We start from the raw sequence: 116,489 nt of genomic DNA on the forward strand, positions 1-116,489 counted from the left end.
TGCTCCAGCCGCTGCGGCCTTGCGCCGCCGCCTAAGCCAGACGTGTGGAATCTGTTTCCGTGGCAACCGCTCTCTGATTTGGGGGCAAACAGAACACAAAACATTCATTTGTGGATGTAACCGGAACCCAGCGTGGACGTTACCGGAACCCATTACCTACCGGAAGCCAAGTCAGAGAAGTCATTCATTCCAGCAAGTTCTTTCCAGCAACTGGCAGCAGTGACACATGACTCTTGTGCTTCAAACTTTCAGAGTAAGAAGTAAACTGACAAAATCCTCTTTCACCAAGCAACTTTACATTCATTGCCTTTCAAAACAGTCCCACAGACATGCTGTAAAGCTGATGGAACATTATTCTACATGCTACCTGAAACTTCTAGAGTAATCCTGAGGCTTTCACAGTGTGGACTCTATAATTATATACTACTTGCTCATGTTGCCTGGAACAAATCTGCTTTTGTCGCATAGTGTCAGTGTAAACAGAGAAGCCCCACCTACTGCACATGTTCGTGGCAACGAGTGTTCAGCTGCTACGCAACATTACTGGCGTTGCATTATTAATGCTGCTCAAAGTTGAAGGCAGATCACAAGGAGGATAAATATAATAATTAATACAAATTAATCCATATATATGTATTACATATATTTAAACAAGATAAATAGATACATAGGAAGAGATATGCAATACCAAGAGAATAATAAATGATAAATAGGTATAACTAAATCTGAATTGGGGGGCATGGTGGTGCCGAGGGTTTGGCCGGGTCATGCCTTCTGGTGGGTTGGGGGTTCGAGTCCTGCTTGGGGTGCCTTGCGAGAGACTGGCTTCCTCTCCTGGGTGTATCCCCTCTCCCTCCAGCCTTGCACCCTGTGCTGCTGGGTTAGGCTCCAGCTTGCCATGACCCCACTTGGGGCAAGTGGCATCAGCCAGTGTGTGTGCGTGTGTGTGTGCGTGTGTGTGTGCGTGTGTGTGTGTGTGTGTCTGTGTGTGTAAAGAAATGGGAAACATCAGTTTTCGTTTTTGTGACTGTTTATTATTGGCTAATCTATGTACAGATCACAAATCAGTAATAAAATACATATGTGAGAAACAGCAGCTGCATTTATGATCACCAAGCTAGTAATTAAGGAAAGTTTTCAAAAAGTTTCCTCTTGACTTGGCAACTTTTGTGTCTCTTTCCACCAGAGCAATGCCACCACTGCCCCCTAGTGGAACTTTGGGAACTGCAACAGAGTCAATCAAGGTACTTACGAGCCCAACACCGCAGAGCAAAATGAAAAATAAATGTGTGACCACATGAAGGGCAGTACAGTATGAATTATTGATCTGAGTCGGGACCGGCACTAGGTGTGTGCTGAGGTGCCCTGTTTTTGCACCTTTCATCGAGCTTTGCAAACTGAAAAGGTTCATTAAAGTATGTGGGTGGGATGTAAGTATGTACTTGAGTAAATCCGTGAAAGCTGCGCCGCAGAATAACATCCACTCCTTCGCATTCCTGGAATTACAAAAATATCCCTTGCCCAGCATGGACAGTTTAATTTTGGTCTATAAATGTGACTGCACTTAGAGGTTAAACAAAGCTTAATAGCAAAATTATTGTTATCTTCCGTAGATTCCCTCTGCTGAAAACAGGACAAAACATGAAATTAATCGGTATTTCTCCAGATATCTGACTCCCACAGACTCCTCCATGCTCTGTATTTCATGTTATGTATATGATCTGCAGAAGACAGACATGCTTTTACGTTTTTCACAAATGTGCACATGCCATATCCAGTACTGTGTTATACACTGAGCCAAAATTCATTTTTCTGGCCCAGAGCGAGCCATGGAGCACAAATGTATAACCTTCAGTGTTTTCATAACAACCTTAAAATTTTAAACAGCAGTGTTTTCAGAACCTTTTTCCCCCGCTTGGGATTTTTCTATTTGCCGCATAATAATCTTTCAGCACTGAATACAGTGCAGTAGACAGAACATCTGCAAACGTGTGATGAATATCCTCGTCTCGTTTTAAAACTCGCGTTGCGGTCATTGCCCCTGTTACAAGCCATCGGTGATAAGAGCTCGGCCATGTCACGTGGTGGCTAGTCTTAGAAATTATTGACTGTACCACCCATGTGCTGTTTCCTTGTTTACCTTAAGTAACTGATGGGTGTCCTTTATGCGTGAAAGGAGAGTAAATTAAGGCAGCATACATAGTGCTGCAGTGGGGAGTGCTGGTGCTTCACGGTTCCAGAACAGCGGGTTTTCACATGGGTCCAAATCCAGTAGAATCTCACGTTCTACGGATGTTCACGTGGGTTTCCTCCAGGGGCCCCGGTGTCCTCCCACAGGCCAAAGACATGTTTTTGGTGAATAGGTCACGCAGGTGAAGTGCCATTGCGGTGATGCTCACTGAATGAGTGTGAACGAGTGTGTGCTGTGTGGAGTGTGTGTTACTGCTCTGCAATGTACTGATGTCCCTTCCAAGGCATAACCCACCTTACACTCTGTGATTCCAAGATAGACCTTGGACAAAACTGGGCCAGTGGTCCCTGACAATGGATGGACGGATGGATGTCAAGCAAGAAATCAGCACAAAGGTTCTCAGTTGTGGTTGTGGATGTGATGGAATGACCTCCCTCTCTCACTCAGAGCTGCTGAATCCCTCTGAACATTCAAGAAGAGCCTCAAAACAAGTCTCAAAATTTCTTTCAGACCGACTTCTCTCCTGAGCTCCTATCTGCTTCCATCACTACATTAAGTTAATGCAAAAATAGCTGACTTACTATCAATTCCATATACAGCTACTATGTAATGTATACTGGCAAAAACATTAGAATTTGACTGACTGAACTTCATGTCTTTCTGTACCTCTCTGTCGGTGAAACAAGTTGAATGTGACGTGGGATAAAATTATCTGTCAAAAGATTAAATGTAAATGCGAATGTAAATAACAGCGTGCATAACTGTGTGTCCCCAAAGTGAAGTACTTTTGTGTTTTTTGTGGTACAGCTAAATTCAAATGTTTCTGTGTGGGTCTTCAGGCTGTAAAATGTGTTACTTACAGTTAGTAGCCTGTGTCTTAGTGCAATAAGCAGCATTGCTCTTACTTTAAGATACATTTATTCATTTAGCTGATGCTTTTCTCCAAAGCATAACTGCAGGGTTGCAAATTCTCAATTTATTCATTAACCACACACCCTGGAGCCATTGTCATTATGGCATAGAATGATCTGCACACTTTCTTTTTTGGTTTATTCACTGCCAGACAAAACTTTTCAGCACTCTTTATGATGACTCACAGTACAATAGCGCTGTTTGGGAACAAAAATGATACATACTGAGGAAATTTAGAGCAATGGGGTTTGTAAATTTAGCAACAGTTTCCAGCTGTTTATGTTTGGTGTATCTATGCTGTGTACCACACACACACATTATCTGAACTGCTTGTCCCATACAGGGTCGCGGAGCCTACCCGGCAACACAGGGCGTAAGGCCGGAGGGGGAGGGGACACACCCAGGACGGGACGCCAGTCCGTCGCAAGGCACCCCAGACCGGGACTCGAACCCCAGACCCACTGGAGAGCAGGACCCGGTCCAACCCACTGCGCCCCTCTGCTGTGTACCAGATAGAGCTAAATTTCACTGATCTTCTGAAGCACAGACGTTAAATGCTCCTGAGATTTGTTCAACGGAGGCAGAAGCTGAACGAAGCTCAGAATTTACCGCTCGATATACATCCTCGTACAAGCTGAAGAGAAAGATCAGGGATATAAGCAGAGAGAATGAGGTCCCTCCTCTGACAGGGCAAAGAGGTCAGCTATCAGGAAGGCCTTTGGAGAAAAACTGCTGCTGCTCCAACTTCACGAAGAATCAGATGGGATGGTTCAGGCATCTCGCTAAAATACCCCTGGGTGTCTCCCGCGGGAGGGTTAGCAGACATGCGGGGGGGTGGACCGGGGTGGACCGGGGTGGACCAGGGTGGACCAGGGTGGACTGCTCTGGGAATGTTTGGAGGCTCCCAGGAGGAGCCTGCTGGACACTGTTGCTGTGCACAGGAAAGGGTGCATGTAATATAGTATTTGTGAGATTTTTTTTAATCTATTATATACCCCAAAGGAGAACACCTTTTTCAGCGATACCACAACACATTTCTGCTTTAAGAAACATGCATTCAAATTTGACGTCTTTATGATTAAGTAAACGATCACAAGCAGTAGAAGTTGAGGTTGAATAAAATCCCTACTCTCATAATTTCAATACAATTACTAGGAGACGAGGGCCATTCCACGACAGACCTAAAATACAGACATTTAACATGCGACAACACGACGGACGTGCATCTGACGGCAGCGCTGACGCGCGTTCTCGACGATGAGCATGTGACACTTCCATCCGGGACACCGCCGGGGACTCACTCTCCATCATGGCGGCGTCAGGTGAGGATTATGTGGGGAAGCGGGCAGGGCCGGTGTTGATATTATAAAAAGAATATGCAGTTTGTAGTGGGACATGTTTCGGGTGGAACGGATGAAATTGTGTTAGCGACTCTGCGTTGACATGATAGCGATTTCCGTGGTATCCGTATCGGAGAGAGCATAGAACCTGCGGTTATGCGCGCTAGACGTAGCAGCGAAGGGGGCAGGCGCAGAGTTGGTTCCGCGGCGCTCCGCCGGATACCGCGCACTCTCTGCGACACGTCATACGGGCGGCGCGCAACGTCGAAATACTGCCAAAACACGGTGTTTTGTAGAAGAGGGTGGCAGTTGACGTGTGCGGTCGCTGTGTGCTGTACATGGAGGCTCGTCACGCCGCTGCGACAGAGCGCAGAGATACTGCCACATTGTATCCGCCGATTATTAACCACACGGCCAAGATGCGCATGCGCCCTAACGGAGGGAGGGGCAGCCCCGTTGTTGGGGCTCGCGCAAAGCTGCCCACGTGCACTCCTGTGGTGTGGAAGGGCGCGAGAGGTTGATAGGGGCCGTCCTGTCTGTCCGCGAGCCCCGTCAGCGCTTAATTGACAGGCAACAACAAGCCCGCGCAAAGTGTCGCGAGGCGGACGGCGGTCAGGAGCTCGCGGCGCCGAGGGGGGGGGAGAGACTTGGAACTCATTTCAGTCAAGAGACAATTTATTTTGTTTGTTTTTTAAAGTTCCAGACATATAATTATTAGCAAAGACATGTTGTTTACGAAATGTTTAACTTGTAATCTTTTACCTGGGATGATTAATTTTGCCGAGGAGGTTCTTCACCTGACGCCAGATAGTTGAAATGTTTTTGTCCTATTCATCTATTGCAAAGCTAATAAAATAATGAATCATAAATAAAGACAGTAATGTTTGGGACATTAAACTACTTTGCCAACCTTCCATGTATCACATTGTATGTGTTAGCCCACTAACTTACTCAGCTAAATATTGACTAAATGTTTAGTGTCACTGCACTGGTGCGTTTTATTGCCGCTTATACATGTTAAACACAAGCCTTCATTACCAGTAACCACTTGTCCAGTGCAAGGTCATGGTGTTCTGGAGCCTATATACTGTCTCAGCAACAGGCTGTGAGTTATACTACACCCAATGGCACCCAGTAGAAGCCCATACAGACAAGAGGAGAATGTGCAAACTCCATTGGGATTCGAACCTATGTCCAATCATACAGCCCAGGACCTGGGAGGTACCCGCAGTCATACATGCAAATGTGCCTTAGTTGCATTTCATCACTGCTGATTTAAAAACATTGTGTTCTTCTCACTAGTTGTAAAGTGCAAAAATTGTAAATTTAGTGAACATTACTTCATCTAACAGGCACTTTTCTCCAAAGCAACTGCCAGTGAACACTATGTGGTGTTATCAGCCCACACCTAATCATCTCAATATGACTTAGAGTGATGGATACACCACTTATGATGAGTTACCTATCCATACACTGTCACATTCTTGGTGACTTAGAGTCACCAAGCTCCCTGAAGTGCGTGTCTTGGTGGGAGGAAACCAACACCCTTGCACACTACCCAGGGACTATGAGACAGCAGCCCTGCTCAGTGTGCCACTGTGCCACTGTGCCATGTCTTGCTGCTGCTGTTTAGATACCGGTTGTATGGAGATGTCTGCAATGGCAGTTTCCAGCTGTTCAGGTTTAGTGTATCTATCTTGTTAAGTATTAGAATTCATTTTAACTGATCTCCTTTTTATGAAATTCAATCTGCCATTGTGATTTGTGATCCTCAATGCGCGTGGCTGTTTTTGGAGGTGACGCCCCTTGTGTAAACACACGACACGCTGCACTCTGAGAATGCCCTGACATCAGGGATTTTATTTCCCACAATGGAGTGAGGGGCGTCTTTGTCCAGACCTCTTGGCGCAAGGTCAAAACAGACCCTTTGTGGAATATGCGTGGTCCCAACATGTTGAGGTTTATCATTTGTTGTTATTGTGAAAAGTTGTTTTTATCCTTCTTCCATCTTCTCAGAATGGTACCACTTTTCATATGTCAGTTTTCACATGCCACTTTTCCTGCCGGTGTGTTACATGTTGTAGCTCTACTGCAAAGAAACTGCTCTTGCGGATTCAGGCTGTTACAGATTAAAGCTTTTTTTTTTTCTTGGGCAGAGCTGTGAGAGAGACAATAGTACAGTTATCGTAATTAAAATCATACTTAAAAGAGCTAGTATATATTGAACAAATTATAAAATTTAAAAGTGCCAGTTTCACATTGTTGTTCAATCTGAGAACACAGAGAAATCAGTTCAGTTGTGTTTTTATTTTCTGTGGAAAATATTTTTATTTCCTTCATCTGAAATCAGTGGCATCGTTGTATGTCTGCAGGTTCCTGGGAATTTTTATGTTTAGTGCAGAGTTGTAATGGTGTGCTTAACTTGCAAATTCATGTAATATTTATTCATTCTGTTTTTATTTTTTCAGCTAAGAAGAAGAGTAAGAAGGGGAAGACTCTCACCCTAACAGACTTTCTTGCAGAGGATAGTGGTGGCAGCATCCCCCCTAGCTATGTACCCACCAAGCCCACAAGCTGGGCAGATGAGACAGATGACCTGGAAGGAGAGGGTGAGCTGCAGGAAAATGTTTCTGTTCACCTATATTGATGCCAAATTCATCAGTAGGACATTCTAGTTTTGTTGTGTTGTGTGTTGTGTGATTCTGTCTTGGAAAGTTCTCCATTTTATGGAGTTTCAAGCCATCACATTAAAAGCACACTCTCCAGAGAGCACTCCTGACATGGTGAAGTGTTCCTAGGCTGGGTCCATATGGTATGAGAAGCATGCGTTTTATATGGCTCTTCTTCTTCCCCAGTTTCGACTTCCTGGCACACAGAGGATGATTTTTACCGGGCCCCACCCATTGACCGCTCCATCCTGCCCACTGCCCCTCGAGCTGCACGTGAGCCCAACATTGACCGGTCACAGCTTCCCCGCAACCCCCCATACACGGCGTTTCTTGGGAACCTGCCCTACGATGTTACAGAAGACTCAATCAAGGACTTCTTCCGTGGACTCAGTGTGAGTGTCATACTGCTGGCTGTGTTTGATTAGAGAAAGGTAACTTCAGTTTTGATTATCCTGGTAATGTCTCTTCTCACCCAACAGGCTGTGTGTGTGTGCTTTTATTTTCTGATACCTTGCCAGGCCACTGCAGGTCACATGCCTCTGTTGAGATTTTCAGCAGCCCTATTGCAGAATTTAAACATCTGTGGGATACAGTTTATTGGGGGCTAGTAAGTGTCCCCTAAGAGGTTTGCAGTTGTTTTCTTACAGAGGTGGGTTTAGGTACACTTGCAGAGAATTGTGTCCTTGGTGTGGTATGTAGTAAAAGATTACTTTTAACATTAAAAATGGCTTACATGTCCACCTGATGGGTCGCTGCGTTGAATTTATTGTCCCAGTTTCCAGCATTGGACATCAGAGCATTTTATTAAGGCTTTGTCATTCAGCACTGCTGAGTCCAGACAAGTAAAACTCCAAGGGCTTTTCATCCATCTGTATAACTGAACTGAATTTAAATTAGGGTTACTGAACTGCATGTTGTAAGAATTAAATTTCCCCCCATTTTTGAGCAAAGATGGGTGGCAAAGGGGACTTTAACACTGAAAACTACCAAATGCTGTTTGAGCTTGGGCAAGGAAGTAATAATTGTGGCTCATGAAGTAGTATTCGCATCTAGCCATCACTGGCTTTGCACCTTTGCACAGTGCTTTTGTCAGTGTACCAAAGTAATATCCCTCATTTTAGAAAATATTGTCAACATTGAGCTCATCTTCAGTTATGTAAAAACCTACAAGCACAAGCGTTCTTTGACAACGTGATTCAAAGCATCATGGAAAAAAAAAAATTTAAAAAGGCAACCAAGAATCAAAATCAACATCAGTCCCTTCCCAGTTTCTCACCTAACTAGTGGAAAGAATGAGACCTACTTTGTAATTAGTACAGTCAGGCTTTCAGTGACTCAGCCGGAAAAGATAGTGGTGCTGATTGCAGAAGAGGTCCATGCTGTGTGCTTTCAGTTATTAACAGTCTCTCCTGCACTGCTGGTTTACATGTATGATCTACAAACTTACAAGTTGGATGTTCAAATACTTCAGATCTTTCACTTACTGTACAAATTTCTTCCAGTATTAATACGAACCATGCCCATAATTTGTTCTGTGTTAAGTCATTCTCTTTGCTTACATTTCCATTCATCTTATGAGGCTTAGTGTTTCTGTATTGCCTTGCTAGAGTATATAAGAAAAGTGAAGGGCTGTAAAGTTTAACTGTGTAATGTATAATTTTTTATTTATAGAGTATGTTTGCTAAATGATTTTGGTGTAGATTTAGCAGCCCATGTTTGTCTTTCATTTAGACTGTACATGATAAACTGGCATATGATGCTTTCTTTCACCCTGCAGATCAGTGCTGTGCGGCTGCCCAGGGAGCCCAGCAACCCGGAGCGGCTGAAGGGTTTTGGCTATGCTGAGTTTGACGATGTGGAATCGCTTCTGCGCGCCCTCAGCCTCAATGAAGAGGTGAGCGACGTCGGGGGGTGCTGTATACCACAGCAGAGAAGCTAATAACTGTTTTGCAGAATTACTTAGAGCACCACTTACCACACTTCAGTCCCAGGAACCTGTTGTCAAAGCTAATTTTTTTAATTATGTCATTCTGTCCAGGGCCTTGGTTATGGTTGTTTGGGTTGTAACTGATCAAAAGGTCTCTTCTACTAAATGTTTGTCTCTGTTAATAGAAATTAAGATATTTTTCTTTGAACTGCCGTATTTTATCAGAACCCACCAGTTATTCAGAAAAAAATTAGTCCTTCTTTCACTTACTTGTTCTGGTCTGAACTCATTTTAACTAATGAAATTCTGTTTCTAGTTAAGTAAGTTTAACATTTTACATTTTGACAGCCAAAAATAAGCTCAGTAGTTTAGGTCGATTAAATTTTTATCATTTTAAACATGGCTGCTTGTAACAGAGGAGTCAAATGCTACCGATTATTTCATAGCTCACTTAAGCTTGATTAAGAAATTTATGATACAATTTGTGCATACAAGGTCCTTATGACCAGACTTGCTGTGGAAGGCATCACATGGTGCTCTACACACATCTGAGCTCTGATCTGGAGCAGACTGAGCCACACCCGACACGGGCAGAGCTGGTGTTTTAACAGAAGCCCATTGGAACAATCTGGCGGTTGACTGATAAGCCCGGAGACTCTTATGAAATGCTGCTCTTCAGAACTGCAGTCACCAGGTGGCACAACTGCACCACTTCACCCTGTTGGACTTGAGGAAGTTTATGGTCTCGGTTCTGTCTTTTATGTAGAACTTGGGGAACCGTAGGATCCGCGTGGACATTGCAGATCAGTCCAACGAAAAAGGTACAGCCAGACTCTCCCCGCTTTTTCTTAAACTTCTGTGGTTTATTTTGACAAGTGTGAGAACCTTTCCACTGTCAGTCTCGGCAAAATCTTGTGTTCAGTTTTCTCAGTATTTCTTGGTCTCAAGTTAAAAGTGGGAAAAAAAAACTGTGGTTTGGTCCCCTTTTGAAAATGATTCCGGGGTAATATTTAGTCTGCTGAAGTTCCCAGAAGTGAGACAGTGTCCATATGTGCATACTGCTATGGGTTTATGTTCCACTAACGGTACTTAATAGTTCATTGATTTTATTGTACTATTTTGCAGCAGGATTTCATCAGTCACTAATTTACATTGGATTATTTACCTAAGATCCAGCTAAAATGTGTAGTTGTATCTGCATATTTTGTACTGTGTACCACCAGTTTCTGACTAGCCTTATTTTTAGAGAACGTTTTCAGTAGGTAAAATAGACTACCTCCTGGTGGTTGTTTTGGGCTGTCATTAGGAGCTTCTGTTGTTCCATTGTATGTGGTTTTTACATGGATTCATTTGAGCGTCTTAATTTCTATCACTTGTGCCGTTCTTACATGTCCTTCTGCTTGCTCCCTCAGAAAGAGATGATCGTTCCATGTCTGGGCGAGACAGGAATAGAGGTGACAGTGGCCCTGACAAGACAGACTCTGACTGGCGGGCTCGCCCATCTATGGACGTAGATGACGGGCCTCGGAGGGACGACTTTGGAGAACGTGAGTGACGGCATTGCTAGCTGCACAGAGTCACACAACATGTGCACATGGCATTACAAAACGCTTATGGTCCTCTGTCCTTCCAGGGCCTCGTGAGCGCTACGAGTCAGACCGGTACCGCGATGGACCTCGGAGGGACGACCGCTATGATGGGGGCAGAGACCGATACCGCGATCGGTACGATGACCGGGACCGCAGAGACTTTGACAGAGGTCAGTCAGCATTCAGTCTACAGTTGTACAAAACATATGTCCAGCCACACGACGTACCTTCTGCTATTGCTTATATGTGTTCCAACAATTTTTCATGTGTGGTATGTTAGAAGTTTTCCGTAGTTAGCCCTTCATTCGTAACGTTACCGTGCCATGTGTCCAGGCTTTGATTCCCGCAGTGGGGGTCGTCGTCCCTTTGGCAGCGGGTTCCGACGAGATTATGATGACCGACGCGATGATTACCGGGGCAGTGGGGATCGCTATGGTGATCGCTATGGTGACCGTGATGACCGGTACGAAAGGCGGGATGACCGCCGAGAGGAAAGAGGTGAGGAATTATATGAGTGGCTACCAGTAGGAGCTTTTAGCTAAATAGAATAATTTTACCCATTAGTATAATTTACTGGAACCAGCTCAACCTCTACCTCAGTACCTCATTCACAACAGCAGGTCCACACTATTGATTTGTACATATAATTGATTGTTCACAAGTCCAGTTGCTAGTGTCTAGCTAAGTGTGAGGCTAATCCAGCTGTCCCTGCTGCCTCTCCTTTCCTCAGGCCCTCCACAGCGGCCCAAGTTGAACCTAAAGCCCCGCAGTGTGCCCAAGGAGGAAGACCAGGGTGGAGCTCCCTCCACCCAGACAGGCCGTGCTGCCTCCATCTTTGGTGGGGCCAAGCCTGTGGATACAGCATCCAAGGAGCGCGAGGTGGAAGAGAGGCTCCAGAAGGAGCAGGAGAAGCTGCAGAGACAGTTGGAGGAGGATAAGGGTAGGGCATCAGAGCGCAAGCCTCGTGAAAGGTGAGGAAGAGTGGCAGCAAAGGCCCTGTTGGACCAGTTTTATCTTCAGCCATCATTCAGATTGCAGTACATTTACAGTACATTTGCAGAGGGTGCACTGTGTGTGCTGTGCTCCTTCAGGCACCCCAGCTGGCGCACCGAGGACCAGCCTGCAGAGCGGTCCCGCACCGGCAGTGAGTCTTCACAACCTGGCAGCACTACCGGCAGAGGTGAGGGAGGTGTATTACTGTGGAACCTTGTTTAGCTTCATTTATAATTTATTAAACTGTAACAAATATTTATTAATCATAATAAATATTGTATGTGACTTTAATTGCTTTGAATTTTCATAGTTGAGAATTCAGCTTCACATAGATTACACAGAAATAAAAAGGAATGTTTGATTTCATTGAAAGTGGAGCATCAGATAGTGTAATGGTCAGAGCCATTGCCTTGCAGTCAGAAGATCCAGGTTGATTTCCCACTCCTGCTGTTATACCCTTGAATGAGGTGTTTGTCTTGAATTCATGCAGCAAAAATGACTTTTTTTATAATTTGGAAAATTATTTCCATGGTTTATTCTACTCTAGTATTCACTTTGGAGAAAAGTGATTGACAAATGAATAAATCGATAATAAAAAAAAACACTATAAAAAGACTAAAGATATAACAATCCAAACACATTTTTAAAATGTCTATATAAATGAAGATTAAAACATTTGTTGTAATTAAGATTAAATGGTTCTCTTTTTAAAATGTGAAACGTTGTCTTTGCTTGTATTTTGGGGAAATGTTTTCCAAGATTTGAGTGCATAAAAACAAAGGATGGCAACAGTTTTTATACCTTATCACAAACTGGATTCAGTGAGGAGATTCTTAACACTGTTTTTCTGTAATGTAGCTTTCAGTTGTTTTCTCTTAATCATGTTTTCACCTCTGACATTTTATTTGTTGTACTTAGTGGTTCACGAGTAATAACAACACGGTCCATCACATTTTATGTGAGATTCTTTACGCAGCGTACATAGTACCCAGAAGAAGGCAGCTTTCTGAAATGACCGTGCTGTATCAATTATTCATTTCACTAAGCTGTTGAGTTCTTCCGTCTTTTTTCACTAGTTTACTGTACATCTTTGAGATTCCCTCACCTAAGCTTAGTTGTTTTTTGACGTTGTGTTGTGCTCGCCTTCTGATAATACTCTATCGTGTTGATAATTATGCCCTCTAGGCTCCCGGCGCAGGGAGAGTGAGCGTTCTGTAGAGAATGAGGTGTTTAGTGGCCGAGATGATGACCCTCCATCCCCGGGAACCCGGCCTCCGCCCTCCAAGCAGGATGCACTGCCACTGAAGGTGGTACCTGCACCGCCACCCAAGGAGAATGCCTGGGCCAAGCGCAGCGCTGTCAGCAGTGGTTCTACTGAGCTTGAGAGCCGCTCTCCCACCTCTCCTAGCAGCCAGGGCCCCCCCAAACTCACCAGGTCTGTTGCACGCGTGCATGCGCGCACACACACACACACAGAATTGCTCCACAGACTTCTCTGTTTTATCATGTATCTTTGTTCTTTTTCAGTTCGAGTTCAGTGGATGAAAAACTGTCTCAACGAGGTAAAGGTAAGGACACCCTACCTCACAGCTTTACAGCCACCAGGTGGATTCTAATTGGTTACTTTAACAGGGAGTTGGAAACAAAGTTTTGGCTACCACCAATGGCTGCAGCTGTTACCCTGTCTTCCGTTTGGGAGGGCTCATGGGCTCTGGGCCACCCCACATCATCAGTAGCTCCAGCAGGAAATGAATTCCTTTATCACAAGTAGGTTGAAGTCAGTTTGTTTTGGTGTTTTTCGAATAGCTTGGGAACTTGAGAGACATTATTACATAAAGGGTGGGGAGGTGTGTTGATTTCTGTGCAGAAAACCTGCTGAGGAACAAAGATCCTCGCACCACCTGGATATGGTACATTGTGAGGTATCACATCTTTGCTTCTCTCAACACATTGATTCCACAACCTGCTACACTCCCTGATAGATTGTGTGTAACATCCATAGGATCTGCCCTAATTTCAAACTCTTCTGGTCCAGGCCATGGTGATATCCCACCTGGGATATTGCATTCTCTCTAACTACCTTCTGTCCAATCTTCTAGTCTTCTTCATTAAACTTTTCCAGCTCTTAGAGAATGCTTGTACAGAAGTTGTCCTTGACCTACCAAAGCTTTCCAGTGTATCCCCCCCTCTTCATCTCTGTCCTTTGGCTTCCTGTCGCTGCCTGCACTGAGTTCAGGACTCTGGTTATGGCCTACAAGACCATCAGTGGATCTGCTCCCTGAGACCTAAAACACCTGACTGTTTGCTGTGTCCCAAGCAGACTGCTACACTCCTCCACTTCTGACTGCTTGGTGGTCCCACACGAGAGGTCCAGAATCAAAAGCAGAAAGATTCTTGGTTCTGACTGAAGTGTAATGGAATCTTCTCCCTCTCTCACTCAAAACTGCTAAATCCCTCTTAGTGTTCAGGAATGGTCTCTAGACACATGTCTTTCAGACACCGCACCTCCTATCTACTCCATAAATTTTCATTGCTATCATTTTGTCATGCGTACTTTGCGTTCTGAGCACTGAGACTCACGTAATGTTATTGTCTTCTGTTTTAAACATGTTGTATTCTTCCAATTCTGTATGCAGCTACCTGAGTAATGTATACTGCTTTAAGTGCTTACATAGACAAACTGACTACTTTGAGAATCAAGTTTGCATCTATGGCTCTCTGTCTGCTGGTGAAATGCACTTCCTCTTTTCCCTGAGTTGTGCATCACGTTATAGAAAAGCATCTTGCAAAGGAATAAATAAATATAGTGTATCAGTGTCTGAGACCTCAAAGGGCCTAAAGAAGTCAGAGAATTGTCTTCATTTCTCGATATACATCATCACTACTTGATGGAGGCGTTACCCTTAAACACCATATTAACAGCTATGGGAATCCAGAATAAATAAGACAATTAATGATTTTTTCAAATGAATCACAACCAAAAGGCTATTGGGTCTTTTCATTTGTTACACAGACAGTGGTGGTGGAGGAAGCTTCCACCCAGGCACTCCTGAGTAACCTCCTGACCCATTTTCACTTGATGTTCCTTCACTGCTCATTGCTCCGTTTCTTTTTAGTGCCATTTGCAAGGCACCAGGCACTTTCCTTCTTCAGCCTCTGTCATGAGGCATTTAATGTCCAATTATAAATGTCCCTTCAAAATGCCAAATGCCTCAGTAAGTTGCAGGGGCATTCACAGAGACTTTCCTTTCACCCTTGCTCACTTTTGGCTCTGATATTTTAAAACAGTGGAACTCTGGGTATTTAAAGACTGCTACCATAGAATTCCTGAATAACATTTGGCCCTCGGCTGTTGCTCAGGGTGATACTGAGTGGTGCAAAGTGTCACCCAGTCACTTTCCTTACTTCAACATGGGGCTCCCTTTCCTTTCAGATGAGAACAAAGCAGATGGTGCACGTCGGGACCGGGGCCCAGCGCGGGGGCGAGGTGGACCGGCAGGGCCCGGAGCAGGCCGGGGCCGAGGAGACACACCCAGCAAAGATCGGCGGAAGGAGCCCGACAGGTCAGCAGTTGGCACCCAGTAGCACAGTGGGCCCATGCACTGCAGGGTGCCTCAGCTCCACTAGTTTGTAGCAATCCCCCCCCCCCCCCCCAGTTGCCAAAGAACAATTGAAATCTAATATTTAAACCTTACTTGGCTTTTCCCATGCAGGTGTGAAATGCCTGCCATTGTTGGGCTGGTTATGGGATGGGTCATGTTAATTGAAAGGCACTGAAACTGGATCAAACATGGCATGTTAAGTGTGCCATCATCCATTCCTTGTGAATCAAGGGCGGGGGGCTGATGGGATAACTGCACTGCTGCGGGTGGAACTGCACCCTGATTCATCTCGACATTGCCTTGCTTATAGAAAGGACAGCCGACGAGAGCGGGATTCCAAACCAGCACCAGAGCCAAAGAAGTACGAGGAATCTCCCAGTCCTGTGAGTTCTTAGGCCTGCTCCTTCTTGGTTCAGTCCGCATGGCCGGGCCTGTGGTCATCCTCTTACTGGAGCGCGTACTCGGGGCAGTCTCTGAGCGTACTAGGTTATGCTGCTCTGGTTTCTTAGTGACTGCTGAGCTGATATGCTATAAAAGTGCTGGAAAGGCTCAAAGGAGATTTAACTGAAGGTTATCAGAGCGAGTAATAAAACCATGATGATGTATCGCACACTGATAATAATTCTGTTGAAGCATAGTTGAACACTTGCTAGAATCACACTTCTTTTAGATTAGATCAAATTATTAGATCAATTAGATGAAACAATAAGTAAATTTTCTTTGAAAAGAGTGAACTTTCAGTGCCGAACTTAGTTTTCATAATGATTTGCCAGGACAGCACACTCAGGGCAGTAGACCGGATCACAGAAGACATGCTGGTCCCCAGAACCCTTAGCGTCCGGAACCTTTTTCCTACAGCTCTGTTGTTAACCGCGGTGAAAGTGTGAAAACCCTGGTCAGTTCCAGTGACTTTTCTGCTCCTTCCTGTCCTCTACAGAAATTCAGCTCTGCTAGTAAGTATGCAGCATTGCTCATGGATGGTGAACAAGAAGATGACATAGAGGACAGCGTTGAATAAAACAGCAGGAAGAAAAAAGGATGAAGTAAAAAGAAGAGAAACAAATCCAGTCTCCAGCAGGAACCGCACCAGACCCATCCCCCGTGTTCCCCAGACACCCCCAGACAGAAGCCCAGCCCACAACTCATCAGGACTGGACGTAAAAATAGAACAATAAAGGACTTCTTTTAAAATGGAAAAAAAAAGGAATGGAAAATTGAATAATAATTATAATAAATAAAAAGTGGGGAAAAATTGAAATGATTGCTTCCATTCCATTTCCACACATAGTCTAAAGGCAAGGTAAGCTGCTCTACGCTCAACCGCTGTTCTGTCCTAGAAAGAGAACCTCACTTGCCAGCACACGGTCGGGGTTCGAGAAGGTCTTGTTCCAGCAAACATCAGGACATCATTACCAAATGTGAGCATAGAATTTCTTCTGTGTTTCTTTGTAGTAATGGGTTTTTATGTACAATAGCGTGTTCCTGTGTGCATCAGTGCTTCCGAATTTCTTATGCAAACACGTTTCCTCTAGCTGTTTGATTTGCGCTCTTCCTCTCTGGCTGCAATGCATTCGTATGTCTTCCTACTTTCAGCGCCTTTTCCATACAGAATATCTGACCTGTAGGCTGTGTGTATGTGTGTGTGCGTGCGTGCGCGTGCTGGGAGGGGTGTGGTCGGGTGTGCTGGCTTTAGGTAATGGAAGGCACGTCCCTTATGAACTTGGCTTTGATGCGAGGAGTTGCAGACCAGCACCTCCTTATAGTGACATCCCTGCTGATAGCCTCCAGTCGGATGATTGATGGCAAGTTGGTGGTTTTATGGTAAACAGGGGGCCTGATGGAAGGGTCTTTACCAAATAGATGGAGCCTCCTTTGCTCTACAACCTTCTCTGTCGTATTTATGCTAGGAACTGTCAAGTTCCTGCCCGTTGAAAACCAGTGTCGTCCTGTTCCTGGGTGTTCTTGCTGGTAAACTACTTATCTGGGCTGTAATTCAAAATGAGCTAGATTGTCTCTTCCTTCTGTGCAGTTTAAAGCTGCTTATTCCTATAGGAGCATTTGTTTAATGCATGTTTCATCTGCATTTACCATCTGAGCCTCAGAGGACTGGGAGAAATTGTTTCCCTGTCACAGCCAAGCAAAATTTACTAGCTCTGCTGCCGTTAAGTTTGCTTGTGTGTGTAACACGTGATGGAAGAGCATCTTTTCCAGCATGTGAACGTTAACCGTATGAAGTATGGAAGGACTTTAAGATGTCTACTTTGGGAAAACAATGCTCTTCTAATGAAGGCAGTATGTAGAAGGTTTCTAAAGTGGGATCTCGCTCCACTGTGTGTAAGGAATGTATTAGTAAACCGCTGGGGTCACTGGTAAACCACACCCAGCACAAAATCCTGTAGGCAGCCTGACAGCACTGAGGGTACATCTACATGTCACCATTGTTTGAGGTATTGAATTGATTGAAAACAACTTCTTTAGGTCCTTGGGGAGAATTCAGTTTTATGCTTTCTCTTATGTTCACTTTTTCTTTGTTAAGGGCAAACTATGACGGGCTCATCTGCTGGCTCTCGGCATAGAGAGAGAAGTGGGTTGTCCAGCAGCATGCAGACATTGAGGAGTAACAGCAGTATGTTACTCTCTATGTAGTGTTTACACAAACTGAATCGTCTGACTTTTGTTGTGTGTTGAAAAAACACTGATTTTTCCACTAATACTGTATCTCTGTGTTTGTAACCTGGACAGGAGCCTGAGTGTGTTTTTAAGGAATTTGAAGAGTGAGCTGGAGACATCCTGTCTCTTTCCCAAGTAGTATCCCTTCCCCCTTGCCTCAGCTGTGAGGGCACTGAGCGTTTGACCTCCAGCGTGGCCGCTAGGCAGAGAGACCTTCATCATCTCCATGGGGGCTTTTATCTAGGGGCAGATGATGGGAAACAGGCTGTGCTGTGTGATTCCGAAGAGAGCAGGAGCTCTGCATTCCAGAAGAGACTGGGACAGCTGCACATGCAACAGGTCACTGCTGAATTCACTTTTTCCCAGTATCCAGCACTCTCCGTCATGTAGCCTATTCCCAGACCCAGAGGTAGCACTCTGGTTCCAAAGACGTGTGCCGTTAATGAGAAAATTAAGTCTCCAGCATCCTGACTAAAAGATGGTAATAAATAAAAGAGTAACAGGGCTGTCGGATGGAAACCAAGGCTGCATCCGTGGATCTTGTGAGGCTGCAACTCTGCACAGCTGTACATTTCTTACACATCAACAAGTGCCACTGAACCTTCTGGAAAAGTCATTATGCAGTGTATTTTCCTGCTCTTCCTAGTTCTGGAAAGACATGGGGCTGACTTTACCAGAATTAATACAAATTTGGAAGATTTTTTTTTATTATTTGTGTGTGACATTTATTCAATATTCCTCACTTTCAATAGCAAAAGGACCTCCCTTTTTTTTATACAAAGGATTCTGGACTTAGCCTTATACAGGCCCCCAATGAGCTTTGTATTTAGGAGAAGGAATCTTGCTGTATTGTCTAAAGTTTTATATACTCCTAAAAACAGTGAAATAGAACTACTTATAGAAGTGCCCAGAAAATGTCAAGAAGTTAGGATTTCATTGAATGCAGTAAGGCCTTCACAAGTAATGTCCAGAATTTAATTACCTTTATTTTGGCCTTATTAATAATCGTTGCTGTCAAATATTCCATCAGAACAATATTCCTATAGTTAGCCAGTCAAACTGAAATGGTAAAGACATGTCCATCTGTGAAATTATCTTCTTTTGCCAAGCTCCTAACAAAGTCTGTCTCTGATAAGTAGACAGGATTCAAACAGTATCATCATTCAGCAGAATAACAAGAGGATCTTTATGGATATTTGTTTCTAAGATGTCAAGCTTTTTTTAGCCACAGAAGACCAGCATGAGTCTGACAGAACACTGAACTAACCACTAACCACTCAAGAGAGACAAAAAATGACACAAAGGATCTTGCTTAGTCTTCAGTCGGTTTATTAACCATGTCGTTATTAATTAGCTTTTAATGTACCATTTGATGTGACAGGTTCTTAGAGGCAGCTACTGTGTTTTTGTCAATGAGTAGCCTGGCTGGATAAATGGTAATGAGATGTTTCCATGCTGAGAGTGGCCTTCAGAGACTTTTGCCCCTGCTCTTCCCATTCTTGCAGTCTGACTATATATAGCCCGACAGTACACTTCCAGCTTTTGTATCCCAGGATTGGAGAATAATAAACATTTGTTCTTGGTCCCCAACTAACAACAGTCCTTCCCTGAAGGAGGGAGCTTTGGACAGCCACCCTCCTGTTTGGCATTGATTAGTACTTGTTCCTTCCTGTGTAACTACATTAGTGCTTCTGGCACTTTTAAATTTAGACAGCTGCCTGTTGGTCCCACACCTTAACTTCGCATACGCCCAAGGAGGATCGACTTCCTTATATACACGTATAAATATACATCGAGCTGAGGGAGTTTTGTGTCATTCTGAAAATTTGCAAGTGTTTTTTAATCAATGCACACAGTTTGATTCACTTTATTTGTTCCTGTGATCTCTGCTAAGAACTAGAAAGTTCTCATCTGTGTTTGTTCATTCATTCATTCATTCATTCATTTTATTTATTTATTTTTAGTAAATTCTTAATTATAGGGTTTGAAATTGTGCCCACACCCTGGCTTCAACTCAAAATTGTGTTTGTCCTTTGCCACTGGGTAAAAACAGGGTAGTTTTAAATAGAGGCCAAACTATGTGGTGTTCTCCTGGAAATTCCAGCAATAGTGTGTGGTTCCGCAGTGCAACAGCCACTGGTATGTGACCCACATGCACGTACATACAAGCCTGTTGATTCCTTAGCCATAAATTCATAGTCATGTTTTAAAGCCTTTTTTTTTGCAGTTCCAACAGGGGGCGATGTTCGCAATGTTTCGGGTAATGTAACACATCTTGCGGTGATATTATTGTCGTCGTCGTCGTTGTTATTATTATTCAGGTATTTGTCCAAGGCAGCTTATGAAGTTAGGTTTGTAAGTCCATCCATCCACATTGCTTGTCCTGCAGAGCCTGTGTGTATCCAGGAGTTTGCTTTGGTGAACATTTCTTCACAGGAATCAGTGGTGACATCACTCCATATGTCATCTGTTTAAATCTGCTCACGGTTTTTCTTTTTGTAGCTGCAGCTTATATTCTGTTTATCTAGACATGTCCTCTCTCTCTCTTTCTGTCTCCCTGCCCTTTTTTGGGCTTACAGGACCCCTTTGTTTTACTCATTTTTATCCAGTCCTCAGGCATCGTTTCCTTGTATCCCTCTCTGCATTTATTGCTTTTTGTTTCCTCTCCCTCTTTCTCACATTTGTGTGTGTGTGTGTGTGTGTGTGTGTGTGTGTGTGTGTGTGTGTGTGTGTGTGTGTGTTAACGTCAGCTTTTGTTAGCGACTACCGCTGTTTCACCACAGGCATGACAAACGCTACCCCTAGCTTTTTAACCTGAATAGCCCTGCTTTCCTAACATGGTCTGCAGCCACAACACCAGTTCCCAGAAAACTTAAGTTGTAGGGGGTGTTTGGCTGAACCACAAGACCCCCCCCAGCCAACTCGACCACCTGGCATCTCCTGATGATGACCTTTGACCAAGGCCATTGCTGTAGCCCCTTGGGTGGTTCAGTCAACAGGCTGGAACATTTTTAAATGAGTGTGGACACTTCTGTGTGTGTATGTGGCACATCACTGCTCCTTTTCCACGATTTCATAGTTCCACTCCATGACTCCATGATTCCACAACTCAATCATTGTACATGATTCCATAATTCCACCATCCCTCCAATTCTGCATTCTGGTGGCAATTTCAAAGTCACTGTCCCTGTAGGACCGACCGAGGGTGCTCTGGTCAGGGACAGATCGTTTTCTTCATGCAGAAGAAAGGATCAGAGCGCTGAGGTGCAGAATTCCCATAGAAGGTAGACCAAGCATCTTCGCCAAGCTCCACAACTGCAACAAAAAAGAAGCACTAAACGGGTTCATTTTCTCCAGTGCTTGGAGAAGGGCTAAAGGGGGTTATGGTTGTATAATACCTGACGGTAGATGTAAACAAGAAGGACCAGGCACCAGGAATGAGAGGGGACGAGCGAGCGAGACTTCTGATGAATACCTGAGAGTGCAGTCGAGAGCCACAGTGTTATAAAAGCAATGTGTTGCTAGTGGCTCTCATCCCAGAGGGGGCTGGGGATCGGGGGGCAGTGAGAGGGGGTGCTGGAGGCTCATCAAAAATTTGCCTTAAAAGGGTCCTGCGATGCAGGAATGACGCGAAACGCTGTGGCCAATAAACAAAAACCAAGCGAAACTTGGCTGCGGAGTGGGAACAGCGTCGGACGGTGACGTGCCCCCGTGAGCCCGTGGTATTTACCCCTGAGCGCAGAGTAGCCCATTTCCATCTCGCTAACGCACGGCTCTCGTTCCCAGGCTGCCCCCCACCCCCACCCCCGGCAGCCCAACTTTTTGTTTGAAGACGCGGTTTTTACGGAAAAGAGGGATTTGAGGGGGATTGTCCTGCGGAATTATTTTGTTAGTAGTGTCCAAGAGCAAAAGTGGGAGTAACTCATAATTAAAGATTTTAAAATTGTTTCTTCTTCTTTTATATATAGCTGTTGGTCGGTGTCAATTTTTTTGCTTGTTTTCTCTACAGCAGTGGTGGAGCTGAAAGTCAGGACTGAGTCAGAAGGGCATAGACTGGGAGGGAGCACCCCTGACATCCATCGTCCGCCTAAACTTGGGAATTTTGGGAACAAGCCATTCATTGCAGGGGTGAGAGGAAGAGTGGGTATTTAGGGGGTGGGGGGTTTCTCCTTTTTAAATTAATTGTGTAAGAAGACGACACAGCTGTGGCCTGTAGTCTCTCTGCAAGAACTGTGCCCAGCAAGAGACTTTGTGTGTGTGTGTGTCAAAATATCTACTGGCTCTGCGCTGCGGGTGAGTCTGAACAGGAGCCAGGAAAAGGGGAAGGGCCTCGCATCAGCCGACAAAAACAGCTGGCGGAGCACAGAGCCTGGGAGCGAAGGGCCAGAGAGCGGAGTGGAGGAGAGAGCCCGCGACAGGCACACGCCAGTCTGCCACACACACACGCACGCTCCCGGACTCTATGGGTTGCGCCCTGTGTACGGAGTGCTGCGGGGACGAAGCGGTTGCCGTGAAGCCAGAAGGGCCACCTCAGTGGCCGTGTCCGGAACAGGTGGACAGCAGGATGAGGCTGACCAAGGTAGGGCACCTTGTTCTGGGGCTTGAGAGGGAAAGGCTGGTCAGTGTGGAAGGTCCTCCTTGGGCTCCTTGCTCTCGGAGTCCAGCGTGGACCACAGCACTCAGTGCGGAGTGTTGTGTCCTCAGTGGCATCATGGATGACAGCTCAGTTGTTGACATGGGAGGGTGGATAAACCAAAGCTTCACCTCCAGCTCTAGTGCTCCGGTTTCTCCGTTCAACCACAAGAAAATCGCAATAGGAGAAGAGAGCAGCGTCGGAACACGGCCGCCGATGGCCGTGAACTTAGCGCGTCGTACATGCGAGCAGGGCTTCGGCACCCAGTGCCCGAGCACTGAACCGAGTGGCGATGCACAATGCGCTGTAGAAAAAGGACACTTCTCCACCTCGTTGTGAAGAAGGTGAAGCTCAATCGAAGGATTCGCTGATGTCTACGGTCAGGTGGTGCCCGTCATGCTGCTCCCGGGGGCACGTGGCTGCAGTTGTCCTGCTCTGTTTATCTTACCCTCCTCGATGCTTTACGATCAGTGTTGTGTTTTATAGTACAGACAGCTGCCTTTTGTTTGCAAGCTGTGTCACATTAAAGAAACCGCAGCGACTGACCAGCCCAGGGTGTGAGATGTCCAAACAGATAAGCTTACTGGACTGGGCTGACTCACACTGTAATTTCTGCGTGGGACTGGGTTTAAATGTCTTGTTTTCCTTTTTTTTTTTTCCCCCCCATCTCCTTGGTTGATGGAACAGGAAGGCAGTCTGCCAGCCCTTTTCGTTTCTTTTAAGAGCGCGTGTGTATCAGCACACTCTGTCCCACCTGCAGACCGTGACGGGAGCACTGGAGGTTACGGGGAGGGGGGGGTGCCAGCAGCGAGGAGCTCCTGAGGTTTATCGGATGGTTAGATTTGTCTCGGCTCTACTGGGCAGCACGCGGCACCGTCGGTGTGACGCCGGCGTGGGATCCCTGCCCTGTCGCACCTGAGCAGGCATGTGGTAAAAGGCACAGCGGGGGGTCGTTGTAGAAGTCATTTGTGCGCACATCCCCTCTTTAGGAAATAGTAACTGTGGGACGCACGCACATTCGCGGACACATTGACATCCGCGCGCTTCCTGGAAATTCCAAGTTACCGGTTCAGGATGGGCTTTGTCTCCCGAGACCGTCTTCCACCAAAGTGCCGCAACAGACACGCACATAGCGAGCGAGGTGTGTGCTGCACAGGGGATGGTATAGAAAGAGCTGGGGTGCCTGCCCTGGCCAGACCGAATCCTTCACACACACCTGGCCAGAGTTGAGTGGAGTTTGGACCCGTCTTACCGGTTCTCTCGTGTGGACCGAACCAGTCAGCATCTCGGCGTGAGAAACTGGCTGCAGGAAACGCGTATGTATATAAGTGCTGATGTTTTGAAATGCAGCTCCTGCAAGAGTCAGGCCAGTAAACTGTCATTTAATCGGTCATTTATATATGACTATATAATTATATAGTTGGCCAGGAAACAGAGATGGAGGCTGCAGAGGGATGTGATTCAGCGTTTTTACAGAACAATCATGTCATATTAGTGCAGGATTCATGAAAGGATTCCCTCAGGGGAGGAAATGCCCCGAGTCCCCACCCTACCTTCCTGCTCAGCCACCTCTTATACCTCCTCCTCTCTCTCTCTCTCTCTCTCTACAGCTGCACCTCATCAACCTTTGGCTCTTCTCAAACATCATTCCTCCAGTCATGCAGCTCCTCCCTACGCAGCATCCACATTTTTCCATTTCCTCTCTGCCACCTCGTACCTTTTTCTTCATCCCACTGCTTGTTTGGGAGCTTCTGTCCAGGTTTCTCCTACCAGCGTCTCCTGTGATCTTGGGCCCATCTTATGGTCCATCTCCAGGAACAGATGGGGTTGCTGCCAATGCAGCGACACTGTATTAATTTTTAGCACCGTCTTGTATTTGTTTCTGGAACTTTCTTTGACGTTTCTACTGCCGAGTGCTGCGCGCTAGGACCAGGAGATGCCCCGCCCCCTTGTGTTTTTCCTCTCGGCTGTTGGCTCTGCAAGCAGAGGGGATGCTTCTGCCCTCGTGGGTTTCTCACAGTCTTTTACATCCTTGGGAGTTTTTGTGTGTGTGTGTGTGTGTGTGTGTGGGCAAGCGCAATTTGGAGCCCCGCCCCCTCATTCCCAAACCCCCTGCCGCCCTAACAGGCTGTCAGCTCTCCCTGCACCCCTCTATTTTCTTAACCTTTCCCAAGCCCCAATTCCCCCCCCCACCATCCCCTCTGTGATCCAACTTTTTAAAAAAATAAAAAAGCTCAGCAGACAAATAAACGTCCCAGATCCTTCAGATTTAATATGAGCCGGAAATTCCAATGCGTTTAGGTTTTTACGGCTGGACTGAATTATGCGATTGTGTTGTTTTGGGATTTTCTTCCTTTTCATTCCCCCTCCCCCAGAGTAGCCGGATCATGTGTATATGTAGCATATGTGTCCATTTTATGTGCGTGCATGTATGCGCGTGTTAGGGCTGATGTCCATGTGGTGGCATTTGCCCAGTGCTGAGAACTCATCTGGTTTGAATTCCACACAGTACTGTGAGTGCAGGGAACAAGTGTGCACTGAACTCCAGTCCCCAGGTCCTTCTGGGACTCCATCGCTACTCAGCCACACGCCGCATTCCGGCAGTTCTGTACGGCAGAGCTCAACAAATCCTCATGCTTCAGACTTCCTATGGACCACTAAGTAATTCCCAGTCTTTTGTATTGACAGTTTTTCCTTCTTTAACAACAGTTTTTTGCCATGAGCTGATTAATGCAAAATGCCTAACATGAAATCTGACTCTCTGCGCATGCTGAAGATAATTTTTTCCTGCCAAAATATCAGTTGTACTTGCATAAAATTTTGCTGGAGGTCAGCTTTCTTTCATTATTCTTCATGCTGCTACAATTAGGAGGAATTGCTGTGCATTTGCATTACTCAAACATGTTTTACGCTCGTTATTTAGATTTTTTTTTTTTTTTTTTTTAAAAATCTATCCGAAAAGCCATAGCATTGTAAATGTTACTAGAAAGTCAGGGATCCTTGCAAAGCATACAAAAGGTTTCCAGATCTGTTGCTGTAAAATATATGAACAGATTACCTTTTGTCTTTGTTGGAGACAACCTCATGGTTGTGTTTATTGATATTGTGACACCTGCGTAGACAAATCTGTTTAGTAACTAAACCAGCACAAAGATCACATTGATTTAAAATTAAAATTCAGGGAATATTTAGCATGTCACTTTCCTCAAACTTAAACAGATCACTTTAGGGCCGTATTTCTAATCTGGGGGACACGCTGAACAAAATTAAATGATTATGCATTGTTAAATTATTGTTTACAATATTTTTGTCCTATGGTTGAATTAAAAGGGAAAATAAGCTTAATGATTATAATGTGAAATTATATATCTTTGAGCCTGTTAATGTTGTTCTTCATAGCATTGTAAACCTCGCCATGGTAAATGTTCAAGATCTCTCCAGCTCATGTATGGTGTAAATGTTCATGCACTGTAACTCATGAGCATCCCCAGATAAGCCTTTTATACAGCCGCTACTCCGGCAGCGTATGTGATTGTTTGTGTATGTTATTATTTAAAAAAAATGAATAAATAAGAAATTCGATAGGTCATCAGGATTCATCTATCCTGCGTTTTATGCACCTGCTCGAACGATGAACATCGGTGCATCAAGTGGAAAGTAACAAACTAGTTTACTTAAGTCACATGCCTGCAGGTATGTCTCTTTCTCTTAATGTAATGCACAAATTGTATTTTTGCTGAGATGTACATCGCTGTGGACAAAATCGTCTGCTAAATGAATAAACGTGAATGAATAGAATTATTAAGTTACATCATACTCAGCCAAATGAGGGATCATGCAGCAATTTATTCATATTTATTAGCAGACTATTGTAATACTACTTTATTATTTGTTCTCACTGGAAATAGCAGCAGCAGGTAGTATTTGTGCTTAGAGCTGTTGCTATGCAATTTGAAGGTTGTTGGTTCAAGTCCTAATCATGCTTTGTACCATTGATCAAGGCCTTTACCATAAATTAATGCAGGAAGGAAAATCTGCTGTATAAATGGGTAAGTAGGTAATTGCAATGTAGATATTCTAACACTGAAAGTGGATTGGTGCAACGGCGTCGGCTGAGGAGGAGGAGGAGAAGACGAGGATGATGATGATGATGATGCAGACAGAGATACAGATACACTATTGTCTCTTACTGGAGCGGCTCATGAAATAAGACTGCAGTTCGCTTTCTGAGCTACAGGTGTCGCTGTTACACTTCGCCGGCGGTGGCTGCAGTTGAGCGGTCGGCGCGCACAGGGGCTCCGTGTGACTGACGTGTGTAATGTGGTGTGAAATATTGGAGTCAAATGACAAACACAAGGGGGTTGATTTGGAAGAAGCTCGTGATCTCCAGAATTTTCATGCAAATTCCAAAAAGTAACAAGTTAAAGGGGTTCTGGGGAAAGCACGCGGTATTTTCACAAGTATACAACTGGACATTAAGACGCAGAAAATTAAAGCTGTGATCAATCAAATGCCTCGTTTTTATAAACACGTTTGATTTTAAACATCCGAAATTCGAATTTCTTCTGTTATATAATTATATAGTCATATTAAATAGTTGATTAACATTGTAATGTAAAGTGACTTGCAAAGTTGCACTTCATGCTGTTATGAAGATGCTTCTTGTTGATTTGTTTAAAGATGCAGAAACTGAGCCTTTGGCCTCCTAATAATTATACCTGAACTCACAAACCTTATATCTTAATTTAGTTTTTTAAGAAAAATAAAAGGTGAAATATCCTTTTAATTAAATACGCTTTTCGTTGTATTTTTCATTTGAAATATGTTCATGCAACATATTTTCTAAGTTCTCCTTATACAGAACAAGGGTGACTATTCCATATTTATATTAACGTTGACTGGATTATTTAGCCTCCCAAATTTTTCTGTTTTTTTTTGGTACGCAATTAAGAGTAATTATGTGTCTTCTAAATATACTTTCAAGATATCTGATTGTAGTTTACTGCGTTGTCCTAAACACCTGGCGCACAGTTATATAATTGTATAAATTTTCCTAATATTTTTCTATAAAATGTAAAAAAAAAAAACAAAAAAAAATGCTTACATCAACCTCCCACGGGCGACGGGGCGTGTCGCGCGCGCGCTACACCTCCACGTGAACGCGCATTTATCTGCTGCCCGCGGACCGTCCGAATTTTCCTGTTTCGGAGAAAACGCTATTCTTACGTTGGGCGGGAACGGGCTGCCTCGGGACGGGGAGCAAATCCAGCCAATAGAAAGTGAAAGTCGCGCGTACGACCCCGCCCCCCACATGGAATTCGGTCTTGGTCACGCCCCTTTCCCCGTAAATCTAACCAATAATCTGGTGAATTTCCAGTAAAACCATTGCCCCTGTCGCGCGCCCATCACGTAGCCCCGCCCGCAGAGCAGAGGAAATCTGGGCAAAACAAGTCAACTCGGGTTCGAACGTCACCGAGAGCGATGTTGGGGAGCTTTCGGAATGTGAAACACGAGTTCTAAAGGGAAAAAGTGGAACTGAGGTGCGAATACACGTAGAAGACATGAGTAAGGTAGGAACATTGCCATAAATAATTAATACTTAACTGCCTTCTTCATTCCAGCGATCTTTTAAAATACTATAGACTGAGTGACACGGACTGTGTGTTGTAGAAGGAGAGAGTTGGTCCTGAACCCGGGGTTCAGTGACACCGCGCCGTACTGTAACTGTCTCTTAACCACAGGAACTCCCTAAAACGCGCTTTTCAGCTGCTATGGGTCGCCTCCCACAGCCTGCAGTGTCTCCCTTCAGTTCATACACGTCGGGCAAATCTACTGTCCATCCGTCGTCATCGTACTCGCTGGAGCTGCGTCACCGCTCTTTTTAATTTACATGGATTCTATTCTTTATTTTTTTCTGTCAGCTTTATTTAGTTTATTCCATTTCGGTGGGTTTTCCCTGCATTGTTGTGACCAGTTCATGAATGTGTCCATAAAAACGAAATTACATGATGATGATGATGATGATGATGACAGTCTCAATGTCCTTGTCAGCAGCGTGAGTGTAGCTTCCCCCCCGGAAATTACAATTACAATTTTAATTAAGGTTGTTTATGTTGTTGTCTCTATTTCATTCACAGGTATTGTGTGCCGTAACTTCTCAGGTGTTGGCGGGGGGGAGGCAAAAAGTATTACCAATAATTTTGTTCTCGGAATACATGCCCCCCCCCCCCCGGTATTCCCATACATAGTTTGGGATCTGTGTAGTGTCACCGCCTGCACAAACTGCACATATTATTGTGTATTATTAGGAGGAGAACCAGCAAGTGTTAATTGTCATGATGATGTAACAGCTCTGTTGCTGAAGTTATTTGAAATATTTACTTTAACCTTGTGCTGTTTCGGCTCTCTGTTTTTTTGTTGTTCCGTTTTACAAAACTGAGCAGCCTATTTTATTTACAAATCGATTATCACCTAGCGGTTAAACCTTAACCGACCTCATTAGACTTTACCACTGGCACTGGTTCTGCACTTTTGGAAGAATCGTCTATTGACAATGAAATTATATTCCACTCGTCTGAACTTCTGAATATAGTACTTTATACCCTTCGCTCTAACTTACACAGTTTCCCACATTCATTTCATTTCCACATCCGATCGGAAAGGGAAAGAGGTGCGATAAATGAAACACGTAGTTGAATGAAATCGGTTACAATTAATTCGGCTATGTTCGGATGTCTAGAAGGCCTGTGTGGCCGTCAGATGAAAGAAAAAATCGAATCTGTCAAATTTATCGTGAACACACGCAAGGATAACTTTAATTTAAGAAACAGTTAAGCCGATGAGAGCAACTAGAAAATAGAGGACGCAAAGCGATTTGAGTCGGAGACTTTTTTTTTTAATTTATTAATAATACTTACAAAATTTATCTCTTGTTTACAACAGAGAACCATGATGTTACTGCATTGTCGGTGTTGAAATCATAGCTAATGAGCGCAGCCCCAGTGTGGCAACATCTGCTCGCGGGCTGCGGAGCGGGTCATGTGACCCGCACGCGCGCCCGCGCTCTCCCGCACTTTTGATTGGTGATTCTCACCGTTCTGAAGCGCGTCGCCGCCTCAGCTTCGCGCCTTTGCCGTGCTGCGCTGACCTTTTCGTGCTTTACGAACCTCCCTACTTCATATTTAATTTAGCTGAAGCATTTGTCCAAGGTAACTGACACTGTCCGTTTTGGGCAACTCAGTGATTTGTTCATCCATACAGGAAGGTATTTTTAACCGTGTCAGGTACTGCACGTGACGCTGACGTACAGCAGAAGCGGGATCCAAACCAACAGCAATCATAACAATAGCTTGTTCTTGTTCCAGGTCTTACATAAGTAGAGATGATAGATGGTTTGTCCTGTCAGACAACAAACAGTGGTTTTCCTACCTTTGAGAATTGCAACCCTTTGCTCTTCTAAAGCTTAAACATCCAGTTTTAAGAAGTGACTGAAAATTAAATGGCACTTTTTTTTTTTGGTGTATTTTGTGTTGCCAGTTTTACTGCCCTCTGTGTATTATAACATGACAGTTTTATGTATCTGGGCTTTGGGCCATGGCTGGAGCATCAGTGGATTTGCTTAATTGATTTCAAGCTTCATGAAGCCAACAGCTATTGCAGTGGAGAGGTGAGTCTTTAATGTCCAGAAGGGACAATTATGATGGGATTCCCTCTTTTATTACTTGATATTTGATTTAACATAGATGATCGCATTAGTAATTGCACCATACTACTCTTGTGTGCTTAGCTTTCTCCTTCTCCCTGGCCATCCCAGAGAAGTTAATCCCCACCACCTGCCTCCCCTAAACTAGGAGCAAACTCTTTCAGTGACATGATACACACCTTTTTTTTTTTTTTTTTTGTTTTCTTTCCAACTCTTTTCAGCAGGCAAGTATCCATTCCCTCTGTGAGTGAATAGTAAGCTCTGAAAATCAATGCTCAACGACTTTGGCATTCAGACACCTGTGTCCTCATGGCACCATCTCACCTGAATTCACCCCACCCCTTGTTCAGTTCCACCAATCATAGACAACACTGATCCTTCTCCAGTCCAAAATTTTATGGCATTTTGCTTGCCCTACATGTACATTTATTCATTTAGCTGGTGGTTTCTTGCAAAGGAGCTTACAATGATTTACCCATTTATACAGCTGGGTAATTTTTACTAAAGAAGATTAGCATGAATGCCTTGTTGAGGGATACCACAGCAGGAGGGGAGTAGTCAAACTTAAGTCCTAAGATGGCAGTTTCAGTCACATCATGCTGCTTCAGCATCTTGTTTAACTGTTATACCTTTACAATGTAACTACACTGAAAGGTGCAGGTTTCCAGCCCCTTAAGTAGTTGGGTATCATGGTGATTTCTGTGATCCTTGTGGTGAAGGGCAGAATGATAAGCGGAAGCTTGTGAAAGGCAAAGGCAGGGTGATGAGAGCTGAAAAACACTGAGAAGTATTGCTAGTGGGGGAGGGAGAGAGAAATGTGGGTAATATTAAGACAAAGAGAAGGAGAAGGAAGGGAGAGGCATGGGATTCTGTCATGTGCCTCCGGGGGCCAAGTCCAGGAAGTTGCTGTCTAGGGAGGGACAGGTTTTTCAGTGACATGAGGGGGGGAGTGTTGGCCCATGAGCTAAGGACAATGTCTTTGGCGATAAGGATTTTCAAAGGTCTAGAATGGTAACGCCGATTCCCATAGTCTCCAAGAAAGCGCTGTTGATATTTTGCCATGAAATAGCATGACCGATACACAGTCACTTTCATTAACTTTCTGTCCTGATCAGGATTATGACAGTCTGGAGAGAACTTCTTTCTGGTTCAGAACTTAAGACACCATGAGCCAAAGTTATCACTGAGAACAAGACCACATTGCAGTGCTGGTCTCATGCCTTTCAGCCGCTGGGAGACGTGTAAAATCCAAATTCGATCCTCATAAATGCAAAGAAATAGCCTTGTAAGCTGAAGGAGGAGTATTAAATGAAACTCCTCTTAAAGCCAAATTCTCATGTTGGGCAAATGGTTATATCTTGGGTTATAACAGGAGAATGAAGGGTTTTGAGTATTTTTCCCTACCTACGAAGAAATAGGGACAGGGACGTTGCAGACTGATCTGGTCCAGTGTTGTACTCTCCGTGTTGTTCAAGCTCACAGGGATAGTTATGTCCAGCTCCTACCTGCTGCTGTCAGTATGTTCATATGTTGGCTTCTCTAGAGTTGCTGACCACTTGTTACCCAGATGGGAAGGATGCTGCACTCAATGGGTTGTGAACCCTGGTCCTTACTGTATCTTCTAGTTATGCTGAAATTGTGTTTGCCAAGGAATAACTATTATAATGTTGAAAAGGTAGGACATGTTCATTTGCTAATTTTTAAGAAATCTTGTTCAGCCAGTTCCTTCATAGTGGGCCAAAGTGTGTGTCTGAGAAAGAAAGTGTGTTTTGAGGCCACAGATGTGTTTATCATCCAGGTGTTGCTGGTGTGCTTGTGGCCAGTTTGTGCACACAGTAGAGCAGGGCATCAGGCTATGAGAACAATGGCCTGGAAACCTGTGTGTGTGTGTGTGTGTGTGAGTAATGGCCATCACTCTGGTTGTCCACATACTGTACAAGCATTATGTCTGCTCAGGATATATTCAAAAATGTCAGTGCTCTGAATATACCCTTGTTATGTCAATGCATTTTATATATATATACTAAGGATAATTAAATCCTTGCTGACGAAGTCTATTAAAATGTTTATTTCAAGACTTCTTCACTAGAAAAACAGCATTACAAAGGTTATGCTGGAAACCATGTTATATTTGATAACCTGATAACATTGTTTATTTCCTTTCCATTTCGGTGTGATAACAGGCCCTTTTGCTAAAAAAATAGCACTCAGAGCATTAATCACCAGAACATTAATCTCTGAAGTTTCAGAATGGACTTGTTTGCCCATACATCCTCCTTGGTGAGATGGGCCAAACTGGCAGGCTCATGTGTACTTGTCTATTGATAGTACATTGTCATTGATGTCCAAGAAAAATATACCCTTAAAAAGGAGTATTCAGAGTAAATGAGGGGCTGTTTGACCAGCAGTAAAGCAGCATCCTGAGGCTCAGGAGCAGTGAGTGTCACTCTGGCGTTTGCAGGGGTTAACAGGAAGTGAGTGTGACGGACTGCTTCAAGCCTGACCTCACTGCTGGGACAGGGCGTCTCTGTTCTGTGCCGGCTGTTCCACCCATTTGAGACACACTGGGTTACTGCGGAGGGGGTGATGAAGGGACTGCTGGGAGTTCTCGCTCGTACTCAGAGACACGTACTGCATTGTCGAGAGGAAGGTGGTCATCCGCTGATATGGAGAAAGAGACGGACGCACGTGGATGGAGAAGGACAGAGAGACAGATGCACATTCAGATTGTGAGAAACACAAGAGTGAGGTGTGCAAAGCCATAAAAAAGACATGCATACACACCAGCATAGGCACATACCCGTGGTGACTGTGTAATAGTGGTAGCAAATGGTGTAGTGGTTAGAACTGCTGCCCAGGTTGCAAACCCACCTTCACATGTAGTACCTTTGATCAAGGTACCTACCTTTACCTGATGCAGTACAAAGCTGTGTAAATTGGTAAATCATTATAAACAGCATAACGGTGTAAGTTGCTTCGGAGAAGTGTGTCCAATAAATAAGTGTAAATAAATGTAATACACAGATTCCCAGTTGACCAGCTGTAGTTAAATGTCACATGTGATAGAAAACAGTCACACCTCATGAAGACCACCCATGGTTGCAGGTGAAACTGTTACACTCGGCAGATGCTGTATCAACACCCAATGTCGCCTTCATCAGCCAAGTAGCGCTGGGCAATGGAGAGCCGTCCTGGTTGTCTTCCTCTTGCGTCCCAGAGACACACTGCCTCAGCACTGAGGAGGACAGATGGAGACTGTCCAGCAGGCCTGTGCCTCTCCAGCAAACCATTAGTGAACGTTCCCTCGGCCTCCTGGAAACACACGTGGTTTAGTACAGACCCGTGTTTTATACCAGCACAGTGTGTGTATTTTCTGCTGCCTTCCTGACCGGTCTTAACTGGGAGGTGAGAGTGCTGGGGGTGAACGGGAGTGGTGCTGAGGGATGTGTGTTCTGGTGTGTCTAGGGGGCGAGCGAGGGTGGAGGGGGTCGTCGACCGGTTGGCTCCTCCCTTCAATACCTCTCTTGTTCTGCACCTCAGAAGAGGAAAGAAGGGGCTGTGGCTTTTCTCAAATGCCCCTTTGAGCTTGTAATCGTCCATCAGGCAGTAGAAGTAGGAGAACAGGAGTCTCCTGTGTCCAGGGGTAGGAGCCTCATGCCGCTGAGGGCTGTCCTTATGTGAGGTGAGAGCGGATAGGGTGCGAGGCATCGTGGCGCAGGAGGTGGCAATACGTAGATGCTCAGCCTCATTGGCTTTTGGCCCATGTGTGAAGGGGCGGAGTTTCAAAAGCTCCCGGTTTTGGATTCGCACACTCGTACCTGACTTCCCGTGACTCTACGCTTGAGGCACACACACAAGGTAAGCAGTCTTTTGTTAATGTCCCTGTTTTATACATTTGGAGCTCATGGCAGCAAAATTAGTGACACATCATGGCCATTGTCCTCCATGGCAACAGAGGAAAAAGGAAAGGCATTGTAATCTGTGTTGACGCTTGGTAGCCGCGTAGGTGTAGATGTCATCGGAGTGGTGAAAGTGTAATGGAAAGAACGCCAAATGGAAGGAATAAAATAATTGAGTTGGATACAAAAGGCTAGCCGGTTGGGGGCTGTTTGTGCCAACGAAGCAGGTATGTTTTCCAAAACTGTCAGGGGTGGTACAGGGGCCACAGTGGACATCATACATGGACTTTGTCTCCATGTGGAGCACCTGACAACCCAGTAAGGCTCAATCGGTCCCTCTTAGCTCAGAATGTAGGCTTTCATGGCAGGAACAAGGCCACCAGAAGGGATGCCTTTATCTGCTGCATGTCTCCGTTGTCGTGGGGCTGCTTGTCACGTCATGTTTATCAGCTGTTCCTGTTCACCAGCAAGCCTGCCCTCCCCCTACACACCACCTCATTTCCACCTCTCCAGATTGTGCTTTTTCTTGACGCCAGATGCTTGTTTAATATAGTTTGCATGTTGACAGAGTGTACCTCAAAGGGGTCACAGTTCACGCTCTCTGTCATGCCATTCCGCGTACAGGTTGTCATTTTAAAAAGGAAAGGCTTGGGGGGGGGGGGGGCAAATAGAGAGCTGCCCTTCCTTTGAAGACCCCTAAGAGAAGGGGCTGCCCTACATAGTTCACTGGCGATGAGGTGAGCGTGCCCTTGCAGGATGCGTGCCGGTCGCACATTGAGCTCCACCAGCTGCTGGAGCTGAGTGTCAAGGCTGATCCCAGTGCGCCGAGCAAATTTGCACAGGCAGATGCATTGAGCCGTGATGACCGCACCAATACTCTGCTGCTACAGGGCCCAAGCTGCACTGTGCAGGTGTGTATGCCTTGGGATTTGGTGTTTGCCGGTTTCACTCCATCATGGCACATCCACCCGAATGTAGAAGCAGCTGCGGCTTTACGCACTAAGGTTTTAGCGATTTTATTGTTAAAAAAGGTGTACATTTATTTATTTTGACTTTTTTGTGATGCTCTGAACATTCCCAAAGCTGGTGTGTTGTATCATGTGTTTAGGGTTCCCTGTTCAGTTGTTGAAAGTGGAACTGAATTACTGTACAGCGGGCCTTCGAATTACGTACTTTGATTTAATAATCATCCAGCTTCTTGAAGGGCCAAAATATGCATTAAATTTCCATTTTATTTGTATAAAAGCCCTTGTGTTGACATGGTATAGCTTATGGAAAAAATGGTTTCTGAGCAAAAGATGTCTTACCAAAATGATTTAAAATACCAAGGTAAAAGGTATATTTATGCATAACAATGATATCAGCAGCATATTTTATAATATTTGTGACAAAAGTTAGTTATATTTTCATTCTGCAATTCGTCAATAACTATTTGTCCTAATGCAGGGTCTGGAGGCCCAGGGTATACACTGGAAACACAGGGCATGAAGCAAGGTACTTAGCCTGAAGTGCCCCAGTAGAAGTTACATTGTTATGCGAATGGGTAAATTATTGTGAGAAAGGTTGTTTTTTCACTCGTGTAATATGCTTACTACGTTGTAGTTTGACACCTGACCTTACTGGCTGCCATGGTTTTCTGGTGCTTTCGTCACTTGACAACAAACTACGAGCAATTAATGATAAAGTAATTGGTAATAACTGGTAATAAAACACTGCTAATAAAGTGTTTTGAGTCTTGACAGAAGTAGAAAAGGTGTACGCTAGTGGATTTTGTTAGAGAAGAGACAGTGTCCATGTGCTTTGCAAAGTGTAGCACATAGTGGGCATAACATAAAATTCCAGTTGTGGAAATACAATGGCCACGTAACAGGACAAAGGGTGTTGGAGTGCTGAATAACAAGCCTCTTCCCTGAAAAAGAGGTATACTGTATATTTTCATAATCTGTTGTAGTGGTTTTTCATTATTCAGGTGGCATATATGGTTTCAGAATAAAACTGTGGTGAAATGCCTGCAGTATCACCCGCATACATGGGGTGTTGGAGTGTAGCTGGAGTGTAAGTGCATCCCTGGAGGAGGGGGGTGCAGATCAGGGTGCTGGGGGTGGGGTTGGGGGGAGTGTGCCAGTCAAGCCAAGAGTTCTTCCGCAGGGGCACTGTGCTGTCAGCTGTGCAAACATCTCCTAGGCCTGGCAGAGCAGGCGAGACGGTGGACACAAAGGTGCGCTGTGTGCTGCAGCAGAGTGGGAGCATACGCAGAAATCCAAACATACATGCAGCCATGGCTCCCCACACACACACACACACACACACACACACACACACACACACACACAATTAATGAAGCACAGTAAAATCGAGTTTGGCATTTTTAGGTCGTGCTGTTCTTTTCTTTTTCCGTAGTCTTCCTTTGTTTATAAGCATTTATGAAGTCTCAAGCCCATTACGGGATATTTTAGTTTTTTTAAGGATTTAATAGGTGGTTTTATTGAACGGTGTTTATGTTTAAAACAAGGAATATGTTCAATTGAACTTTCTGTTTAGCTTGGAGTCCCTGTTGCTATGTTGTGGACGTTCTCCTGACTGACGCATGGAATTAGCTGGTCATGGGGGACAGCTTTCATTCCCTGACTGCATCATGGGTCTGTGGGTGTGTGTGTGTGTGGGTGTGGGTGTGTGAGTGAACTGCTGCTCATGACTCATCTAAGATGTGTTAGATGGAGGCAAGCTGGTCAGTCAGACTGAATTCCAAGTTTTCCTCTCTTGCCTTGTGTGTGTGTGTTAGTATAAGTGAGACATTTCTGTAACCCTTTGCAGATCAGTCAAAATGTTTACTGGCAGCTTTACCACGTCCCACCTGCTTGCCATACATGTCTCCCTATTCCCTCCCCACATCTGTGCTGGCAATGCAGTGTTCACATGCAGAACGTTTTTTCTTTCTTGAGAAAATGTGTAATTTTGTGTGCACATTGAACTGGCGCTCCATTGACGTTCTCGCTGGTTGATCTCAGGTACACGCAAACGGCACAAAAAGGACAAATTATTAGTGACATTTGAGAAAGAACGGTATTTTATTTTCTGCAACACTCATAGTGGCATTGTCCACTGTGATCATCGCCTATGATTGTCCGCTGTGCCAGTTTCCCCCACGCTAGACAGAGAAAGAAAAGGGTGCCTCTGTCCCAGGGCAGTGTTTTCTCAGCTCAGTTTCATACACGAAAGAGCCTGTGTAAAAGACACGTTACGGTCTTGCTCTGGTTGAATCCACCCTTAATGTTTCTCCATTCTTGTGTGTCACCAGGCAGTAAAGGGTGAACCTCATTCCTTCAAGGAGAAGACCTTCAAGAAAAAGCGCCAGTGTGGAGTGTGTAGGCAGAGCATTGACAGTCTGGGCTCCTTCTGCAGAGGTACGTCTGAATTCATCTCAACACACAACACTTAGGGGCAGGAGGTGGTGTAGTGGTCAGAGCGACTTGCCTTGAACTTGAAGGTTGCAGCTTTGAATCCCATTGTCTGCTGTCGTACCCTGGGTCAAGGTTATCAGCAAGGTTTGCCCTGAGACGGAGGTAAATGAAATAGCCTGTGAAGTTACCCTCAGGTGCTCCAGTTAAAGCTACACGGCTGCAAAAAATTTGCTCAGTTGTTGTAATCATTGTTTATGTTATAATTTGATTTGGAGAAAAGTGTTGGCAAAGTTAATAAATGTGACACCAATCCCTGCACCCTGGGCTAAATTTGAGTTTGTTTTTTTAAATCTCCTAAAACCTTACGTTTGATTTATGTAGCTGACGTTTTTCTCCAAAGAGACTTACAGTGATTTACCCATTTATATAACTAGGTAATTTTTACTGTATCAACTCAGGATAAGTCTCTTGATCATGGGTACTAGAGCAGAAGGTGGGATCTAAACCTGTGTCATTCAAGTGCAGTGCAGTAGCTCTATACGCTATGCAGCCTGCTACCCCCCAAATCCCAGAGTTCAGGACGTGATTCCATACCTCATTTTTCATCTACTAATCGCTTCCATAAACTTCCCCTCCACTTCACTGACTGGTAATGACACCTCTATCTGAATAGTTCAGGTAAACGGGGGTATTTTGTTACTTGACCAGGTATTGAGCTGCTAAGGCAGCGGTTTTCAACCGCTGTGCCTCTGACAGAGCCCAAGGGCGCAGCAAGATTGTCATTGATTTCCCCTTGGCCTTACCACTTTACTTATCTCTTACATTTTCTAGACAAGTATTAATTACTTCAGCAGAGATGTTACAATCTTCTTGAATCAATGTATTTTCTTTAGTACTGGTACACATACTTGATTAGCAATTAAGCTAACGAAATTAAAACAATAGCCATCGTATGCTTTAAATCACTTTCTGTGTTTATAGGTTCCCGCCATCCAATTTGTGGTCACTTCTTGTCAGTTGATGTGTGAGAGGCGTAACTGATGGCTTTAGTATTCATCAATAATTTAGTATTGCCTAAGACTGAGTTTTTGAGAACTTTGAATATTGAAAAAACAGAAGTCACTCTCAACTTATTGTAGGAATCCAGTTTAGGGCTTGAGCGCTCAGAATCCCTGTGAACGAAAAGCAAAGATGAGAGAGTGCACATGAGCGTCCCGAAATAGTTCTGTTTCTTGTAATGTGACGGATGCATTTCGGTGCGGTATCTTCATCATTGTACCCGTTTATTGTGTGCACAGTGACATATATACAATTCTGAGATCATGTAACAGGAATTGTATAAATGACATCATGCTTAATAGAGCAACAACACTTCAGCTTCAAGTATTGTAACATCTGTCACATTATAAGTAACGTAGCTACTACTATGCAACGTAGGGGGGCGGACAGTTGGATACATGATAAAAATGTGAGGTGGCATCACTAAGAAAGGCTGAAGCCCACTGTGTTGAGTTGTCCAGGAGACACCAGCTTTTTGCTGTTCCTGGCCATGCAGCGTTTCCTTTTTCAGTCCAGTGGATGTAGATGTGTCATGGCTTGGTTTTGTAAAAGCCTCTTTGACTTATGCAACCCATCTCCATCTCTCTCTGCCCGCAGTGTGCAAAACGGCGACCCACAAGAAATGCGAGTTAAAGGTAAGCGTTCCGAAGCCAAGTGCCCTTCGCACCTTTCACCGCCGCTGTAGACTTTCTTAAGCAACCACTTGGCACTCCTGTGTGGGAGGAGAATGGCATCATGGGGCTGCAGGCCAGGCACGAGGAGCAGCCTGATAGGCCACGTGGAGGAGGCTGTGGCATTTTCCCCACACTGGCTAGGTGGCTGGATTGCTGGCCTGCTCTCACATTTCTGCCTAGAATCATGCGAGCTCTGCTAGTCACAGCTGTTTTCTGTAACAGAGCACATTTCTAACATTGTTCTCAGCAAGATTAAGAAATGCATTCGTAGACAATGGTCTTTGTGACAGTATGCTGAAGATGCTGGCGTAGGAGCTATCCTCTCAGGATGAAGGGAACCTTTCACACACTTTGGGTCACATAGAAGGCTTCATTTGTGGTTACTGGCTCCATCTAGATGGAGTTATACACTCAGCTGTATGTCTCTTTAGATAAATAAATGTAGAGGTCCAGGTTTTCCTGTGATTTCCTGTGTCAGATTATTGCAGGCACTGATTCATTAGCCCCTCAATCAGCTTAATTGTTGACTCTTTAGCGTGAAGTGGATGTCATAGCCTCTAACTTGGGATATCTGTCCATCACTGTTTATATATAAGAATGCTGCAAATCAGCACCATTGTGGGTCCCGAGCCATGGCCCACATGGCTTGACGCAGTCAACATCAGCTGGTTTGAAAACGCAACATTTCACAGAAAGAAGCGCTGTGAGCATTGAGAGGAGTGCAGGTGGATCTCTGCTCTCTAGACAGTCATTTGTCTCATCTTTCACATACTTGGCCGCTGCGACTCTGGCCTTTCACAGAGCCTACTGATGTGACTTTGCTTTGCGTGACAAGACCACAAGTAGCGGTCCGCTGCCAACAGGCTGTGCTGTGTTATATTGCGTTGTGTTGTGTGTCGTGCGCTCTGCCCTGGCCTCAGTTTGGCAAGGCTCTGCAGGAAAAACAGAGCTCCTTCCCATTTGTCTTGGCGTGGCTGCAGCACAGCCACTTGAGGAAAGATTTCCCCGATAAGTCTGAGCCACTAAGTGAGTGCTTACTGCAAAACTTTGCGGAGCCACTCTGCAAGTCTTCAGTGATGTTGCGAGTAGCTGACTGCAGTACTGCAGCGTGGATGCTGGGAGTGCAGGACAGAGCTGTGGATGGCACCGCAGCATGTGCAAGAGATCCATCTTTGATATTATTAAGAAATGAGATGAAATTTTTTCTGGCAGTACAGGTTTGATAGCCCATCCCTGTCTGTCGAACAGGCAGGACTGACCTGTGAACAGGTTCCATGGGGAGATTCGGCCAAGCGCACTGAGCTTGTCCTGACCCTGCTATGCCAGGAAGAAAAACAACCCAGCCATAGCCCCCCGCCCCATAATCCCCACCTCCATTGCCTTCACGGACGCACCACTTCTAAAACTCTCTTACGGCAACCGACAATACAGGAGTCTCCCAGCAGACATGGTGTTTTGCTCTCCCTGATGTACCATTTGTGACATCTACAACACACACATACACACACAAGCAGCTCTGCTGCTGTCATGACAACCTGAACTTCAAGAATCACACGGCCTGTTGTCTGGAAAACGTGGCGCCTGCTAAAAGCGAAAGGGTGGAGGGCTGGGATTTTTCTCCTCAGTGTTTACTGCAAACATCCCGCCAGTTGTAACATTGCTCCGCAGTTAGGGGGTAAGCAGCTGTTTGTTATGCGGCTCGTCCACCATTGGCCTTTCCCCAGTTGTCCCCATGGGAGCCGTGTTTACGCCTGGGTGGGTTATGAGAGATCTATGAGCTCAGTCCTTCTGCGTCTGTGACTGTGCAAGAGTCCGGGCGGGGGGGGGTGATACGTTTTCGCTTCACACAAGTCCAGGTCCAAGCAGCGTCTGGCTGTACGTTCACCACTCCCGGCAGGGGTCCGCAGCGCTGCGTGCCGAGCAGAAGTCCGCAGCCATGTACCGTGTGCACGCGTGCATCCAGTGCATGTGTTTTCCGTGCTCAAAGAGGATGGCTGTTGAACAGCATCTCCGTGTGTCATATTGTCCAGGAGCTATGCAGTGAGGCTGAAGTCATTTACGCTGACAGGTGACCCGTAGCTTTCTGCACAGAGCCACAGAGAAGGAGAGAGAACAGCTGCTGCTTCCCCCCCCGAAATGGTCGTCCATGTGTTCACATACAGTGTCTGCCAGTACCGTGGTATTCAACACTTTTACTTTTGATGAACAGGAGCTCATCAGGGATAGGGAAAGCGGTACTGTACGTTTCAGGGAAGTACAACACTTAATGGGTCAGTCTCTTGAACATTAAACCAGTGAAGATGAGAAAACTGCCTGCTCAGGTAGTTAGAATTCCTTTGCATTTTTGCTCACAGTCCAGATGATTTTGATTAATCTAATAGTTCTACTTCAGTTTTCTTAAGATTTTCAACAAAACCGTGTTACAGTAATGAGGACCCATGGTGTTACAGGGGTTACAAAGTAAACAATGACTTTTTTAAGGTATTTAAAAAATTACTATATTGTCTTCATTAATTTTCACTTATTGATAATGAAGAATCATCAAGATTCATCTTTATTTAAACCTTGTCTGTAACTATGACAAGAACTTGAACAAATATAACTGTAATAAGAAACCTGTTCAACACCATAATTTTGCAAAGATTGTTTTTTTATTGTTTATAGTGGACTGACATTTTAACAGTATTTGTGCATTATTTCAACTTTTTAAAATCAATTTGGTTTTGGCTTGCAAACTTATTTTAAAAACTATACTCATGTGATTATAGATCATTTGAATCCAGATGCATTATGGTAGTACTGTAGTATATTTCTGAAAAAAAAAGAGAGTATATAATTTCAAATTAATGGCAATCTATAAAATATGAATGTTCCAAATGTAAAAACATGTATCCTCTGTTATATGCACCTAATTTGTTCCTGAAAATGGTCCTTATAATAAGGGCCTGTAAACCAAGGGCATCCTTTCACATTATTTTAAATGGGGGAAAAATTATAGATTACGATATCTATAATTACATGTAAAAGTTGTACTGATAAGATGGTAAAAATGGGAAAAAACAGAAATTAATTCATTAAATTAGGGCAGACATTATATTTTACTAAACTACTGCACAGCTGTCCCGTCCTGGGTGTGTCCCCTCCTCCTCTAGCCTTACGCCGAGTTGCCAGGTTAGGCTCTGGTTCCCCGCGACCCCGCTTAGGACAAGCGGTTTCAGTCAGTGTGTGTGTGTCTGTGTGTGTTCTGTACTGTAAGAACATGTAAACATACGAAAGACTCTACCAGTATATTTACATGTACATTTATTCATTTAGCAGACGCTTTTCTGGAAACCAACATACGCCTTAGAGAACAATACCAGATATGCATTACATCAACTGAAGGAGAGATTTGGATGCAAACACGTGACTGAGTACAATTTGTCACATAGCACCACATGAGCCAGTATATATTACATGCTGCATATGGGCTTTTCCGCTATTAAACAAATTATTAAACATAACAAACATGTTTGACTACTTACCACATGAGGGGAGAAGTGAGTCAGAAGGAGGTGTGTTTTGAAACCCCTCAGTGAAAAATTAGGAAGCGATCATCATACATTGCTGGGGAATAGTCTGCCTCAAACATCCGAAAAAGTCTATAATACTGGTGGCATTCAATCTGTGTAAAAAAACTTGGGTCCAAACTTTTTGTGGACTGTTATACCAAAAGTCTGTAAACCGGGAGTCCATATACCAGGGTACACCTGTACTTTTGATAAGGGCGTTGAAGACTGGTACCTTGTTTAACTCTTAAGTAAGTGAAATGACCATAGACATCATGTATGATTGGTTCGTGACAGAGACCTTGTAAAACAAATTTATTGACCACAAAATCACAGAAGTTTGCAGTTACTTGGTGTTAAAAGAAGCTGATCAACGAGGAATAGCGACACTGAAAACTGCGTTCTCTCCTCTAACATGTGGAGCGCATTTGTGATTCACTGATGCCTTCTTTCGCCCCCATGGAGGGTGATGTTGCCAACGCACCGCGACACACCGTCTTCCACTTTGCCTGCTTCCGAGACTTTCTTTGTGACTCTGAAACATCCGGGCAGCGATTCATAATTAAGTATTTACTGGATGTGGGGGAGGGACACAAGTGCGCAAAGCCCTGTACCATCCATACACGTAGAACGCGGCAATGTGGAGCCTCCCAGCTCTGTGTGATCGTGTGCATCCACTTCACACGCGTCTTTGTTGTGGTTGATCATGTCATCTGATAAGGGCCTGGAAGCAGAAGGGGGGGGAACGGCTTCTTGGAGAGGGGTTTGAGGGCTGCAGGGAGGCAAAGAGAACGGAGACAGGAGGCTTTGAGGAGGGACAGGGAACAGCACGGTGGTGCAGCAGGTAGTGTTGCTGTCTCGCAGCACTTGCGCTGTTTGGACGTAGCTTTGAAAGCAGCTCAGTCTGTGAGGAGTTTGCATGTTCTCCACATGCTAGCGTGAGTCTCCTCGGGGTGCTCTGGTTTCCTCCCACAGTCCAAAGACATGCATGTCAAGTGAATTGGTGACTCTGAATCACACATAGTGTGAGTTGCTCGGGTTTATAAATGTGTGTTTGACTTTAGGTAATGTGATGTAGTGTGACACTATAGTACAAGGATTAAAAGGTGTTACTTACATACTACATAGTATTTATTGTATGTCACTTTAGACAAAAGCATCTGCTAATCAAATAAATGTAGATGAGACAGAGAAGGGAAGGTTAAGAACTCCGGGTGGGAGAGAGGGATCCTTGGGTGGGGAGTTGCCTGGGACCGGCTGACAGAGAAGCCAGGAAGAGATTGACTTCCGTGATTTGGGGAAAAGAGAAACAGCGACTCCCTTGAGGCACCAGGAGGACATGTCGGCATTGGGGGAGGGTCGGGAGAGGAGCTGGGTGGGGGGGCGATGTGTGCAGCCGGATGCTGTACTTCCTAGCGGCTGACAGGCTGACCCCCCTACTCCTCCCTGGCATTCTCGCCCTTTTAATATTTCCATTCCAGTGAAATCCCATCCCAAAATAAGCTCACATCCTGTTTGTGTGTGTGTGTGTGTGTGTGTGTGTGTGTGTGTGTGTGTGTGAGAGAGATAGGTTATACAGTGTGTTGGCAACACTTTAAAGCCGATTATGTTAGTATTACTGTCTAATTGCACCAGGGCGGCAATTACAGTAATGGGTCTTTTATTATAAACATCAATAACTACTAATGTCCCATTTAGTCCTAGAGAAAGACTCCCCCCTTCTGTGTGTGTGTGTGTGTGTGTGTGTGTGTGTGTGTGTGTGTGTGTGTGTGAGAGAGACTGATCGATGTTTAAATCAGAGAGGCGACAGCTGGCCTGCTGTAACAGTGCTTTGAGTATAAATACACAGAGCAAAGTGCACACGGCAGGAGGCAGGACTCAAAGGAGGGCAGTGCCTTGGTAGCACCGCACTCTGAGCCACAGACGCACTGCCCTGGGGCACCGACCGTCCCGCTGCCTGTGCCTCGACCATCCTGCTGCTCTAGCAGAGAGGGTCAGGCAGTAGAGGAGCAGGAGGCACGCAACACGGAGCTGGAGCACAACGGTTTGCCCCAGGAGAGAAGCTCATCATTGCTATTTGGGAAGAGCAGGGCGACTGCAGCATCACTTCACTCTGCTTGACCTCAGTTACTCCGGTAAAATTTTCAGATGTGTGCGTGACTGTATGAATTGTAATAACTGAACAGTTACTGATTCATTAAGCAATTTACAGTGTTATGTTGTTTACACTGGTTTACCCATTTATACAGCTGGCAGATTTTTACTATATCAATTCAGGGTAAGTACCTTGGTCAAGTTCACTTCAATGGAGGGTGGGATTTGAATCTGTGCCCTTGGATTGCAAAGCAGTGGCTCTGACCATTATTGAAAGTAGTGTGTTGCTTTCTGTTTCTTTGTCATGCCTGAAGTTGAATTCCCTGCTGCAAAGAAGGACTTTGGTGACCAGCAGCAGAAAAGAGAGAACCGCAGACCATGACGTGACGGCACGTAGCGCTGTCCGACAAGTGTCGACGAATTAGCGGGACGCCTGGTAGCGACAGAATAGCCGCAGAGCAGTCATTCATGGGCACACATGGCCAGTCTGGGAGGAAGAGAAGAGGAGGGGAGGGGTCTGAAAATGGGAAATGAGCACCTTTTAAAGCGCAGCTCTCACCGTGCACAATCCCGCTGCACTCAAGGGCATTTCATGGTTCTTTCTTTCGCCTTCATCTCTTCTACGAGACCCTTAAAAGTTGTTTCCCATGGCTGGGGCTCTGACAATCTGTGTTCCTTCTTGCCAGTACAAACAGGTAACACCATAGTTTAAGAGTAAAATTTGTTTTGTTCTTCTGTGCATTTTCCTTCGTGTTCATTTTTAGGTTTTGTTTCATATCAGACAAATGCTGGTCGTGCGAAGAGAACTGAAGAGGATATTATTACAGTTACAACAGTATATTATTATATAATCCTCTCGCATTGCCTCTGTTTGTTTATTGTCACTTCACTACACACAAGTATACGGGCAGAAATAAAAGATGGTTTGGCACTTTCAGGTGAAAAACGAGTAGTAGTTTCACACACAGTAAACATAATTCATGGTTATTCATATGATTTTTTTTGTTACACATAAATAAAATGTTTTTATTTGGAAAGCACTGAATAATGTGACTTTTTGTGAAAATTCTGGGAAATATTTTATAAATAATATTGTTGGCGCACTGGACTGTCCAGTGGTTGCAGTATGTGGTCACCCAAGGTGCGGTCATGGGCCAGTGAGTTGCACATGGTTTTAAGAGGACAGCTTGCACCCTGACATGTGTGAAAGCTGTGCTGTGGGATATCAATTTGTGTGCAGTGCTGAGCTCCACAGATGTGCAGCGTTTTGACTGTGAGCAAAGGTCAGCTGAACCCTGTGCTGTTAGCCCAGTGTCTCTAGGGATGACATTGGCATGACATTTGCTGCTAATGAACACACACACACACAGGTGTTGTAATGTTTCAGGACATGTGAACCCACGAATGCAAGGTTTAAACTCCCAAGGTGGCTTGCAGCTGTTGTACCCTGGAGAAGAGCTCCATGTAACCCAAATTCCTGCAGTAGAGACAGGGGATGCAGCTGTACAGTTGAAAGCTGTGCAAGTTGCTATGAACAAAGTGTTTGCAAAGCAAACTGAGTGTGTACTGTGCCGCGCCGCGCTGTGCTGCGCTGCAATAAACTCCCGCGCTGTCACTGCTGTTTCAGGTCAGTTGCATGCACAGATGGACGCTGCTGTCGACTTGAAGCGATGGGCAGGTGACCGTAGTGCTGAGAGCTGCCCAATGGTTGGGAGAGGTGCATCACCTGTACGTCTCCCTGTATCGAACCTGGAGCCGTCGGGCTGCTGCTCAGTGACTGGCAGAGCGATGAGTTTCGGTTATGCCAAATGAATAAGGAGAGGCACACAGAGGAATAATATTTTTTGTCCCAACTTACTCCCATGTTACCAAAGCAAAGGCTTGTGCGACGTCATCCCTCCTAATTAGGGTCTGATGAAGACCTGTGCAGAAACAGATGGCAGGCCGTGTTTGAGTGGATCGCTGAGTGCCGAACACCCTGAGGACGGATTGGGGGATTGAGCCCATGTGGAATGTTGTTCTGAAAGAATGCGGTAGCTTGGGCACAGGGGCCCGTTGTCTCCACCTTCGTAGGGTAATGGGAAGCAAGGGAATCCAAAGCTGTGAGTCAGACGAGGGGCATCAGCGGGTCTGCTTGGGGCATCCGTGTCACGGGGGGTGACTGACGCAGTGTGCGGTCATCCTCCCTGGAGTGCGCAGCATGAGGGTCGGGACAGGTGATGGGGCCGATGGGCTGCGAGCACCAAAGTGTGGATGGCCCTGAGAACAGTTGCCTGGATGGGGACTGAGGAGGCGGCGGCAGTGAGGAGGCTCTGCCCTTCCCGCTGGGAGGGTGGGTGCATGTGGAGTCATGTGGAGGAGAAAGAGCATATGCCGTGTTCCTGTGTCCCAGCAGACATGGTCCTCCTTGATCTCTCAGCACTTATCTCACTAATGACACTGTTTACAGGAACGCTGCTTCTGCTCAGGGTAAACAGTGCCCGAGCCCCTCCCCCTTGCTCTGCCCAGGATCTGCGGTCTCTCTTCCTCCCTTCCCCTCCCACATTGCCTTGCTGCTTGTCTCACTCCTCCTTGCTCTCTCCAGTTCTGACTTGACTCTCCCACTACTGCACCACCTCTGTGTTTTACCTGTAGTAGTGCTAAGTGCCATCCAGTTGAATTTACTGGCATGGTTTTCAGGCTATGGCAGGACAACGGAAGTGGTTCGTCACTGCTATGTTCTACACATCCTTTTTCAAACCTGGGAGAATATGCAAACTTCACAGGCACGACGTGAGATTCTGACTCATGGCGAATACCACAGCTCTGACACTGAGGTACCAGCGTTACCCACTGCACCACCTTGTTCTTAACCTTAGTGGCCTATCTCATCCACTTGAACAAAACCTCTGTTTATTTTGTACTGTCCTAGAATGTCATCAGACAATACACACCGCAGAAACGGTCAGGAATTATGGGAAACTGACCATTTCAACCATTTATTATTTAGGGTTCTCTTTTTCGTCTGCATGTTCCTGTGAAATTAGCTGTGAACGTACATGACCACTCTCAGACAGCCAAGGCCTGCGTTCGGAAGCGAGGAGGGAAGCAGGGAAGCAGGGGCTCTTTCAGGAAATGTGCGTAAGCGTTGGCCTGGGAGATGGAATCTGGCATGTTTGTTCTGGCATGGTGCGACCCTGCCGTTGGCCCCCATGCTCCAGCACAAGGAAACTTGGAGAGAACGCTCGCGCTCACCTCCACTGCAGCTCCATGTTCCCTCTTTCAGAATCTAATGAATAATGCATTTAAGCCCCCCCCCCCCCCCCCCCACCCCCACCCCCTTTTTCCATGGCTTACACAACACTGTAAGTTTGGCAGTTGCTGAAATTACCAAGAAAATATTGTGTAATTGGAAACAAGTGGCGCTCACATTTCTGATTCAAAGTTATGGGCAAAACCACAGAGCAGAAAGAGTGAATTAAGGCCCCTTGCGTTTGGCGAGTGATTTATTGTACATGTTACTCATGTCTCCTTTACTTCGTTAAGCCACGTATAATTATGTTTGTAACAAATGAACAAGGGCGGCGTGTCGAGGGGGCACAGGCAGGGAGAAATGGGCTGCTGTATTGCTCTGCAAAGTATCTCAGCCCTGCGCTGGGCGTAGGCAAGTTAGCAGCGGCACCACCTACCCCCTCCGCCTGACCTCACTGGTTTCCCGCTTTGTTCAGTAGGATATACAAATCACTGCCCTTTCCTCTGGCCAAACAAACACACTGCGGAGGGCAGCGGGGCGTAAAAAGGGGACGAGGAAAAGCTGCTGGATGGCGTGGCCGGCAGTTACATAAGTGTGCCTGTTGTCCACACCTCCGCACCATGTCATGGACAAAACCCACACGGCATCACATGGGGTCGGAGGACAAGGACGTTTACATTCATCTAATGTTTTTCTCCAAAGCAGCTTCCTATGATTTACCCATTCATACAACTGGGTAAGTTTTTCTGAACCACTTCAGGGTAAGTACCTCAATGCAGGGTACTACAACAGGAGGTGGGATTCAGACCTGGATTGTTCAAGTGGAGCCTTTAACCACTTCACCACCAGCTGCCCTGAATAATTCAGCCTTGCCATATGAGGCAGGGCAGGCGTTGTACTTTTATTCACTTAGCGGACGCTTTTCTCCAAAGCAACTTGCAACAAACATTATGTAGTGTTATGAGCCCACACACCTTATTCACCAAGGTGACTACACTGCTAGATACACTACTTACAAGGGGTTACTCATTCATGCATCAGTGAAACACACTCACTCTGTGACACTCACATCCACTAAGGGGGAACCTGAACAGCATGTCTTTGGACTGTGGGAGGAAACTGGAGCACCCAGAGGAAACCCACGCAGACACGGGGAGAACATGCAAACTCCACACAGACTGAGCAGGGATCAAACCCATGTTCTGTCACACTACCCAGGCACTATGAGACAGCAGCGCTACTCGCTGTGCCATCGTGCTGCTGCTCTACACCGTTGTAGAGCTATGTGACGGTGTGAAGAGCAGCATGAGAAGAGCAGAGTGGTGCTAGGATTGGTTCCTCACCATCCAACATCCCCTCAGGGAGACCTCATCATTAGATCGCTATTCAGATGAGCACTTTATCTCTTTGTCTGCATGAGCATTTCCTGTCCCCTTCCAGCTGTTGGGTCCCTCCACACCCCCTCCTTCCACCCACCTCCTCTGCTCCTTCTTATTTCTCTGTTCCTAGAGGAGCTACAGTAGCTGTGTGCAAGTGTGTGAGAACACAGCACTGTTCCCCAGTTCTTCACACCAGTAGCCTAGTCCTTTCCCAGAGAGGACAGCACTCCAAAAAGGATCCGCATTGAGGGGAACACAATGGCGGCTCATGTGTGGGACAAGTGCCTGAGCAGAGTTGGGGTAGAGATACACGCTCTGAGGATTGTGCTGTCTCTCTGTTTCAGGTGACCGGACCCTGCGTACCAGCCGCCTCCTCTGAGCTGGTGAGTATCCCTCGATCGTGTCCTGCTACTGGATTTGCAAGGTCCCTGTGCTGAAGATATGTCTCTATCCTTTGGTGTGTTCTCTTGTCCCCCTGCAGCAGAGGAGAGGCACTGCTCCATCCAGGAACATCCAGCACCTGGTGAGCTCTTTCTTTCTCTCTCGGCTCAGAATGTTTACAAGCCACACGGTAACATGTAATAGATGCTGAACAGAGGGGCTACTAGTTCCCTGCCATACAGTGAAGTTTAGTCTGTTTTTACTGTGCTTAAGCATTACTTCCCCATCGGCTCTTAGGGTTCGACCAAGTCCCTGACCTACACAAAGCAGAGAAGCACCCTTCCCAGGTAACCTGTTTTGTATCTATTTTAACCCTTGGGCTATGTTGCAGAGAGGCTTATATTATTGATTTTTCTGTCTGAAATTGGGCAGTCGATTATTGTTCATAAAGCAATTGTTAAACAAAGCTGATCAGCTAATGTTGTGTTACACCTTTTAACCAACTTAACTAACTAACCATCACAAGTTCTCCACTTCTTTTTGGAATTTGTGGTCTATAGACCTAATTTACCTGATATGATACACCGTTCTTATGTGTGCAAGTGTGTGTGTGAGTAAACTCCTGAATTTGACATTAGCTCTGAATCTTGAATATTTTCTCTTTATTATTGTTTTACCCATTAATATCCTACAGCCAGCCAGATCTGACCACACACACCACATATGTACAAAATATGAATAAAACATAAAATTCAATGAAACTGGTAATAATTCATTTAGATGCCAAGTGTGGAGGATGTTCTTGAATCCTTTTGACAATCAAATGAAAGGGATTATATTTATGATAAATGAAAGCTGTAAATTTGCCAACTTGACTGGAACACAACCCAAGTTTAATTTTCTGCTTCTGCAGCCTTGGTCTGGACATTTTGTCTTCTGCAGTGTCTTGTCTCCTTCAGTCATGTCCTGCTCCTCTGTCTCCCCCCTCTACTGCTTTTTATTAAGGAAATTTAGCAACACACACAAGCCTGGAGAGGTGGATTTTTCTTATAGTGGAAATTAACATTTTTGGGCTGATGTCCTCAGTGTTGCTGAGCCTGTTTATGACCTACAGTATGGCTTGTTTTTCACACTCAGTGAATTAGAAGGTCTTTCCACTGTCTGTACCCACTTTACTTAAGCTGAAATTGTCCTTTCACTGTACCTAACATAGCCCACCTTTCTCAAAAATTTTACCTTTAAGCATTCCTCTGCAACCAGTGTCTGCAATTTACCCCACTACACCTTATTTACCCCCTCTCCAGGAGCTTCAGTGTGGACCGGGTGATGGAGCGTGTGATGGAGAGGCACTATGACTTTGACCTGACCTACATCACTGAAAGGATCATCTCTGTCTTCTTCCCCCCACTGCTGGAGGAGCAGCGCTACAGGGCCAACATCAAGGAAGTGGCCTCCATGCTCAAATCCAAACACCAGGATAAGTTTCTGGTCAGCAGTCTGGCTCTTGCTTCCTCCTCTCTTTTCACTGCTATCGCTGAAATCCCAAATGCTCTGACAAATCATCTAACGGGACTATCTCTTGGGTTTATGGGTGACTTTGTGCTGCATTTACATTTATTAATTTAGCAGACTCCTTTCTCCTAAGCAACAAAAGTGTATTTCACCAGCAGGTGAAGAGCACAGTCAGTTTGTCAAATACCAGTTTTTTTTCCATCACACATTACACCAGTACTTGCTTGTTGACCATGACAGAGGTAGTGATGCAAGAGGTAGTGAGAAGTGGGTCCATAAGAGAGGCATTTAGAGATGTTGAAAGGGATTCAGCAGTTCTGAGGGAGCTCTGTGTATCAAGAAGCCTTAACACACTGAAGGTTCAAACTCTGCTTAAGCAAAAGGGTGAAAGTGCAGGGAAATGAAGCACCGTTTCTTTTAAATTCGGGCCACCGTTGTACTGACTCTGTTTTGCTTTTGCACCTCTAGCTCCTTAACTTGTCTGAAAGGCGCCATGACATAACTCGGCTCAATACCAAGGTATGATGTCTGATCTGAATACCTTTTGTTCCCTGAATTTATGTTGTTCCATGCATGTATTTCTTCAATTAATTACATTTTTAAGTGAATTAAAACTAATTTAAAATGACTGAAAATGAAAATACCTTCTTTAAGCAAACTCAGATTTTTGACCCATTGATTGATTGGTTGATTACCCAAAGTGTACATTTTTCACCTCATTGCCAATGGTCACCGACAAACAGCAGAGACAGAAGTGACCTGAACAAAGGCACTGTCACATTCCTGTTCCATTGGAGTGTCTTTCACTGCTCAGTGATGACAGGAGGTTGAAATGCAGGTTCCCCTCTGCCAAAGACAGAAATTGTAGAAAATGTGTAAGTGAATAAAAATGCAATTAAAAACAAAGAAGTCAGGGATAATGTTTGTATCTTTGAAAATTCGTAACCTGAACAATCGTAGTACGAGGAGCCAGCATACAGTTTATTTGTTTGTGTATGTGGCAAAATTCTAAATGGCAAAATTCTTATCAGCTCCCCTTCTGTCTGTCTATCATTCAGGTCCATGATTTCGGCTGGCCTGACCTCCACGCCCCTCCTCTGGACAAAATCTGTGCCATGTGCAAAGCCATGGAGACCTGGCTGACCTCTGACCCCCAGCATGTCGTCGTCCTGCACTGCAAGGTCAAGAGTTGGGCAGGCTTGAAGAACAAACACTGAATTCCAGGGGATTCTTTGGAATGTCTGAAATTCCTTTTGAGCCATTCCAAAGAATCCCCTTTTGACAGAGACGGATGTGCCCATATGTTACTGAGTAGCTCCCTAAGGAAATGCTTGAGCTACTGCTTCCATCGCAGTGTTTCCCACTAGTGTGCGTGACATATAGTGACACATACATGGTGAATGAACGGTGAATGTAGAGCAACAGCTCCATTGGTTGTGCTGGTGTTGACCAGGGCTCTTCCACATGTGGAGGTTGAGACCAGCAGGATCACCTTCAAACACTAAGACCTCAGAAAGCTGGTAAAAATGGCTTATCTCCATTTAACCAGTAAGATGGATCAGGTGGTTTTCTGGAACGATGGTTGAAATTGTCTTGGTTGCTCATAAAGCTTCATGATGTAATTGCTGACTGTTGTCTTGTCTACCTTAGGGGAACAAAGGCAAGACAGGGGTCATCATTGCAGCATACATGCACTACAGCAAGATCTCAGCAGGGTAACACATCCCTTGCTCTGCCATTACCAACTGGCCAAGGCCATACTGTTCACTTCCCAGTGCAGTGTCCATACGTTTAACTGTGTTTGTGTCTGCAGGGCTGACCAGGCACTCAGCACACTGGCCATGAGGAAGTTCTGTGAAGACAAGGTGTCGTCTTCTCTCCAGCCATCTCAAAACAGGTAGGGTCTTTCCTTTGTCCATCCTGTCATTCTTTCTGCTGTTTTTTTTGTGCAGCTTTCATCCATGCGGGGCGACCAAATTACATTACGAATAACCTTTATTCATTTAGCTGATGCTTTTCTCCAAAGCAACTTACAGTGTTAAGCTACTTAGTTATTTACCCATTTATACTGCTGGGTAATTTTACTGAAGCCATTTAAGGCAAGAACCTTGCTCAAGGGTACTACAGCTTGAGATAAGAATCAAACCAGCAACTTTTTTGATGCAAAGGCTCAGCTTTAACCCCTGTGCTACCAGCTGCCCCCCAGGCAGTATAGGGTGTACTTACGGAGATTTTATTAGAAATATAAAACAAACGGTGAGAGAAACACACACACACACATACTTTCAGAACCGCTTGTCCCATACGGGGTTGCGGAGCCTACCCGGCAACACGGGGCGTAAGGCCGGAGGGGGAGGGGACACACCCAGGACGGGACACCAGTGCGTCGCAAGGTACCCCAAGCGGGACTCGAACCCCAGACCCAGCGGACAGCAGGACTGTGGTCCAACCCACTGCGCCACCGCACCCCCCTGAGAGAAACACATAAGAACATAAACCAGTAGCGCTGGAAAGCATCTGCATCCACAACATTTCTGAGCTTTAGCAGTTTAACACACTCTTGTTGTCCGATAGTCCATTTAAATACAGGTAATACTGCTAATCCCTTTGGTGGATGTGACTTTGCTCCCGTGTGCCACACTTTGGTTAAAACATTCAACAGTTATCCATTTAGGAGACACTTTTCACCAAAGTGATTTACAATGATGATTCACTAGTATTACCTGACACTTCTATCCAAGGTGATGTACGCTGTTCGATACACGGAACTGAACATCCTTCAATCTTTGACCCATCTGGGCGGCATGGTGGCACAGCAAGTAACGCTGCTATCTCACAGCACCTGGGTGGTGCGAGGGGATGTGGGTTTGATCCCCACTCAGTCTGTGTGGAGTTTGCCTGTTTTTCTCGCATCTGTGTGGGTTTCCTCTGGGTGCTCTGGTTTCATCCCACAGTCCAAAGACATGCTGTTCAGGTTCAGCCATAGTAAGTAGTGTATCTAGCAGTGTAAGTCACCTTAGTGAATAAGGTGTGTGAGCTGATAACACGCCATAGAGTTCATTGGAAGTTGCTTTGGACAAAAGTATCTGCGAAATAAATAAATGTAAATCTATACAGCAGAGCAGTGCAACACACACATTCACACACTATGAGCAATTTAGAATAACCAATCTGCCTGAAATGCATGTGTTTGGACTATGGGGGGAAGGCAGAGCTCCTGGAAGAAACCTGAAAGAACATGGGGAGAACATTCAAACTCTACACACACTGAATCAGATTCAAACTCACATCCAAATTCCCAGCCAGGTGCTGTGAGGCACCAGCATTACCTGCTGCACCACCATGGTGAGAACACTGTACACATAACACTGAAAGCCTCATTTCCTGTTTGCCTGCAGTAAGGTGGTGATGTCTTTGTTATATTTCCACAGGTACATCTACTACTTTGGCGGGCTTCTCTCCGGGGCCATCAAGATGAACAGCAGCCCCCTGTTTCTCCACCAAGTCCTCATTCCTTCCCTACCCAATTTCCAGTCTGGCGGAGGTATGCAATTTACCAATTCCATGGAGATTGCTGTAATTCTCTTTCTCTATTGTTTACATTTTACCTTCTGTCCATGTTTCTCCAGAGCTTTGTGTGTGTGTGTGTGTGTGTGTGTGTGTGTGTGTGTGTGTGTGTGTGTGTGTGTTTGTGTGGCTGTTCTTTGTGAAATATTCCCATGCCCATGTATTTATAGTTGGCGTCTGAATATGACCCTGTGTGTGTGTGTGTGTGTGTGTGTGTGTGTGTGTGTGTGTGTGTGTGTGTGTGTGCGCGCGCGCATTTCTCAGAGATTTACAGTGGTTTGTGCAAGTGCCTCCCCTGCATTGCTGGTTATCTTTAATCTGATGGAACTGAGGAGGAGGGCAGCAAAATGTCAGCACATTCCTTTCTTCGTAATGCCATCGCTCAGTCATCTGGGCTGCTCTCTCCCCCTTGCTCACCTTCTCACCCCTTCTCTTCATTCACCCACCCAGGTTACTTCCCCTTCCTCAAGATTTATCAGTCCATGCAGCTGGTCTACACCTCAGGGATCTAGTAAGTGCAGCCTTCCTCTACAGCCTGTGTGAGTCATGGAATGAGAGCTGCTGAGTGTGTGTGATCCTTCACGTAACACTGTTTGTGTATTGTCACACAGTGATCTGCAGGGCTCTGGTGCCAGGAGGCTGTGTGTGACCATCGAACCTGCACTTCTGCTGAAGGGGGACATCATGGTATGGCAGTCTGCCTGTTCCAAATGCTGCTTGTGCCCCTAGCAGACAGTTTCTTGCTGGCTGCAAACCAGCGGTGATGGCAATGGCCTGAGCTCTTCATGTGTCACTGTTTGGCGCCCCCTTTAGGTGAAATGCTACCACCGACAACCCCATGGCGCGGAGCGTGACACTGTGTTCCGGCTGCAGTTCCATACCTGCACCATCCATGGTGCCCAGCTGTGGTTTGGAAAGGGAGAGCTGGACGAGGCCTGCTCCGGTATGCTGGTTCACAGAGCAGTGGGCATGATTTGCACGAAAAACACGCAAAGCAACGCCTTGAAACAAAGAAACTCAGTGAAACATGTAAACGCAAAAATAGCATACAGGAAATTGAGCGAGGGATGGGTTTGCACAAGTGAGAGTGCAGGCAAAGGGCCCTGTGGTTTTTCATGCTTTTCACTTGAATAATTGGTCCCTCTTGTTGTGTCCTGTCTCTGTAGATGAGAGGTTTCCCTCTGATGCCACAGTGGAGTTTGTGTTCTCTTCTGGACCAGAGAAGATCAAAGGTGCTGTTTTAATGTGTTTTTACCTTCTTCATGGGCCACTTTGCAGTGTGAACTCTGTTATGTGATTTCAAAGCTCAGTGGGCTCCATCCTGAGCGGGTGTGTTCATGTCACAGGCCGGGAGTATCAGAGGAACGACCCTGCGATCACCGTAGACTACAACACAGCTGATCCTGTAGTTCGCTGGGACTCGTACGAGAACTTCAATCAAAGGCACCAGGACAGCCTGGAAGGTAGCTTCCCAAAACTGTCCTCTCCCTCTGGGACTATAGGCCCAAATGTGCTTGTGTCATTACCACAGCCATCACCGTGTCCTTGCTCTCACTCTCGCTCTCAGACATCGCCCACACCCGCGGCCCGCTGGATGGCAGCCTGTATGCCCAGGTGAAGAAGCGCCGGGGGCAGGGCTCCGGTTCCCTGACGTCGACCAATGGCAGCCCCGTAGGTGTCAGCGAGGAGAAGCACAGTCACCTTCTGTCCCCCAGCTCCGACTCTGGTCAATTGTCGGCCCCCACCAAGCGCCTGAACGAGCCCCCCCGAACCCCGCCTCCCTCTTGGCAGGAGCTGGAGGAGCTTGATCGTCTGCTCATAGGCATGGAGGGGGAGCGGGAACGGGACCGAGAAACGGCAATCCTGGATGATGGCGAGCTGCCACCCGGCGAGTGCACGGGGACTCTAAGGCTGGGTCGCTCCTGCTCCTGCCGCCTGGGCTACCGCTCACAGCGCTGCCCTGAGCCGAGCTGCCAGAGGCCCCTGGTGCTCTCCAACGGCTTCTGCCTGGATCGCTCCAGCAGCAACGGTCACCGGGCCCACCCCTCATCCACCTCGCCCTCGAACCCAGGCTCGGTTCCACCTATGGTGGAGATCTGCCAGCACCACGGCAGCCATCATCACCAGGCACTGCCTCCTCCAGACTCACTGTGGGATCGGCCACCGGGGTCCCCACATTACCTGCACCGGCCTTGTCCTGAGGGTCCCCCTCGACACCTGTGTCCCTATCCAGTTCAGGACCTGCCGTCCCACTCCCACATGCTTCCTTCAGCCAGCAGGCTGCTCTGCCGAAGCGAAGATTATGCCCCCTACCACCACCCACACCCCTCTTATCCCCGGCACCACTCACAGACCTCCAGCCCCTACCGTGACATGCTGATGCTTGACACCTTGGCACCCCCCAGCTGCCCATGCAGGGACTGCTGCTGCCGGAGGGAGGAGTCGGCTGCTGCGATCAATGCGTTCCACGCGCTGCGGCTGGAACGAGGGGAAGGGATGCACTGGGACCGAGAGGCAGAGCTACACCGAGACCCAGGGCTGAGACGGGGCAGAGAGATGGCACTGCACTGGGACAGGGAGGCAGAGCTTCAGTGGGAGCGAGACAGGGAAGCAGAGTTTTGGCACCGAAGAGCCACAATGTCCCCCTATGGTTCCCGACACTCCCCTGCAGGCCACGACCTCCAAGCATTCACATTTGACCCCCTACCCTCCGGTCATCCTTCTTACCCAGAGCCTTCACGGTCCCATACTCATGCACACACCCACTCCCACTCTCACCCAGATCTTAAGTACAGTAGCAGCAGCAGCGGCTACCAGACCCCTCGTCAGGCGTGCCTCTGCTCTCCCTACCAGCCCTCTCCCTCGGAGAGCCGGGGCTATGCCTCTGGCTACCAGTCAGAGTCCACTTCTCCACTGCCCCCACCGGCCACGAGTACTGCTTTGTGCTCCCACGGTGCAGGGAGCCCTGATGGCTCTCATGAGCCTCGGTGCCAGCAGTGTCCCCCAGACAGACACACAGGTCAGTGTCCCTTGACTTTCACTTACATTTACACATTTAGCAGACACTTTTGTCCAAAGCAACTTCCAGTGCTTTCTATGGAGTGTTATCAGCTCACACACCTTATTCACCAAGGTGATTTACACTGCTAGATACACAACTTACAATGGGTCGCTCATCCATACATCAGTGGAACACACTCTCTCTGTGTCACTCACACTATGGATGAACCTGAACAGCATGTTTTTGGACTGTGGGAGGAAACCAGAGTACCTGGAGGAAACCCACACAGAAAGGGGGAGAACATGCAAACTCCACACAGACTGAGCAGGGACCGAACCCACATCCTCTCACATCATCCTGGCACTGTGAGATAACAGCGCCAAATGCTGTGCCACTGTGCCACCGTGTCACCATGCCAGCCACTTCCACTTCAGTGCAATTCCAGTGAACCTGGAAGCATGTGGCACAAAAAAAGTATATTGTGTTGTATGAAGCAATGATTCCTGATCTTTCTTTTACATTTATTCATCTTGGAGAATTTTCTCCAATGCGATGCAGAAGTCAGAGTAAAGTGCGTTTCACCATCAGACAGTTAAAAATTGTAAGGGCAGTCACTTCGTCCAGTATCACAGTTTTTGCTGATGCGCATCACTCCAGCAGTGGCACACAGACCGACAGATAGGAACTACAGAGGTGATGGTGACAGATGGTGTGATGCAGGTTAGTGGGGCTGTTAGGAGGTCAGGTGGGAAGTAAGTCTGAGGTAAGAGGTGTGCTGTGAGACCCTTTTTGAATATTGGAAGAGATTCAGCAGTTTCGTGGAGTCTTTGTGTGCATTTGGGACTGTGTCTGTGGCAACAGATTTTCCAGCGCTACTGTTCAAACTCACTGGTTCTTTTAAAACTTTTTCTCACAGTGGACGGTCCAGGTGTGGTGGACAGGGTGGTGTGGCATGACCGCGTGTCCCAGGGCTCCCTAAGACGAACACACCAAGAAGCCCCCATGGCTTGCTCCACGCTGTCAGACCTCTCTGAACTGCCCACCCCAGTCCATACTAGCAGTCCTTTGTGCACCCAGGACAGGTACTCATGTCCTTCTCTGTCTGCACTGTTTCACTCTAGTATTTAATTAGCAGCAGTCCTGTATCCTTCATTTTTCTCATTTAAGAGAAGATAACTTTAATTGATCATAGAGAACAACATCCAGAGTGGTAGAGTATCGTATGTCAACATATTTTGAAGAAGATGCCATAAATACATCTATTTTTATTCATTTAGTAGATGCTTTTCTCCAAAGTGCTTTATGATTATGAATCAGTATTTAAGGTCATTTAGTTATACACTACATTAGACTTTCTAAAGTTATTCACATATCTATACATCTGAGCAGTAAAAAACACACACAAACTATGGGGAGTTCAGAGTTACCAGTTCACGTTAAAACACGTTTGAACTGTGTGAGGACAAAGAAACAGACAGGCAAAAGATGCAGACTACATACCCGTGTCCAGTTGCAGCAACTCGGTGCTGTGAGATACTAGCGTTACCCACTGTGCTGCTGAATACATAATAAAAAACACAGTAATACATAATCCAATGGAGATACAAATAATTTCAAATTTAAAGTTTCAAGTTTATTGTCATAGGTACAAGTATCGTGTACAAATAGCAGCCAGATTAACTATAAACTGGTGCAGGTGCATTAAAGGAGCTGACAGGGATATCTTAATGTCCATTCGAGTCTGTACTTGGGTTGTTCAGTATGATTGTTAAGCTGTTTTATTGTATTACTGGCATTACTTGTTGTGCACCTTGTGTGTAGAGGTGAAGAACTAGTGATTTATTCATGTATTTATTTATTCATTCATTCATTCATTCTGCACAGCCCGGCCATGAGGGAGACAGACCTGCGTGTGCCAGATGTTGACTCCGTCCCCATTTTAGCCCCTCCACAGCACGGGCTTCCACCGGTGCTCCAGGAGCCCCGCAGTCCTGTCCCGGAACCTGAGCAGAGCCAGCCCCCTGGGAGTGTCCTGTCCCAGCCCCCCAAGTGCACCCCAGAGCCATGCCCAGCCCCCATCATGCCAATGCACACAGCACCTCAGCCCCAGAGCTACGTGACGCCCCCGCTGACAGCAGATGTTCACCCACCTCCCTGCAGCTCCCCCAAAGAGAGTCCCATGCTGCCAGCCCCTACCCAAATGGCCCCCCAGAGTGATTCAGGCTCTGGCACTGCTCTTCCACCGAGCTCTCCTGTGCCTGCCCAGGCCTCTTCCCCTGGCTCCCTGTGCCCTGGTCTAGCACATGCAGAGATCAGCAAAATCTCAGTTAGCACTCAGGACAGCAGTGTTGAGACCCCCAATCCCAGCTCCAACACCAGCTCCACTCCTGCTTCCCCCCAGCCTCCCCCTGGCAGCCCAGAGCGCTCGCCCTCCACTGAGCCCCTAGTACCAGGCTTTGCCACAATGGGACGCAGGCTGATGCTGGGAACAGAGCCCGCAGGGCATCTGCAGCCATACCCTGGCATGGATGGCCACAGCAGTTATTACAAACCACCCTCTCCTGTTCCTGAGGGGCAGTGTACGCCCACGTTTCCCCTGTCTAACAGCTACTACCCGGCACTTGTTCCCTCTGTTCCGTATACGGGCTACACGGCCGTTACCATCGGGGGAGCCCAGCCCCCTTTGCCAGAGAAACGACGCCTGTCCGCCCTGCCAGGGTCACCTAATGGGAGGGTCTCCACCCTAAGGGCACCAAGCAGCACCCAGTACACAGCTCACCCTACACAGCACCACGTAACCTTCTCACCCTCAGTTGGAGATGTAGCACCCCCTAATGGGACAGGCGACGACTCACTTTCTCTAGGTGGTGAGGTGGAGGGCCGTGTCACCGCCAAGTTCGTTCAGGACCGCTCCAGATTCTGGTACAAACCGGGCATATCTAGGGACCAAGGTAAAGGTGCCCACTTTCTACTGTGTTTCCCAGGGGGGTCTCAGAGAGGTCTCTGTTAAGTGGAAGAAAGCATCTTACCTGTTGCTCTTCCGACAGCTATTGCAGTGCTGAAGGACAAGGAACCAGGCTCCTTCCTCATTCGGGACAGTAACTCTTTCCAGGGGGCCTATGGCTTAGCGCTGAAGGTGGCCACTCCTCCTCCCAATGCCAACAACCACAGCAGCAAAGGTACTTGAATGTGTGCCACTTGTCAGAGCTGATTGGGTACATCTCCTGGTCTTTCACAGCCTTGTTCCATCTTCTCCTTTTTGTTTTCCCTCACTGCAGGTGACCCGCTGGAGCAGTTAGTCCGACACTTCCTGATAGAGACGGGCCCCCGAGGGGTCAAGATCAAGGGCAGTCAGAATGAGCCCTACTTTGGTGAGAAGCACAAATGTGGAGCTCATATTGTGTGGTTATTGGAAGGAAGTGTTGTAAACATGGAAAAGCCTGGTAGGTCAAGCAGTTTGAGTGCATACCACTGGTGTGTAGCATATGCATCTCGCACAGACCGCTGAAAAAACAGACCCAAAAATTCCTTTGTGCTGTGAGAGTGGAACAGCTCAGACACACTCCCTCAGTATGGTTGTAATGACATGGTGGCACAGCATGTAGTGCTGGTGCCTCACAGTGCCTGGGCTCTGTAAATGGACATGGGTGTTTGAGGTTGTATCGTCACGTCTTGTTCATACAAGTTTCCTAACAGTCCAAAGACATGTTTCAGGTGGACTGGTGACTCTGAACTGCCCGTAATGCGTGTCTTTGTGAATGTGTGTATTACACTGCTGTGGTGTACGGATGAGTTGATGACAACGGAACATGCAAAGCAGTGTGTCTAACACTGTAGGCTACCTTGGATAAAGTTAGTAATCACCGTTTGTTGAATAAATGCAAATTACTGTTGCTGCAGTGTTTTTTAAGATGCCTGTGTGAACAGTCCCACCCATGCTTTGGCCCTGAGTGTGTCTTGTGTGTGTGTTTGTGTGTCTCAGGGAGCCTGTCTGCCCTGGTGTACCAGCATTCCATCACCCCAATGTCCCTGCCGTGCACCCTGCGCATCCCTGAAAAAGGTAAGTTCTCATGTACAGCTGACATATGACATACGACTAGGAAATCAGTGACAGCACGCAGCATGCAAAAAACCACAGGCAAAGCACAAATCCAGTGGGCAGAGGGCTGGTTTAGTTACGATCAAGGGCTTTGCAAGCACAAGTGCTTTGTGTCTTTTTTGTGGTGCAAAAAGACTCCATTTGTGTGCAGCTACCATCTTCTTCGTGGCATCTCTTGTTATCTGCCAGTTTTTGACTAACAAAAACATCATTATATATGCATAGCCACCATACTCACCTGACTTGGCATCCTGCCACTTGTGGATATTGTTGTGTATTGAATATTGTATAAACCCAGGCATAAGTGCTAATAGGCCACTCTTAATAGTAACGTGGGTTAGAGTTTGGTTGATCAGGTAATATGTACAGAAAGTGTGGAAGAGTTGTGGCTGCACGTGGTTCAGTAAAGAAAGAGAAAGCATAATCCATCGTGTCTTACTTTATTCGTGTTCGAGTGTAATTAATACACCCATAAAACACGATAGTTGGCAACGAGGATTTTTCGGATATTCCCCTTAAGTTTCTCCTAGTTTTTTTTTTTTTTTTTTTTTTTGTGGATGGACGTTTTCTTTGCTGAGAGAAGTGTGATGGATCTGCTCAGAGAGAGAGGGGGAAGCGCAATACAGACCTGTAAGTGAAATAACATTTAAGAAAGATGGCTGGATATATCGGACAAATTGATGCGTTTGACAGTGCTACGGATGATTGGACGATGTACTGTGAGCGAATCGAACGGTATTTCAAAGCCAACGGCATTGCCGTCGACAAGCGGGTGTCGGTGCTACTTAGTCCGATGGGGGGAAAAGCTTATGTGTTGCTGAGAACTCTCACTGCCCCCACAAAGCCTGCAGACCTCAGCTTTGATAATATTGCGCAAACACTGCGGGATCATTTAGCGCCAAAACCGCTGCTTATAGCAGAACGTTTTAGGTTTCATAAACGTAACCAAAACGAAGGAGAGTCTATCGCAGCTTATGTGGCTGAATTAAAGAAGCTGTCAGAACACTGTTAGTTTGGAGATGGACTGAATGATGCGCTGCGAGACCGTCTAGTCTGTGGTATTTTACAAGAGAGTATCCAGAAAAGATTGCTTACAGAGTCGGATCTCACATTCAAACGTGCAGTTGAAATTGCTGTCGCCATGGAAACAGCTGCCAGAGACCTGTAGAGTTGTGATCCGGAGTGAAAATGTCGGTGAACATAGTGACCACTGTGTGTAAACTAAAAAGAACAGTGCAAAATGCAGAATTGTGCTACCGTTGTGGCAAGGGCAGAGACAAAGCAAGCCAGTGCAGATTCAAAACTGAAATGTGCAGAAAATGCAACAAAGTTGGACACATACAAAGAGCATGTCGTTCTGATATTTCACACCATGAGAAAGACGAACAGTACAAGGCTCAGAGAAAGAAAAGTAGAGAGATGTGCATGCTGTTGCTCAAAAATCAGATGAAGAAAGCGACGCAGGGTTGGCAACTCTGGAAATCTACAGTCTGAAAGGTGACTTGAAACAAGCGATCTGGCTAACACCACGAGTGAATGGAAAGACAGTGAGAACGGAGCTGGACACAGGCTCCTCCGTATCTGTCATGTCAGAGACTGAGTTTGAAAGACATTTCACAAAAGCAAAACTAAAGCCATCGCCTGTTAAATTGAAAACATATACTGATGAGCCGGGGGTGCGGTGGCGCAGTGGGTTGGACCTGGTCCTGCTGTCCGGTGGGTCTGGGGTTCGAGTCTCACTTGGGGTGCCTTGCAACGGACTGGCGTCCCGTCCTGGGTGTGTCCCCTCCCCCTCCGGCCTTACGCCCTGTGTTACCGGGTAGGCTCCGGTTCCCCGCGACCCCGTATGGGACAAGCGGTTCTGAAAATGTGTGTGTGTGTGTGTGTGTACTGATGAGCCCATAGTTCCTCTGGGTGTGATTCCGGTGACAGTGAAGTACAATGATCAACAGCGCGAACTAGATCTGTACATAGTTCCGACAGCAGGACTGGCACTTTGGGGACGTGACTGGTTGAGAAAGTTACAGTTGGACTGGAAATCCATAAAAAGTCTACAAGTCTCAGTTCCTGTTTTGCCAGGCACTCAAGAGAAACTGAAAAAGGTGTTGGGTGATACTGCTGTGGTGTTCCAACCAGGAATAGGAACGTTGAAGCATATTAAAGGGAAAATAACCCTGAATGAGCGCGCCGTACCCAAATTTCACAAAGCACGCCCAGTTCACTATGCTATTCGCGAGAAAGTGGAAACGGAGCTGGATCGGTTAGAAGCTGAAGGAATACTGTCCAAAGTTGGCCGGAGCCCCTGGGCAACGCCAGTTGTTCCTGTTGCCAAGAAGGACGGAACTGTAAGACTGTGCGGTGGTTTTAAAGTCTCCATCAGCTCTGAACTGCAAGCAGAACAATATCCACTACCGAGAACAGGGGATATCTTTGCTTCATTATCAGGAGGACAGTTTTTCAGTAAAATAGATCTGGCAGAAGCATATTTGCAGATGGAGATGGAGGAAGACTCAAAAGTGTTCCTGACCATTAACACTCACAAAGGCTTGTATCGATACAATAGACTGGTTTTCGGCATTGCCTCAGCGCCAGCATTATGACAAAGAGCGATGGAGCAGGCACTTCAAGGATGTCCAGGTACCCAGTGCTACCTTGATGATATTATAGTCACTGGAGAGGATGACAAGTCATTTGGAGAACTTGACACGTGTCCTACAGAGACTAAGAGATTATGGACTGCGTGCAAGGCGTGATAAGTGTGAGTTTTTCAGCAGTGCTATTACATATTGTGGACACGAAATTGATGCAAATGGCTTGCGCAAGTGTCATAACAAGATAAGGGCTGTCGCAGAGGCCCCACGACCGAAAGATGTCTCTCTATTGAGGTTGTTCCTTGGATTTCTTAATTATTATAACCGGTTTTTGGCAAACCTCGCCACTGTTCTCCACCCCCTGAATGCGTTGTTGCGAGCAGGACAGAAACGGATGTGGACAAAACAGTGTGAACGAGCATTTCAGGAAGCGAAGAAACTGGTGGCATCAGAAACAGTGTTGACCCATTTTGATCCACACAAACCCATCAAGCTAACCTGTGATGCTTCGCCGTACGGTATTGGAGCGGTGTTAGCGCACGTCATGGGTGATGGAACTGAACGCCCCATAGCTTTTGCATCACGCTCTCTCAATGCTGCAGAAAGAAATTATGCACAGAGTGATAGAGAGACTTTGAGTCTAGTGTGGGGTGTGAAACGATTTAATTCAGTATTTGCATGGAAACGAATTTACTTTGGTTACTGATCACCAAACCATTGGTTTCCATTTTTAATCCACGAAAAGGCATTCCACTGACAGCAGCAGCACGAATGCAGCGGCTGGCGTTGTTTTTGGGAGGACATAGATATCAGATTGAGTTCAAAAGAACTCTCAGTAATGCAAATGCTGATGGACTGTCACGTCTACCATTAGACGGTGGTGATGATGCAAATCCTGAAAAAGGAAGCACTCCCCTGAATGTTTTTACTTTTGCTTAGCTTGAGAGTGCCCCTGTTACAGCTGCAATGATTCAGAGGGAAACCAGGAGAGATCCAACGTTGTCCCGAGTTTACACAGCTACTCAAAGTGGCTGGAATGAAGAACAGAAGATGCAGTTTCCGCAGTTCTATCAGCGCCGAGATGAATTGACGCTAGACGGAGGTTGCCTCATGTGGGGATTAAGGATCATTATACCTCCGAAGTTGCGAGCTCGAGCCTTGGAAGAGCTTCATGTTGGTCACCTAGGAGTGGTGAAGATGAACTCACTCGCTAGAAGTTTTGTGTGGTGGCCAGGAATCGATCAGCAGATCAAGCAGCTCTCCATGCATTGCCTAGGATGCCAGCAGGGTCAAATATGCCAAAACCTGTACCGTTGCACCCTTGGGAATGGCCTGCTGTGCCGTGGCAAAGGATTCATGTTGACTTTGCAGGACCTTTCATAGGCACTACATTTCTGGTGGTTGTCGATGCATGTTCAAAGTGGCCAGAAGTGTTTAGCATGTCGTCCACAAGCGCTACCCAAACTATAACAGTGCCGAGAGAACTTTTTGCGAGGACTGGTGTCCCAGAACAACTGGTGAGTGACAATGGACCCCAGTTTGTATCTGAGGAGTTCCAGATCTTTCTAAAGAACAATGGGATCAGGCATGTGACCTCTGCCCCATACCATCCCGCTACGAACGGATTAGTGGAGCAATTTGTACAAAGTTTGAAGAATGCGCTGCATGCAATGGCGGGTGACAAGATCACGTTAACCCATAAGCTGCAAAGGGTTTTGTTTGCGTATCGTAACACGACACATGCTACCACGAATCGAACGCAAGCTATGTTGTTCTTTGGGAGATCTTTACTTTCAAGGCTGGACCTGTTGCTACCGAATGTGAAGAGGGACGGACCAGTACGAGAGTTGGAAATTGGTGAGTGTGTGCTCTCTAGGGACTGCCGTGGGGATCACAAGTGGATGCCTGCGAAGGTAACGGAAAGAACAGGACCACTTTCTTACACAGAGATTGGACCAGACACCACCTGGAGACGGCATATTGATCAATTGAGAAAAACAAATATTCCTTTGGAAAGTGTTCCAGAAAATGTGCCGTTCACGTCTACTGTTGCCCCTTCCGATGGCAGCGACACAACTACACCACAAGACGCTGCGATGTCTTCACAGAAAGTGCCACAAACACCTATCCCAACTTGTGAGGAGAAACGTTATCCTACCCGTACACGGAAACCCCCAGACCGTCTTACTCTATAGGGTTTGGAATACAACCAAGGCGAAGACGTCATGCAAAGGGACTTCGCAGTTATGTCATTGTTATGGGTTGTTTGTTGGTACCAGGTGTGGTTTTTTTTTTTTTCTTCTGTGACAGTGGTATTGGTTGACTTAGAGTTCTTTATCTACAGGGAAGGAGTTGTTGTGTATTGAATATTGTATAAACCCAGGGATAAATGCTAATAGGCCACTCTTAATAGTAGCATGGGTTAGAGTTTGGTTGGTTGGGTAATATGTACAGAAAGGGTAAAAGAGTTGTGGCTGCATGTGGTTCAGTAAAGAAAGAGAAAGCATAATCCATCGTGTCTTACTTTTTTCGTGTTCAAGTGTAATTAATACACCCGTAAAACACGACAGATATCCCCCAAAACTAAAATGACAATGAAAGGCACCTGTTTTGAGTCAAATCCCAAGATGCGAGCAGTTACCACTGACCGCCTGAAAGTTATCAGCACTTGATTTCCTGCACTGCTTCTGAGAATGGCAGCACTGCTGAAATGTGTGTAGCCAGCCAGGGGGGGCTGTGGTGGACTGGTGTCCAGATAGGCAATTGAATATATTTTTACATACGTACGTCCACTGTACTTTTTGACCACACCTTTGTGTTCACTGATGTATCAGCTTGTGAGTCTTGCTCTTGCAGACCCTGTTGGAGAGATTCAAGAGATACAGACCAGCAGTAACATGAGCACAGCGGCAGACCTGCTCAAACAGGGTGCAGGTGAGGACCGTGGAGCTATACTGCTGTCAGCCCTACAAACAGTTCACACACAGTCCTGACCCTCAGCTCACGTCCGCGTGTGTGTGTATGTGCATTGCCCCTCCAGCCTGCAATGTGCTGTACCTCAACTCTGTGGAGACAGAGTCCCTGACAGGACCACAGGCCATCGCCAAAGCCACAGGGGCCACTCTGTCCCGGGACCCCCGTCCCCCTGGCACTGTGGTGCACTTCAAGGTGTCGGCCCAGGGCATCACCCTCACTGACAGCCAGCGCAGGTACGGCGCGGTCCACACGTGTCATTTACGCTGGTCCTCTCACTGGTCTCATCTATATACACTATCGATATATATATATATATATATAATGTGCACATTAAATTATTTCACTGACCCTATTTGGCAAATCATACACTAATTTACAAATTTAAAAGCTGACACTTGAGTAAATCACTGTACGTTGCAGTGTAGAAAAGCATCATCTACATACATATTGGAAATCAAAGAACTGAGTCTTCAACATAGAATTGATGTGGTGAATAAATAGTTTTAACAATTGAGAAATAACAGCAAATTAAAAACTTATTGGCAGAAGTGACAGAAGTTGTGACATAAAGGATAAAGAAAACAGTGAAACACTGAAAAGTATACGTTTTGTTTAGAATACCTCCCCAGGATGTCACAGCGCCTGGTTTCTCACACCCCTCCTCTGTGCAGGGTGTTTTTCAGAAGACACTACCCTGTCAACAGTGTGACCTTCAGCAGCGTGGACCCCCAGGACAGGAGGTGGGCGCCCTCACCGGAGCCGATCTGGGCTTCCTCCCAGAGTCACATGGAAACATCTGCCAGGGAGCGAACTGCGTCACAGCTTCCTCTTAGCGGCACCGCTGGACGCTGACGTCGTCTTTTTGTCTCATTTCCTCACGCAAACACTTTTATATGTAACGCAGTGGCAAAAAAAGAGTCTCTACATAATAAAGTGCTGCTTTATCATTCGTAGCTCAAGCCGTTCGCTCGTTCATGATTCATGCTGGAGGAGAGTGACAGTGTTTGTGCAGCTTCTGTGTCTTTTTTAGCATGAAATAAGAAAAAAATGTCGATAGGAGCTCAGTGCTTGCAAAGGAAACCCAATTTCCAGGTGCATCAACTCATCGCTTAGGTTCATTTGTCAAATTCCATTGCTGGCATACCATGCAAGGGATGGCTTTGTGTGTGTGTATGTGTGTCTGTCTGTCTGAGTCTCGTCTCTGTCTTCCTGTGCTTTAGGTGGTCTAACTCTGACAACACAACATCCAAGTAAGTGCTCTGTGTGTCTGTGTTTTCCATGTGTTTTGTGTGTGTGTGTGTGTTGGCTGAAGCGGCCCATGTCCAGGTAGAACAAGTTGCATGGCACTGTGTCCATTTTGTGTCTTGGCCAACCAGATGTGCTTTTCCGTCCCTTATTGCAGTAACTTGAGATGTCATGTTAAACCTTCACAGCCTTTCACTGTGGCACTAAGGATTTTTCAGACTTCCAGCTTGCACACACACCCCAATCCAAAGTTTGAGTACATTTGGTTATTTCATTCCTGACTCTTTTCCACCGGGTTATTACTTTGGGTTAGTGTTTTGCTGAAGAACTTAGGACTGCCCAATTTGCTGTGATCCTGATGGTACAGCGCACTGAAGTATGGTATGGTACTCATTGGATGAGATTGCCATGGACTTGGTAGCCCCATGACATCACACTGCCCCCACCATGCTGGACAGTGGAGACCACAGACGCAACTTCTGAAGCTCACAACTCACTCCCTACATCTTTAAAACCAACTGTTCTCATTTTTGACTCGATTGTCCAGAAGAGTTCAGCTTTTTAAAGGTCCAGTTTTTGTTTTGGCCTATGGAAGTGTGGTGTCAAGAAGGTACTCAAACTTTGGACTGGTATTGTAGTCAGTTGCCTTGTCTGCAGTCACTCAAGGCTTCAAGGAGAGGAGGCACAAACAGCATGAAAAAATTTAAATACTCAGAACATTACTCTCTCTCTCTCTCTCTCTCTCTCCCTCCGTCCTCTGAACACCCCCCCACATCAGGGTATTCGGCTTTGTGGCAAAGAAGCAGGGCAGCATGTCCGAAAATGTTTGCCACCTGTTTGCTGAGCTGGACCCGGAGCAGCCCGCTGTTGCCATCGTCAACTTCATCAACAAGGTCATGCTGGGCTCGCACCGCAGGTAGTGGGCTGGGTCCCAGGGCCACAAAGGATGGATTCACTTCGGAAAGAGATCCCTGTACAGATGCCTTTTACCGCCTTTGTTTTTCGTGTTTGTTTTGCCATTGTTCTCCAAGTGACCTTATAAGATGGCAAGAGACAAGTAATCAGGTAACACGTAATGCATTTAGGACGAAGGTAACAGTATTCCAGTGCTTTTCACTCAGACTTCAAGGGTTTAGGAATGTGACTAGGGCTGCGAGTCTTGGGAAGGACCAAACAAGACAGCATTTTTCAGTGTGTTAAAATTCTGAAAGCAGTGAGGACAGGAAGTCACATATTTTAGCAATGTGTCAGACCTACTCTATGGCATCTACAACTTTATCTATAGTCCAGTATAGATAATTAGTTTCCATTCAGGTCGTAGTAGTGAATCACAAGATGCACCAGCGGAGGAGTGTCAAAGAAGGTAGCTGTGAACGTCTGCGAGGGTACATTTCTGAGGAGGAGGAGGAGGGCAGAGCATTAGCACACGTGACCAAGATGTGGGGAGTGTCACACTTTAACAGCAAGTCCCTGAGGTGAATGAGGGTTATGTTCCCAGGACCCTCATAAATGTGGGTCTTCACACATCATACACAAGTGAGTCATTTCAAAATTACTCTCATATATAGTATTCTATTCTGTATGGTAGTTTTCACAAAATAGCATCCAATAACAAACACTTTACAGACTAATCAAAATTGTAATTTAAAACATTTAACAATGTATTGGTGAATGTATGAATTGTAAACTTATGTCTGTTGGTAACGGTTTATATATCTTGGGGACTTCTTGTATATAAGACTGGGAGTCGTGAGGCCTCAGCAGTCAAGCAGGGTGTTGAGGACGAATGCAAGGAGTCCTGCGCTGAGGTTACACGCACCTGTGACACCTCACCCCCCTCAGCCACTTCCCTGCCCTCTGCAGGCATGGGGTGGAAGTGCAGGCGCACAGTAACAGTACAGAGCTACTGATTGAAGACTTGTGACTGATCTGTGTGTTTGGGTGGAGGTAAATACCAGCATCACTGCAACACATATAGCTCAGATTGCTCCCACTTGCAACATGGAGCATGAATACACATTTCATTTAAACAAACTGAATCTTTTGCCAAAGGTCCTACCTACCCAAAGACACATTGAGCACTCTTTTAAAAAGAAAAAAAGCTGTTATGAGTCAGTTTAAAAGTTTCTTGCTTTTGCATACATGTCATTCTTTTGTATCGTGTTTTTATAAGATTTAAAGATGTTTGACAGCTTTAATATATTGTAGTCTTTCTTATTGACCTTTTTACGTAGTAATATATTTTTCCACATGCTGCCTCTGAACATGTAAGAAATTAAAACATACAACAAAATGGAATTATATGCTATTTTTTAAAACAATGTATGCATTGAATGAATATAAATAAATATTTGTGGTACAAAGAATGCACACCTCTCTGGATTTGCATCATTGCCTTCAAGAACTCCCAGAGCTCTCTGGACAGCATGTTAGAACAGGATAGTTCCAAGTTAAACACTTGTAACCACAAAGGACACAAATAGATAAGAGAATATAATATTTTATTACCTTCCAGTCTCCAAAACAATGTTCAAAATTTAACATATCAGGACCAGTCATTCTCTTTTTAAACCTGAGATTAATCGCTGAAAAGACTACAAAACTGGTTCCACAAGCTCAGCTGATCCTCATATACTTTTTACATTTGTGCCCACCCCACTTTCCTTCTTTCCTCTTCATGACAATCTGTATGTCAAGAGTTTGTTAGGGCAGAAGGGTTAATACAGGGCTTTAATCGTACATGGATGGCACTGGAAACGTTTCACAAATTGTCCTAAATCCAACTATTTAAGCTCATCACTTTCAAGGTGTATTACAGGTTAACTGGGTTTTAGCTTCTTTCCCAGTTGAAAAATACATCTCAAGCCAGTGCCTAAATGAAAAGTCCATATTCAAGTAAGCAATTGCACAACTGTCTGTTCCAAACCCTACACAGCCAAGAAGTAGTCTTGACTCTAGAATAAAAGAAACCATTTTATATACTTTTTCCCTTGAGAATGCAACATGCATTCAAATGAGGTCTACAACAGCATACAGTTTTTTTTTTTTTAAAAACTTGTTGCCCAAGTTTTACATTGATAATTTTTGTACCAAAAGGATGTATAAATCTTTGTGTATAAATCTTGGTTATAAACTGAAAGTTATAGTCTTATCTGGTCTCAAGCAGACCCCTGTGAGTTAATATCTTACCAACTGCATTTTCTGAAAATGGATTCAACTTTAAGTTCAGTCATAATTTCTAATGACAACTACTGGCAACTTACCAAGAGACATGCAGCATTTTCTTTTCTCAGTCACCATTTCCTATCGCAAAGCCTCATTCAATTGGTTCAAGCCTGGAGAACATCCATAATTAACAGGCTCTGGGGTTATGTTGCCATCTAGTCCCACAAATACAGGTTAGAAAAATCAGTCAGAACCACCCCTTATAGAAGCCCAGTACATGTACTCTTTACTGCAGACACACAAAGGCAGCTGCCATGGCACAGCAAGAGCAAAAACACAGGCCAGTTGGCTTCCTGACAGCTCAATTAGCACCATGCAGCAACATAGACACCTACTTTGCAATGTCACCCATACACAAACGCTGAAGAAATGTTAGAGCCGTGCAGCTTATTTGCATAAGCAAATAATGCTTTGTGTAAGTATGTTCAGTTCACCACCAGGGGCAGTCATAGCCCTGACAACTCCAATTGCAGATGTAATTTAAGAAAAAAAAATGTACAAGATTTAATAAAAACTTACCTGAATTCATGTTAAAAAAAAAAAAAAAAAAAAAAGCATGTTGTCAATGTAATTCAGCTACACTTAATGCATTTCCAGTTCTGAAGTCTAATATGACAAAACTGAATAGTTATAATACAGGGTAGTTTCATATTGTTTGAATGCCCACTGCATGTTTCACATTACAAAAAACAAAGTTGACCATCCCTTTATTTGAAAGCACAATATTTAACAGACTTTTTAAAAAAATATTTCCCAATTAACCCATTTTAACATACATCAAGTTTTTCTGCAAGTTGCCAAGTATTTGAATTTAAACAGAAACCAAAAATGTAAATACAAGCATATAAATCATGTTTGTCAAATATTGCATATGTAATATTTTAACATGAATAACTGAAGGTAGCTCATATGAATGCCATGAGAATATGATCTAGAATATTCCGCAAAGAAACCAAATAACTTCCTCTTTACAAACATGATAATGTACCTTGACTCCGTTCATAATTTCAGTATTTATATGAAACTTAATACAGCTTTATTTCTTTGCCAAAATTAAATAGAAAAATCAAACATCTTATTGCTGTTAAGATAACCAGTGTGCATGTGTGGGACAACAAGGGGAGGAAGGGGGGGAGGAAAAGGAAAAAAAAAAAAAGTCTACTTCCACAAGCTTCAACCCTGACCAGGATATTTTAAAAAAAGCTAGCAGCAGTGGAGTTACACTGGCCCATTTCAGTATTCATATTAAATGTTAAACATATTCCCTTTTCGGACTGATGCGTTTTGCACTCCGCTTGTATGAAGTTGCTGGTCTCGTCAACTCTTGCATGAAAGAATAAGTCTGCAGTCCACAGTTCAGCAGGAAAATAGGACTAAAAGTTTAAATGCACTCCAGTGTAAGTGAGAAGCCAGAGAAAGTCCTACAAGGCTTTCACCCAGGAAGAGCAGTGGACACCCCACACTGGAGAAATAAATATACAGCAGCAGAACTATGTATAGCAGGTAATTCCATTCATATCCATCACAAAAGAAATTCAAGCACTGAAGGAGAGACCAACTCACACCTGTGAAAAGGTGAGATGAAAGGTGAGGTACTTCAGACCAGACCTGTTACACCTGCCCTCTGCTGCTGGTTTGACATTACCCATCTGTCATCTGCAGAAATTCATTTGGTTTAAGGCTGGCCACAGGGGTTATGGGTAATGTCACAACACCCAAGGCACAGGGGGCCGGTGAACTGTGGAGTTGGAGCCACAGTCGATGTAGCGGTATGCCTCCAAGGAGTTCTGAGCAGTTCGGACCATGTAGGAGGTTTTCACTGTGGTCCTAAGAAAAGACCAGAACAAGTCAAACATGGGAAGCAGGGGAAAGAGGTGAAAACAGCCCAACAGCCCAGGCTGACAACAGAGCGCAAAAGATGCAAGAAAGAGCAACAAAAGAGGAAGGGGTGGTTGGAGAGAAAGGCCACAGACAGAATGCAAAAGCATCAAAGAGGAAGTGATGCTGACATCTTGTAGAATGCTGCTCATTCACTGTGAAGCAGGAAGTAGCACTTACTGCATGAGGACAACGATGTTGTGGACCTTGATGCTCGCCATGGTACAGAAGGCACTGGAAAGCAAACAGGAGAAGGACTTTGGGATTGGTGAACACCTTCTCTTTCCCTGCTCACCTTAAAGCAGGTTCAGATGGTGCTTTGGATGGATGCAGACAATTTTTCCATTCCATTTAAACCATTTTCAAGAGAATGAACAGACATCAGTCAAAAGCAGATGAGAATGCAAATAATTGTCTTGCACGTGCAAGTTACACACACAGAATCTTATTGGGGGGGAACCACAAGAAAAGCAGTGATAAGGACACCACTGTGCTCTCCAGGCATGCTTGGAAATATTTGTGTTGCTCAGGCTGGTATTTGTTAACATTCAGCAATTGCTCTAAATGTACTAAGCACCATGGAAATAAGAAGGGCAATGACCTTCCCTTATTTTCAGTGAAATAAGGAAATAAAACTTCACAGCACAGACCTTTTTTTTTTTTTTTTTTTTTTTTAACAGTAAAATACTCATGACAGAACTCATTAACAACAACAACAACAACAACAACATCATATGTGCAGACTACATGAGTCATGTAACATTATTAAAACTAAGGTGTATTTTTCCAGCCTGTGGTTACATCTGGATACAGAAGTTAGGACTTAGTTTTCAAATAAAAGATGAACAGTGCAGCAGACCCCCCACCCAACTTTAACAAGGTCTCTAAAGCCTCACTTTCCATAACTTCTGCAACATTTTTCAGGCCTGTTGAAAAATGAATCCAACTACCAAATCAACAGAATTTATTAATTTAGCTGATGCTTTTCTCCAAAGCAACTTACAATGTTTAGTTACATACCCATTTATATAGCTGGATAATTTTACTGGAACAATTTAGGATAAGTACCTTGCTCAAGGGTACTACAGCTGGAAGCTGGATCTGAACCTGTGACCTTTGGGTCTAAAGGCAACAGCTCTAACCACATTGCTACCAGGTGTCCCTTAAAAGAGCATGAGACATTTCCACAAGGAGGGAGAATGAGGCTGTTCTAGCCACTCAACTGGACCATTAAAACACTCATCCCCAAGTGTCTCCTTACGCAGGACCTTCTATCACCATTTATAATACAACAGGCTGGAAGGAACAATGAGTAATCATGGCAAGTAAACAGGTTCACCACAACATTCCATATTCATTTACTTATTTTTAGTGTGAAACAGAAAAGTTTACAATGTGTCAGACAGTCCTTACTGATGCACAGAGGTGACTGCACCCTAAAAGGCTAAGGTGTCAACTTACTATACGTAAGAGAGGCTTCCGCCGATTTCCATGTTGACGGTGAAGTTCATCTAAAACAGGCACATCAGTTAATACCATGAATTTCACTTTAGTGCAGCTTTACTTTTACATGTCAAATACTGAAAGAAGCAGCGATATATACATGACCACTGAGCGGTGGTAAAAATGTTTTTGCAACCATAACTTTCATTAACATTTCTCTCACTGCATTCTTGGTCAAAGATCAGTTCTCATAGCTTTAATTTTGTTACACTGATTTTTGTCACTTGTGTTTATAAACAGCAACAATGCCAATAATCAGAAACGAAGGGATATCAAAAAAAATGCTCTTTCTCCAATGTATGTTTCTTTCTGTCACCTCTCTTTGACTGAGGGGCTGAATGTGGATGACATTGTCCAGCTGCCTGGTGCCAATCACAGTCTTCATGTAAAGGACCTGGCAGTTCACACTGTCCACCAGCACTGTGAAGAAGTTGGGGTTGCTGAAGTTCAAGGTGCTCTGGAATACATAAGGCCAAGCCACTGAACATTTCTCTGCCATTGAAGCAGAAACAGATGCTGCTAGCTGTCAAGCACTCCCGCTGCGCCGTTACTGACCGTCATGTTCATGAGCACTTTGCTGTTGTTGCGGTCAAAGCGCACTGTCACTGCCTGTATCCCATTGTCCACCACCAGCACTGATCGCGGGAACAGGAAAAAGGCCACCAAGGAAGAAGCCAGGAGACACAGCACCACAGACAGGACCACATACAGCTTCCTGCAGCGTTACATAGATAAACAAGCACACGTGTGGCATCTGCATCTATTCCAACTGCACTCAGTGACAGAGTACATCCAGTACTGCTCCAAACAGTCCATTCATGTGCTGACAGTAGGGACAGACACAAAAGACCTCCTGCATTACTCACGTTCTCCGGGGCTGTAGTCTGCGGTCAGTGTAAGGGATCAGAGCCACCAACTCGTTCACCTGGCCTGGAGGACGACAACCACAGCATGGAACACAACTGCCACTGCAGCTATTAACCTCAGTTGAAACCTCTCCCTTAACAGCAGCTGAGATCCTAACCATGTTCCGTGCATTGAATTGAACTGAAGACTATCATTGTACTGCTGTGCAAGACAATTACAGTGGTACTCCCTGAGTTCTTTAGACAATAATATAAACACTTAAGTATAAAAACAATATTAAACAGTTTAAACAGATACAGTATAATATAAAGCAGTGTTCAGCTGTTTCACAGCTCTGGGGAAGAAGCTGTTTTTCATTCTTGTGGTGCATGAGTGAATTGTCCTGTATCGCCTTGCAGAGGGGTGCAGTTTAAAGAGGTGGTGTGCAGGGTGAGTGGAGACCCTGCTCTGACATCTGGACAGATAAATGTCCTTGACTGCCAGTAGCTGTGTGCCAATGTTCTGAGCCGTCCTGATGACCCGCGGCAAAGCTTTCAGTTCTTCTCTTGTGCAGCTGTCATTTGTTATGGTGAAATATCATAAATGTGCGTTATCATTGTACCCTAGTAATCATTCCTTTCGGTAGTTTTGAACACAGACTTTGTAACCCTTTTACAACAGTGAATGCCAACAGGACTCATTAAAAATAAAATCATATGAAAACCCCACAAATCAGAAAATTGACGATCTAAAAGCTGTATTTTTACCAGCTTGGCGTTTCAGATGAGTATTGCAGAAGCTGGCTTTCCAATTAGTACAGACACACACAGTATACCACCAACTTTTAACCGTGAAGTACTTTGAGAAGCTGGTCTTAAAGGTGGCACACAAAACAGTTATTTTTAATAATCCACATTAGACACCCACATTCTGCCATTCTTATCCAAGAGACAGTTAAAAAATGCTATAATCTTGCCCTGGCACTTAACCATAAACAGATACTGTTGTCCAAGTCCCACTACAGCCCCACTGACAAATACAATAAAGCAATTTCATCAGGCAGGATCTGGTCAGCGCTGCACATGGGCAGTACAGACAAAGTTCAGGAATGTTCTGTGGGCTACCACAAACATATGCTTTTAAGGGACAGCTGTGATATAATATTAGACTAAGAAACGCACTTTGATGTGACAGAACTCAAGCATAATGAAGCAGCATACATTTCACTAAAGAACTTTAATATAAAATTTGATCTAGCACAACCCCTTAAACCATTAGCTACCCAGATAAATGTGGTTCATTCCAGATTTGGGAAAAAAAAAGTTAATGTTCAATCTGCGAGATTCTGAACGAACAGTGGAAAATTAGGTAGTATTTCTGGAATACCTCACAGCTCGTTGACCATTTCTGCTAAATAGTAAAACCTCCTGACTTTGAGTTGTATACTTATATGTATTTTCCCCTACTCATTATCTAAATTGTAACACAGTTCTGTTAATTTTAATTTAAAAAAAAACCACAAAGCATTCAAACACAAGGACAGATGCAGCACTTGCAATATAGCCAACAAGCTCTCCCCGCGTGCAATCCCTCGCATCCCAACGCGGGCTCACCCGACGGAATGCGGCCAGTGCCCTGGCACGTGGGGCAGGTGATGCTGTCTCGGCCTGTGAACTCCACATATGGAAACTGGGCGATGTCTTCCTGTCTGTCGAGGCCATCCAGCGACTCGTCATCGCCCTCCCGGTCGCCCGCCTGCTTACCCCTCCCCCCACTCTCAGGGAGGGGCAGCAGGGTCCTGGCTCTCTGGGACCACTGTGCACCCATAGGTTGGCCAGCACCCCCCCACACTCTCCAACTCTTCAAGCTGACAAAAGATCACACAGAGACAATGGGTGAAGAAAACCCACTTCATCCTCAAAATGTCAATCACTAACTATTTCTTATGTTTAGTGATTTAACTCTGCCTTTGTCCTTTGTATATTAAAGAAGGAAAAACCATCTGCCCTGCATGTACACATGTGTGATGGCCGGTCATTTGTTTCATTCGTAACCTTGCAAATCCACCGTGTCTGTCTTCAGGACAGAGCACAGTATTATAAAAATGCATTGTACCGCATCGCGGTAAGCACACGGTAGCGTCGCTCCTTTCCAAACTGAAGGTTGTTGGTTCAAATTCGACTTCTGCTGTAGAATCCTTCATCAAGGGACTCACTCTGAACTGACACAGTAAAGGACACACTACTCTACTGGATCATCATAGGTGGGTAAATCACAGTACAATTATTACAGGACACTGTCAACCATAAAATCAGACTCAATCAGCAGAATAACTTCGGTTCAGGGCTTAATATGTAATTTAATACGTTGACAAAACAAACATGCGTCCAAGGAGCCCAAGACAAGAGGGGAGGGAGGGAGCAAAAAAAAAAAAAAAAAAAAAAAAAAAAAAAAAAAAAGTCACCATAACATGATCTCCCTCAGGGCCTCACTGCTGCACAATCATGACGTCCAACTGTTTTGTGTTCCGTTTATCGAAGAACCTCGATTTGTCAATAAAGCCTCGTGACTCTCCTAAAAACAGCCTGGTTGGTCGTCTAAAAAAAATAAACGAATCGAATGAATTATCATGTGTTTTACTCACGACAGTCGTTGTGCTGCGAGAAAACTAGCTACCGAACGAGGTCTAGACTAGACTATCATATGAATGTGGCACTTTCGCTGAACCAATCGGTTTCCGTCAAATAGAAGTTAGAAAACACACTATAAAACTGTGCTTTTCCTCATTACCTCCAATTATTTTTGACTGGTTTAGACTTATAAACTCGAACGAGCACCGCCACAGCGTGACTTTCCCACCCACACGAGAAACACCTTTTGCTAACCTTTCACACTCGGTCTTTCCAACGGCGCGCGCTCAGGCCCTCAGTGTCCCGCAGACCGCGAGCTTGGTATGAACCGCGCAAGCTTCGCGCGCTTGTCTGTCCATCACACCACCCGACGAGCTTGACGTTTTCCCAACACTACCGCCGCTCCCTCTAGGAAAAAAATACAGTCGAGTTTGTGTGTCGTCACTTCCGCATGACCGGCTCCAATTTCTTTTGTCACGTGGGTTACAAGCAGCCTATCAGAAGTCAGCGCCTCAGCCTCTCCGCGTTACGCAGAACAATAAGTTTACTCATTGTAACGCGCATCTTAATTACGCGTTTTGGATCTAACGCACTGCGCATAAGTAGAAGACGGTGATTTACGGGAAGCGGACTTCTGCGAATTTGACTTCGGGATAATACGACCTCATTTGGACTATTCAAGCTGGCACTTGTGCGTATATTTCGACGTCGATCCCCTATTTTAAACACGTGACGTTTATATGTAATAAAGAGCTATTAATTAATACTGAGGCACGTGTCGTCTAAGTGCTTTTTTTGTGGAACGAAATCGCGAAGTGCCACAACTCATTGCATTATTTATTATTATTATCATCTGCTGTACCGTTTATTTGCAATAGAATTAGACTAGATTATGTTTTTGGTAGGTTTTCTATTTCCTAATAATATATAATATTTTGTATTGTGTTTTTTCCATTTAAAAAGTGTTGTTTTCTGCGATGTGCCGGTTTCGTATGATGAACCCAGGACTGCGCTGGCTGTCAATCAACAATGTGTAAAAATAATGAACGATAACTAATTAAGGTAAAATGCCTTTAGTTTAGTACTTTTTAATAAACAGTGAGCGATGATGATTTGTAGTGAAAAGAAAGGAAAAAAAGAGCAGAACATAACCACGCACAGGATATTCCAACAATATTATATAATAATCTTATAGCAGGCAGGCAGGGATTTCATGATTAGATGCTGGCAACGTAGAGTTGTCTCTAGGTTATATGCTGAGAAGTTTTGCTTTTGCTGCCTTGTCTAAATGTGTTTCGTATTAAAAAAGGTAAACCTATTAAATGCCACATCTCTAGGGGTAATAACACCGAAGACATATCACACATGGACCTTGAAAATTCCAAAAAAAAAAAAAAAGACATTTAATTAAAAAATCATTGTGCATGCTTAAAAGATTTGTTTTGAAGCAAAACCCTTCCTTCAATATTATTTAAGCAGCTTTGCTTTAAAAGAAAAGAAAAATGAGTATGCATTTCAAACAAACTACAGAAGAGTGGGAAAAACTGCAACAATGAACAAGTTATTTGACTTTGAAGTAAGTATACATCTCAGCTCATCTACATGCCGTAGGGTCTCGTTCGCATTAATGCGGAGCAGAGCCATTTGCGTGTGGTACTGATGCAGTGTGTTTTGCCCAGTACAGTTTGAGTCATCACATCACATCACATCGCTGTGCTGGTTATGTATTTTTCAGCAGTGGAGCTTGATCATCCTCAGCATGAATTCTTATTGCTGGAAGAGAAAACAGGAATGATACCCTAGTAGTGAAGAACATATACAGTGGACAGACACAGGATCCTTTGTTTTCTTTGAAACCAAATATCACACAATAGCCAACTAGACAGACAGTCATGCTGAAATTCATTAAACAACAAAGGACGATTAAACCGCGAATGACATGGACTTAGAGGTGGTTTGTCAACATGTCACGTGTGTATATGTACCTACCATGTGTTTTAGCTACATCTGATTGGAACCCAGAAGAAGGCATTTCAGGCAATATTTGGTTTCTGAAAACAGCCAAATCTCTCCTATCTCTTTCCTCAGACTGTGAAAGAACAGACACAAGTACTGGTGGCAATGACCAGGCAGAAGGGGTTGAAATCACATATTGGGCAATAACATACTCATTTAAGTTAAAAGTCAAATCTGTTTCAGCGCTAAAATGTGTCATGGAATTTGATGTGTTATGAAGCATAGCAGGGTTGACAGTGTTCGATGAAAAATGACGGATGCGTGTTCTTAACGCTAATGTCTAATGACAGCGAAGGCACTTACAGGAAGAGAGGTGTCACTGCCACTGTCCCTTCCTAGAAGAGCAGCCAGCCTTTTCTTGAGCTCCGTGTTCTCCTTAAGCAGAAGCTTATTCTACAAGTAGAGGTGGAGGGCAGTATTAGGAAACTCTGACAGAGAACTTGTGTTGCTTGGAGCCCGCTAGACTTAACCGTGTCAACACGAACAGATGGAAAACTGGACAGGTCATTTCTAACTGTGTCACTGCGTGAGAAGAGCGCGCTATAAAAATAAATTGAATTCAATTCAATTGAACTATGTTGGATTTGTGACCAGCATGTTGCAACCTCAATATTCTTGCTCAAACATTACAATTATACAATTACAAAATTATACTCAAGGGCAAAAAAGCTGTTTCTCATGTTCTCTGGATTCCTTCTTAATGGGCTATTCATGTACACCAAAGCTTAATACATAGTTGCTCCAAACAGATTATATGCATAATTTACTGTTACTATAATATGCTATGCTAAGATTACACACTAAAAATATATACAATATATAAATAGTTGAGTTAAACATAAGGGGGGTGCGGTGGCGCAGCAGGTTTGACTGGGTCCCGCTCTCCGGTGGATCTGGGGTTTGAGTCCCACTTGGGGTGCCTTGTGATGGACTGGCGTCCCGTCCTGGGTGTGTCCCCTCCACCTCCAGCCCTATGCCCTGTGTTGCCGGGTTAGGCTTTGGTTTGCCGCGACCCTGCTTGGGACAAGCAGTTTCAGCCTGTGTGTGTGTGCGTTAGTTAAACAATAAAAAATGTGGTGTATACTGGAAATGTATGCTGTATATACTATAAATATACTCCATGTGTGTAATACCCAACCTAAAAAATATGCATTTTTTTTTTTAAATTTCTTTAAACTAGTTACTTGAGTTATCTAGATTAAGGACACTACTTAAAAGTGCAATTGAATTGGCTCCTGTTAGGACTTGTACTAGCAATATTGTGGTTACCAGCTCAGGTCCTAACTATTACAGTTTGCTACCCTAATTTGGCCTTCAAAGGGGGCTAGTGTTTTAAAGAACTACAAGACTCACATTTTCACTTTCACAAACACTTACTTATACATGTTACGTGTTTTAACAGTAACCAATATGCTTCTTGCTGATTCTGTGACTTAAGGACACCCCTCACACATACTTTGTGTCGCAGGGCTTCCACGACCAGATCTCTGCTGCCTTTGACGCTGTCATCCATCCTTGAAGCTTTAAACATGTCCCCAATCATGGACACTACGAAGCGGGACTGAAAAGGTAGAAAAGTTAAAAGAGGTAAAAAGGGAGTAAAAGAACAAATCAATTCCATCAGCATTTGCTCATGATCACAATTATAAATAAATGTTGCAACTCCTTTCAATGGAAATATAACTTATATTGAATTTATTAGTTATAAATATAACTAATAGAACTTAACCCACTTTATTCCGTATGTTGTTCAAGTATGACATTTGCTGAATTCTACAAACTTCAAGGAACAATAGCCTTTTTCACATGTGAGCACGTCACATTTTGGAAATTTCCTGAAATAAACTAAAAAAAAAAATGCAGATTTACTACGGATTTAATAGCAGTTAAAGTCTCCAGGTTGTTACAAAACAATATATATATATATTTTAAATTTCATAGTTTTAATGACTTTTTCTTGTCTTTTTTTTTTATTCATTCTCATTTCTTTCTCATGGGAGGCAGAAAGTCTTCTGTGTTGGTCTGCAGACAAAGAGAGCAATGGATAGATTGCAGCCCACATTGACCATTTAGCTGATGCCTTTGTGAGGCACCTTGTTATGTTTACTATACTGCACTAAGATGGTACAATTATTTACCCATTTATGCAGCTGGGATGTTTTTTTACTATAACAGCTTAGGGTGACTAGATTGACTAGGGGTACTACAGTAGGACTTTGAACACAGGTACTTCAACTACAAACCTTCAGCTCTAACCACTATGCCCCCTACTGCCCAACCTAAAAAGTTGACTTTTAACAATATATTTCGGAAGATATACTGATATTATAGGGGGCGTGGTGGTGCAGTGGATTGGACTGGGTCCTGCTCTCCAGTGGGTCTGGGGTTCGAGTCCCGCTTGGTGTGCCTTGCGACGGACTGGCGTCCCGTCCTGGGTGTGTCCCCTCCCCCTCTGGCCTTACGCCCTGTGTTGCCAGGTAGGCTCTGGTTCCCCGCGACCCCGTATGGGATAAGCGGTTCAGAAAATGTGTGTGTGTGTATACTGATATTATGCTATCAGTATTGACCACCTGATAAATAATTCCCAATTTCAGACCTGTGCTCAGCCTTAGTTTCCTGATTTTTGTTTTGTAAATGTAAATGTTTTACCAAAGGCATTGTTAACTCAGCTGCGTCCAATCTAAGCCTGAGACTTCGAGGTAGACACCTTTCTACAGTGTAAAGTCACTTGCAGTATTTATTTGTGTTCTTTATTACTCACAAACTTTTTGCTCTGGAACAGGTAGCAGTGGTACATGTCTGCCACAGGATGCTGGGCCACAAATCCGAAAATGTGGGGCATGGTCTGGTGCACTGCGCAGTAGGAGATGGTGGACAGTGGACAGGTGTACAGCAAGAACTAGTGCACGCGCCCCATGTCCGCAGCAGGAGGACACGCAGGGTAGGGACACATCGAAAAGAGGACATCCAATTCAGTTAAACGACACAAACAAACGGGTGATGAGAGGGAAAATGCAAATTATACGTCACAGATCTTTTATCCAACACAACTTATATCAACAACTATATTTTCCTAACTTTTAATCAGTGTGGCGGCGTTGTGCTGAAGAAATTAGACTTGTTTGCTGAAGCGTCACCGTATGAGCCCCAGGGGAATGTTTGATTTAATATCCACTGCCAAGGTACATAAACAAGACCGCTTCCGTAAAATATCCGGCTCCATAAATGGGTGAAGTCATAAACTGCTTTGGATAAAGGGTTTGGCTATGCAATAAAGTAATAAATAGATCATCTACTGAAAATCCGAGTCCACTCAACGCTGTCCTCATCCAATAGCCTTTCGTGCTCAGTTGTTGATAACTGGTCCAGTTTTTATTCTTACTTCTAATTCTCACCTTTGTTTCGTGTTCCAGGATGTCAACTCCATTGACGGACATGAATAGAGACACTTTGTGTTTCTTCTTCTTCCCCTTGTTGCTCATGCCTTCCTCCGGCATCTGAGGTTATTAAATGCATAAGACATTGGATTTGCAAAAGATCTGTAGGAAGAAAGGTGAGAAAACTGCAGATTGATCAGCTCTCTGGGGCGTAACTCTGGAAAGGGAAGAGTCCACATGGAAGAACTTCAACGTGGCTGTTTGGTAAAGGAGTTCCTGCGAGCAGCATCCAGTTTCCCTTCCAGGCAAAATACGTTTATTCACAGTGACACTCCCATAAACACTACATGTGAAAAGTAAAAACCGCAGCACATCTTTGTTCCACAAATGAATGATGTTTCAGAGGAAAGTCAGCTCACCTTCAAGGCCTCTGCAGCATCATACAGGAGCTGCAGTCCGTCAGGGCGAAGAACCTCGGTGCGGCCCAAGAACTGGAAGAGGACAGCAGGAGGTAAAAATAGGGAAAATTAATACCAGAAACAAAAGGGTGGGTGCAGTGGGTTGGACTGGGTCCTGCTCTCCGGTGGGTCTAGGGTTCGAGTCCTGCTTGGGGTGCCTTGTGACGGACTGGCGTCCCGTCCTGGGTGTGTCCCCTCCCCCTACAGCCCTTCGCCCTGTGTTGCCGGGTTGGGCTCCGGCTCCCTGGGACCCCGTATGGGCCAAGCGGTATCAGATGATGTGTGTGTGTGTGTGTGTGAAACAAAGGGAAGAACAGGAAGACCACGGGACAGGCAGGAATGATATTAGACATAATAAGAAAAGGGTGGCACAGAGGGGCAGCGGCCAGTGCTGGTGTCCAAAGACCTGCGTTTTGGGGCGATCGGGGACTCTAAATTGTCCTGTGCGTGCGTGTGGGCGATTGCCCTGGCATCCCGGTGTACTCTGCCGTACACCCTGTCTCTCCCTGATAGACTTTGGGGAATAGTGGCCATGCAGTGGACGAGAGGTTCTAGAGTTTCCAATGGATAGATGGATGTTTCTGAAAAATTTATTGTAATTACCTTTAAAAGAAATAATACACTCATATACATACTGTATTTTTCCATAATTTCTTGCAAGAAATGAATCAGCCGCATAAAGCTGAGGACGTGTCAGTTGTGCCTATGGGCTGTACGTTTGTAAACAGTCGCGTGTGTGTGTGTGTGTGTGTAGCCAGAAGGCAGATGGTCCGGTTACCTTGACAGTGAAGGCGATCTCCACATCCTGCTCGTACACGTCACTCATCTTCACCTGCGGGCAGCCTGCAAACTCAGGTGTAACGCAGGCGAATTAGAGGCCGCAATCTAACACACAAACACACACAGGTGCCCCCCAGCTCAACGAAGACCTTTTCTACACATCACAGGTATCACAGGTATATTCAAATTCGCCACTCACCTGTTTTCAGCGTCTCTTTTCTGCCGGCTGCTCCTTCAACGTACACGTTTTCTTACGATCCACTGATGTATGATATACATTGTTACATAGCAGAGAAATGCGGAAATTCTAACTTTCTCAAACCAGTAAACCACACGGTAGAGTAAAAAGCGCGTATGGGGTTGAGTTCTGCCCAAATGAGCTGCGATTAATTAGTTTAAATGAAGGTACATTCAGTAGGCATCGGAACTTAAACTTACCTGCAATCGTGCTGTAGCAGGACAGGTGTCGGAGACTCGCCCTTTGTGCCTAAGGTGTGGAGTTAATGGTTTGCCTCGGAGCAGAGAGCGGAGTCCATGTACCTGTAAGCTGGACTCAGGTGCGGCCGCCAGCCCCCTCCGTCCATGAGCGCGCGCAGGCAGGACCGTTCGCGCCCATGGAAACGGAAGAGTATCACAGCTGCTCTTACTCTACTGTGCCGCATTTCGAGTGTGGTGAAAAGAAAAATGGTTCGGAACATTAATTTATAAATCTGCCTTGTCGCAGTGCGAATCATGTGTTCATGTTTTATGGATCTTTCATTTAATTGCTCTATATAAATATATATATATATATATATATTGCAATATCAGAAGTTTACGGTCGGCTAGACGTAGGTTCAAATCCGGCTCAGTCTCTATGTGGGTTTTCGTGTTCGCCCTCTGCGAAGGTTTCCTTCGGGTGCTCCGGTTGCCTCCCACAGTGCAAAAAACATGCAGCTCAAGCGAATTGGTGACCCTGAATTGCTCATACTGTATGAATGGGTGTCCCTGCATGTGTGGCTACCTTACGTACCTCCCTCGCCTTGCGCCCAGTGATTGTGGAATAGGCTCCGGACCCCCCGCCACCCTGACCAGTACCAATAGTTTTCGAAAGTTGAGAACGTCGTTTCACTTTTGTACAATACCCAACGTTTCCAGGAGAGGGCAGCATTTCCACGTAAAGCTAGGAAGTGAAGTCAAAGTTGTTGATTGAAAACTCATAGTTATTCATTGAGCTGACACTCCCCCCCCCCCCCAAAGTAACTTACAATGTTAAAGTTACAATTATTCAGCTAGGTAATTTTAGGGTGGGGTGGGGTGCGGTGGCACAGTGGGTTGGACCACAGTCCTGCTCTCCAGTGGGTCTGGGGTTCGAATCCCGCTTGGGGTGCCTTGCGGCGGACTGGCGTCCCGTCCTGGGTGTGTCCCCTCCCCCTCCGGCCTTACGCCCTGTGTTGCCGGGTAGGCTCCGGTTCCCCGTGACCCCGTATGGGACAAGCGGTTCTGAAATGTGTGTAATTTTAGGGTGAGTACACTGTTCGAGAGTGCTACACCCAGGGGTGATTTGACTCTGCAACCTTCAGAGCCCAAGACAGTAGCACTAACCAGTATGCTACCAGCTGTCCCCAGGATATCCACTATTATCTCCAAAGGCAATATTTACACTATACTGACAATCCTCATACTGTTAATTTTCCTTATTTTGTTCAAACCCCTGGCACTGTCTCCTTCAGCACTGTACAGGTTGTATCTTTATGTAAGCACAGCTATCCAGTGAGGAACACGTACCTTTGTATATCTGCTCAGTCCCTGTCATGTCTCCTTACCAGCGGGACTGCTGAGGTCCTCGTGGTGAAGGTCAGCAGCCACGAATTAACGCTCAGGGTTCCCCTTGCATAGGAGGGAACGGCTCTTAGTCTGTAATGTAGCTGTGGATTACGATGCAGCGAATGAAACTCAGATAGTTTTGAAATACCTGCATAACTATGAAAAAATTGTACTTCTGGAGTTCAGATTTGGGCAAAAAAAAAAAAAAATCTGTTCAGGCAGTTTCTGAAGGATTGCCTTTGTTTTTTACACTCGGCACAGGTAATATGAAACGTCGAAAAGTTCCGAATGTAATTAAATACATTTTTAATGAAATTGAATACACAAGAGCAGCAGTTATTCTGGGTCTGTTTCTCTAGGGAATCTTAATGTCAATGGTGAAACTTGGGGGTTTGAACAAAAAAACGCTGCGCTTCGGCTGGCATAGTGGCCCAGCAGTTAGCGCTACACTAGAGTCTCGGTGTAAAGGAGACGAGGGAAAGGAGAGCGAGTCGGAGAAAGTATTAAAAAGAGCTTCACCTTAAAATTCTGACTGTTGAATTACTGACCGCAAGGAAGTGACCAATTCATCACATGAACATGTTTGTCAGCATGTGGCCACCTGACCCCAGTCATCAAAAAACATAGTAATAGACGCATGCATCTATTTACTGGCTGGGTAGTCTTTGTGAAAAATGTGGATATTACTGCAATAAAGAAAAAATCGCCTCAGTAGTAAAATTAGTCAAGAAAAGCTGCAAAAAGCAACCACTGTCCGCCTCCTCACTGTCCGTCACCCAACCCCACTTCCCGCCCCCCTCCGAAGACGTTTTGCAGGTTCTCGGAGCATTTTCACCTCAACGGATGCTATACTATACTACTATTACTGTACTATACTACTACTATACTATAGTAGTATAGTATAGTAACTAGTATAGCAGTAGTATTACTAGGTTCCATCCTCACGGCCAAGGGTCAGAGACCATTCGAGCACCTCATCATCAACGTTGTCAGACAACAGAAAGCTGGTAAAAATGCATTCAACGGGCAAATGTTTGCTTCTTCAAAAATTCGTAACTTCGATGTTCATGACAAGAGATGCAAGCGTAAAAGTATTTTAACGTTGGCCACCCGAAGGAAGGTGAAACCCGCCTCAGAAAGAGGGCCGAACCAGCTAAGTACACTCAGACTAAGCTTATGGGTTAGGTGACAGGCTTTGCTGTGCCACATTATACCCGTCCCGTAGCACAGATAGAAGATAGTAATTCGTAGGAGTAATTTAGTAGTACTGTCGTCATGTTGTGCTGCTAACTCAGCAAATTAATGCTGTAGTAATAATGTTGCAATGAGTAGTAGTAGAGTAGTAATTTAAATTAATGTTGGAGAGGGAGAGTAGCAGGAATTCAATGTTGGGATAATGTTACAGTGACGTTGCAGTAGTAACGCTGCAATAGCAATGCAGTATTACTATAGCAGTATGGACCCGTAACGGCCGCGGAAGCGCAGCGGTGGCGCCAAACGACACGAGAGCGCGCGCCCACAGTCAGCGTGCGCAGAGAATACGACACGGACCGCGCGCAACGGCAGGGTGGCGCGCGCCGGGAATCGGAGCGTTCCACACGTGGGAGACCTGCAACTCGCGCATTGTGCCTGCGCGGGGCGCGTGTCGCGCACACGTCACTTTCTTTTTTTCGTGTTGCCGTAACGACTAAGCAAAGGCAGCGAGCGGGAGAGTTTGACAGGAAGCGCTGTAATAGCGCGGCGCTCCGGCTGCGCGCGCGCACCGCTCCACTACTGTACGGCGTGAAGATCCCGCGGGCGGACGCGCGCGCCGCAGCTCCTCCGGGCGAACAGCCGAAATACAGAAATAAAGAGCCCGTGAATGCGAAGAGCAGCGCGAGAGCAGAAGTTCCGGCGCACTCGGCGATACTGAAAAAAAGGTCGGTTTACGGTTACCGCCGCTGCTGTGTGTGACACATTTATTGTCGCCGTGTCAGTCAGTGACAATGAGTGTCAGTCGAACGAGAAAATCCAGTTTACGAGACTAATAACTTAGTCAGAGACACTGAAGTTGGTCGCACCACTGACTGACTGAGTTCGCGAGCACGGGACGGGACGGGTTGAACTAACTCAATGACGATGATGACTCATGACTGTTAATTCAGTGAAGCCTCTTCAGGTCATGTAACACTCGAGATTATGATAATATATTATGATGATAATATGCATATAATGTGGCCTTTCGACCATAGACTACACAGAAACCCTCCTCATGAGCACTGTTCGCTGTCAGAACTGAATCCGACTTGCCTGCTTCTCTCAGCATATCATCAGTCACGTCATATTTCTAACCATTTTCTTCCAGTCGACCCGTATAACGAAGAGCGGACGGTGCACTTAGAAACAGGTACGTGTCCATAGTCAGAATCAGATCATGTTACTGAAGTACAGGAGGAAAATGTGTCATTTCTTCTTGGCGCTTTATGTATAGGTTTCTCAGATAAGTCAACGCACGCGACGCCTCTTTACGCCTTTAAAGCCCCCGTGGAAATTCTAGACGGATCACAAATAAACAAGGGATATGATAACGGTGCAGAACTTAAGTAGGCAGCACTTTTTTGAAGAATGAATAAGGTGAAAGATGCATTGAGGTGCATGAGACTGTCAGTGCAGCTGCGTTTAGCCGCATCACGCGCCTGGGATGATGCTGAGCGCAGAAATGTGTGTGAGACACTTGCTGCTGGTGGTGCATGGAGCTGGGTGTGTGTGTGAACATTCAGAGCGAGACCGAGCAGAGAAGCGCACAGAGTGACTCTGTTCCGGAGCAGCTCGGCTGAAGCGCGGAGGATCGGCAGAGAAAGGCCGGAGGACCTTGTGGGAAATGCGCATGGTGTGAGTTCTGCCCCCAGGTCTCCTGTTGACTGCTTTCAAATGGAGGGAAAAGCCCATTTTCTCCGGCAAGTTCCGAATACGTGTGTGCGGAATGTGCGGATTTCACCGGGAAGCTTCCAGATTCCCTTGTGAGAAAAGTGGATGCAGGCTTCCTCCGTAACCATGTGGAAAGAGGCGTGGGGTTGATTTCGATTTGACCCCTGTGTGACTATTCGGAATCAAAATGTTTTGAAGAATGTAAGATGCATGTCGTACTATGCGTATCATACCCAGACCGGCTGCTTTTGGACTTGGAACTTGCAGGTTTGAATCCCACCTCCTCCTACAAAACCCATACATTTACCTGATGCTTTTCTCCATAGTAACTTACAATAATTTACCCACTTACACAGCTGGGTAATTTTTACTGGAGCAACTTTATGGAAATCACCATGCTCAAGGGTACTATAGCCGGAGGTGGGAATCAAGTCTGCATCCTTCAGATCCAAAGGCAGTAGCTCTAAGTACTATGGTACGATCTGCCCCTTCTGCAGTGGCCCTTCCCACTTAAAAATACCTATCTGTGTGGAGGAAGACATCAGCTAAATGAATAAATGTAAACTGTTACACTTATAGTAGCGGTCACTTTTCTTCAAAGCAGCTTATAATGTCAAGCGGCCCTTCGTACAGGTGGACGTCTGTTTTTTTTTTTTTTTCTGTTGGAGCAGTTCAGAGTACTTGAAGTGGGATTCAGACCTGTAACCTCTGAGTACAAAGACACTAGCACCAATCCCCACACTGTGACAAGTCCCGTCATGTTGTAAACGGCAGAACGATTTTCTAAGCATGTATGAAATCAGGTCTTATTGGGATGTAATCCTTGCGTAAACAGAACCACGAAAGATAGATGTAGGTAGTGGGCAGGAACGTTATTTGTCCCCTACGGATGACATAATACTGTATCACAAAAAAGAGAGATTCCATTGCTCATTTATGTTTGTGGAATGTTGCACAGACGCTTTGAAAACCTGCTGGTTTGCATGAGATCATCCTTGGGAAAGGTGAGTTTCATGACCGCAACGTTGCGCTCATATAAATAATTCCAGCCCAAGCAGGGTTGTCTGGACTAGGCTGTTTTGTTGTTCTACATCAGGGAATGTTTTGGCAAGTACACAGCTCAGATTTCTTCCACTTGACTGCTCTGGAAGAATAAAGTCTGAGTGCCTTCCCGGAGCTGTACAGTGGCACTCACATGAAACCAACGTACACACCGGCAACAGCTCGTTACGGGACTGAACGACAGAGCGGGTCCCACCTCCACCTCTGGCTGCTCAGTGGTCCCACGCACAAGAGGTCCCAAATCAAAACTCCACAAATTCTCACTTCTGGCTCCAGTCTAGTTGAATGAGCCCCCTCCGTACCTGCTGAATTCTTCTCCACGTTCAAGAAGCGTGTCGAAACACATCTCTTTCAGACCCACTTCTCCCCCGATCTCCGGTCTGCGCTATGAACCTCCGCCGCATTATGTGTCCGAGAAAACGACTTACTCCCAGTCAGTTCTATACCAAGTGACCCATGGAATGAGAGCTTGAAAATAAGCTTGTTTCGGATTAATCGGCTGTTCGCAGAGAATCAGGTCTCTGGCTTGATGAGGCGCACTTTTGCTCGCTCTGAGATGTGCGTCACCTTGGAAAGACGCTTCTGCTAGATGGACAAATGGTAGCTGTAGGCATTCATTTCCAGCCTGCTCGTCACAGCCCCTGTAACCTTGTGACCTATGTTTCTCAGTGGGCTCCACCGCACCCTGGACTGTGTCGTCGCTCCTGTCGTCAGCGGACGGTGACCTTGACCCTTGAATCACGCTACTTCCCGTTTGTGTGCCTGACTCCCAAGTGCATAAATGACAGGAAACACGTAACTTTGCCTCTCTTGTTGGGTAGCCCATGCTTTCACCCGACTCGCGTCAGGGTGCGTATTGAGACGTTCCCGTTCCAAAGGCACATCTGTGGTGCCCCAGTGAACCCACACATTGTTCCCAGTGGCCGAACTGTATCCTCGTGTCTTCCAAAGGGGGTGCAGTGACGCTTCTCAACTGCAGCGTCACTCCGGCCAGTAACTTTTTAGGGTCTCTGTCGTTAAGTGACTCCTGGCCAGACGCGCAACACAGTCCGTCCACAGTTTGTCTAAAACTGACAGTCGGGCGGACAGGGGTCGAGGGCTCCGGTGAACACATGCCTGTCTTCCAGTAATAGACCGTCCCTTCGTAGTATCTGTGTGTGCGCGTGCGTGTGTGTGTGTGTGTGTGTGTGTGCGCGTATGCCGTGCATACCTTGTTAGGTATTCCATGCTGTCTGTTGCGTGTGTGTGGTTGCAGTAAGGGCAGCTCTAAGTGTGTTCATCGCTTGGTGTTTCCCTCCCCATTTGCCTAATATAGATGGACCCCCCTGGACCGGTGTGTTTTTTGGGCCAGTCTCCATTTCAGGCTTAACTAATGCATTTCTCTGTGTGAGTGTGTGCATATGTGTGTGTGTGTGCGCATCTTCCCTGGACACGGGGCTCTGGCTCTGCAGCTGTTGTGCAGTATAAATAGGCGCTGCATGCCTTTGCCGCGGTCCGGCCGCTTCTGCAAGCCCTGGCCACCCTGGCACTGGTTCCCCCGGATCCTGGGCTTTTTTTGGGTAGGGACAGTGGGTCACGACCCAGGACAGGCAGCGACCGGGGGTGGGGCAGGGTTCAACTCAGGTCAAAGCAGGAGCAGCACTCGCTGTCCATTTGGTAAACAGACAAACCTTTACCCAAAGTACCATAAAGCCAGGGAGCCGGTGCTTCTTTCATGGCTATTATATATAACCCACGGAGAAAACAAGTATGAACTGATTACTAGATCCTCATGAGTAGCAAAGGTTTTGAGTTTGAAACTTACATTTTGGTTCCAAATGAGTCCAAAGTTTGGAAGGAATGACTGGTTCACTTTTGAACTCCTATAAGACCTCTCTCTCTCTTCATTAGCTATTACTAAATGACCCCATAATTAAAGCAGCCAATTATAAGAAAAGACCCTACTGTAATATTTTCCATTGTCCTTTGATTAATGACGCTGTAAGTGGAGATTTAGTGTAAACAACACTGCTCTTTACTGAGAGCCCCTGCAGCACCCCTGTGCTCAATGGAAGCAATTTGTCGAATTGTTTCAGAGCTTTCCTCCCCATATAACACCCCCTCCCCCTGCCCACACAGCTGCTTTTTATTTTCCATATAAAGACAATTTTCTTGCAGCCGTGTGACACATGTGAATCACTTAAATTTTTCTATTGCCAGTGGAAGTACAGTTTGAATCATGTTGTTTTATCTCAGATCTGTTTTGCGTGTGTGTGTCAGAAGGAGCGAGAGAAAGAGAGAGGGGACCCACAGAGAACATCGGTCATTAGATCCCATGTCACGAGTTGCGCTCCTCACGCTACAGGCGCCCAGGGGGCCGATGCTCTTTGTCCCAGTCGCCGGGCGTCAGAGCGGGGAGCCGGACATCCTGTTGTCACGGCGTGCTGTGTCCGCGTGGGGCTGTTTCCGTCCACGGGCACAGCGCCAGACCCAAGTCCTGGCGTCTATTTTAGTATCCATCAGTGGGAAAATAAACAGAGTGCATGCACTGCCCACCCCAGTGAGGAGGAGCCTCCAGCCATGCACGCAGCTCAGCTTGGTAAACCAGTGTGAAACCAGTGTGAAAAAGTCAGCGATGCGGGGTGCCTTGTTATGTATACACCTGGCAGATACCTACTGCTGAGTACACGCTTGTGTAGTTTATTACTGTTATTTTGCTCCACCCAGCCAGGCATGGTGGGTTGGACAGTTGATAGCATGGGGTTAGAGCCATGTCTTTTGGTTCTGAAGGTCACAGGTTCAAATCCCACTGGCTATGTAAATCAGTAGCACTTACACTGTAAGTTACTTTGGAGAAAAGCATCGGCTAAATGCATTGGTACAACTTTGTGTTCTTGTAGAAAAGCCCTAAGTGTCTCACTCAAGGTTGGTCGTGGAGTTCCTTCCAGGATTGGAAACAACACCCTCCAGAGTCCAAGTCCTTCGCCTGGTGCCTTTATCTCCGGATGCCTGTAATGATCATGTATTTGTGCTCTTTAATATACATGTTCTTTCATATGAGCAGCAGTGGATCAGCGGCAGAACAGATGAATGGCAGGAAGGTTATTGGATTTATGTGAGGAGGCATTCAGTCAGCAACCTTTTCAAGAACACGTTTCTTTATGGCTCCATCTCGTCAAAGCACGAAGGCCGTCAAGCCGAAACATGACTTTTTGTGAGAGCTGGCAACTCGAAGGCCTTTCAGTTCTGCGCTCCTGTGGAAGTGCTGTGTAACAATTGCTTATTTTTAACCGTCTGTCTCAGCTGGAAATGTGTGCTATGGAAACAGCCTCCTTCCTCTTTCCTGGGGATTTTGACGATGTTCGCGGCTCGGCAGAAAAACAAGAGCCCCTCCATGTCCATGTGGCCCTGGGGTCAGTGGGCCAGGAAATCCAGGCCCAAGTAAAACAATAAGTTTATACAGAGTCATTAAGACAACGGCAACATAAAAGCATTTCGCTGTGCTCTGAAGGAACAATAAAACCCTGTGGCGCTGACATGTGCGCATGAATATGTGGATCACTTTATATTCTGTTCAGCTGAGTTCATTTTTTCGAGAGCGTTCTTGTTCGTACCTGTCTGACTTGGCGATCTGGTGCCTCTTTCCTCTTTCAGGCACATGTGCTGTATCTTATTCGAACGGTCAGTGACTGTTGAATCTTGTAATGAACATTTGCATACACTGTGTTATATATTGCATATAGTTAACATTTGTGAGCTGAGCGAAACAGTGCAAATTCCACTAAGGTACGAGTGCTTCGTTCTGCTGATGGGGAGGAGTCGAGAGTAAATTATTTTGCAGTTATTCCATCAATGTGGGGGTGTGGTGGCGCAGTGGTGCAGTAGGTTGGACCGGGTCCTGCTTTCTGGTGGGTCTGGGGTTCGAGTCCTGTTTGGGGTGCCTTGCGACGGACTGGCGTCCCATCCTGGGTGTGTCCCCTCCCCCTCCGGCCTTACGCCCTGTGTTACCGGGTTAGGCTCAGGCTCCCCACGATCCCGTATGGGACAAGCGATTCAGACAGACAGTTATTCCATCAGTTTTAAGATGTTTGCTTTATGGGCCTCATTAGTGTCGAAGTCAAGCGCAGGACATGACTAATTAAACGCAGACTGCAGTCCCCCCTCACAGGAAGTGCGCCCTGTCTGCCGTTGCCCTCCGACAAACTTCAGGTTTTCTCACAGAGACATCCTCTGTCTGCCCTGTCCTGCTTTGGCTTCTATCTGGCTGTAACAGTGGCTTCCTTGGAGCAACTACAAAAAGGGAAATAATAATAATAATAACAACAATAATAATAATAATAATAATAATAATAATAATAATAATAAACTTTATGTAGGTCTTATAATACAATTTTGCATCTTAAAGTGTTTTTTAAAAGAGAAAATGAATTATAATAAAAGTTTAAGTCGTTCTGAGTTGCCTAAATGAACACTGACATAAAAATGTTAATTAAAAGCAGAACAAAGTGTTTGTATATATGTGTATATGCACACACACTTTATTTTGCTTATATATATATAAAATATATGTGTATATATATATATATATATCTATGTATAGCAAGTTTGTAACGGTATCGACAGAACCTGTCTCTCTGATAAACGGGGGGATTTTGTCCCTTAATTTTGTTGTACAGTCAACTTATGATTCTGTTCCATTCCGACAACCTCACCGTAAGTAGATCTTATGTCATACATTACAAACCCCCTTATACTGTATTACATGAACATTAAGAATGTATAAAGGGTTAACATGCATAAATGCTATATCATACAGTAGGGCTTTGTTATATTTTTCACTAATTTCACTCATTATTGGTGTAAATGTCAAATAGACTAATAATATGAAATCAGAGCAGTATAATAATTATTTTTCATGCTGCACTATTCTTTTTTCTTTTCTTTCTAAATCTGTTTCCCTTTACTTTTTAATTCTGTCCCATAAGAATCCTCTCTTTGCGAATGAATCAACATTCTTGCATAGAAAACACAGGTGCCGGTTGACAGACACACTGAACGAGTCAATAAGAAATATGGTGTTTTGTGGTTGTGCAGCAGGTGGTCTGTAGATGTTACGACCAGACATCGGGGCTCAAAAATAAGAGAATACGTATCGTGGGACGGCCGTCAAAAGTCCCATTTGTCATAACCCGAGGAGTGCCTGTTACAGAAATGTGCCTCTCCGGTCATCTTGTGTGTAACTCCAGTAATGTGCAGTATCTGTACCCCCGCAGCACGGCTCGGAATATACTCCGAAGGCAATTTAATAGGTACCCTACCGTTTAAGGCTTTAAACAGCAAGCCAGCAAACAGATCCTAAAGCCTAAAATTATTTTTAAGCTTATAGGTAACCAGTTCAATTTCGTAAATCCCGGTCTTACAGTATGTTATGGCTTTTTTGGTTTTGCTCCAGACTACCTGCAGCTGTACTCTGTAATCATTAGGTGTTATAGGAGAGCAGCATAAGGAGCGCGACAGTTGCATTACAATTACATTTTAATTACATCACAATTACACAGCTTGTAAGTGACAGTCATGGGTGAGCTTCTCGGTGTCACACAATCTTATGATTTGTACCTGTGCCCGGTGATGAGGTGTGTAACTGCGCTACACGGTTGGCCGGGTGAAACTGGTATCTGGTGCATTCTTGATCATTTCGCATCCAAAGGGTGATTAGTTCCTCGCCCGGTGTGTAAAGCTCAGTGTCCTGCCCTATAAAATCACAGCTGGGGTCTCTTCTCCGTACTTGCTTTCAATCATTCACATTTGTCCTGCTTTAAAAGGTACAACTCTGTAACAGTTTGATATATTTTGCAGTTGGGGTTTCATCTGCTTTCTGTTCTCTAACATAATTATGTCAACAAGTACATTTTATCCTCAAGAAGGAATTTGTTTAACATTCGCCCCCCTCACCCCCCCGGTTCCTCAGGGACTCTTTTCTAGGACATCTTCTCCAAGAAATCTCTACCTGTAACTATTCGAATGGCTCAGATCATTTCTGGGCAGTCATTTACATTCTGTATAACACTCTGTGCTTTTACTTCCCTCATTCAGGGGGAGAAACAAATATATATGCTGACAATCCTTATACTAAAAAATCTTGTGTGTGTGTATGCGTGTGTACGAGGGAGAAGAAGAGTTGGACTGATGTGGGAAAAGTTGGTATAGAACAAGGAGAGTCCCAGCTGACCCAAGTAACAGCCTGCAGGACACAAATACCAACAGATGGCGTAGTGCTGAGTACTTCTGCACTCGAAGGACCCGGGTTCGGATCCCATCTCCTGCTCTAGGGCCCTTGATCAAGGTACTTACCCCGAACTGACCCAGTAAATAATGTCCACCTGTCCAGATGGGTAAATATTTGTAATCTGTAAAAAGGCCTCATGCATCCTGTGGTCCACGAGCTGCTTTTCACTGTGAAAACCAGGAGGAGACATTTCTGTGTTTCATTGCATTTGCCACTGGTTTGTTCCACTTCAAAACAATATGCAAACTATGTCATGCTTTTCTAATAGGAGTAGGAAAGCTTTTTAAAAGGTCCCCAGGGGCCACTTTACCCGCCTGTAAATAACAAGTGGCAGTTCAAGAAAATGTTCCCATGATTGTAGTTCTGGGCCCCAGTTCAAATGTCCATTAAAAGCAGTTTTTCTTTATTACTCACAGGGACTGAGTGACCTTTATGTAAAACAATTGCTTTGAGTGATTACACATTATAACAACAAGAACAAGAACAAGAAACTCAATCAAGTGTGTTTCAAAGTTATCCAAGTCAGTTTTCGTAATAAAATGCCGTCAGATGATCCGATCAGCGAAAAATGCAGGTTCACGTGAATAGAAGTTCTGGCCTTTAATTCTCCTTTTCTCGCTTTTTTTGTGTGATAACCTAGAGGCTTTGCAGAAGCACACGGGAGCTCTGTGCTGCAAAGGCTTGTCAGGGCGTGAGGAGGAAGAGGAGATTGTGTGTGTGTGTGTGTGTGTGTGTGTGTGTGTGTGTGTTTTTAATCTCCTATCATGACAGCAGTGCACCCATCGCTCACCTAATGGGGTTAATTCATTCAGTAAAATCACCCCATTTTGTGAATTCCCTTTGTGAGATCAAATGAATATTATTTCTTACAGAAAAAAATAATTGATTTCAGGACAAAAAAAAAATAGTCACTTAAAATTCATTATGGAAACTAAAAAAAAAAACAAAAAAAACACAACCTTGACAGTAGCAACATATATTATAGTATTATAGTATTTGTAACAAAAATATTATTTGAAGCTTGTCTTTTAATGTTTGGCATTATTTATTATTAATTACCGCTTGTTCAGTACAGCCCGCTGTGGTCCAGAGTCGCAACCCCAGGGTGTGAGAAACGGTACACTGGATACAGACATTTTCATTATTTGGTTTATGGATCGTTATGATATAAACAAATAAAGTTTTCTAAAAACGTGGCCTTTGTCACTCTTTAAAAGCGCTCGTATGCTGTGCTGTCACACGCACTGCGTAGCGTTGCAAACAGATTTAGACGTCTTGTTTAGGCTAAACGATCTTCATTTGATTATGAGAGTACAACTTTATTTACACTAGTGTAAGGATATGTATGTATTAAAGCTATCTATGATTGTGTTGTTTATGGTCACAGCAGCATGAAGCTTGGCAGGAGGTTCAGCCTCTCACTGTTGTCCCTCACCAGTCACCGTTCCTATACGTTTCTTTAAACAGCACAAATAAAAGCGTAGAGTCTTGAGTCTGTCCTCACTCCTGCTCGTTGAAAGAAACTTGTGGTATACATTACTGCACTAATATTTACTTCTTTAAAGTTTATTTCTAGAAGGACTCATGGGACCCAGGGTCAGATCACACCTTCTGCTCCAGTAGCCGTGGTTGTGACCGGGTTGGTCAACCGGACGTGTGCGGTCAGACTGCCTCTTGCGTCTTTCTCGGGATCATGTGAACCTCGTTAATACACCGCAAAAATGGCCCTGTGCTCAATTTATAAGCTTAAGGTGTGGGGAAAAAAGGTATACATTTCCGCAACTCATTATTATTACGATTTTTATTGTACAGGACCCCATTATACTGTATGAGGGATGGGCTTATAGAGGCACAGTTAATGCTTGACACATGTCTTTAATAGGGGGTGGCACGTTGGAACAACGAGTAGTGCTGCTCTCTCACAGCATGTGGGTGGTGCGAGAGGATGTGGGTTGATCCCTGCTCAGTCTGTGTGGAGTTTGCATGTTCTCCCCATGTCTGCATGGGTTTCCTCTGGGTGCTCTGGTTTCCTCCCACAGTCATGCTGTTCAGGTTCACCCATAGTGCGAGTGACAGAGAGAGTGTGTTCCACTGATTATGGATGAGTGAGCCAGTGTAAGTAGTGTATCTAGCAGTGTAAGTCACCTCGGTGAATAAGGTGTGTGGGCTCATAACACTACATAGTGTTCACTGCAAGTCGCTTTGGAGAAAGTGTCTGCTAAGTGAATAAATGTAATAAATAATGTATGTTAAAAACCTTGTTGAGTGTGTGCAAATAGCTCTGCTTCTTTGACAGTGGGTGGCAAAACACTGTCTTCATGTGAAGTACATATGCATGTAAGATCTTGCCTCTGTGCCTTCCCAACCCCTCTCACGACCCCTCAGAGGACCCCAGTCGCTGCGCAGGGAGTGCTGATCCATGAGAACGCACTGTTTCTGCTCCAGGCACGCTATGAATCTTTCACCCTTGGCCTGGCGGCGGCGCGCGTTCAGTGCTGGGCTGCCGTCGTCCTCGGATGGAGAGGTCAGCGCCGGGCTCTCCATATCGCTTGACGGAACCAGCAGCGGAGGCCTCGGCCGGCCGCGCGTGTTTGTGTTGGAGGTCTTATTCACGGTGCGCTGGCGTGTTTGCGAGCCTCGTGTGTGTGTGCGCGCACGCTAGTGTGTGTACTGGCACAGGCGGGTCCCTGTGTCTTCATTTCGCTGCTCTGCGTGTTTCCGCGTGTTATCGTCCGCACTGACGGAAACAAAGCGAACCCAAAAAATCAGGATACACTCACATTGTCCCTTGAAAAAATGTATGGTAAACCCCCTCCAGCTTTCAGGATACATGCACATTAGTACTGGCACACCAGAGAAGTGCCATGGAAACAGCTAGTAAGGGCTGTGTAGTGTTTGGGTGCCTGGTGGTATTTAAACCCAACCACATATGATTTATATGCACATGAGATTATCTCTGGCTTCGTTTTGAAACCAAGCCGGAGGGAAAAAAAGTCATTCTGAGATGACAAACCTAACGCCATAAGAGAAAGACCACCTTGCACCAAGAGCATCGTGGCGACATAGTGAGAGAGACAGTAAATGGTCACACTAATACTGTAAAGGGGGGTACAGGATCAGTTGTGTAATTTGCTCAAAATCCTTCCTTATCACTCCTTTACACACCTTGTGTATGCCTAGGGGACACTGCCTTGGGAAGACTGGCCTTGATTTCCTCCGCCGTTCCAAGTCCCATCGGTCTGTTGAGTCGTATGGGCTCTTTAAAGCAGTTTCTGTGCTTCTTAAAATGGAAACATTATCAAATATAAGACATGGTATAAATATTATGGAAAATGTGTTACAGTATAATTTCTTGCAAAGTAGGCTGGCGAGAAAGTTCTGGCGAAAAAGCTCTGACAGCACATAGAGGTAAAACACTGAGCGGAGAGCAGCGGATCCACATGGAATGCATTCATGGGGAAGCGAATCGGTGTGCACGCCGTGCCTGATATCATATACGTATCAAACTCATTTCGTATTGAAAATGAATCTCAGTTATGAGTTTTCTATTGCTCTTTTATTGATTTTTTTTTTTTTTTTTTTTTTAAGTTTTGTAGATCTGTGCACGGAATTTTGAGGTAAGAACGTGGTAAATGTATGGAGAGGCACTACCTCGGAGGCTACGTGGACACGTCAGGCTGGTAACTAAGAGATGGCAGCAAAAAGCGCCTGTTAATAGAGTCATCAAGTGTCGTCGTGTGGGCAGGATGGTCCAAACGTGGGCCGGTCAGCGCTGTTCATCCAGGAGGCTTCATTCCTGCTTCTTTGTGTCATGGAAGGACACGGGTAGACACTGCACGCACAGGTATTTCCGCAACCGCAGGGCACATAAGTAGGTGGACCGCAAGACCACATTTGGTCAGGACTGCTTTTGAGGTGGGAACAAAGCTTAAGTTGGTTAGTCGTGGTCAGCAAGATCTGTCCCTTCCTGTCATCAGTGTAACGCAGTGGGGTTTTCAGTGCCTCGTGCAGGTCAGAGCATCTGTGTCACAGATATACACGGTGGTCAACCGAGGGCAGAACGAATGCGGTCGCAAGGCGTTCTTCCAGGACGCACTTGCATTTCGTGGTCAGTTACTCAGCCCTTTGTTTGTCATGCCATGAGGACGAAAGTCACCCACTTGAGCAGATGTTCGGCAGAACACATTAACCCGAGCAGCTTCGCCCGGGGTAAGAAGAACACGTGTGGTTCACACACAGTCGTCTCCTTTCATTCATTTAACAGACACTTTTCTTCAAAGCGACTTACAGTGTTAATCTGTTTATAATTATGTACCCGTTTATACAGCTAGGTAATTCTACTGGAGCAATTCAGGGTAAGCACCTTGCTCAAGGGTACTGCAGCTAGAGGTGGGATTCAAACCTGCAACATTGGGGTCCAAAGCCAGCAGTTTTAACCACTACTCTACCAGTTCTTATTATACTCTTCCAAATTAATATGGAATTTTAATCTGCAATAGCGTAATAATTACATATTAATACTTACTAAAACAGCGGGGGTGGGGTGGCGCAGTGGGTTGGACCAGGTCCTGCTCTCCAGTGGGTCTGAGGTTTGAGTCCCGCTTGGGGTGCCTTGCGACGGACTGGCGTCCCGTCCTGGGTGTGTCCCCTCCCCCTCCGGCCTTACGCCCTGTGTTGCCGGGTAGGCTCCGGTTCCCCGTGACCCCGTATGGGACAAGCAGTTCTGAAAATGTGTGTGTGTGTGTGTGTGTGTGTGTGTGTGTGTGTGTGTGTGTGTGTGTGTACTTACTAAAACAGGGGCACCGTGATGCAGTGGCACAGTGGGTTGGACCAGGTCCTGGTCTTTGGTGGGTCTGAGGTTTGAGCCCTGCTTGGGGTGCTTTGCGATGGACTGGTGTCCTATCCTGTCCTGGGTGTGTCCCCTCCCCCTCCAGCCTTACGCACTGTGTTGCTGGGATAGGCTCCGGCTCCCCGCGACCCCATGTGGGACAAGCAGTTCAGACGGTGTGTGTGTGTGTGTGTGTGTGTGTACTTACTAAATTCCATATTACTACATTTATTTGTGTAGTGGACACTCTTCTCTAAATCAGCTTATAGTGTTAAGTTACCTACAACTAATTACTCATTTATACAGCTGGGTAATGTTTTTACTGGAGCAATTCAGGGTAAGTACCTTGCTCAAGGGTACTGAAGGTGGAGGTGGGATTCAAACCTGCAAGCTCTGGGAATAAAAAGATGAGCTATTACGAGTATTCTACCAGCTGGCTCTGGTAGTGTTTGGGATGAAGCACCAGTCCTTGCAACATTGGAGTGAGGGCCCAGTGCTGCTTCGGGATGGCACTCAGATGCTGACTGTTGTGCTCTCTCATTCCCTGCAGTTTTTCAATGCGCCCTGGCGGCCCCTGTCGGAAGCTCACAGCAGAACCATGAGGAGGAGCCAGTATCTCTGGGTGCTGCTGCTGCTGCTTTCGCTGTCTACCCAGGTAATGGAAAAGTACGAGGCTTCACGCGGTCGCTGTGATCCGAACAAGTTGCAACCCCGGCCGGCCCGTCGCCCACACGGATGTGTCGCATGTGCGTTCCACAGGACGCCGGTTGCGATGAGACGGTGAGCTCCATGCTGTCGGAGGTACAGTCCGGCATGGACCCCAAGTTGTCCCGAAAACAGATCCTGTCAGCGCAGTTCGAGTGTTACCTGAAGATCATCAGTGACCCCCCGCACCATGGCAAAGGTCAGTGTCAAGTTTACTGACATTTTCAAACACTTTGAAATCATGCTGGTTAAAGACAGGAAGACAGAATGTTCAAAAATCACTTTATTTCAATATTTCAAGTGGTCTACTTGCACTAAACTTAATAATGACAGATTTTATTATGAATACAGATTTAGCAACAGTGGTGGCTCAGGACATGACCTGTCCTGAGTCATGAGTCCAAGTCTGACCTCATGTTTGATGTTTAATTTTCCTTCCAGGGTCATCTGAGTTCTTCTAGGTGCTCTGGTTTCCACTCAGACAAACAACACATTAGGGGAAATAATGCCTGAAATTCATCCTTAGATGAGCTACCATTCCATACACCATATCACTTCATGATATATGCAATTTTCTGTGTGCACTAGTCTTTATCCCTAATTCTACATACCCTATTTTCCTGTCTGTGTTCGTTGTGTCCAGTCTGTCCTGGGCTTCAGGAGAACAATTAATGAGAACATTTTGGTAGCAGAGACACACAGATCAAGTCAAGTTTTGCCTTGTGTGAGTCAGCTGTTAAATGCAAGCCCGGTGCGTGTCTCCTCAGTTGGTTTAAATAATTTAAGCAATTTCCAAGTATACCACTCTGAACATATGTTAAATAAATTTTATTTGCATATAAGAAGACAACAGTCATGTTAAAATGATTTTAAAGCATCATCACATTCAGTCATTCCTTGCCTACTGGGGTTAATTCATTCCATGAAACCATCCTGTTATGTGTGAAGTGACTGAATTGGCATTACTTTTTACGGAAAAAATAAGTTGTTCCTGGACCAAAAATGTGTTACCCACAATTCATTTAAAAAAACGAAAGAAGAGAATAAGTATTTTTATAGAAGGCAATGACAACACTACAGTATTTCGTAATATTTTTTCAAAAGAATATTTTTCATTCACTATCAAAAGCCACTTGTCCAGTGGTTGGTTGCAAAGGCCTAGAGTCTCACCCCCCAAACACAGCCTGTGACGCAAGGTAAAAAAAGGGACAATGGACAGAGATGTTTACTTAACCCTTCGCGAGCAGTAAGAGGTGGACCCTGAGACTCGAGAGGACGTCTCTGCTGGAGAGATCCCGCATCTCGCACCCGTGTCGAGTCCTGGTCTCCTCTCTAGAGTGTACTGTGCTTAGTCCTGCATTATTATAACATTTATTTATTTAGCAGATGTTTTTCTCCAAAGCAACTTCCAACAACACTATGTAGTGTTATGAGCCCACACACCTTATTCACCAAGGTGACTTACACTGCTAGATACACTACTTGCACACTGGGTTACTCATCCATACACCAGTGGAACACACTCTCTCTGTCACTCACACACTACAGGGGAATGTGTCCAGCATGTTGTTGGACTTTGGGAGGAAACCAGAGCACCCAAAGGAAACCCATGCAGACACGGGGAGAATATGCAAACTCCACACAGACTGAGCAGGGGTCGAACCCATGTCCTCTTACACCTCCCAGGCGCTGTGAGACAGCAGTGCTACTCACTGTGCCGCCCCATTATTATTTCTATAATTATAATAGCTCCGAACAAATGCATCATCTAAGCAATAAAATAATATTGATTTGTCCATGAAGAAGTCTGTATCTCACAGCTTTTCGGTATTTAGCTGTAAAAGTCTTTCAAAAGCATCTTAGATGATTATAGAAAAAATCTTATAAAATATCCTGAAATATGTTCTCCCTATGTCTGTGCGGGTGTCCCCCAGAGGCTCTGGTTTCCTCACACAGTGCATACATTAAATACCCTGTTGAGTGTGTGTTTCGCACAGTCCTGCCAGGGACCCGCACAGTGCGTGTCATGTGTTCCACCTTCAGAGGAAACGGCACTCCCTGAGATGCGAGGAAATGGCTGACCAGTAAATATCCAAGTTTAAAAGGTCGCTTTGTGCATTGCTTCCCTGAAGTTCATGGTCCACATCCAGATTTCCTCAGATTGTTCGCACAGAATGTTTCCGGGGGGTGGGGTGGGCGGTGGGGACGTGGGGGACGACTGGCGGAGTAAATGAGTCCACAGCTGAAATGAAAAATAGCTCCTAAGGCTCCGTTCTGCCCTAAGGGTAGAGAGAGGCGCGGCTCCATCACATGCGCAGTCTCCATGTTTTGGATTACACCCTTTCTCACCCTTGTCCCACCTTAGCTCATCCTGGAGCTCAGATAGCGGCTCATTGTCCATGGCTCTGCTCCACGCCAGCAGGAGTCTGCTCTTTCATCGCTGCCCTAGTTCTGCAGTGACAGGTTCCCCTCAGACCTCTGCTGTAGACCCGTGTGTGTGTGTGTGTGTGTGTGTGTGTGTGCGCGTGTGTGTGTGTGTGTGTGTCCCATTGGCTTTATGGAATATTTACATTTATTTATTTAGCAGACGCTTTTCTCCAAAGTGACTTCCAACAAACTCTGTCTAGTGTTATCAGCCCATGCATAGATAGATAGATAGATATGTCCCTGTTGCTTACTGTCATGTGCAACTATATATACAAGGCTTTTTTTTTGATGGACCTTTAAAACATTGTGCTTTTTTTTTTCCCCCATGGGGGGTGTGGTGGCGCAGCGGGTTGGACTGGGTCCTGCTCTCTGGTGGGTCTGGGGTTCGAGTCCCGCTTGGGGTGCCTTGCCATGGACTGGCATCCTGTCCTGGGTGTGTTCCCTCCCCCTCCAGCCCCATGCCCTGTGTTGCCAGGTTAGGCTCTGGCTCGCTGTGACCTTGAATGGGACAAGCGGTTCAGAAAGTGTGTGTGTGCTTTTCCCACACAGCAAGGCGAAGACTAAGGGTTGACTTTGCATGGAAGGTTTTTGGGCAGCAGACGATGGAACCTCTGTCTTTTCATTGCTTTGTATTAATTTCTTCCACATATTGTGCAAGGTTATGTGAGGTTGTTTTTTTTTATTTTTTTCCAGAATGAGTTACAGGGTAATGCTTGCCATACTGAGGCATAAATCTGCATGAAAATGATTTGAAGGAATATACTTTCATGTAATTTCATGTAATTACGTTTCAGTAAAAGCTTGTTCACAGTGTTTAACTCTTGCCTTGTTTCATAATATCTTTATTTGAACAGATTAAAAATCAGTGCTTCAAGTCTGATTCAGGTTTACACACACACACACAGGATGAAACTGCTTGTCCCAAGCAGGGTCGCGGTGAACCGGAGCCTAACCTGGCAACATAGGGCACAAGGCTGGAAGGGAGGGGACACACCCAGGACGGGATGTGAGTCCGTCACAGGGCACCCTAAGCAGGACTCGAACCCCAGAGGTGCCAGAGAGTGGGACCCGGCCAAAACCGCTGCGCCACCCCCCCCCCCGAGTTTATATGTTTTAAAACAATTAATTTAAGACTTGTCATTGGATGGTGTGTGTTTTGAAACCGAGTGCAGTTTCCAAGGCTGCTGCCCAGCATGTGTTAATTTGTGCGATCATGTGTTCCTACCAGAATGAACTGGCACTCTTGTTACCTCTCTCTGTGTGTCCCCTGAAGGTTCCTACTGCAACCGCACGTGGGACGGCTGGCTTTGCTGGGGTGACTCTTCTCCAGGCACTGTCATACAGTTCTGCCCTGCGTACTTCCAGGACTTTGACCCATTAGGTGAGACCTTCTTTCTGGATGAGTTTTGGCTCATGCGGTCAGTGGAGACATGACTACACGATCATCTCTGTTTCTATGAGCAAGGCGTCAAAGCACTTAAAATGAATCATACACCGTGTGTGTGTGTGTGTGTGTGTGTGTGTGTGTGGTTATGCATGTAGTCCTGTCAAGTCCTCGACTTACAACACAGGCAGCCACCTGGTTGTATGACAGGCATCCCATCAATTTTATTGTATTATACAGGTATCCCCCCGTTATACGGATCTAATTCGTTCCCGAAAACAGTCCATATACCTAGAGTCTGTAAACCAGGAGCTCCTTTCTTTTTATTTTTAATGGGGCAAAAAACTATGCTTTTCTAGAATTTCTAAATATTTCTCCAAACAGCCACCGAAGACTTAAAAACACTCTCAAGAAATAGTAAGCAAAACATTAGGATGATAACATATTAAACATAATCAAGAAGGAAATTAACAAAGACTAAATTAAGGCAGAAATTAAATTTTTTTTCTGAACTATTGAACAGTAAGTACATGTAAACATACAAAAGACACATTGTTATGGACAAGACTGGGAGACAGAGGTGGATCCAATCGCGGCAACTTTTATTAAGAACACCAAAAGGGCAAACCATAATCGTAGTTGTGGGGCAGGCAAGGGTCAGTCGAAGGGGGAATTTGTTCCGGGGGACGAAACGGGAGCCAGAGGAGCCAGAGGATCGAGAGGGACGGGGAAGCTATCCGTATGCTCTCTGGATGTGTGGTTCCGAAAAGGGCGTGGGCATGACACACGTACAGTACATTTACATTTACATTTATTAATTTAGCAGATGCTTTTCTCCAAAGTGATGCACATCTCTGAGAACAATACAAAAAGTGCATGTCATCAACTAAAGGAGAGATTTGGATGCAGACATGTGATTGAGTACATTTGTCACATAGCACCATATGCACACACACACACACACAATCTGAAACCACACGTCCCACGCATTGCGGTAAGCCAGAGCCTAACCCAGCAACACGGGGTGTAAGGCTGGAGGGGGAGAGGACACACCTAGGACAGGATGCCAGTCCACCGCAAGGCACCCCAAGCAGGACTCGAACCCCAGACCCGCCAGAGAGGTGGACCTGGCCAAACGTGCTGCACCACCGTACCCCCCTTGGGCTTTTGCATCATTTCACAAATTGTTATTAAAAATGATGAAACATAACAAACACGTACATGTTTGTTGAGCACTTACAATATCAGCGAAGTGACTCAGAAAGAGGTGAGCTTTGAGACCCCTCTTAAATGTAGCGGTACGTGAACAGAAAACGTAAAAAAACGGACACTATTTCTCAATGCTGTAATCAAATAACTTGCAAAATTAAGAAGAGGTTGTGATAAATTGTTGAGAAGTCTGTACCTGATTGTTTCGTGACTTCTACATCGTCGGGGAAAAGTCTGGTCCAAACACCAGGAAAACGTACCTGATACCGGGAGCATTCGGTCCATAAACCGAACACGGGTGCAACGTTTTTAGGGCCGTTATAACCGAAAATCTGTAAAGCAGGAGTCTGTATACCGGGGTATACCTGTAACTGAGTCCTGACATTAGGGCCGCTCTGCTCGCTCCAGCTGATAACCATATTTCTACAAGCTGCCGTATTTCTTTTGAAGGCAGAAAGTTTGTGAGTTCTTGTTTATTTACAGAAACAGTTACAGAAACATTGTTTTATTTACAGTACGTTCCGTCTGTGATTATACTGAGGCTACTTTCTTCAGAATGGCTAGCAACTGAAAACACGAGTTTCCCAGCTGTGGAGACAAGAAGGAGCTAAACATTTAAATTTAGAAGTTAAAGTGAAAGTAACTGCATTCGAAAAATATAATACTGTTCTCCATTTATTTTATTATTATTCTATAGTATTATTATTTTATCATTGATAATGTGAACTTAAGGGGGTGCGGTGGTGCGGTGGGTTGGACCGGGTCCTGCTCTCTGGTGGGTCTGGGGTTCGAGGCCCGCTTGGGTTGCCTTGCGGCGGACTGGCGTCCCGTCCTGGTTGTGTCCCCTCCCCCTCTGGCCTTACTCCCTGAGTTGCCAGGTTAGGCTCCGCCTCCCCGCTACCCCGTATTGGACAAGCGGTTCAGAAAGTGTGTGTGTGTGTAATGTGAACTTATTGAAAAAAATATCACAAAGTCCTATTATACAACATTGCATTTATGCATGTTTTATATTTTCTTAAATAATAAAGTATTATATCCATAATAATATGGTATTTCCAGCTTGCAATGAAGGATGAGGATGTCAGAACGGAACCCCGTCGTAAGTCGAGAACTGCTTAAGAAATACAGTAGCTGTATTAGTGAAAAGGTCATTTCTGCCACGCTTGTTTCAGAAAAGGTGACCAAAGTGTGCAACTCTGATGGCGAATGGTTCCGGCATCCCGAGAGCAACCGCATTTGGTCCAACTACACTCTGTGCACCGCATATACCAAGGAGAAACTGACGGTACAGAAATAAAGCCACTGTGTTCTGAGCCCACAGAAAATTACCTACACTGTTTCCGTAGGGGAGGTGTGCTTTAAAAACAATAGTGTGGATATTGTTCCGTAAGCTTCTACGTATGGAATGGGGGAAAAAAAATTATAAAGTGAAAATACTGCCTCCTACTGGTCTGGATCTTAACTGCAAGGGTCTTCCTACAGCAAGCCTACACCTTGTACTACCTGGCTGTCGTTGGCCACGGCCTGTCCATGGTGTCTCTACTCATCTCCCTCTTCATCTTCTTCTATTTCAAGTAAGTTGCTCCCCTTTGACAGCTGGTGGCCGCACAAAGATGTCCTACCGTGGCTCTAACCCCCTTGTGTGTGTTCAGGAGCTTGAGCTGCCAGAGGATATCTCTACACAAGAATTTGTTCATCTCCTTCATCCTCAACTCCATCTGCACTGTCATCTGGCTGTCAAATGTAACCAACCACCAAAAACTGATGGACAGCAACGCGGTGAGTTTCAACAAAAGCCAGCACACTGGTAAGACAGGATAGGGCTAGAGCTCATTGTCCTTGAGGGGATATGTGTGTGTGTGTGTGTGTGTAGGTGAATGCATCAATGTGTGTGCTGTACAACTAAAGTCCTTCTTTTTGTCCTCGTGGCCCGAGACAGACAGCATGCAAAGTGTTGTCCTTTCTGATCCTGTACACTTTGGGCACCAACTATTTCTGGATGCTTTGTGAGGGCATCTACCTGCATACCCTCATCATTGTGGCTGTATTCGTTGGCGAGCAGCACCTGGACTGGTATTACATCCTGGGCTGGGGTGAGCATGCCGTCAGTGTCACCCACTTCCTGTCCAGTTCACCACAACTGGGCAGCATTTATTAAACATTGCTAGCTAGTAGGTCAATCATAACTCAGGTCTCTAAATGAGACTACCCTTCACACAGAGAGACCACCCTTCAGGCAGAGAGAGAGGCTACATCTAAGAGGGTTATGTTAGCTAGCACCATTTTCAAGCAGTAGCATCTCTAGCAAGTTTTCTGAAAGTTCTCCGTATTTTGTTTGTATTTAAATGAATGTGCATTGCTATGACCAGGAATAGCTGCAATTATTCTTGAATCAGCTGGTGTGAAATTTAAATTTGGTGTTAGTTATGACCGACTTGGCTTAAAACAGCGTCTCTCTTTTTCTCTCCCTCTTTTAGGCTTCCCCATCATTCCCACTGTGACACATGCTGTGGCTCGATGGCTCTTCTACAATGACAAGTAAAGAACTATGTCATTTCTGCGTCTGTTATCGTTGCTTACTATTCTGTCTCGGACCAGAGCGACTAGATTCCCTAGACAGGCTGCTATCAGGGCAAACTGAGATCTGAGCAAAAGCAGCTTTGGATTTTGGTGTTCGTAGGCCTGGGCACTTTTACTCTGAAATGTCTAAAAAGAACGATAAAAACCTACTGAATTACATTTATTGACCTGAAGCACTTAAACCTAGTTGTACCATGTGACTGATTCGGAAGCTGAAAAAAAAGAAACTTTTTCTTAGGAAATTACTAGAAATTCTGGAATGATGTTTTTGAAATGTATATAAACTAATATTTTTCTTATTTTTTTCAGCTTTTTACATTTTCCCCTCCTTTGCTTGAGGGAATGTGGCACGGTGTTTTGTTGTTAAATTATGAATAACTTTTAAATTGCAGACCTGAGATTTTCACTCATGACGACTCACGCGGCTTTACTCCTCAAGAGATTATTAAGATCGCAGAGAAGAGGGTTTGAGAAGGTCTGAGATATATAAGTAAACTGGTCAAAATAGAAAGACAGAAAAATATCTTCTCCCTCTGCAGCAATAATACTATTATGTTATCCTCTATGTCACTTCCAGGTGCTGGATCAGCTCAGACACTGCACTGCTGTACATCATCCACGGGCCCATCCACGCTGCCTTGGTGGTGAGTCTGTACTCAGCCCTGCTGTCCTTCAGAAGTCTGTCCTCCTCTCAGTGCTGAATGTGATATAAACAGCAGGCAAAGGAAAGACACATCTTCCATAAGTACTCAACTGTGTATTAGGAAGCACCTACACTAATTTTACCATTAATGTTTGTTATTTAGGGGGTGCGGTGGCGCAGTGGGTTGGACCACAGTCCTGCTCTCTGGTGGGTCTGGGGTTCGAGTCCCGCTTGGGGTGCCTTGCGACGGACTGGCGTCCCGTCCTGGGTGTGTCCCCTTCCCCTCCGGCCTTACGCCCTGCATTGCCGGGTTAGGCTCCGGCTTGCCGCAACCCTGCTTGGGATGAGCGGTGTGTGTGTGTGTGTGTGTGTGTGTGCGCGTGTGCGTGTGCATACTGAGTTTCAGTTAAGCTGACTTTTGAATTCTCCCCAAAATGACTGAACCAACAAGTACAATCTCAGATTCTTTTTTTCCTCCTGAACTGCCTCTCCTCCCTACCCAGGTGAACCTGATCTTTCTGCTTAACATCGTGCGAGTCCTGATTACTAAACTCAAGGTGACCCACAGCGCCCAGTCCAACGCCTACATGAAGGCAGTGCGGGCTACTCTCATCCTGGTGCCGCTGCTGGGTGTGCAGTTTGTCCTTGTACCCTGGCAGCCTAAAGAGCCTATTGCTAAGCCCGTCTACGAGTTCATCATGCACATCTTCATGCACTTCCAGGTAGCCCCTGTTTATACTGGTCAACCCATTACAAGCCTCTTCCTCTTGCGATGCATGTGGCACACCTATACTATACTAGATTCTCCAGACAGGACTGTGATACAGTATATGCAAAAAGTGTTGAAAAATGGTAATGTGCATGTCGTGCAGTTTTCGTCAGGCTGAATCTTATTTCGCACAGTGCAATGTGTATTTTCGTGTTTCCTGTTATAGTGGTTACAAACGTGTCTACAGATCATGATATGGTAAAATATGCCTTTCTAAAGTAAATACATTACACAGACAATTAGAAAACAAAAAGGGAGGAGAAATAAAACTTTTGCATTACACGTGTCTTTTTGTAGGGGCTCCTGGTTGCAGTCATATTCTGCTTCTTCAATGGGGAGGTAAATATCCCTTTATAATCTTATACAAATGCAATTCCAATATGAGTAGCTGCAATGTTTGTTTGCATTCTTTCGGTAAAAAAAGAAAAAACCCACGGAGTTAATTCTAAACAGCATAGCAAGAAAAAGTTCAAGTGTGTGGTCAGAGCAATGGCTGTAACTTGTCCATGACGTTTGATGCTCGACCAGAACCCCGCTTTTGCTTGCACATTTGTGAAACAATGAGTTAGGTTGGTAGGTCAGGGTTAGGTTTTGACTTGCCTCTACACCTCTTAAATTCTAAGCATTTCTTTTCCTAAGTAAATACTTCATGAGTTATGCGCAACCTCAGGAATTCATTCCGTGAGCCAGAGGTTTCGGTAGCTTCTATAAAAAGACTCTCTTGCGCCTAAAAGTGACTTACGCGCCATATGTAATGACAGAGGAGCTCTGAGACAAGCTGCACGTCCAAAAAAAAAAAGCAATGATTTGCACTCACAGTGTGCAGCATGGGGGTGACAGCAGGCATGTGCCTTCACTGCGCTCACAAGGCATGAACCCAAAAGAGTGAGTGGGGTGTGATTAGACATCCTTCTCATCCTGCTTCATGTCGAGAATGATCCAGGCTGAGAGTGTACAGGCGGACAGGTAGAATGGACCGTGAGCGTTTGGGTCGGACAGGAATGTGACTAATGCACCCTGTGCCCTGCTATCCCGCTGCCACCCACCGTGCTCCTCTTCCCCAGGTGCAGGCGGTACTGAAACGTCACTGGAAGCAGTACCGAACCCAGTCCGGCAGGCGGCTCGTTACCAGCGACTCCCACTCCAACTACCACACCAACTCGGTCACCGAGATGAGCCGTGCCAGCATCAGTCTCAAGACGGGCCTTCCTGACTTCACCTCCGAGAAGCTGCAGTCCTCTGAGGCTGTCAAGCAGGCCAACGGGCAAAGCAATGGCAAACACTGCTCCAATGGGGACCGGGGGGCCCTCCGTACCCTGGAGACATCTGTCATCTGAGCAGGGGTCCTGACGCGGGACAGGGGGGTATTCATGTGTCCACCACACACACACACACACACACACACACACACACACACACAAAACGTTGATTTTACCATGCATTGTTAACACCCCAGCAGCAACACAGCTCATCTTGAGACAGTATTACTGTTAGGAACATGCAGTGAGACATACCCACACACACTAATATATGCACACGCAGAGCAGCTGCCGGCAGTCCACGTACCCTCACTGCCAGAACGTTTGCGTTCAGGGCCGGTTTCACAGCGCACATGGTTCCGCTGTTCTACTGGGCCAAGCGCTGCTCACGTTTGAAATAATCATGCCCACGTTCTCCTGCGGTCGGACCGGTCCTCCCTGCCTCGGTGTGTCCTCCCGACGGGAAGCGGCACTCGACTGGGTGCCGCAGCCGACCGTGGCAACTCGGGCACCTTCAAGCAGGAACAGACCTGTAGCTAAAAGCACCTGCGATCTCGCATGGAGGGAGATCAGCTGAGCAGTGTTTAATGTGTTCACCAAAACCTTTTTCGGGCGATTCCTACTCTTGTACATATCATATGTTTTCTTATCTTTGTAAATGTATTCCCATTTCAGATGGTCATCTACATCACGTGCTCGTGATGGAGCGTGTCCTTTTGTTTTTGCACTGAGCATGCCTTTGTAAATGTTCACCTGAGAAACAAACACTCGCACAGAAACACCGCAGCAGCACGCGCCTTCATTTCACAGACACGCGGTATCTGCCAGCAAAAACCACGTTGCCGTGGACCAGTAATGTGCGAGTGTTCCGACGGGGCTTTATCGCAGCCCCAGACGGAGTTTCTGCCCGCCCCGCTGAAGGGTTCACTGGACAAGAGCGTTGATGAACATCAGCGATGACAAAACCTTTGATCAAAGCGTAAATGCACTTGTGTTCAAATACTGTGAAAGACATAAACCAAAACGTAAGCCTGATTGTTCCCAAGGAAAGAGAAATCAAAAAAAAAAAATTTAATTATACTTGATTTTTTAAAATGGTTTGAGTGGCTATGTTTTAGGGATACAGTATTAATACACTGCCTAATAGCTGTCCGGTAATTTATAATGTATAACCCAAACATTCCATTTGTGATGGTGAAGGAATCGTGGACGTGAGAATGTTAGTTCATATTCATATGTGACTGATACATTACATATGTGTTTTTTTTTTTCCATTTCGTATTATGCTTGCACTGAAGGAAGGGGGGGGGAGTTACGAAATAAACTGAGCTTCATAATGGGAAAGCATTTATACATGATTTTTAATGGCACCGGTCTTTGAGAAATCGTACAGGTCACAGGAAGCGCTGTGTTTCTTCACTTCCAGTCAATATAGTGTATTTAAGAGCAGCTCGCGCTACATTTCCGTAGCCTTCTACGCACAATGGCCACGGGGCTGCTTCTTGCTGCAGAGTTTGCAAAGACCTTGCTTTCTTCTCTGCTAAATGAAGGCATCTAGTAATTTCATTCAGTCTCGCTTGACGGGAAAGGTCCGCTCGCGAGAGCGACGGCTGGCATCAAGGACAGAGCAATTTAAGAAGGTTTTCAAAGCAACAACCCTATTTAGGAAACAACTGAGGCAGAGAACAATATCAGAAAGAGTCCATAGAAACGGAGTCCATTAAAAATCAATGAGTCATTTGTAGTGCAGCAGTAATGAAAATATGCTTCCTTGGAAATTCAAAGTATCTTCTCAGTAAAGCGTATTTGTCTATAAAGAGCAATCCGTCATGTTAAAGCCTTTGAAATGGATTGAACCTTTCTCGGAAAATGCGCAACTGACATTTCATTATTGGATGAAGCACGGTGTGTTTTTTAGCACTTATTTTTGGCTCTCGGTTAGAGGACTCCAGGCCTGAGATGGGCTGAGATTGGGGTGATGGACTGTTGCCTTACTGCTGTGATCTTCGGATGAGGATCACGGCAGGAGCAGAACCTTGCGCGAAGAAGAAGGTGACAGCTTTGGAAACGAGAGGCGTCCTTGTCCTCGCGGTGGCCGGTTCCAGTCCTGCAGAGCACACGGTGCAGGAGCCCAGTCTGGCGCCAGCTCCCAGACTCACATCAGCTCATCCCACACACCCTTTAATGAGGAATCTGTAGTCACGTCCATCCGCGGTCGGCTCCTTTATTGCATAAGAGACAACCCCTCCCCTGCACCGAACAAAATACATGGAACAAAATGAAAGAAATCACTTCTTCTCGAAGTTGCTCTGATTTTGCCCGCGGAATTCGGTAACGTAAAAAGCAAAAAGAAGACGCTCTCCCTAACTCGTACAATGGCCCATTTTAGGCCATTTTTAACATTATGTTTTATTCAATTATCTCACCCTGTTCCAGAAAAGGGTTCCAGTTTGGGCCTCATATGAGCAAGGGGGAAAGGAATGAACAGCTGTATATAGGTGCCTCAGAACTGCTGAAGAAAACTGTACACTGATCACAGGACTCAGTAATTCTGGATAATCACTATCAGCTCGTGGTTATAAAACTTATCTGTTTCAATGTCATTGTTCTTATTTTTGCAAAATTAATACAGCACTATCCAGGATGAATGTGGATACATTCATGTTGACATTTACATTTACTTATATAACTGGCACTTTTCCCCAAGTTACAGTGTTGAGCTTCTTAAAATTAGAGTATTTACTCATTTATACAACTGGGTAATTTCTTTAAAAAATATTTTTTATTCTATTTTGATATTAAATGCAACTTACATTACAAGATTGTTGCTGTCAATATGAAAGTACACAAATTGCTCACAGCACAAAAACTGGAAAGCAGAAATTTAAGAGTCGAACACGGAGCAGGTTGAGTTTAACTTTGCTCACGACTGTTTCGACCATCGAGGAAGAATTTTCCATCGGGGAACCACATGTTTGTCTCGACCTGAAGATTCTCTCAATACGATCTCATAGTAACTGGACACGATGCTTGTAATCGCACCGAG

The 116,489-nt window shown here is 45.4% G+C and overlaps 5 protein-coding genes across 9 annotated transcripts; 3 read left to right on the forward strand and 2 right to left on the reverse strand.

Annotated features, from left to right (window-relative positions):
- The first annotated feature begins 4,003 nt into the window (after window positions 1–4,003).
- On the forward strand, window positions 4,004–16,491 carry eif4ba (eukaryotic translation initiation factor 4Ba). Its single transcript, XM_029246460.1, has 15 exons — window positions 4,004–4,425; window positions 6,912–7,052; window positions 7,299–7,504; window positions 8,890–9,006; window positions 9,806–9,860; window positions 10,452–10,586; window positions 10,673–10,798; window positions 10,962–11,126; window positions 11,359–11,599; window positions 11,720–11,808; window positions 12,807–13,056; window positions 13,149–13,189; window positions 15,055–15,184; window positions 15,534–15,606; window positions 16,161–16,491. The coding sequence occupies exons 1-15, from the start codon at window positions 4,413–4,415 to the stop codon at window positions 16,239–16,241; spliced, it is 1,863 nt and encodes a 620-aa protein (XP_029102293.1). The 5' UTR covers window positions 4,004–4,412; the 3' UTR covers window positions 16,242–16,491.
- A 4,956-nt stretch (window positions 16,492–21,447) lies between these two features.
- On the forward strand, window positions 21,448–70,848 carry tns2a (tensin 2a). 3 transcript variants are annotated; one of them, XM_018760432.2, is made up of 28 exons: window positions 21,448–22,472; window positions 37,426–37,531; window positions 39,185–39,222; window positions 49,859–49,897; window positions 49,996–50,037; window positions 50,193–50,242; window positions 51,200–51,383; window positions 51,876–51,926; window positions 52,466–52,588; window positions 53,058–53,122; window positions 53,221–53,304; window positions 54,839–54,951; window positions 55,425–55,485; window positions 55,586–55,661; window positions 55,788–55,917; window positions 56,141–56,206; window positions 56,321–56,437; window positions 56,542–57,993; window positions 58,892–59,057; window positions 59,860–60,926; window positions 61,023–61,154; window positions 61,254–61,346; window positions 61,958–62,035; window positions 67,522–67,599; window positions 67,706–67,874; window positions 68,313–68,381; window positions 68,862–68,891; window positions 69,665–70,848. In XM_018760432.2, the coding sequence occupies exons 1-28, from the start codon at window positions 22,356–22,358 to the stop codon at window positions 69,804–69,806; spliced, it is 4,938 nt and encodes a 1,645-aa protein (XP_018615948.2). In that variant the 5' UTR covers window positions 21,448–22,355; the 3' UTR covers window positions 69,807–70,848. The 3 variants fall into 3 exon arrangements, with proteins under 3 accessions (XP_018615948.2, XP_018615949.2, XP_018615951.2); XM_018760435.2 differs by lacking the exon at window positions 21,448–22,472 and adding an exon at window positions 27,933–28,096; XM_018760433.2 differs by lacking the exon at window positions 68,862–68,891.
- A 1,953-nt stretch (window positions 70,849–72,801) lies between these two features.
- LOC108939260 (transmembrane protein 106C) lies at window positions 72,802–79,403 on the reverse strand. Its single transcript, XM_018760436.2, has 8 exons — window positions 79,224–79,403; window positions 77,952–78,205; window positions 76,359–76,422; window positions 76,048–76,207; window positions 75,809–75,949; window positions 75,451–75,500; window positions 74,170–74,223; window positions 72,802–73,938 (listed from the first exon to the last, which is right to left on the reverse strand). Exons 2-8 carry the CDS (start codon window positions 78,163–78,165, stop codon window positions 73,818–73,820), a joined length of 804 nt encoding a protein of 267 aa, XP_018615952.1. The 5' UTR covers window positions 78,166–78,205; window positions 79,224–79,403; the 3' UTR covers window positions 72,802–73,817.
- Window positions 79,404–80,622: 1,219 nt separating this feature from the next.
- On the reverse strand, window positions 80,623–86,338 carry LOC108939310 (PTB domain-containing engulfment adapter protein 1). The gene is made up of 8 exons (XM_018760534.1): window positions 85,799–86,338; window positions 85,598–85,662; window positions 84,781–84,852; window positions 84,380–84,481; window positions 83,746–83,883; window positions 82,441–82,545; window positions 81,288–81,377; window positions 80,623–80,741 (listed from the first exon to the last, which is right to left on the reverse strand). The coding sequence occupies exons 2-8, from the start codon at window positions 85,643–85,645 to the stop codon at window positions 80,736–80,738; spliced, it is 561 nt and encodes a 186-aa protein (XP_018616050.1). The 5' UTR covers window positions 85,646–85,662; window positions 85,799–86,338; the 3' UTR covers window positions 80,623–80,735.
- On the forward strand, window positions 84,764–114,782 carry calcrl2 (calcitonin receptor-like 2). Of its 3 annotated transcripts, XM_018760532.2 has the most exons (14): window positions 88,781–89,324; window positions 89,750–89,791; window positions 103,018–103,122; window positions 103,227–103,371; window positions 106,873–106,980; window positions 109,365–109,477; window positions 109,675–109,766; window positions 109,845–109,971; window positions 110,132–110,285; window positions 110,670–110,730; window positions 111,350–111,416; window positions 111,919–112,137; window positions 112,482–112,523; window positions 113,249–114,782. In XM_018760532.2, the coding sequence occupies exons 3-14, from the start codon at window positions 103,066–103,068 to the stop codon at window positions 113,519–113,521; spliced, it is 1,458 nt and encodes a 485-aa protein (XP_018616048.1). In that variant the 5' UTR covers window positions 88,781–89,324; window positions 89,750–89,791; window positions 103,018–103,065; the 3' UTR covers window positions 113,522–114,782. The 3 variants fall into 3 exon arrangements, with proteins under 3 accessions (XP_018616049.1, XP_018616048.1, XP_018616046.1); XM_018760533.2 differs by lacking the exons at window positions 88,781–89,324; window positions 89,750–89,791 and adding an exon at window positions 84,764–84,872; XM_018760530.2 differs by lacking the exon at window positions 89,750–89,791 and having other exon boundaries at window positions 88,782–89,324.
- Window positions 114,783–116,489: the final 1,707 nt, after the last annotated feature.

The sequence above is a fragment of the Scleropages formosus genome, chromosome 19, assembly GCF_900964775.1.
Source record: "Scleropages formosus chromosome 19, fSclFor1.1, whole genome shotgun sequence".
Lineage (NCBI taxonomy): Eukaryota > Metazoa > Chordata > Actinopteri > Osteoglossiformes > Osteoglossidae > Scleropages > Scleropages formosus.

What these genes read in the sequence shown, in the direction of transcription:
- eif4ba (XM_029246460.1), top strand. An exon ending in CCGCAGAGACTTTGACAGAG is followed by an intron (nt 10,799 to 10,961) that starts GTCAGTCAGCAT and finishes CCATGTGTCCAG; the next exon opens with GCTTTGATTCCCGCAGTGGG. An exon ending in ACTGTCTCAACGAGGTAAAG is followed by an intron (nt 13,190 to 15,054) that starts GTAAGGACACCC and finishes CTTTCCTTTCAG; the next exon opens with ATGAGAACAAAGCAGATGGT.
- tns2a (XM_018760432.2), top strand. Translation starts at nt 22,356, where the DNA reads ATGGGTTGCGCCCTGTGTACGGAGTGCTGCGGGGACGAAGCGGTTGCC. An exon ending in GGGCATATCTAGGGACCAAG is followed by an intron (nt 60,927 to 61,022) that starts GTAAAGGTGCCC and finishes CTCTTCCGACAG; the next exon opens with CTATTGCAGTGCTGAAGGAC. An exon ending in TCAGAATGAGCCCTACTTTG is followed by an intron (nt 61,347 to 61,957) that starts GTGAGAAGCACA and finishes TGTGTGTCTCAG; the next exon opens with GGAGCCTGTCTGCCCTGGTG.
- LOC108939260 (XM_018760436.2), bottom strand. Translation starts at nt 78,165, where the DNA reads ATGGGTGCACAGTGGTCCCAGAGAGCCAGGACCCTGCTGCCCCTCCCT. An exon ending in AAGTGCTCATGAACATGACG is followed by an intron (nt 75,950 to 76,047) that starts GTCAGTAACGGC and finishes TATGTATTCCAG; the next exon opens with AGCACCTTGAACTTCAGCAA. An exon ending in AGCCCCTCAGTCAAAGAGAG is followed by an intron (nt 75,501 to 75,808) that starts GTGACAGAAAGA and finishes TGCCTGTTTTAG; the next exon opens with ATGAACTTCACCGTCAACAT.
- LOC108939310 (XM_018760534.1), bottom strand. Translation starts at nt 85,645, where the DNA reads ATGAGTGACGTGTACGAGCAGGATGTGGAGATCGCCTTCACTGTCAAG. An exon ending in AGATCGCCTTCACTGTCAAG is followed by an intron (nt 84,853 to 85,597) that starts GTAACCGGACCA and finishes GTCCTCTTCCAG; the next exon opens with TTCTTGGGCCGCACCGAGGT. An exon ending in ATGCTGCAGAGGCCTTGAAG is followed by an intron (nt 84,482 to 84,780) that starts GTGAGCTGACTT and finishes TAATAACCTCAG; the next exon opens with ATGCCGGAGGAAGGCATGAG.
- calcrl2 (XM_018760533.2), top strand. Translation starts at nt 103,066, where the DNA reads ATGAGGAGGAGCCAGTATCTCTGGGTGCTGCTGCTGCTGCTTTCGCTG. An exon ending in TGCTTTCGCTGTCTACCCAG is followed by an intron (nt 103,123 to 103,226) that starts GTAATGGAAAAG and finishes TGCGTTCCACAG; the next exon opens with GACGCCGGTTGCGATGAGAC. An exon ending in CCAGGACTTTGACCCATTAG is followed by an intron (nt 106,981 to 109,364) that starts GTGAGACCTTCT and finishes CGCTTGTTTCAG; the next exon opens with AAAAGGTGACCAAAGTGTGC.